The sequence below is a fragment of the Phyllobates terribilis genome, unplaced genomic scaffold, assembly GCF_046119375.1.
Source record: "Phyllobates terribilis strain yellow unplaced genomic scaffold, ASM4611937v1 Scaffold_13__5_contigs__length_258822181, whole genome shotgun sequence".
NCBI classification, from domain to species: Eukaryota; Metazoa; Chordata; class Amphibia; order Anura; family Dendrobatidae; genus Phyllobates; species Phyllobates terribilis.
In genome coordinates this window covers 66,493,172-66,637,350 of record NW_027362773.1, presented here as the reverse complement: position 1 = coordinate 66,637,350, position 144,179 = coordinate 66,493,172, and the positions used below count along the sequence as shown (strand labels likewise).

The 144,179-nt window shown below is 43.8% G+C and overlaps 1 protein-coding gene across 5 annotated transcripts; it reads left to right on the top strand.

Moving 5' to 3' along the window:
* The first annotated feature begins 36,284 nt into the window (after positions 1–36,284).
* Positions 36,285–125,300, top strand: WT1 (WT1 transcription factor). 5 transcript variants are annotated; one of them, XM_073659441.1, is made up of 10 exons: positions 36,285–36,860; positions 45,256–45,378; positions 47,455–47,557; positions 58,316–58,318; positions 79,405–79,482; positions 87,758–87,860; positions 117,880–118,030; positions 118,511–118,600; positions 121,737–121,829; positions 123,203–125,300. In XM_073659441.1, exons 1-10 carry the CDS (start codon positions 36,470–36,472, stop codon positions 123,322–123,324), a joined length of 1,257 nt encoding a protein of 418 aa, XP_073515542.1. In that variant the 5' UTR covers positions 36,285–36,469; the 3' UTR covers positions 123,325–125,300. The 5 variants fall into 5 exon arrangements, with proteins under 5 accessions (XP_073515542.1, XP_073515543.1, XP_073515540.1 ...); XM_073659442.1 differs by lacking the exon at positions 58,316–58,318 and having other exon boundaries at positions 121,737–121,820; XM_073659439.1 differs by lacking the exons at positions 58,316–58,318; positions 79,405–79,482 and having other exon boundaries at positions 121,737–121,820.
* The last annotated feature ends 18,879 nt before the right edge of the window (positions 125,301–144,179 follow it).

Genomic DNA, 144,179 nt, shown 5'->3' with positions numbered 1-144,179 from the left:
CAAAGGCCCGGGTACCGAGTCGTCCCCATCCCCCTGGGCGAGTCATCTTCCTGGCATCATGAACAGGATTCCGTGCCCGCTGCAACGAAAGAGTGTTATGCCCATTGCCACCGGGTACTGTGCGCCTTTAATTAAAAAAACTGTGTATGTTAAACTGTGGTGAAGATTGCCGTCATTGTTGGGCCGCCGAGCGAGGAGAAGGGCGTAACCGCGGGAAACTGAGGGGCTTACCTGCAAAAGCGCGTGAAGCCCCGGACACGCCCCATGCCTCAACGTCAAACCAGGACGCGCCAGGTCCTGGAAGGAGCGTCGCTGAACGCTCTGACGTAGGACGCAAGCGATGCAAGGTCCTGAAGACAACCGTCACCTGCGGAGCTGCGGCATACCGGAAGAAAAGAAGGTAGGCCACGGTTCGCTAGGGGGGCGTCAGAATGTCTGAGGAACAGCACGACACCGGAATACTGGTTAACGGCCCTGACGTTCAACCCGCGCCCGACGCCGGGCAGGCCGAGTAGGCCACTCCACCAGCAGCGCCTGTAACTCCTGTCATCCCCATAACTCTACCGTACATTCCTGGAGCAAAGTGGCTCCCCCAGTACAACGGCAAACCAGATACCCTGTCTGGATTCAAACGGAAGATATGCGGTATCTTGGACATGTACTCTATGACAGGTAAGCAGAGGGCCGCTGTTGTATTAGGACAACTGACTGGTGCTGCGGAACGGGAAGTGGAAACATGGTCGGCCGCAGACCCAGGAGTCAGTGTCCACAATCTTTATAAAGCTACAGACTGTTTTTGAGGATCATACTGAGGCGGACCTCCGGATAAGGTTCTACAACTGTTCCCAACAGCCGGAGGACAATGTTCGGGACTATGCCTGGCGTCTACAAGGGGCCCTGCAGGCTCTGAAACAGGTTAGTCCGACCAGCATCGAAAATGAAAACAAAATGCTGAAGGAACAGTTTGTCCGGGGACTGAGGTCTCCAGAGGAGAGCAGGACTGTGCGTTGGTGGTCCTTAGATCATCCAGATGCCACCTTTGACAATCTTAAGGACATGGCTATAAAAGGACTGCAGCCCCTGGAAACAAATGCCATCCAATGTTACCAGGGTGAGGCTACCCCAGTGCCTGCTACACCCACCTTTTCCCCAGTGGCTGCTGAAGCCAAGGTTCCAGCAACGTCCCCTAGAGAGCTGGACAGTCTGCGCTCTGAAGTGCGCCAGTTGAGCAAAACCCTGACCACTGTGCTGAGTGCCCTGCAGCTGCGGACGGAGCCCGAGGAAGGAGGGAAAATCCTGTTAGCCAATAGCCCTGAGGATGTTCCCTGGATGCGAAGGAGGAGGAGGACAACACCACCCTCTACGAGGATCAGTGACCAGCGCCGTCCACAGAAGGACCCTACCTGCTACCGCTGATGCAAGACCGGACACACCGCCCAGAATTGTAAGTAACAATTGTAGTAGAGACTAATCCTGATGATACCAATCCGTACATGGTACTGGGCACTAACATAGTTGGTAACTGTTTGGGAGAAGTTGTGTTCTTACTCCAACAGATAGCTGACACTGCCAGACCAGGACAGAGGAGGGCGCTGCAGAAGGAGATCCGAGTCCTGATGTACCAACAGCAAGTAAGGTTAACAGACGGTGAAATCGGTAATGTGCGGGTGATGGACCCCATACCCATTGTGATCCCCCCAATGAGTGAAATGCTTATCTGGTGTAGAGCCGCCATAGGTCTTAGAGGACAGAGCTACCAGGCGGTAGTAGAACCCCTTTGCTCCGAGCACAGACCCACGCTCTTAACCGTCAGAGGAGTGGTGGACGTACACAATGGGAGGGTGCCCGTCCGTCTTCTCAACTGTGGGGAAGATGAGGTCAGATTGCCACGTTATGCCACTGTTGCCAAATTACATGCTGTAAATAACAACTGCATTCACAAGGCGGAGTCATTAACCTCACCAGACGAAGTGGAGGATGATGACCCTGCAATACAGGTGGAGGATTGGTGTCAACAGCTCTATGTTGAGACAGACACCACTCCTGCCCATCAGAAACAGGGTGTACACCGGGTGGTTCAAGAATACGCGCAGGTGTTCAGTAAACATTCACTTGACTTCGGGAGGATTAAGGGGGTTCAACATCATATCCCCACAGGTGACCATCCACCCATCAAAGAACATTACAGGCCTATACCACCAGCTCACTACCAGAAGGCAAAGGAGATGCTGCACGACATGAGAAAGGCGGGGGTGATAAGGGATAGTTGTAGTCCCTGGGCAGCTCCCCTAGTGCTAGTTAGGAAAAAGGATGGGAGCATGAGAATGTGTGTAGATTACCTACAAGTAAATCGCATTACACATAAAGATGCATACCCTTTACCACGCATAGAGGAGTCCCTAGCTGCCTTAAAGTCTGCAAATTACTTTTCCACCCTTGACCTCACTAGTGGGTACTGGCAAGTAGCTGTGGCTGAGGAGGATCGGGAGAAGATGGCCTTCACTACCCCGATGGGACTCTGTGAGTTCAACAGCATGCCGTTTGGACTCTGCAATGCCCCTGGAACGTTCCAGAGATTGATGGAGTGCTTCCTGGGACACCGCAACTTCGAGACTGTGCTACTATACCTGGATGACGTGATAGTGTACTCCAAAACGTATGAGGACCACTTGAAGCACCTGGCGGAGGTATTTGAGTCACTGTCCCAGTACGGGATGAAGTTGAAGCCCTCAAAGTGCCACCTGCTCAAGAGAAAGGTACAGTACCTGGGGCACATTGTCAGTCCGGAAGGGGTAGCACCAGACCCGGAGAAGGTCACTGCCATCCAGAAGTGGCCGGAGCCGAAGAACCTCAAAGAGGCGCGTCAGTTCTTGGGACTAGTAGGATACTACTGGAGGTTTGTAAAAGACTACACCAAGAAAGCAGCTCCTGGTAGAGCAGTCCCCCAAAGGCAGAAATCCCCCATTCCACTGGGGTAAGGAGCAAGCCGAGTCGTTTCAGGAGATGAAGGAGATCCTGACAGGCGATGAGATCCTAGCCTACCCTGACTACAGCCAACCGTTCCTGCTGTATACTGATGCCAGCAACGAAGGACTGGGAGCTGTCTTAAGTCAGAAGCAGAATGGCCAAGAGAAAGTGATCGCATATGCAAGCAGGAAGCTCTGCCCGACCAAGAGGAACCCAGAGAACTATAGCAGCTTTAAGTTGGAGTTCCTGGCCTTGGTCTGGGCCATCACTGAAAGGTTCATGCACTATCTAGCCTCCAGTAAGTTCACTGCCTTCACTGATAACAACCCCTTGACCCATCTTGAAACAGCTAAGCTAGGAGCACTGGAACAACGATGGATGGCCCGGCTGTCAAACTATCAATTCACAATTAAATACCGGGCGGGCCGCAAGAACGCCAACGCCGATGCCCTGTCCAGGATGCCTCACCAGTCAGACACGGAAGAAGAAGTGGATGACCTGGAAGAGATCGAGCTACCTGCCTTTCACCAGATTGGAATGACCCACAAGCAACGAGCCTCCAGGAGGCAGCGTGGAAAGACGTTAAACCCCCTGCCTCACCCCAGCTGGAAAGAGACCCAGGATAGTGACCCGGTTGTCAGCCGCATCAAGGATCTGATTACCCAAGAAGGTTCCTCCCTGGAAAAAGAAGCGTCTCTGCAAGCAAAGCAGCTGTGGAACGAGAGAAGCCGGCTGTTTATCTACCGTGAGAAGCTGTGCCGGAGGTACGTCAATCCAAAAACCCATGAGAAGGTATGGCAGATAGTGCTCCCCAAGACAGACATCCAAATGGTGTTGGAGGCCTACCACGATCAGGCGGGGCACTTTGGCTGGAAAAAGCTAGAGACCCTGCTGAAGTGTCGATTCTACTGGGTAGGAATGTGCAGCTCCATTGAGCGGTGGCGCCGGTGACGCGCCCCCTGGGCCGCGCGTGTGTGGGGATACCCGAAACCGTGCCTTTTGTGGGAAGCTGGGGGTTGTAGTCTCCGCGTGGCGGTGACCCGATTCCGTGGCTCAGGGTGGTCAACTCAAATGACAGTCTATTGGTGATGTTAAAATGTCCGACTACGCCACCCGTGGATTGCGGTCAGGATGAACCGCCGCTGCAGAGCGGACCGCTGAGGCTGGTGTTTTGGGTGCAGCAGAGTGTAGTACAACTCCCCACGGGAGGAGTGTAGCCTCAGGGCAGTGTTTGAGGAGGATGGGGGTGATGGTGCAGGAGTAGCAGTGACGACACAGAGTCAGTGATGCAGTCCAGGGTCTTTACTCACAGTTCTTATTATCCAGACCACTTCTGCAGGTAACGGCTGCCCACGTCGTACTGTGCTCACCAGGTGAGGGGCTCGGCCTACTCCCAGATAACTTTGGAGCGCTTCACAGGACTCCCTTTGTGTGTCCTTTCTCTGGCCTGTCATACCCCGCCAGTGACCTCGCTTCTGTCCAGCAGCCTCGGGCCTTCTCTTGGTGAACTTGGCGCCAGTTTCCCTGACCTTATGTGGTGCCTTCCTAGCGGGTGTAGCGAGGGGCTGTGCCACGTGAAATGTCGCAGCCTCCGGTTTCTAGCTGAGGGTAGTTCCCCGCCTCCACTAGTTTCGGGGACCGGTCTCCCCCTTTGGCCTGACCCTTCTATGCAGGTAGATTCGGGCGTGAGGTGGTGACCCTGGAGTCCCTTCGTTTCTTGTTTCTGGAGCCTCCTCTACTCCTCTTCCTCCCTTCTCCTTCCTCCTGCTTCCTCCAGGCTCCGGCCTCTCTCTTAGGCCTGCCTGCGGAGCAGAGCCCATGCAGAGGCTCTGCTCCCTGTCACTCCTCCTCTCAGACTGAACTCGTCTGAACTCCACTGAACTAAGATGGTGCCCACCTTTTATACCTCCCTCTAGGTGCAACCAGGAACTGCTCTCTCCCTCCTATGCACTACAGGGTTCCCCCTTCCTCAGTGTTCCCTCCCCCCACTCCAGCCTGGGACAGGGACTGTCGTGCTCTACTTGGAGCATATCGGTCGCCCTGCCCCCCGGAAATGTGGTGTAATGCATGCAGGTGTCAGGGTCCTGATCCACACTCCATCCTTACCTGGAAGTGAGATATCGCACATCTGGCTGAGATGCAATACCTCTGTAGCGGCCGAACCCTCAGGGTGCTACATTCCCCCCCGGTAAATCACAGCACGTCCGCTGGCTGGAACAGAGTTAAAGACAATGCAAATTAGGACATGCAAAGAAATTTTTTTTTTTTTTTTAAACTGTCAACTGCATATCACTTCCCTTTATGGGAAACATTTTCTCTTTTCACCAATATATAGAACATTCTTTTTAGTAGCAAACATATAAAACATCATCAACAGCATATCAACAGCGAAGTCTCTTTTCAACAGGTCACAGTTCTTTCCGCGACCAGGTGTCCATTCTTAAAGTGCAAACTTTGGTAAAACTTTTGAACATGAGGGACCTGTTCATAAACCCTCAACGAAGGCCCTGGGGTGGCTGCAGGGCGTAGCAGATCCAGCTGCTGGACCTCGTCTTCGGCCACCTCTAACGGGTTTTTGTTCTGAGGTCAGTTGTTGTAGTTCCTTATAAAACCAGTAGGGGGCACTTTAAGAAGTGCAATTATTTACTGAGTTGACCGCTCCCAGTCCTCGGCCGGATAGTTCACAAAAGTGGGCTGCTCCCAGTCCTCAGCCGGATACAAACAAAGAGTTGGCTGCTCCCAGTCCTCAGCCGGCTATTACTAACCCGTCTCCGGGTAACTTTCAGCAAAAACAAACAGTCAGGCAACAGTCCCCGTCCGGGGTGAACTTTTCTTCCTGTACCCTAACCGTCAACTATTTACAGTGCACTCACGTTTTCCTTTAATTGCGGCGTCCTCCTTGTGCACGCTCTTCCTCCTCGCCATACTCTTCAGACCCGTCCGGGTCCTCTTGGTAGTAGTGCTCATGGTAATGTTCTTCTTCTACCCTCTGGACATTGAGGGCATACCACCCTTTTAGGCCTTGATGTCGGGTGTATGTTACCCGATCTCCCGGGAACAGCTCCCGTTTCGGGTGTCCCTTTGGCAGATGACCCTCCACGTCCCTCCTGTCAATATAGAGGTCTGTGGCTGTGGTAGAGTCCCGGATGAACCCCCACCCTTTCTCTTGGTGGAACTTTACCACGGTCCCAGCAACTTTAGGACCGCGTGCGGCTTGGGGGTTTCGACGAGTCGGCGTCTTCTCCTCCGCGCTTCGGTCCTGCAGCTGCTCCCTCTTCTGGCGCCGCGCCCTTTCCTCCTTTTCAAGCTGCTCACAGATCTCCCGCCTGTGAGCTGCGGCCGCCCGCGTCTCCTGCGCAAACCCCTTCAGATCTTCCCCGGTCTGGTCCCATTCGATCTGGACCTCTTCGTCCGGGAGCTGGGGGATGGCGACTGGCTGTGCAATGGGCAGGAGCGGAGCAAGCGGGTCCTCGGCCTTTGCGGACAGGCCCTCTCGCTGGCTAGGATGAACCCATCCCTCTGGCACAGGGACCGGCTCTCCATCGGGTCCGGTGAGCTGGCTGTACAGGTCGGTCCCAAGGGGTGGTGGCTTCGGGACCTGGGACACACGCGGTTTGGAGGCGCCTGGGGAGGTCAGGCCTTGCGACCGGGTCTGGAGCGGGCCGCTTCCGACCGCACCCGGGGTCAGGGGGCACAACCTGGGGCTTGATCCGGCGATGGGGCTCACAGCTTGGGGCCTGCGTGCCGGCGGTGGGAGCGGGGGAGGTGCAGCGATGCCCGGGACGTCTGGCTCCTGGAAGTGAGATATCGTACATCTGGTTGAGATGCAATACCTCTGTAGCAGCCGAACCCTCGGGGCGCTACACCGGAACTGTGGACCCTGTGGCCTTTGAAGAAAAGACTACAGCAGCCAGAAGGCACCCTTGCAACCCATCAAGACGACTCGACCCCTGGAGATCGTGGCCCGGGACCATGTCAAGCTGTCCCCCAGCAGGTCAGGGTACTCTTATGCTCTGACCATGGTGGATCACTACTCACGTTTCCTGGTGGTAGCCCCCGTCAAAGACCTGAAGGCAGAGACAGCAGCAAAGATGTTCCAAGCGTATTTCTGTTGTCCCCATGGTTATCCTGAGCAGGTGCTGACGGACCAAGGCCGGGCCTTTGAGGCTGAGTTGTTCAAGGAGTTCTGCCATCTATACGGGTGTAAGAAGATAAGAACTACACCGTACCACCCACAAACCAATGGTCTCTGTGAGAAGATGAATAACATCATCATTGACCTGCAAAAGACCATACCACTTGAGGAGAGAAATCAGTGGCCAGACCTATTACCTGACCTAGTAGATCTGTACAATCACATACCAGTAAGTTCCACCAACTGTACTACGGCATATCTCATGCGAGCAAGGCCAGGAAAGCTGCCCATGGACCTGGAGCTTGGTGTTGTAGAACCAGAAGTGGATGTGACCACTGAGGACTGGGACACGGCCAGACAGGAGCAGTACAGAAGATTATAATCCTATGTTGAAGACAGTCTCACTCGGGTGAGGAACAAACGGGAAGCTCAATACAACAGAGGAGCCCAAGCAGAACCCTTCACACCTGGTGAAGTAGTACTAAAAATGAAAAGAAGAAACAACAATCTTGATGACCAGTGGGAGAGGGAACCCTACACTGTGTTGAATTCAAGATTTGATAAAAAGAAGACCTGCATAATTAGTAGAGATGGAGGAAGGATGACTGCAACAGTATCCAGGGATCACGTAAAGTTGTGTCCAGACCTGCTAAAGCCCCAAGGAGAGGTGCCTCTCATTATCCCGGAGGAGCCTAAAGAAGCAGTAATACACAGTGACTTAGGAGATTTCCCGGCAGATTTGCCTCAACTAGGAGGAGCAGTAATCATCCCTGTAATTACCTTCTACCCACAGCAAGAAGAACCTGTAAATGCTGAAGAGGAGCCAGCTCAAGAAGAGTCCCCGGAAGAAGGATCCCCGGTTGGAGCAGAGCAAGAAGGCCCAGCCTATGGTATACTTGCCAGTCCTGTAGAGAGGTCAATGCAGACTTGTAGCCCCTCCACACCTAGTACTGACACATTGGGAGGTAGAGCACCTATTAGTGCCTCACGCATTCCAGTACCATGCAGTTCCACGCGTAGTACTAAAGGTCAAACCCCTGTCAGGTATAATCAGTAAGATAGCTAAACTCTGACAAGTGTAGATAGTTACCCCTGGGGTATTGAACTGTATTTCTGTGTGTTTTAGTGCATATGTATATTACTTTGTATTTTGCCTTATTGATGAACAGTTTAAGTGATACGGATACTTCCCTTGTGACATAAAGAACTTTGTGGCTGAGGACTATGTGCAGCCCAAAAACTATTTCTTGTAAATATTTGCACTCCCTGGAGTGCCCTTCTAGGTGACCTCAGTAGTAAAACCTGTCTGGAGTGGCTTTACTGGAGGTCCAACTCGGGATCTTCATGCCCTGCAGCCACCCCAGGGCCTACGTTGAGGGTTTGGGACAGGTCCCTCAAGCTACCAAGTACTCTGCCTTGTGAGATGGACATCCTTTCGGGGAACATCACCAAAGGAGACTTAAATTCTGAGGTTGCTTATGGTCTATACGTATAAATTGTTATTTAGAATGTTATGCAACATTTAAGAAATGTGCCTCCCACAAAGGGAAGATTGTTAATGTTTATTGTTTTATAAAATGTACTTCAGCCCGGGATTGCTGAGCTTTGCTAGGGGGGAATGTGGCGCCCAGCTGCGCTTGGTACCACAGATCCTAGAGGGGTGCATTAACAGATTCCTCCACAAGAGGCCCCCACAGCACACACACACCTCCACCTTCCCCCTCAGACCACTAGAGGGAGCCCGTTAGGGATATAAATAGGGAAGGTGGAGCCAGGCAGAGAGTGGATTCAGCAGTTCCTCTGGAGAGTTCAGCAACTACAGACCTGAATACAGAGTCGAGCTCAGTCTAGTCTGGAGTCTACAGAGAGGTCAGCCTGCAGTGGAGCCTAGTCCAGACGCAGTTGTAGCTCAGTTAGAGCTCAAAGTGTGCCGGCGCCATAAGATCGGTGAAGCGCGGCAAGCTGCCGCTAGTGTGAGTAGCCTAGTGAGGGCCCGAGCGTGGCCGAAGGCGAGTGGAAAGTGAGTAGCAGTGGGGGCAGAGGAGCTTACCCAGCTCACCCCGAAACATATACCGGACACCGGGTCCGAGCTTACCGGGATCTCTACGACCCAGTAAGGCATAACCGGAATCCCTGGAGAACTACAGGTCCCAGGTTCACCAGAGAGCTGATACGTAACAGAGCCAGGAGATACATAGGCCCCGTAAGCTGGGAGCGTGCATTCCAAGAGAAGGCCCTACCACAACGTCAGCCGGTGCAGGACAGAGATAAAGTTAGGCCTAGCTTCAGGCAGGTCAGAAACTTACTACACAGAGGCAAGAAGCAGGAGGCCCTACACCCGCTCATTGGGGAGGATCCTGATATGCACCCTTCACCCTACAGTGCTCCGGGATGTGCCTGAACTACCATTAGTAATAGGTACTGAAGTGTCTACCGCGTCAGTCCCCATTCTTGCTCTGACCCAGCTGGGTCTCGCCTGTCCTGCATCCCCCCTCTCCGTACGCTGCCCTGAGGCCTAGCTCCACCTGTGGGGAGCTATACCATCGAGCTGCCTTATCACCGGCCTCAGTGGACTGCCGCAGCGCTGGTGATTCTCACCAGAAACCACAGGTGGCGTCACGAACTTCCAAAAAATTAGCAAACCAAACCACCCTTTCACAAGCTGACCCCAGGGTACGGGCCCGGGAGCCGACCACCGCGACATCCCCAAGGCCAGGCAAAGGCCCGGGTACCGAGTCGTCCCCATCCCCCTGGGCGAGTCATTATACAGTTTGATAACTGGATGCACACAATCAGGTCAGTGTGCATTAAAGTTTTTTTTTTTTTTTTTACGCAATGAAGAAGCGTAACGTTTAGCATCTTGATTTATGTACTGATACAGCTGAATGGAAAGGTTAATGTTTGCATCAGCATGCAAACCCAGAGAAAAGAATAGCAATAATCTAGGGATGCTCTCCTTTCGGCCAGTTTCACACATCCCTGAAACATGGACTGGGCTTGGATTGCAGTTCATGGAACAACCGCTGGGATCCCTGACCTGAGCCAGCAGCCTCATAGGCATATGTGACACAATCAGCTAAGGTCATGAGCAGGGCCGGACTGGCCATCTGGCAATTATGGCAAATGCTAGAAGGGCCTGTCTGGTCGTGGGCCGCCTTGTTTGCTACATTTTTATCAAAATCTTCATCCTCAAGACGCCCATACTGTTAACAGTGGTGACAGAGCATAAAGTCGCTGGCTCTATCACTTACCCCAGCAGGCTGCGGGCGTCCCTGGCCAACACCAAGCAGGGGACATCGGTGGTGCAATGACGTCACTGCATCGCGTTACTAGCATCCACTGCGAGAATGGATAGAAGAGGAGACAGACACTGTGGAGGAAGAAGTGTCTGGATTAGGTGAGTATAGGGATTTGTTTTGAGCGGTGGACTGTGGGGGACTATCACACTATATTTGGTGCTGTGAGTTGGACCATCATAGTATAAGGAGCTGTGAGGTGGACCACCATACTATATAATGTACTATTCGGGGGACCATCATACTATATAGAGGCTGTGAGGGGTACCATCATAATATATAAGGAGCTGTGGGGTCTACCATCATACTATATGGAGGGGGGTTGGGTAGACCATTATACTATATAGGGGCTGTTGGAGGGACCATCATGCTATATGGGGGCCTGTGAGATGGACCATCATACTACAGAGGGGGCTGTGATGTGGACCATCATACTATATAGGGGCTATGAGGTGAAACATCATAATATATGGGAAGCTGTTGTGGGTTCTATCATACTATATAGAGGTTGTGAGGTATACCATCATACTATATAGGGGGTGTTGAGAGGACCATCATGCTATATAGGGGGCTGTTGGAAGGACTATCATATTATATGGGGGGCTGTGATGTGGACCATCATACTACATAGGGGCTGTGGGAGGACCGTCATACAGTATAGGGGCTATGGGGATCTTCATAGTATATGAGGGATCTATCATACTGTATATTGTGGTTGTGGTGGACATCATATTGTGTGGGGTGGCTGTGGTAGACATCATATTGTGTGGGGTGGCTGTGGTGGACATTATACTGTGTGGAGATCTATGGGGTACATTATATTATGTTGGCGGCTGTTGTGACCATCATAATGTATGGGATGGTTATGGGGGACATCATACTGTACGGGGGCTTTGGTGGACATCACACTTTAAATAAGGGCCTGTGGTAGACATCATACTGTGTTGGGGTATGTAGTGCCTCTCATACTGTATATTGGGGGCTGCGGTGGATGCCATGTTGTAGGGGAGGCTGTGGTAACAATCTTACTGTGCAGGGTGCTGTGGGACATCATACTTTGTGTAAGGTTTGTGAGGCAATCATGCTGTGGGGGCATAATACTCTACGGGGGTCATGAAAGGGGTATCATAGTGAGTGAGACCATTTAGGGGCTTCAGTAGGGGAAAAATAACTGTCTAAATGCTGCAATACATTTTCTTCTCTGTTTCTTAAAATGTTGGGAGGTATGCTCTTCTTTGACTGTGGCGTGATAGGACTTTTTCTATGGACGCTTGTTAATTCTATGTACGCCCCTGCTCAGGAGCAATATTACAATAAAGAGGCACTGAGGGTCATTATTATAAGAAGGCCCAATGGAGGGGTTGTTATCATTTTAGGGGAAAGTATTATTATTATAAGAAAGCACAGGGTAAATGTATATTATTATAAGGAGGTACAGGGTCATTATTATAAGAAGTCAAGGGAGAGCATTATTAAAGTGGGTACAGGGGAATTCACTCACAAGTTGTGGTTTTTATACAGGTGGTAGAATGTGAGGAGGATCCTGGAAAATCAGTAAAGTAAAGCTATTTGTGTTACATTTTGTAGGAACGAGTTATGGATGGAAGTTATGGAAGGTCTGGAGCGAATGCAAAGGAAAAGGGAAAATGAATGACACAATCAGTGAGAACTTGCACAATATACCACTGCAGAGCACTGGTGTAGACTTGATATTACCATTATATGGTCACTGTATGGTGGTGATATCAGTCTTAGTACACTGAGTGTATTTGGTTAAAGTAGTTGTTCAAGCTTGAAATTAAAGTCTGCAGTGACTCTATTTTCATATAGGCTCCAGGGCCCATGTGCGTTTGCAACCATTGCACCTACTGTAGTTATGCCCCTGATCATGTGACAACAAGTATGTGATTTGCATACATGCAGTCACGTGCTAACTAGACGTGCAAGGCCTCGCTCAATACAAGTGAAATCAGCAAAACTGAGTACAATTAGTCAGAATGTGGCCGGAGGTTTGAAAATCACATACTTGCGGTCACATGACAAGCACTCCCAATGCCGGCATCGGAGAATCCTCAAAGTGTGCGCTATGAGGATTCAGAAGTCTGAAGTTACATAGACTTTAACCTCAATCCCTTTAACGATCAGTATGGTGGTATTATCAATATTGTATACAGTTGTGCTCAAAAGTTTACATGCCCCGGCAGAATTTTTCCTTTCTTGGCCTTGTTTCAGAGAATATGAATGATAACAAAAAAACTTTTTCTCCACTCATGGTTACTGGTTGGGTGAAGCCATTTATTGTTAAATTTCTGTGTTTTCTCTTTTTAAATCTTAATGATAGCCAAAAACATCCAAATGACCCTGATCAAAAGTTCACATACCCTGGTGACTTTGGCCTGATAACATGCACAGAATTTGACACAAATGGGTTTGAATGGCTGGTAAAGGTAACATCCTCTCCTGTGACCTGTTTGCTTGCAATCAGTGTGTGTGCATAAAAGCTAGATAAAACTGATATATAAAACAACGCGTTTCGGCTATTAAAATGAAAGATGTATAGCCTTCCTCAGGTCCACCACTATTGACTCTCTTACATTAGACCTGAGGAAGGCTATACATCTTTCATTTTAATAGCCGAAACGTGTTGTTTTATATATCAGTTTTATCTATTTATGAACTTGAATAAATATTTTGAAGAAGAAAATCCTTTTTTGGACAATCATTCCTTGTGACCCTGGGAGCGCTCAATCAGCCGGATACACACTTTGAACATTGAGCCACTCTGGGGAGATCTCAAGTGCGCAGTTCATGCTAGACAGGCCAGGAATTTACAGGAACTGGAGGCTTTTTGCCAAGAAGAATGGGCAGCTTTACCATCTGAGAAATTAAAGCACCTCATCCCCAACTACCACAAAAGACTTCAAGCTGTCATTGATGTTAGAGGGGGTAATACATGGTATTAAGAACTGTGGTATGTGAACTTTTGATCAGGGTCATTTGGATGTTTTTGGTTGTGATTAAGATTTAAAAAGAGAAAACACAGTAGTTTGACAATAAATGGCTTCACCCAACCAATAACCATGAGTGGAGAAAAAGTTTTTTTGTTATCATTCATATTCTCTGAAACAAGGCCAAGAAAGGCAAAATTCTGCTGGGGTATGTAAACTTTTGAGCACAACTTTACATACCTCCCAACTTTTGAAGAACAGAAAGAGGGACAAAGTATGCAGTGCGCGCAGGGCGCCACGGCAACTTTTGGCCATTCCCCTGGCCACACCCCAATCCACACCATTTACCATTATCTTTCTCCCCTAACAGGAGGAGTTGTCAGAGGGGAGCTGGTAGTGAGGAAAATTCAGCAGATGCCTGAGACTGCAGGGTGCAGACCCAAATTCAGGACAGCTCGCTGTATCTGGGACAGTTGGGATTAGAGATGAGCAGATGGATTCCCGAGTCTCTGTTCCAGCGTCCAGATCAGTGTCAGCTGGCGGCTGGAGGGAGGCTGCAATTTTCTTATTTTCCGGGGCAGCGCGACATCATCTGTGTGTCTTGCAGATGTACGCACCAAACTACACAAGAACAATATTCTTCCCGTTTTTTGATGCGTTTTGGTGCAAATGTGAAACCATGTTTTTAAGGTACTTTTTATAGTACAGAAAAGCTTTGACTTTGCACTTAATGAAGCATCTGCATTTTTTTTAGGCTCCACATAGAAGCGTCTGAAGACGCTGCTGAACTCTGCGGCGTGCTCGGCATGTATGCTAGTGCCGTCGCGGCTCCATGTGTCACAGCTAACAGCCGCGACACATGCAGCCGCTGCGGCTCAAACGTAGATGCTGAGCACGCCAAAAATACTCTGCGGGCACTGAAGAATGCTCGCAGAAAGGGTTAACAATACACGCTCACTCATCACTACTCTGCGGTTTTGAAGCATTTCTATCTATAGGCTTGTTCTGAAAAATACGCATGAAGAAAAAAAACGCTGCTACATTTTTAAGCGCAGAATAAAAGCTTTTCTGTACTATTAAAAACCATTAAAAACTCTGCTTCATATCTGCCCCAAAATCGCATCAAATAGGCGGGAAAACGCATAAAAGAAATGCAGCAAACACGCAATAGTCATTGAAAATTGCTATTGCGTCGTGTGGTGCGGACACCTGCAGAAAAAAAGAAGCAGAAAGAACGCAGCATTTACGCTACGTATGAACACGGCCTCAGCATTACAGTTTTATTACATTTTTTCTGGGTTTAATAGAGGAAAAATATCAATTACGCCATTTTTTAACTTAATTAACTGATCCCCATAAATAATCTGATTGCTGTGTTCTGTGGGTCGTTACGATTACAGGGACACCAAATATGTCTGTGTTATTTGCCGATTTGTGATGTTAATTATTTTTTACAAAACACATTAAAAATTACTATTTTTTCATTATCAAATGTTTTTCTTTATTATTTTTTTGCAATTTTATAGGCTGAAAAAATCTCTTATTCTGCTGTGTACAATATATGTATAAAAATACATTCATTGTACACAGCAGTGTATTTCTATCAGCCTAGCTAAGAGGCTGCAGTACAGATGAAGCAGACAGAATTGTAGCAACAATATCACTACGGCTTGTGGCTCTGCAGATTTTAAGTGTCTGTGTCGGTCTTAAATTAAGGTTGTGAGTTCAAGACCAGGGACTACAGGACAAAAAGACACATTTTTGTAATTGCTCATAAATGTACTATTTTTATTTATAGGACCAAAAAAAATCATTTTCTTCTGCTCAGTATACAGGCACCATAAAAAATACATTGTTATACACAATGTATTTCTATGAACTTGTATGAGCTGCTTTTGGATTCATTGCCTGCACTGTAGAGTCAAGTTAGCTAAATCCTCCAATGGTCACCATTGAGAGCTGTAGCTCAGTGGTTAGAGCTGCAGCCTCTGGACACAAGTTCCTCATTTGAGTCCCCAGTGCAATCACAGGATAAAGAAGAGGTGAGTAATATAATTTAATTTATCCACTCACCAGTGAGAGGGCCCAACCCCTGAGGAGGAGATGCTACAGAGCGACATTGGAGACGTGAGTATAAATAGAACCTGGGAGAACGACTGAGTCCGCAGAATACGGGACGGTTGGGAGTTATGTTGTATATGCTGGCAATATTTGGTTATGGTTTGTTCGTATTTGTCTGTAATATTGCAATATTATTATTTTGATATTATAATTATTTTATCTTATATAGCAATATTATTTGTATTATTAGAAATATTGTTTTTGCAGTAAAGCTTCATTTCCTCCAGGCACAGTAACATTAGTAATATATCCCCATATGGTGCTCAGGGTGCGGGGACAGCATGGAGCTGTGTGATTTGAAGTGCCAGGACTGAATTTCAGTCTCAGTCTGTCCCTGGTCAGGAGACCTGGCGGCTGGCAAGAGGACTGCAATCAGAGCATGGCCGTTTCACTGACTTGTGAAATTGGCCTTGTTGGAATCTGATCTTCGCTCTCATTAACACAGACAGATTTGGATTTAATGCGCACAAATCCACAATATGGTGCCAATGTATTTCAGTGGAGACATACATCACATACTATAAAATTATATTGCACTACAGAAATGTACCTCTTTATTATCAAAACATCTCAGCATGTTCCTCTAGACACCATACTTACAGATGGAGTTATGGAGCAGGGGAGTTATCTACAGGCTCCAATATGGTGCAAAATATGTTTCCATATTGTGCAATGTACAGTGGCATGTAAAAGTTTGGGCACCCCTGGTCAAAATCACTGTTATTGTGAACAGTTAAGCAAGTTGAAGATGAAATGATCTCTAAAAGGCATATTGTTAAAGATGACATATTTCAGTTGTATTTTAGGCAAATAAATATATGTATTGTCTTTTTTTTTTCATTTTAAAAAATTACAATAAGGGAAATGGGCCTATGCAAAAGTTTGGGCACCCTTGGAGATTTGTGTGCTTTGATAATTTTGACCAAGGTTTCTGACCTTAATTAGCCTATTTGGGTTATGGCTTGTTCACTACCATCGTTAGGAAATGCCAGGTGATTAAAATTTCCCAGCTTTATAGAAACCAAGCCTCCTCTAACTTTATGCCCAAAAAAACAGCAGCCATGGGTTATTCTAAGCAGCTGCCTAGCACTCTGAAAATGAAAATGGTGGAGGCCCATAAAGCAGGAGAAGGCTAAAAGAAGATAGCAAAGTGTTTTCAAGTTGCCCTTTCCTCAGTTTGAAATGTAATTAAGAAATGGCAGTTAACAGGAACAGTGAAGGTCAAGATAAGGTCTGGAAGACCAAGCAAAATTTCAGTGAGAGCTTTTCGTACGATTGCTAGAGAGGCAAATCAGAACCCCCGCTTAACCTCAAAAGACCTACAGAAAGATTTAGCAGACTATAGCTTTGTGGTTCATTATCCTACTGTTCAGAGACACCTGCACAAATATGACCTTCATGGAAGAGTCATCAGAAGAAAACCTCTCCTGCAGCCTCACCATAAAATTCAGCATCAGAAGTATGCAAAAGAACATCTAAACAAGACTGATACATTTTGGAAACAAGTTCTGTCGACCGAAAAGGTTAAAATAGAAGTCTTTGACCACAATGATCAAAGGTATGTGTGGAGAAAAAAGGCCACCAAATTTCAGGAAAATAACATCTCGCCAACTATTAAGCATGGGGGTGGATCAATCATGCTTTGGGGTTGTGTTGCAGCCGATGGTACAGGGGACATTTCACGGGTAGAGGGAACAATGGATTCAATGAAATTTCAACATATTCTTGATGCAAACATAACACCATCTGTAAAAAAGCTGAAGTTGAAAAGAGGATGGCTTCTACAAATGGTTAATGATCCTAAACAAACATCAAAATCCACAATAGGCTACCTCAAAAGGTGCAAGCTGAAGGTTTTACAATGGTCCTCACAGTCCCCTCTTCTGAACATCAATGAAAATCTGTGGCTAGACCTCAAAATAGCAGTGCATGTGACTCGCCCCCTAGGCCGTGGGGCACTCGGATCCGGGCAGTAGGGGAACGATGGGAGTAGTAGTGGCAACCCGGTTCCGTGGCTCAGGGTGGTCAGGCCAGTGGTAGTCCGTTATGTGCTGTTGACTATGTCCGACTACGCCACCCGTGGATTGCGGTTATTAGGAACCGCCGCTGCATGCAGACCGCTGGGGCTGATGAGGTGTGCAGCTAGGGTAGTATGACTCCCCACGGGAAGAGTGCGACCCCAGGGCAGTATAATGGATTGTGGGAGTGATGGTGGTGAGAGTCCCAGTACCGGTAGTGCTGGAGGCACGAAGGAGCACACAGACAACAGGTTGCAGTCCAGGGTCTTTACTAAAACAGGTAAACTGACCCATAAACAGTCCCGGCTAGGAGGGGACCTGGATGTCTGAAAGCAATTGGGAGATTGGCCCTGGTCAGGGTGAGGGTGTAGGCCTACCGTGCTTTCTGCGCTCCTTCTGACTATCTCCTCCTTATAGGATAACAGCCCACGCTTCCGAGCTCTCCGTGTATTCTCGCCTGTATGACCTGCGACGTGGGTTCCTTTCTGCTCCCAGCCTTGTACGGCTTTGCTGGTCCCTTCTGTTGTGGCAGGGCCTTCAGGCTTCTTAGGCCAAGGAATATACAGTTCCCTGCGGACTGGTTATCTGCTGGAGAATGTGAAATCCTTCCAGCCTCAGACACCAAAGTCTGGTAAAGTAAATCCTTTATCTGCCAAGACAGGCTCACTTCGCCTCGTCTCTGGCTTGTGGCTCTCCTACTGCCACACTTCCTCTTAGGTGCAATACAACTTTCTGTCCCTGCTCTGCTCCGGGACACGTCTCAGTGCTGAGACAGGCCATCCAGTTCTCCCTAACCCTGCCCCCAGCACCAGCTTTTACAGGGGCAGCCTGCTCCCCCTACTGGCCTGAGACAGGAGGTACTGCATGCTAATGTTCCCCTGACTAGAGCACCTCCCCCTTGCTCTCAGACACAGCTTTATTACATTTTGTGGCATCCAGGCCAGGGTAACACATTCCCCCCTAGTAAAATTTAGTACTCCGGGACTAAACAATAAACAAAAACAATATGCATAACTATAAAACATTAATAGACAGACGACGCACAGATTGAGTTCTTAAGGTCACAGTGTGGTCTGTGACCGGGTGTCCATATCACCAATACAACAGGGAGCCTTAACCAGGTGGGGGTCTGTCCTACCCCAAGTCCTTCACAGTCTTAGTTCATTCCTGGGTTAGGCTCCGAACGCAGTCCATACAAGGTCCCGGTTATAAAAAGTCCATAACCTTTGAGTCCTTACGGTAACTGCAAGAAACTGAAATACAGAATTACCAAACATACGTGTAATTTGGCAAACATTTCAACATTTGGCAACAGGGTTATTTACAATTTTAGCGCGCTCTATATTTTCCAGCGAGCGGGTATCTGCCCCTTTGTGCTCCTGGTTGATCTACGTAGCCCACTGTCTGGTGGTGGACCAACCTGGCTTTCCCCACTAGCGTTAGGGGTACAGCTACCAGCTGGGTGTACAGGTAGGGCAGGCAGCTGTCTGCGGGTCCTTTGGCCTACCGCAGGCATAGCAGGCTCACTGTCAGCAGGGGGTTGACTCTCCTGGGCTGCTGGTACAGGCTCTTCTGCCTCTGGAACCGCTTGCTCCTCTTCACCTTCCGGTTCTGGTGTTGGTTGTTCCTGTGCCGGTTGCAGGAAATGCAGGACGGGTACCACTATGGTATCATTTATGCGAGTCCAGGACTGAGGGAACTCTCCGAGAACGGTGCTGATCATTTCTTCCTTGTCCTCTGTGGGTTCAAGGTCACTCTGATCCTCTTCTGCACTATGGAGTTGCTCGGGGCATCTTTTGAGGTGGTCTCTGGAGACGGTGCTAGCGGTTTCTCCTCCGTCCTTGGTGATAACGCACACCTTCGGGTTGTCGTGATCAGACTGCAGTACGGTGTAGGGCTCCCTTTCCCACTGGTCGTCCAACTTATGTAGCCTTCTCTTCCACTTCAGGACTTGCTCACCAGGTTCTAGGGTACCAGCAGGGGCGTGTTGGTTGAAGAGCTTTTCTTGCCTCTCTCTCACCTGGGCCAGGCTCTTCTCCACACTTTCCTGTACCTTCTTGTACTGCAGTTGCCTTTCCGTATCCCAGTCCGCATCCGGGGAGGTGTCCTCAGGTGTTAGGACTCCAATCTCCAGGTCTACGGGCAGCTTACCTGGTCTGGCTCGCATCAGGTAAGCCGGGGTGCAGTTTGTAGCACTCACTGGGATATGGTTGTATAAGTCTATCAGGTCCGGCAGTTTTTCTGGCCACAGGCTGCGTTCCTCCAGGGGCAACGTCTTCAGGAGATCAATGACTATATTGTTCATCTTCTCACACATCCCGTTGGTTTGGGGGTGGTAAGGCGTTGTAAAAATCTTCTTACAGCCATAGAGGTTGCAGAACTCCTGGAAGATTTCAGCCTCGAACGCTGGACCCTGGTCTGTCAGGACCTGTTCCGGATACCCGTGTGGACGGCAGAAATATTGCTGGAAGGCTCTGGCCGCTGTTTGGGCTGTCAAGTCCTTTACCAGGACCACCACTAGAAAACGGGAATAGTGGTCCACGATTGTCAGGGCATAGATGTATCCAGACCGGCTTGGAGCCAATTTAACGTGGTCCAGAGCTACCAGCTCAAGAGGCTGCGTGGTGACGATGGGCTTCAAGGGTGTCTTCTGGCTGGTGCGGTCCTTCCTCCTCAGGTGACAAGGGCCACAGTCTCTGCACCACTTTTCTACAGCTCCTCTCATGCCGACCCAAAAGAACCTTCCTCTTAGCTGGAACTCCAGTTTCTTCCAACCGAAGTGTCCCGCTCTGTCATGGTAAGCCCCCAGGACCATAGCTGCATCCCGCCTTGGGACCACGACTTGCCAGGTCAGCTCGTGCGTCCAGTGGTTGACAATCCTTCTGCACAACTTGCCTTCGTAGAGGAACAGCTTGCTCTTCTCCTTCCATAGCTGTCTAGCTTCCTCTGGAGCATCCGGATCCATGCGGGCATCTTCCTGGGTCAGCAGGTCTTTCACCAGGCGGATGGCCGGGTCACTATCTTGGGTCTTGGCCCAGCTGTGGTGAGGTAGGGGATTGATCATCACGGTTGTTAGATCCTCCTCCTTCACACGGTGGGAGTATTGAGTGGCTCCATACCAGTGAAACGCGGGGAGTTCTACCTCCTCCAGCTCTTCTGGGTCTTCGTCACCTTCAGGTAAGTGAGGCATCCTCGATAGGGCGTCAGCGTTGGCATTGGTTTTGCCGGCCCGGTGCTTGATCACGAAGTCATAGTTGGAGAGACGGGCCATCCACCGCTGTTCTAGGGCACCCAGTCTTGCATTGTCCAGGTGTGTCAACGGGTTGTTGTCCATGTACACGGTGAACTTTGCGGAGGCCAGGTAATGCTTGAAGTGTTCCGTCACGGCCCACACCACCGCCAAGAATTCTAGCTTGAAGGAGCTGTAATTCTCCGGGTTCCTCTCGGTGGGCCTCAGCTTCCGGCTGGCGTACGCGATCACCCTTTCTCTGCCCTTTTGGTTTTGGGACAGTACGGCTCCCAGTCCCACATTACTGGCGTCCGTGTGGAGAATAAAAGGCTGGCCATAATCAGGGTAGGCCAGGATCTAATCCCCCGTAAGGGCCATCTTCAACTGGCGGAAGGACTCCTCTTCCGGTTTATCCCACTTGAAGGGTGGCTTTTGGCTTTTGGACTTAGACTGTCCTATCAGGAGGTCCTGCATAGGAGCTGCCATCTTAGTGAACCCGGGGATGAACCTTCGGTAGTAGCCTACCAACCCGAGGAATTGCCTCACTTCCTTGATGTTCGAGGGGCTTGGCCAGCTCTTTATTGCCGTGACCTTGTCAGGGTCGGGGGCTACTCCTTCCGCACTTACCACGTGCCATAGGTACTGGACCTTTAGTTTCAGCAGGTGACACTTCGATGGTTTCACCTTCAGGCCGTAGCCTGCCAGGGCTTCGAACACCTCAGCCAGGTGCTTTAGATGGTCCTCGTAGGTCTTCGAATAGACGATCACGTCGTCCAGGTAAAGGAGGACCGTCTCGAAGTTTCGGTGCCCTAGACAGCATTCCATCAGCCTCTGGAAGGTCCCTGGTGCGTTGCAGAGCCCGAAAGGCATACAGTTGAACTCACTCAGTCCCATCGGGGTGGTGAAGGCGGTCTTCTCCTTGTCAGCCTCTGCCACAGGAACCTGCCAGTACCCGCTAGTAAGGTCCAAAGTAGAAAAGAAGTTAGCTGATTTTAGTGCGGCTAAAGACTCCTCTATTCTAGGCAGCGGGTATGCGTCTTTATGGGTGATACGGTTGATTTGTCTATAGTCTACGCACATTCTCATGGTGCGGTCTTTCTTTTTGACCAGAACTAAGGGGGCGTCTCAGGGGCTACAGCTGTCTCTAATGACCCCAGCTTCTTTCATCTCTCTTAGCATGCCCTTTGCATTCTGGTAATGTGCAGGGGGTACAGGTCTGTGTCTTTCTTTTATCGGCGGGTGGCTCCCTGTGGGGATGTGGTGTTCTATCCCCTTTACTCTGCCGAAGTCTAGCGGGTGCTTACTAAAGACTCTCTCGTACTCCTGTACCACCCGGTAGACTCCTTGTTTTTGGTGCAGGGGAGTGGAGTCAGCACCCACATGGAGTTTCTGTCACCAGTCCTCCTTTTGTTTCTGGGAGCCATTACCCTCCGCCTGTAGAGATGGAGGCAAGGGTTCCACAGCCCTGATAGCTTTGGGTTCAACAACAAACAGTTTGGCGAGTGTAGCGTACCTGGGTAAGTGTACTTCCCTCTCCCCAATGTTGAGGATGCGGACGGGCACCCTCCCATGACGGACATCAACCACCCCCCGAGCTGTCAAAATGGTGGGCCTGCTGTCTGAGTACACGGGTTCTACCATGGCTTGGTAGTCTCTACCTCTCAACCCGATTGCAGTCCGACACCAGATCATCATTTCACTTTTGGGAGGCATGGAAATGGGGAATGGGTCACTCAGTCTTACGCTACCGATCTCACCACCAGACAGTTCTACCTGCTGCTGTCTCATCAGGGCTTTTATCTCCTTGTTGAGGACTCTCTGTTCGCTGGAACTAGCATTCACCGCCACCTGTTGTAAGATTACAGTTACCTCTGAAAGACAATTTTCAATCACGTTAGTACCCACAGTTATTTTAGGGTGACTTTCACGACGGTCAATGTCCACAATAATTACTCCCTGTGCCGGTAGTTCAACTTTACCAATTTTAATGGTCATCTCCTTGAACCCCATCTGCGGCACGGGTAAGCCATTACTGGCGATGATGCTCAAGTTACTGTCTGGATACCATGTGATATCAGCATCAGTCCAATACTGCTTAAAAAGTACATAAGGGATAGTGGTTACTTGCGACCCAGTATCCAGCAAGGTGCTCATGGGGATACCGTCCAGCACCACGGGTAAAACCGGGCGCCCCCCAACGTACTTATCACGCCAATTATAAGGGCCTGGTGATCTTATGCCTGGGGGTTGGCCCTCTGCCCCAGGTTGGACCCGTTTAAATTACAGTACCTGGAAATGTGTCCGGGCTGCTTGCATCGACGGCAAATGGGCTGTCCATCCTCTGCGTAGCGGTCTGTGGGCCTCCCTCGGAATGACGGGATCCTCCTCTGTCGACGCCACGGGACATCCTCCGGACTTGAAGCCAGCTCGATGGGTCTTGATGGGTCCACTTGTAACGCCTGGACGGTCCTGGTCAACGACGTGACGCTCCTGGTCAGCTCCTGGACTTGGTGGTGCAGGTCTTTCGACGGGGCTTGGTTCAGGGCCTGTGCATCAGCCCCCATGGGGTCCATAGACGAGGGCGCCGCCTCCTGGTGGTAGGTGAGAGCAGGGCGCCGGGGGTTTATAGCGCCACTGGTTGCAGATTCACGGAGCACCCTTATGGCCCTGTCCTTAAATTGGGCAAAGGTCAGGTCGGGGTTCTGAAAGAACATGAGGCGCAGTTGGGCCCTGTGGGCGCTAGACAGCAGACCTTCTATGAATTGTTCTGTTAGCAGCTTATCCGTTTCCTGCACACTGCCAGGGTCAGTTTGTTGAATAGCCCTCAAGGCTTCCTGCAGATTTAGGGCATAGTCTCTGATGCTGTCCTGTGCCGCTGCTTACATCCATAGAACCTCATTTTAATCTCAGCGGAGGTACGTGTGTCAAAGGTACCCCGCAGCCGGGCCAGAATACCCTTCACAGTCCTTTTCTCCTCAGTGGGCCATGATTTTACCTCCCTTTGGGCTGCGCCAGTTAACTGCCCTGTTAGTATGCTGACCTTCTGTTCCTCTGTCAGGGGGTAGACTTGGAACAAACTGTACAGCCTTTCCTTAAAGTCAGTTAGGGCATGGGGCTCCCCTGAGTACTTGGGCAGCCAGGCCGCTCCAGGGATGTAGGGCAGGGAAAAGGGCATCACCGCTGCTGCAGCGGCGTTGGTGGTAGTGGGCGCCTCTGTGTCCGACATCTTCCTCCCCCCTAGTTAAGCGTGGCCTACCTTCCGACGATCCTCTTCTGTAGGCCGCGGCTCCGCTGCTGCTGCTCTGGACGAGGACCTTGCGTCGCGTCCTGGTGACGTCAGCGTCGCTCTCTCTCCCTTCCAGGACCTTGCGCAGCGTCGGTGCATGGGGCGGAGCTTCTGGTCTCGCGCGCTTTCGGCGTCCACGCCCCTCTTCTTCCCACACGGCGTCCTGAAGATGGCGTCCGACGGCGGGAAAACGACTTCGGATGGCGGGAAAACAGCTGAAGATGGCGGGAACCGACTGAAGATGGCGGGAAACGGCTCCGGATGGCGGGAACCTTCACCATGGCAGGTATGACAGTCTTTTGAAGGCACGCAGTACCCGGTGGTTGCGGGCACGAAATCCTGCCAACTACGCCAAAGCTGACTCGCCCCCTGGGCCGTGGGGCACTCGGATCCGGGCAGTAGGGGAACGATGGGAGTAGTAGTGGCAACCCGGTTCCGTGGCTCAGGGTGGTCAGGCCAGTGGTAGTCCGTTATGTGCTGTTGATTATGTCCGACTACGCCACCCGTGGATTGCGGTTATTAGGAACCGCCGCTGCATGCAGACCGCTGGGGCTGATGAGGTGTGCAGCTAGGGTAGTATGACTCCCCATGGGAAGAGTGCGGCCCCAGGGCAGTATAATAGATGGTGGGAGTGATGGTGGTGAGAGTCCCAGTACCGGTAGTGCTGGAGGCACGAAGGAGCACACAGACAACAGGTTGCAGTCCAGGGTCTTTACGAAAACAGGTAAACTGACCCATAAACAGTCCCGGCTAGGAGGGGACCTGGATGTCTGAAAGCAATTGGGAGATTGGCCCTGGTCAGGGTGAGGGTGTAGGCCTACCGTGCTTTCTGCGCTCCTTCTGACTATCTCCTCCTTATAGGATAACAGCCCACGCTTCCGAGCTCTCCGTGTATTCTCGCCTGTATGACCTGCGACGTGGGTTCCTTTCTGCTCCCAGCCTTGTACGGCTTTGCTGGTCCCTTCTGTTGTGGCAGGGCCTTCAGGCTTCTTAGGCCAAGGAATATACAGTTCCCTGCGGACTGGTTATCTGCTGGAGAATGTGAAATCCTTCCAGCCTCAGACACCAAAGTCTGGTAAAGTAAGTCCTTTATCTGCCAATACAGGCTCACTTCGCCTCTTGTCTCTGGCTTGTGGCTCTCCTACTGCCACACTTCCTCTTAGGTGCAATACAACTTTCTGTCCCTGCTCTGCTCCGGGACACGTCTCAGTGCTGAGACAGGCCATCCAGTTCTCCATAACCCTGCCCCCAGCACCAGCTTTTATAGGGGCAGCCTGCTCCCCCTACTGGCCTGAGACAGGAGGTACTGCATGCTAATGTTCCCCTGACTAGAGAACCTCCCCCTTGCTCTCAGACACAGCTTTATTACATTTTGTGGCATCCAGGCCAGGGTGACACACATGCAAGATGACCAAGGAATCTCACAGAACTGGAAGGATTTTCCGAGGAAGAATGGATGAAAATCCCTCAAGCAAGAATTGAAAGACTCTTGTCTTGCTACAAAAAGTTTTTACAAGCTGTGATACTTTCAAAAGGGAGTGCTACTAGGTACTAACCATGCAGGATGCCCAAACTTTTGCATTGGTCCATTTTCCTTTTACGTCATTTTTAAAATGTAAAAGATTAAAAAATATAGATTTTTTGCCTAAAATACAAAGCAAATCTGTTATCTTTAACTTCAGGCCTTTTAGAGATCATTTCATCTTCAACTTGCTTAACTTGTTCACAATAACACTAACTTTGACCAGGGGTGCCCAAACTTTTACATGCCACTGTATCTAGGCCAGAATTCACACAGGTATTAGGTCTGGATTCTGATGGAAATGGATCACACTGAGGAGATCCATGTTCAGATCTATAAAACTGCAGGGGACAGGACAATAAAATGTGGCCCTAGAGCCACAGAAATAATCACCACATTTATTAATACAAGTGCATATTGCTCCAGTGTATTGAAAGCGGTAAAGGGTAACAAATGTGCCTAATATTTATTATAAACCTGATGCACTTTGAATTGCCTGACTGAAGTTAAAGAGGCATTCCCACCAAACGTAATATTGCCGCAGCTCCGGTCCTCTTCTGGGTCACATGACAGCTATACTGCCAACCCGATAACACTGTGGTCTATGTGTGAGCTATAAATTGATTTTCAGGCTCATACACACAACTGATTTTTTCGTACTTCTGATATTCTATGGGGCTGTGCACATGTCCGATTTTTTCAATTGGAGACATATCCGATTTTGATTAGATCAATGCAAGTCTATGGGTCCGTGAAAAAATCATAGCACACCCAGATAACATCCAAGTGCAGTCTGATTTGCATAGACTGTCAGAATCGAGAAGGTGGAGAAAAAAAAATTATTTCCCCACGTACGAAAAAATGGACCACACTCAGATTACAATTTGATCAAAGTAATCTGTCTGTTTTTCTTGTATGTGGAAAAATCGGCCATTGAGGGTACCCCAATAAAAACACCTATTGTATATGTAACTAGAAAAATAGCTGACGTAATCTACATGATGATGTGAGTCAGCATAAACTAGTCAGTTAAACTCCATGGGTATAAGAAAGGAGCAATAAGGTGTTTACTCATAATTAAGTGTAAGTGCTAGGTTTACTACTCGGACCCCGACACACTTGTGACTTGTGATTTTTCCAGGGGAGCTATAACCACATAGCTTTTTTTAAAAGATTTCAAAAATTTTAAGTATGCAATTTTAGAGATTCTTTATTCTGCCTGGGTTAAAGCAGGGTGGGCATAGAATTTTTTCAAAGAGCCACATGAAAACCTGAGACTGTTCTACTTCTGCTTAATATTAATTTTAGCACTGCAGTTATTCACAGGGCTCAGCAGCTCACTGATCGGCTGCAGCCATCAAGCGACAGTAATATTTCCGATAATGCAATAGACGTGCATTTTTTAATTTGTGATAAAAAATATTTGGACCTCAACCACATGGGACATGTGGATTCATGCATGTGAAATGAATGCAAATCACAGGTGCATGGCTCCACATGTCACAGGTGCATGGCTCCACATGTCACAGGTGCATGGCTCCACATGTCACAGGTGCATGGCTCCACATGTCACAGGTGCACGGCTCCACATGTCACAGGTGCATGGCTCCACATGTCACAGGTGCACGGCTCCACATGTCACAGGTGCACGGCTCCACATGTCACAGGTGCATGGCTCCACATGTCACAGGTGCATGGCTCCACATGTCACAGGTGCATGGCTCCACATGTCACAGGTCCATAGCCAAAATATCTTCTCACCCAGCACAAAGTGTGCTGTAGGAACAGAATGAGCCTCCTTCAGTTCTAAAATCACACTTTGGACAAAACGATAAGGTATTTGGGTCATGCAACATGTTTAAATGGTTGCTCATCATGGACCCCAGCATGTGTTGCTCAGGCAGCGCTGTCATAAACAGTTGTGATGCTCAGGCGCACAGAGCAGCTATCACACAGTGACAACCATCAGCAGACAGGCATGCACACAGTGAGGAGGGCTGGCAGTTACCACATACAGCATACAATGTAGCACATGCACCTGACCTGCTGCTCCCTGTGTCTACACTATGCAAGGGAACCCTCACAGCAACACTGCAGCATTTGATTTCAGTCCCTGTGTGCAGGCTGGACCGAGATGGGCAAATAGCCACATGGGGCCAGCCAGCCCCAGTTTTCCCAAGTCTAGTTTACAGGCATAACTGGACCTGGCAGAGTATATGTTTTCAGTGCCATTAGGGGGTGCCAACATGCCACTCTGACTTGTCATGGATAGTTAGATAGGTTGTTATTACAGAAAATTAATTTCTATTCTACTTCAATAAAATGTATAAAGCACACTACAAAGTGCAGGTGAAGTCATGAGAGGCAGAATGATGATACACTGTATATACTAGTGTGAGCACAAGAGGATCGCTCTCATGGACTCACACACTTGAGAGGAGACAGATCCCCTGTGTTATGACTTATCAGTGTGAACAGATATCTATAGGTGCCTGTAAGATTTATAGAGCTGATTGCAGGCAGAAGTGCGGCACCAACTGTGAAAGGAAACACAAATCCCTCCAGTCTATTTCCTAAGTGATAGATAATAGACAGCTAGATCTAGACAGCTCAGAATTAAAAGCCTTAGTATATCTAGCAGAATAGATCTAACTTCCAAACACCCAGAAGTGGTGTGTATAGCCCTGCATAATATTCTAAACATTAGCTAAACTGCTGACCTGCATAATGGTGTATTATATAACTTCTGGCTCCTTTGCAGTCTTTTTTGCATTTTTAATATCTAACAATCTTTGTTATCGCATTTTAATAGGGTTGTTCCTGGTCACTTAGATACATAGAGGAAGACTGTAGGAAAATGCCATAAAAATTCCATACTTAGAGCATGCTAGGCTTTGGAAAAAAAAAAGTATTGTATACAGCGCATTTTAAACCATCGGCAGAAAAAACTGTTAAAATCCCATTTTCCTGAAAAAAATGCAGTGTATAGATCTGGAATAATGTACGCATTCTATAAAGTATAAGAATATTACATTAGTCAACAAAACGTTCCATGACCATATACAAGCTCAATGATGCCGGCTGTGCATATAGAAAAGCAGAGCGGTTATAGAGGGCAGCATATGATGCAATTTTTCTCCATCCTTGTTTCCAAGGATGCGCCTGAGACGAGACTGGAAATAAATGGCAGTGGTATATGAACAGTATATGGTAGGACTATTTGACACTATATGGGGACAGTAACTGTCTAACAATTGTGCCTTTGCTTGCTGCCCCAGTGCCACATTTTCTATAAACCCACAATAAATACAGGTCACAGAATTTCAATGGCATGTTATGTCTTATGCAGAGGCTATTTTTGAAGCAGATGCAATTTTTTTTAAGTATAAAAGAGAAAACTGTTGTTTACCATTAATTGATTAAAAAAGCTTTTTTAAAGAGAGGGTCTGAAGCAGCTGAGATCAATGTTTTCATATTCTGCAACTGCACTGCTCAAGAACCTCCTTCTTCATAATGTGCGTTAGCACTACATGCCAGTCAGTCAGTAATTGGACAGAAGAAGGAACATTCTCTTTGCTTCTGCAGGTAAGGCTAATGGCATTGTGTGCTGAAGGAGCCTCTTTCTACAAAGCTAATACAGGTGCATCTCACTAAAATGAAAATTGGAACTCTGGGACCTTGTGGAGTGTGTCAATGACTGCCTTCTGGACATCTGTCAAGTCAGCAGTCTTCGCCATGATTATGGAGCCTATTGAAACAGACTAAGGGTCCTTTTTAAACGCTTAGGAAGCCTCTGCAGGTGTTTTTTGTTAATTATTTTAATTTACTGAGATAACGACATTTGTGTTTTCATTGACTGTAAGCCATAATCATCAACATTAACAGAAATAAACACTTGAAATAGATCACTCTGTTTGTAATGACTCTATATAATATATTAGTTTCACTTTTTGGATTGAAGAACTGAAATAAATTAACTTTTTGATGATATTCTAATTTAGTGAGATGCACCTGTACCTCTTTCACATATATCCAACCATTCATTTAGTTTTTGTCTCTCCCATATGACAGTGAAATGCTGAAGGAAAATGTCACCAGAACTGATCCCACAGTTTTAGTATGGAGTAGGTGTAGTTCTCCTACACCTGACATTTATGTTTCTGTGTGTGGTTCTATCAGTGTTCCCCGAACCCCGTCCTCATGGCCCCCAACACATCTTATTATCAGAATTTCCTTAGTATTGCTCAGGTGACAGACCCTGTGGCAGTTTCTGATGCCTTAATAATAACTCCCTAACCTGTGCATTACCAAGGAAATCCTGAAAATATGACATGTTGGGGGCTGCGAGGACTTGAATTTGGGGAACACTGCTCTACCATAACTCCCAAGCAGCACGTTCCCAGTACTGGGCTCACATTTGACTCAGATCTTTCCGTCACTCCCTTTATTCGATCACTCACTCGCTCATGGCGCCTGCACCTCTAAAACATCTCCAGAATCCAAACTTGTCTTTGCTTTTAAATTTCAAAAACTCTGCTGTTCATCCAATTAATTCTCATCTTGATTTTCTGCAACTAAGGCCTCATACACACATCCGTATTTTTGATCAGTATTTCATCAGTATTTGAATGCCAAAACCAGGAGTGTCTCCAAAACACAGAACAGGTGTCAATCTTTCTATTATAGTTTTTCTCTGTAAGTTCCACTCCTGGCTTTGACATACGAATACTGATGCAAAATACTGGGGTGTGAATGAGGCCCAATACTTAGGCTATGTGCCCACGATGCAGAATTGAAGCTGAAAATTTCCGCAGCGTTTCTGCATGTCCTTGGCAGTAAAAACACTTGCGGATTTTACACGCATTTTTTAAGCGTTTTTACATGCGGATTTGACTTGCGTTTTACAAATGCATTGTGACCTCAAATCCGCATGCGGAAACGCACAAATAATGGACATGCTGCTGATTTTTCCTCAAGGAAAATTCCACAGCATGTGCACAGAACATGCGGATTTTCATTGGGGACCATGGGACACGTATTACCAAGCGTTTTTAAAGTGTTTCCACTGCGGAAATTCCGCATCAAAAACACTTGAAAAACGCATAGCAGGCACCCAGCCTTATTGTTTTTCTTCTTACTAAACCCTTACCTCTCCAATCTATCCTGTATGCAGTGGATTAATCTTTCTGGCCAGCTACTACACCAATGCCTCCACCTTGAGTCAGTGACAGCTCTAGTTACCCATCCGCTACAGAGTACAATATAAACTTATCACAGTCACCCACAAAGCTCCCACAGTGATGCACCCTACATCTCCTTTTTGTTTACCAACCTATCCATACTCCCCATTCCTCTAAAAACTAATATCCTCCATTATCTGAACCTTCCATTCCCATCTCCAAGATTTCTCTCGTGCTGCACTAGTTCTCTGGAATGCACTACCCTAGACAATTTGATTAATTACCAATGTCCACAGTTTTAAGAATGCCCAAAAAACACATCTTCTTAAGCAGTCCTATCATATCAACTCACTAAGCTAACCTCAGTTCTCCCTTCCTACCTACTCTTCCATTACAATTTGGTCCTTTCTATTATATGTTGTCACACACTCTGTGCACTCAATGACACTTTGTACCTGGACATATACAGATTCTGGCTGATGACCTATTCATGTAGCTTCAGTGTATACCTTTAGTTATTATAAAGATGGTTGGATCGTACACGACAAGCACTTTTTACCTTATGTGTCACCCTTAGGCCTTGTTCACACGTTCTGGATTTGGTCAGTATTTTACAGCAGTATTTTAAGCCAAAACCAGGAGTGGGTGATAAATACAGAAGCGATTACTTGTTTCTATTATACTTTTCTTCTGATTGTTCCTCTCCTGGTTTTGGCTTACAAATACTGAGGTAAAATACTGACCAAATACTGAACGTGTGAACTTGGCCTTACTATAAATTGTACGCTTGTGAGCAGGGTCCTCACTCCTCTTGCTTGAATTGGTGAATTATGTGTTACTCCACGATGCCTGATGTTGTTTGTAAAAGTCCCCTCTGCATTGTAAAGTGCAGCAGTATATGTTGGTGCTATAGAAATATTACTATTACTATCTCTCCCAGTATCTGGTGCATGAGTTGTTGCATCTGACAGGTCCTGGAGGATATGGAAAAAATGTTATATGCAAAGTTTTCTATTGGGTAATCGGCACTGAAGAACACACAACTTTGTCATCAGTTGCATTATGGCCCCCATACACATTATATCTCTGTCGCATAGCTCGTTCATATCACTGACATTTCATTGCAGCTTCTATTCCCCAAGATCCCTTGAGATGCATCAGTCTAAAAAAACGGAGTCTGATACAATAGATAAATGTGAACACAGCCTGAGGCCTCCTTCAGATGTCCGAGTTGCACGTACATGTTGTATCCGCTCTGTTCCTGGATACAACATGTGCCCGTTATACTTTGGTGCTATTCACATGTCCTTTTTTTCCAGTACCACAGATGAAAAGGGCCAATACAAGTCTATGGGTCTGTGTGCCATCCATGTGCTGTCCGTGTTTAGCATTACAAAGTATAGGAGAAGGTTTGTAATTTATTTATCCATCTGTGAAAGACACTGATGACACTGATGGTAAAAGTGGACACATGGACCACACACTGCTGATACCGGAACCATTGTTTCACATATGGGTTTTTGTAACACGGTCGTGTGATTAAGGCATTATAGAGTAGTTTATGGGGTAATCCCCAGAAAGAAATAGCACTACAGTCAGTACATGCGACATTTTGAGAAAGATAATCCACTGAACCTCAAAAATAGCAAAATATATTGAGTGTAGCTTGTTTTACTTTATGGTTTAAAGCAACATCTGGCTATAAAATGTCAAAGCACCAGCGAAAATGCTACAAAAAAGGCTACAGCCTTGGTCTGAGTTCACATATATCTGTTGCGTTATGCTCAGTTTTCTGAGCCTGATACAACTCAACCAGATCACAACTGATAGCAAAACTTTAAGGTGATGGTCCGGGAATACTGAACTGGTGCCTGTACTGTTCCGGTAGAAGAACATGTAGGGTGGACAGATGGGACCTATCCTAGTGCAAACAATTGGATCAGTTCCTTCATAAGTTTCCAATGATCATGCAGCACCTGATATATATGCAGGGGACCTTACACTTACACTTACACACACTTTTATTTACATATATTTTTCTCCACTTGTAAAAACACCTAGAATTACTGGCATCTTGGTGGTATTTTTTTATTTCTTTTAATCTGTAACATGCATTTTATTTTTAAATCCTAGATAAAAACTATAGGGGAAAAAAATACTGAAAACATCATAAGGTCACGTTTAATATGTGTAGTATGAAATGTGACAGTATGTTTTCTTTTGCGGTGCTTTGGTGGGTTTTAGGGCCAGTGGTGGTGTTTTGTTTTTTTTTGCATTAGGCCACTTTCACACATTCAGTATTTGGTCAGTATTTTATATCAGTATTTGTAAGCCAAAACCAATCAAAGAAAAAGTATAACAGAAACACGTCACCACTTCTGTATTTATCACCCACTTCTGGTTTTGACTTACAAATACTGACGTAAAATACAGACCAAAAATGTGTGAACATGGCCTAATGCAAAAAAAACACCACCACTGGTCCTAAAACCCCACCTAAGCACCACCAAACAAAACATACTGTCACATTTCATACTGTACTATAGACTTTAATGTAATGTGACTGAACAAAAACAGGAAAAGTAGCCATTAAAAAAGTCATGAAAAACATTATAGAATGCTGATGTTTTTCAGAAACATATTAAAATTTGAGAGTCCTCAGAGGACTACTGTCTACTGGTGACACAGTACAAAGATAGAGGTTTTTAAGAAAAGTGTCTAGAAAAATTATTATCAATTAAAACTAATTGGCTAATTGTGAGTAATATATATAATTATAATTAAATATATTTACAGTGTGTGTAAAAAAAAATAAAAAAATATATATATACATTTTTTACACACACTGTAAATATATTTAAGTGTGTGTGTGCGCCTATCTATCAATCTATATTAATTAACATCCTCATTCACAGACCTGGGAATCATTGGGGTATAGGCAAGAACAGGAGCCTGGAGACTGGCCCCATAATATTGAGGCCTGTGATAGCACCATGTCTGGCCTGGGGGGGCCATAGAGGCGCAAACACACATTTATATTTGCAAAGTGTGTGTATATGTACATATTATATACACACACATGTACTTTACATGATTATGTGGACATCCTGCTCTGAAATGTGATTAATAACTACAAATATTTACTTTACAACAGGCCTCTGTGTGTATATTTATATACAGTATATACTTATATGTGTATAAGTATATACTGTAAATATATAAGTGACCATAGAACGTACATATTTATAAATATCAGTATTTACAAAGTGTGAATGTATATATGTATATATATATATATATATATATTCACGCACACTTTGTAAATACTAATATTTATAAATGTGTACGTTCTATGGTCACATATATTTACAATATATACCTATGCACAGCACATATTTACAGCCTGTCATGTACTTAGGTAAGGCTACTTTATACCCATACGAGAGTACAGGACACATACCCAGCCCAGACACGGTGCTGTCACATACCCCAGTATTTTGGGGTCAGCCCCCAGGCTCCTGTTCTTGCCTCTTCCCCAGGGATCCCCATATCTGTGAATGAAGATGTTGTTTAGCCCCCACTGACCTTGACTTTGTGCCCGGGACACAATACAGCGCTGCTACAATAACTGCTCTATTTTTGCTCTGGTAACCTTGTAGAGCTTTTCAATACGAGGAAATGGAGGCAAAGGTGTCTGCCAATTAACACAGGGCGACTATAATTCCCCTGCTGGATATTAAATCAGTGCACGGGCTTCCCAATGGCATGAGCTGCTTAATTGACCGGCAAATTGACTCCACTACAATTCTTTATTGCACTATTCATTGATTACTGACCACAGTCTTCATAGGCTTATATGGGGGGAGACACCCACCCAATTACACAGGCATCCACAAGCATCTTTTTTTTCAATCTTGTGATTAGGTAAAAAATTGTAAGTAGGCATTTAAATAGAAAGATCATAGATACATAGCTGTGGAATATAACAATTCTCAAAAATAAATTGTCTTCAATACTGACATACCGGAGAGCTTCGGTGAAAAACAAATGTAACAATTCCCGCAAGCGATCTTGTTTGCGAAAACAATACTAATTAATAGTAACAAAAGTATGTAATCCAAATAGTGAATAAATTAGCATCAATGAAATGATTGTATCAAAGTGTGACATCTACAATAAAATAAGTACAATCGACATAAAGGTCGCATGTATATGTAGAATATATATATATATATATATATATATATATATATATAATATAAATATATATGGATATATATCCATATATCTATATATCTATCTAATATATCTATAGAATATAGCGAGATGTAGCATACTTGTTTAACAATTTTGAACACAAGCCGTTTAAATACTGAAGCAGTAAAATAATTAATAATATCGGGGATCATTTTCGACTTTTCCGCCAAATTTTATTGACAAGTTTTTATCATTTAAGCATTTCAGAAAATTGTGCTTGTAAAGTACAGTTCCAAGCAATAACCATAGACAGAAACGGTTTACAGAATAATACAATTTATGATGCAATTGAAAATAAAATTCTGTAAATCTATTGGAATTCTCTACTTAATTATTTAAAATAGTAATACTTTTTTACTATAATTAATTAATTCATTAGTTAATAAGATGCTTAAATCATTCATTGCTCCACATCCTCGTTATCACACTAGGATATTTGGCTTGAGGTCACTTGTTGAATGACTGGTCCTGTCCCGTCTGTAGGTTATGATGATATTACCCAGTGATGATGTTTTCTGCCGGATTATAGGGTGCACACATCCCCCCCAGGAGCGTGTGAAAGTGCAGCAACAAGTGACACTGGTAAGTGATAGAGGGAAGGTGAAAGTTCATTATCGTATAATGTGAAATTAAGGACATGCCACTCCGGCTAATAGATCGCTGACAGATCTCTATCTCCTGGGAGCATCTTGTCTGTTTATGCAGAAGCAAAGCCGATCACTAAATAGACAAATCATTACCTGGTATTTACATCAGTCATATACATCAATTCCAGAAATAATAATTATAATTAATAATAATAATAATAATAATAATAATGTTTTTCTCAATGAAGTTCTCTTATCTATCTCTATCTATCTATCTATCTATCTATCTATCTATCTATCTATCTATCTATCTATCTCTATGTGATCCCAGCTTTACTCTCGCCTTATACTATCTAGTGTATTGTTAGACTAGAACAAATGTTTCATCAGTGGATTTCTGTGCATTTTCCTATGTCTCATATCAGAAGTTATTTTTATTGCATTCTTACAGATACTTACATCTCTCAGTTAGTCCCCGGTGCTCCTTGCAGCACCTCACAGCCCAGTCTTGTTATTGCAGCCCATCTATGATGCACTTGCATCACCTGCATTATTTATAATTGGGGTACATGATCCCCCCTCCCTGATTCTTCTCCCTCTGTGGCTGGGGTATGACTCCGTGATAGAAGCTTGTGATGTGGATACCAAGGGATGTGAATGAAAGGAGATGGGTCTGGGACTCCACCCCCCAGTGAGGTGAAGCCCCTATTAGAGCATTAGGGACCTGACAAGTAGGAGACACAAGGAGAGGCAGCTCCCACACTCCACAGCTCCTGCAGGACTCTGGTCACAGTGAGAGCAGTGATATCCCAGGGAATTATCAGCTCAGGTTTGGCTGTGAAGCTGACTATTGAGTGGACAACACCATCCAGCAGTGATCTGCTATCAGCTTGGAGGCCAGCACCAGTCCCTGCAGTCTTCAGATGGGGTCTGATGTGAGGGACATGAGTGCCCTGCTGCCCCCTGTCTCTTCTCTTTCCGGGAACAGTAGCTGTAACATGCCAGTTAGCAGCAGTGGGCAATGGGCACCAGTTCTGGACTTCCCCCCAGGTGCCCCGTACACTTCCCTCACTTCACACTCTTTTATCAAGCAGGAGCCCAGCTGGAACCCAGATCTCCATGAGGATCAGTGTCTGAGCGCCTTCACTGTACACTTCTCTGGGCAGTTCTCTGGGACAGCAGCTGGAGCCTGCAGGTATGGGCCATTCAGTGCTCCCCCTCCAAGTCAGGCCTCAACTGGGCAGCCGAGGATGTTCACCAATGCCCCTTACTTGTCAAACTGCCTGGAGAACCAGCAAAGTATCAGGAACCAAGGTGGGTCTGTGGTCTTCAGTGCCTTGTGCTAAATGTAAGCATTATGTGTATGTATTGCACATAATATCATGGAAAATTAATTACTATTGTATATGAGTTTTGTAACATTTTTTTGTATAGAGAAATCTAGCACAATACAGATTATACTGTACTGAGGGGACAAGGAGCAGAAAATGAAGGAAGCGACTTCAGAGTTTTCAGTATCAGTAAAAAATTTTAAAGTCGGTAACCAACAATTATTTACTAACAAACAGAAAATTGTAATATTATATACTCTTTTGTATTACTGTCTTTTATCACATTTTACCATTCCATTATTTATCTACCTATGCATCTATCTAGCATTTTATCTAAAAAACCTGGAGGCAGCACACCAAAACAGTGTAAAAAAGTGGATTATTTATAAGACCATTGTGGCGACGTTTCGGTTGCAATAAGTGAACCTTTTTCACACAATGGACTTATAAATAAACAATCAACTTTTGTACACTCTTTTGGTGTGCTGCCTCCAGGTTTTCTTTTCACCTGGACAGTGTAGTAGGTACCAGGGAGGCTCTGCACCCACTTTACTTAAAGGAATCTATCTATGTATATATATATATATATATATAAAACCTAGACAATGCGGGTGTCAGGGTTACTGGAAGCCAATGCTGGTCCTCCATGTTCAAGTTCACACTGCTTGTCATCATAGGTGTTACATAATGAGAGGACAGGAGATTTATCAGTATTCAGGGGATTAGGGTGAAGACTCCTGTGTAATTTCTGCACACACGGGATCCCTGTAGTGCCGGATCACTGGATTTACAAATACCTCTCTGTATGGTTTATTGGGACATGATTGCCCAGAATATAAGCATCGTAATCTGCAGCCATCCCATGGCACTAAGCGTTATAGAATAGGAGCGATATACCGCTCTCGGATAAGTCCTGGCGCCATGTACCAGGGGGCATTGGACATCCATGAATTTATTGACTCAATTTAAGTATAAAATATTCAAAATTGAGAGTCCTCGGTGAGTGATACCTTTTAATAAATAAACGGTACAAAGATATATATTTTTCCTGTAACTCAGTTTAATATTTTTTTCGCACATAAACTATCTCCAGAGATTAAGACAGAATATGCATTTTATTACATAAGTATACACAGAATTTATTAGATAGAAAGACAGATGAGCGTAGTAAAGGATATTTCAATAAAAAATATAAAACGTTTCTTTCCTTTTATGTCTGCTCATTTATACATGTCTATTTTTTTCTATTTCTTTCCTTCTTTCTTTTTTTCTTTCTCATTCTTTTCTTTCTTTCCTTCTTTCTTTCATCCCCTGGAATCGTTGCTCTCCATCACTGATAGTTTTCCTAAATATTTGGTATAATAAGATCCATGGGATACTTCTAGTTCATCATATTGGTGTCAGAGTGGAACTGCTCAAGGCTAGAAGAGCCATGATACTTGGTCTTCTTCGTGGGAAAGTTGTTACCTTGATAGAACAATGTCCCATTCTGCCAAGTCCTGTAGAGCTGCACTGAGTATCTCCTCCATTCCTTGTCCCTTCTTTCATCCGGACCCCACTTCAGGCACCCAGCTGGGGAGCATTCTGGTTTTCAGCACCCTGTAATCAGCCCTGATGTGATAAAACTCTAATTATATAGAACTTGCTATCAGCAGAGGTTTTGCTCAGAGCTACAGTCCCTTATCACATTCCCGAGGTTTTGGGTCAGGAAGGACCAGGAAATGTGACCAAAACATCATTCTGTCTTTCAGATGGACTTGTCAAGGTCACAAATGAGACTCCTCATCCAGATACATTGTAAGCAGCAGCGGCTCTGTATTGTTCTGAGAATTTAAAAAAAAAAAATATTATTATTATTTTTGAAATAAGGGGCATAATAGTAATAGCCAAGTGTGTAAATGTTAAAACGGTTATTTAAATCAGTAGGGTAAAAAATTGGAAGATAATTATACAATTAATAGGAAAATGAACAAATCTAAACCAATATAATGACTTGTAATAAAAAAAATGAAATAGGTGAATAAAAAATACAACAAATCAAAATAAATACAAAATGTAAACCAGTATTCTAAAATAAGCATACAGTAAAATACATATATCTGTCTATATATCTCTATCCATCAATTCATTTGCATATAAATACATATATATATATATATATTTGAATACACAGATACATATGTGTGTATATATATGTATACATATGTATATATATATATATATACACACACATATACTATGTATTTCTGTATGTTTGAAGACACACATCTACTTGACTATGCATGTATATAGACACAAAGTTGTATAGTGCTTTCATCAGGAGTGATGTTTCAGAATATAATTTATTTGGTTATTATAAAAAAAATCCTTTGCAAGTAATTAGAAAATAAAGGAGAAAGTCAAAATATTGTATTGCTATGGCTATTTTTATTATTATTCTTTATTGTTATGTTGCTTAGGTGTTAAGAATGTAAAGGTCAACTATACTAGATGATCATTTTCCTATATTTGCAGTAATACCTTGAAGAAAAAGGAGATGGAGAGGTGGGGAGCTAAGAAAATATTTCATTGTAATTAGTCCGTTTACTTTCCACTGAAGTATTGCATTATTGCTCCTAACTAGCCCTGCGTAATTAATGAAAATTCCTGTCTCAGTGCTTGATAGATCGCCTCAGGGCTGAAGAAAGGTCTGATGCCATTGCTTTGGTACATACATAAATCTGCACAAAAAGGGGTTAAATTCAGCTTTTCAGTGCGAGTATAAAGCAGGACTCCCCATCCTCTTCATATTATCCAATATAGAGCAGATAAAGGCACACACAAGCAATCCTCATGCCAGATTCATGTATTAAATGTGCCAAAAGTTACATCAATAAGTGCAAGATGATGTTATATTTCCCATATCTTCATAAAGAGTCCGAATTACAGCAAATAGTCTATTTATATCAAGAGCAAACAAACAGCTAATATGGCCACACAATGACCCTTGCTACTTTTTGGAACCACCTTCTTTCCCAAGCATGGGTCTTATTTTGATCATATAATACATATAACTGATTATTTTGCACTTTTCTGATGTAACTTTTTGAACATCTGCTCATACATGAATTTTGTACAAGGATTGCTTGTGCTTGCCTCTTTCTGTTCTACATTTGTTTGGTATAAATATTAGCAGGTTATATCTTTGTCAAGTAATTTTCCATTCACTAAGGATAAAGCAATTTATAACTGAATATTTGGGGATAGAAATTAAAACAGTTAATATATGTGGAAAAAATGATATATGAAAATGTATATAATTTAAAATGTTATAACATAAATCAATAAATACAAACAGATACAATATATCATGATTAAATATGTACCATATATATATATATATATATATATATATATATATATACATATATATACATAAATAAATAAAATATTTAAGTCTGACACAATTTGTTTGGTTATTTATTTATTACAAGTAAGGCTGGGTTTATATTTATCTGTTTATCACCACAACTGATGTCAGAACTGCAATAGATGTCATTTAGTTTATTACTAATTTGTACTCCAAAATCAAGGAGCTGGATTGCAGAATGCAGTTTACAGCATTTTGTTTGTGGCTCCTTGAACGATCCAGAACAACAACTGATATGTTGGATAATTGGTAACGATCCCATAGAACAGTATGGAATCAGGTCCCATATCAGTTCCTATATAGCGGTTTTGGAGCACATAGTAGGGAAAAAAAGATATGGCCATTTAAAATTGATATTAGGTAATTTTCCATTCACTGGGGGTAATATAATAATAATAATAATAATAATAATAATAATAATAAATCATAATCATAATTAATAATAATCATGATCCATGTTTTTAATCTGGACAGTGACTACACATTCCATTTGTAAAGAATTCATTCTGCTTTATTTTTTGTCCTTTGCTTTGTATTTTTACAGTTTTTTTCTTTCCAAAGAAATACATAAATATATATATATATATAGATATATATATATATATATATATATACATATATATATATAGATATATATAGATATATATATAAATATTGGAATTTTGGAAAGAAAAAAAAACAGTACAAATAACAAAGCAAAGGACAAAAAATAAAGCAGAACGAATTCTTTACAAATGGAATGTGTAGTCACTGTCCAGATTAAAAACATGGATTATGATGATTATTAATTATGATGTTTATTTATTATTGTTATTTTAATATAGTTTATTTTTATTATTATTATTATGTTTTATATTTTCTCTTTCATGGCTGTAGCTCTTTTTAATGTTCTTCTGTCTCAGATAATATAGATTATGTCAATCGCATTTTGTATGTACAAGATAGCAACATTTTAGATGAACGTAATGTTAATATAGCTAGCCATATAATATAGTGTTTTACCTGCCTTCATTCATGCCTGTAAATGGAAACTTACAGCTACATGACCCATTTACTGTAGTAGAACTGCAATATTTGGGTATATTTACATACTGCAGACTAAAAAATCCAATATAAATATATACATGGCTGCAGAAACATCTGATTTATATATGAAGATAAAAAACCCATAATGATATTGCACAGGCTGCGGATTAATCTTTAAAGTCCCAGGATACTAGAAAACACTGATTAAGATATTGAATAGAACGGATATATAGCAAACTGTCCTGGTCAAAAGTTCACCCGCTAACATCTCTCTCAAGTTCACTCTTCCTTCTACTCAGTTTTTGGATACTTGAATTTTTTTTTTTTTGCTGAAGAAGTATTGTGTGTAAAAATATTCTGAAAATAATTAGAGCAGAATTTTCTGCTAAACGTGAAGAAGCCTTAATACATGTTACTGTATGGTTAGTAATTGTTCTCTGTGATCAGCTTTTTTACAGTAAATATTTAAAACTGTAATCATTGGGAAACAATATGGAATAGTCTGTAAGTTCAGGCACACATGGGAGATTTTGGTGACCCTCAAACTGGATAAAAATTAATGTCAAATGCAAATTGTGTTTTTGCAAGTTTTTCTATGCGCAGTTTCATTTATCTTTTGAGACATATCAAGAAGCCTATTGTGGGCTATAGAGTAAAATGTTATTGGCTTTAAGAATGTCATATTGGAGAATAATGCTATGGACTAACTTAGTTTCTACCAAACAAACAACACTAAATGGAAAGGGTTTATTTTGTAAACTTTGTTTTTACATTTCCATGGATGATAGTAATATTACTGTAGATGTGCTGTAAAATATTTAATTGATGATCCTGGTCTCTTAGACGTAGATATGATTGTTCACACAACGCAGATTTGTTGCAGAAATATCTGTGATTGTCCTAGTTATTTGAATGGGGCTTGCAGAAAGCCACATGTGTAATAAATAATGTAATTCAGATGTGTGTGTAAGAATTTTTAACATTTGTGCTTTATTTATTTTTATGCAAAATGAACTGATCTTGTTGGATTCTACTCATTTCTGCCTGGTGTAAACTGACATATCATAATCCTACTGCAAAAACCATCAGTGTGGACGCTTTGCATAGAGATAAATCAGTATGTGTCTTGCTAAATAGAGGCACACACTGGGTTAAACAATCCATTGCTTGTCCATCACTCTTTGGCTGCATCCACACCGGTGTTTCGTTACTGTATGTCTTTAGTTTTGTGCATTTTTGTATTCCAAGCTATTTGGACTAGTGATGTATGGCTGAGAAGGTTTTGTGTCCTAGAAACACAGCGTCCAGGTGCTTGCTGATAATCCATTATATAAAGGTGCATTTATTGTGGTGGTTCAGCACCTTTTTACCCAAAGTGCATCATGCTCTTAGGTGGTATTCTGGACATTTTCCACTTTCACTCATAGACATCAAAGCTGAATCATCCGTTTTCAGTGCAGATTTTATATGGTCAAAGAGTGAGTCCAAAATGCTGGAAAAGTCTAAGTAAAGGCTCCTCTGCCTTGGGATCCTCCTCTTCTATTTAAGGCCTCTTGCACATATCTCCAGCACTGCATTGTTCTTCCCAACCAGCATTTAACTAAAATGCCATATGGAAACTGATGGGGTAACAGATTTCATTGTTCTCACCCGTACATTGCATTCGTTGTGGTGTCAGACAGCTCCAGAGGTCCAGGTGTAAATCCGGTGGTCGGATCACAACATTTCATATCATGTTGGGATCAGTTTCTGGATCAGCACATGGAAATAAAATGCCTGAGGGCACCTGATATATTTTGCATTAATTTTTCCATCAATTGTAATCTGTTGAGCTACTTCAGGTTAAAACAAACCAGAGCCACTGTAATACTGTACCAAAGTTGTGTGTGACTCCAGCCCTATAGCATTCATTTGTATTTGTTTTTTTCAATCAGATGTTAGCTGAATAGTTGGAAATGGAATTGAACACTGTGGTACATGGTAACTACAACCACATAGAAATGACTAAAATGCTGTAACGTGATTTTGGTCTATTCAATTTAGCGATACAAAACATTAAACCATGTCCGTTTTAGGCCTCTTTCAGACGTCCATGTTGCACATGCGTGTTCTGTCCATTTTTTTCACAGATACCACACGTACCCATTATAATCTATGGTGCTATTCACATGTCTGTTTTTTTCTGGTATCATGGATGAAAAGGGCCAAAACAAGTCTATGGGTATATGAAAAACACATACAGCACATGGATGGCATCTGTGTGCTGACTGTGTTTAACATTGCAAAGTGTAGGAGAAGCTTAGTAATTGATTTATCCATCCATGAAAAACACTGATGACACACTGACCAAACACTGATGATACACTGATGGTAAGAATGGACCAAACACTGATGACGCTGACGGTAAGAACGGACCAAACACTGATGACACTGATGATAAGAACAGAACAAACACTGATGACAGTGATGGTAAGAACGGATCAAACACTGACGACACTGATGGTAAGAACGGACCAAACACTGATGACACTGATGGTAAGAACGGACCAAACACTGATGACACTGATGGTAAGAACGGACCAAACACTGACGACACTGATGGTAAGAACAGACCAAACACTGATGACACTGATGGTAAGAACGGACCAAACACTGATGACACTGATGGTAAGAACGGACCAAACACTGATGACACTGATAGGAAGAACGGACCAAACACTGATGACACTGATAGTCAGAACGGACCAAACACTGATGACACTGATGGTAAGATCGGACCAAACACTGATGACAGTGATGGTAAGATTGGACCAAACACTGATGACACTGATGGTAAGAACGGACCAAACACTGACGACACTGATGGTAAGAACAGACCAAACACTGATGACACTGATGGTAAGAACGGACCAAACACTGATGACACTGATGGTAAGAACGGACCAAACACTGATGACACTGATAGGAAGAACGGACCAAACACTGATGACACTGATAGTCAGAACGGACCAAACACTGATGACACTGATGGTAAGATCGGACCAAACACTGATGACAGTGATGGTAAGATTGGACCAAACACTGATGACAGTGATGGTAAGAACGGACCAAACACTGATGACACTGATAGTTAGAACGGACCAAACACTGATGACACTGATGGTAAGAACGGACCAAACACTGATGACACTGATAGTAAGAACGGATCAAACACTGACGACACTGATAGTAAGAACGGACCAAACACTGATGACACTGATAGTAAGAACGGACCCAACACTGATGACACTGATGGTAAGAACGGACCAAACATTCATAACACTGATGGTAAGAACGGACCAAACACTGATGATACTCTGATGATAAGAACGGACCAAACACTGATGACACTGATAGTAAGAACGCACCAAACACTGATGATACACTGATAGTAAGAAAGGACCAAACACTGATGATACACTGATGGTAAGAACGGACCAAACACCGATGACACTGATGATAAGAACGGACCAAACACTGATGATACACTGATGGTAAGAACGGACCAAACACTGATGACACTGATGATAAGAACGGACCAAACACTGATAATACACTGATAGTAAGAACGGACCAAACACTGATAATACACTGATAGTAAGAACGGACACACGGATCATACACATGACACACTGATGGTAAAAACGGACCCTTCACTGACGAGACACTGAACCAAAACACTGTTGACACCGGTACCATTTTTTCCACATTTGTATTTAAACACAGATGTGTGAATGAGGTCTTACTCAGATTTTAATTTAGTTTTTGGGACATAGTTACATTGACCAGACACAAATAAAGTTTTTTTTTGGATCATCCATGTATGTCTTTGCTGTATGTAACATTACCTAGTAGTTGTCGCTTAATTTCTACATATTATATAGAAATGTTTTCATTTTTGCAGGTTACAGTGCAATGGCTTTTGATGGAACCCCAAGTTATGGTCATACTCCATCTCACCATACAGCACAGTTTACTAACCATTCATTCAAACATGAAGACCCCATCAGCCAACAAACCTCCCTGGGTAAGTGCACTCTATATGTCTTATATGTGGGGCAAACTCTATGTACACGTCTGAGAATTATGTGGCTGTACTTCACCAATTTCTTATTAAGTAAAGCTCATATATTCCTTATATATAGTATACAATATTCTCGTTATTAGGGCTCACACTCATCAGCATTAATAAAATCGGTCCGATGTTGTTCCTGAAAAGTCGGACAAGTGTCATGCGAATGGAACGCAATTTTTATCAAAAAGCATCCGTATGACATGCGTATGCAATCTGTATGCAATGCAATCTTAACATTAGCTTTTACATAGAGTAATTCTCTGTCTTTTAAAGATAGTTTTCTAAGAAATATTCTTTAATACATACAGTATATTGATAGATTGATATATGTGAGTGAGATATATAATCGATACTTTGCATGTGTAGCTTACTATACATGTACTGTACATGTATTTAAGTAATAAATAAATTCATGAAAAAAATGTTGTGGTGTCCCCATAATTTTTATTAACTAGATGAGGGAAAGTAGACAGCTGGGGCTGATGTTTATAGCCTGGAAATTGGGTAATAAACATGGAGCTTCCCAGTCTATTAATATAAGCTCACAGCTTTGCACTTAGCCTTTGGTTATTAATAAGGGTGGACACCACAAAAAAATGATGTGTTTCCCCTATGGAAATTGGCCCTCTCCCAGACTAAGAATATCAGCCCTCAGCCTCCCAAGAAATGGCGTAATCCATCAGATAGGGGGTGTCTTATAGACGCCTCTCCATTACTAAGCCCTGGGGCCAATATCCATGGCCCCTTTCTAGCCTATTAATATCAGCCCGCAGCTGTCTGCCTAGCCTTTGCTAGTTATTAAAAATAGAGGGGACCCCACGTCATTTTTTTTATGGGGTCCACTCTTATTAATAACCAGTAAAGGCTGTGTACACAGCTATAAGCTGATATTAATAGCCTGAGAAGATCCATGTTTATTACCCCCTTCCCACACTATAAACATCAGCGCCCAGCTGTCTGCTTTCCCTCAGCTGGTTATGAATAATATAGGGGAATCCACGCCATTTTTTTCTTTTATTCTATCTATAGGTATTTTATTCTATTTTGACGGTTCATGATGTGAATTTACTGTACTCAGCTGATAAAATGTCGGGTTTCCTAAGAGATGTATGTGTGTGAAAATCACACGGCAAACGCATGGTCCATATGCCATGCGATTTTTTTCTCGCATCCATTGACTTGCATAGGCGAGTCTCATCCGATATACGCTGCCACTTACAGCATGCTACAATCTTTTTCTCAGTCCAATCTGAGCGGAGAAAAAAATTACAGATGAACACAGATTCATTGACTAACATTAGTCAGAGTGCAATCCAATTTTTTATTGGATTGCATTCGTCCATTTTAAACACAAATGAGTATGAGCCCTTACATTGTAATCTTGAAATGACTCAAATTCACCATTGCACATATACAGAAGTAATAGAAGTAATAGCATAGTTTGCCCTAAAATTATTTGGTAGATAGTATGTATACAGAGGTTTTACTTTTTGCAGCAGGTGTACCTGCATCTCTATATAAAATCATAAGTAGAAAAATTTATAATCACCCCTAGTCATTCTAAATGTCAAACTCATCCCTGCCAAATTCCCATGTGAGATAGAGAACACCGCACATTACATTGCTTGAGGATCCCTGCTAAGCCGAGCTTGTCTGAATACACAGTGTAATGCATACGGCTGCCTGCAATATTCAACCACCAAGACATTAGAGAAAAAATAATAATAATTTACTGATTATTTCTTCTATTTTGTTTTTTACTTTTCATATCTATCTGTCTATCTATCCATCTCATTTGCAGATAGTTGAGGCACAACTCTGAAATTTAGCCAGCTGATATTAGAGAACTACAGTATCTACGATTGTGCAGTGCCATTGTTTAGAACAGTCCAATCTATCAGTCTCTGGGACTTAATGCATTCCACATGTGATTTTCATGAGAAATGTGCATTGATAACATGAGGGTAATTGATGTAGCTGATGACATGTCAGGGTGATGTTTGTAAATTGGATATCGTTTCCCTGCAGGAGACCAGCAGTACTCTGTGCCTCCTCCAGTGTATGGCTGCCATACCCCTACTGACAGCTGCACCGGTAGCCAGGCCCTCCTGCTCAGATCCCCATACAACAGGTATGTTCCTCCGATGCCTAGATCTCCGCTATGTAACAGATTAGATAATTGTGGATCATCAATAACGTTTGTGACACACATGTATTAGTAGCGATGTCCATGAATCTTGGTTCTGGATATGTCATCATACAATTGTTTTTTACTTGTTACAACTTTGACAGCTGTAGCCTATCATACAACCCAATTATTAGTGTGTCTGAGAAAACAACCACTATGTTCACAAATCAGTCTGCACATGGACACTGCTGGCTGTGGTCCCTCATATAACTCTCAGGATGTGTGGAAAAATATGTAGTAATTGATAGACATGGCATACAAGATGATCTCCATACTTTCTGATATTTTATCTATGAGCTGGGCACTAGTGATGTGCAAGCGTGTATTGTTGACCCTTTCGACGAGCACGCTCGGCTGCTCGCCGAGTATTTGCGGCGTGCTCGGCATCTATGTTAGTGTCGCCGCAGCTGCATATGTCACGGCTGTTAGACACCTGTGACACATGCAGAGATTGCTTGTTTGTTAGGCAATCCTTGCAGGTGTCACAGGTGTCTAACAGCTGTGACACATGCAGCCACGGCGACACTAACATAGATGCCGAGCACGGCGCAAATACTCAGCGAACACCCAAGCATCCTTGAGTAAAGGGTTAAACGAGCACGCTCGCTCAACACTACTGGGCACCAACCTTGGCCATTAGCGATGCCTGGTATTGCAACTCAGCTCATTTTCCTTGAATGAGGCTTCCTCGCAATATCAGAATTAGCCAATGGACAAAAGGGGTGCTGTTTTGTAATCTGATACAAACCTTTACATTTGCTCTGATATATCTATGGGTCTCTATTGGGGTTTATGTCTGAAGCCCTGAAATAATGGGATTTGGGCACATCTGCTGACGGGGCCATTGACTTTAATGAAGCAGGCAGCGTCACTGTATGCTCTGTCAGACATAATGTTCAGCAGTATCCACCTATTTGACGCGGTGACCAAAATGTGGTCGACCACATATTGGTGCTAGGTTCAAATTGACAGATGCTACTGAAAGTGATATGTGACAGAGCACACAGTGACGCTGCCTGCTTCATTAAAGTTAATAGCCCCATCGGCAGATATGCCCAAATGTGAGCCTGATGGAGCCCCGGACGTGGCTAAAACGTCTTGTGAACATAGCCTTATTGTAAATAAATGTGTCACATTAGATTGATGCACATGGTAAACATATGGTAGAAATAATTGAGTTTAATAAGGCCGGGAAATAATATACATGGTGAAATACAGGAAAATATTGAATAGAAATACTAATGTATAATAGATAATCACTCACAAAACAATGTACATAAAAATGCAAGAAAACCATCATGGGGCGAAAAAAAAAAGCATGAATAATGATTTCTTCTTATGAATTGTGAAGGTCTTCCATTAAAACTAACATTTATTCACATCCAAAAATGAAATGACAGCGCTTGTGACAAATAAGTTCATGCATGTCTCACAGCTGAACTGGATAGGAAATTGCAGGATTCTGCAAATTCATAGTGATCATAGCTTGTGAAATTTGAGGGATTGTGACTGCAAACACACAGTCCCTGCAAACTCACAATCCCTGCAAACACACAATCCCTGCAAACACACAATCCCTTTAAACACACAATCCCTGCAAACACACAATCCCTGTAAACACACAATCCCTTTAAGCACACAACCCCTACAAACAAACAATCCCTGTAAACACACAATCCCTGTAAACACACAATCCCTGTAAACACACAATCCCTGCAAACACACAATCCCTTTAAACACACAATCCCTGCAAACAAACAATCCCTGTAAACACACAATCCCTGTAAACACACAATCCCTGCAAACAATCAATCCCTGTAAACACACAATCCCTTTAAACACACAATCCCTGTAAACACACAATCCCTGCAAACACACAATCCCTGCAAACACACAATCCCTTTAAACACACAGTCCCTGCAAACACACAATCCCTGTAAACACACAATCCCTGCAAACATACAATCCCTTTAAACACACAGTCCCTGCAAACACACAATCCATGTAAACACACAATCCCTGCAAACACACAATCCCTTTAAACACACAATCCCTACAAACAAACAATCCCTGTAAACACACAATCCTGTAAACACACAATCCCTTTAAACACACAGTCCCTGCAAACACACAATCCCTGTAAACACACAATCCCTGCAAACACACAATCCCTTTAAACACACAATCCCTACAAACAAACAATCCCTGTAAACACACAATCCCTGTAAACACACAATCCCTGCAAACACACAATCCCTGTAAACACACAATCCCTGCAAACACACAATCCCTCCAAACACACAATCCCTGCAAACACACAATCCCTGTAAACACACAATCCCTTTAAACACACAATCCCTGCAAACAAACAATCCATGTAAACACACAATCCCTGTAAACACACAATCCCTGCAAACACACAATCCCTGCAAACAATCAATCCCTGTAAACACACAATCCCTGTAAACACACAATCCCTGCAATCACACAATCCCTTTAAACACACAATCCCTACAAACACACAATCCCTGTAAACACACAATCCCTGCAAACACACAATCCCTGCAAACACACAATCCCTTCAACCTTCAATCCCTAGAAACACACAATCCCTGTAAACACACAATCCCTGCAAACACACAATCCCTTTAAACACACAATCCCTGTAAACACACAATCCCTGCAAACACACAATCCCTGCAACCTTCAATCACTAGAAACACACAATCTCTGCAACACACAAGTGTATAACTGTGTCGGGTGTCGAGGGAATTCCTACACTGCATTTAAACACAATCAAATGGAAAAATAATGAAAATATATTTCTAAATTCTGCAGCTAGTTCATACAGTATATATACAGTTGAAATCATATTAGCTTTTGCAGTTGTTAGTTTTGTTTCAATATATTATTTTTTTTTGACAGTAGAAGAAAACAGGAAAGATATTGGTGCTACTCAGTGACATTCATAGGCCCACACACCAAGGGCAATAAAATGACAGTGTTCCCAATTACAAATTTTAATTCACCATCTGCCAAGGTGCCCCAACTACATTTAGTACCTACTATGCCCTGTAGAGCAGATGCTGCTGTACGTGTAAGGTCTAAGCCGGGACAACTCTAGCATTATAGAATTGTTAAAAAGTTTTGTAAATTTTTTGGTGCTTTTAAAAGAAAATTTGAAAGAAAATTAATTTGAGAGAAATTTGATATTGTTCTTGAATGCCTGAATGTAAGTGTGAAAGGCGATGCTGTATGTTAATAGGTAAAGTTGCCTGCAGGTGATCTCCTTTCTGAGACACAGGCTTTAGACTGGGCTGAGATGTAATGCTGAAAGTAAATCTGTAAACTGAAAAATGTGGCTTTTCAGCTGTAGTTGGTACTTTTGTCTCCTCACCATTTCTCTTTATGGTTCCAGGTTACTTTTCGTGACAAATGTGACATGATAATATCCGACAGTCATGGCACAACTTTGTTACTAATTGATTATTATGTTCTCAGAGAAACATTTACTAGAACTATTGTTTGTAGTGTTACAGCTTCTATTTTCAATTCTTAAGGCAAAAAGTGGCCAGTTTTTGCTCTTTCCTGAGTATTGTTTTTTTTAACTGGTTTACAGTTGCAGAGAGATGGGCCTTTTAATACAGTGCATTTAATATGTTAATTTTTATGGTCTTTACCAAGGGGGGCATTACTCACAGGGCATCTATGCAAAGAAGCCTAAAAATAAGCCCCCCCCCCCAGATAATCCTGTGAGCAACACCCCTTGTACAGATCCTAAAATGAGCATATTGGGTGCACTGAATAAAAAGACCCTGATCTTTGGAACCCTATGGTGATTTTTAAAAAACTAAACTAAACTAAAAAAAAAAAAAATCAGAATGTTCAGAGGAAGAGCAGGAATAAACAGCAAAAACTGGACACTTTTCACCTGTGATAAGTTGTTTTTAAGTCATTGGGCTTAAAACAGCAAAATGACGATGGAAAAAACTAAAACTGAAGCAAAAGTATTCTGAGATACAAAAATGTTGAATTCTTAGGTAAATAAATATACTTAGAATTTTGAAATAAATAGAGCAATTTTAGACTGTTTTCAAACTTTTTCCCCAGAGATTGTCTTAATCAATTTAGAAATCTGACAAGTTTATGTAATTTTATTTAGACCTCTTCACAAAAGAGTTATGCTAGAATCAGATTTTGAGATGTAACTTACCTAAATCAAAATGCAGATTTTACTCTTAGAATTCTGAAGTTGTAATTCTGAATTCTGACTCTTTTTTTCAAAATTTTAACTTTTCATATCAGAAATGTGTAGTTAGTTTTGACATTGCCCCAAAGCCCTTTCATACTCTTCCATATTAAACAGAACCCAATAATAAAGGTTGCATGAACTTTTCTTAACTGCAATACCTGTCTGTGCAATAGTCTTAACTGCATGTCTGTGTTTTTCTATAGTGATTAACAATTTAGACATTTAAATCAATTGGACTTTAATGGACTTTGCTGTGTTTGCTGGTAAATTTCAGTTTCACCAAATATTATTGAACAGCTTTTAATCATAATTAACTCTGAAGAATTTCCACCTTTTTTGTAAGAGCAGAAAAGATATAGTGCAGGTTCAAGACACACTTAAAGTATCACATTCCCTTTCCTAACAATTTCAGCAGTGAATAGGAAATCATTTCTCAACTCTCGGTGAACTTGGATACAGTCCTGTATCACTCTGATAAGACTTGTCTGGTGACTGGTACAAACTGCACCATAAAACCAGTGGGGAAAATTAAGTCATATTTCCCTTAGGATGACTCCATATCCAATAAATATTGATGCATTCTGTCTTGGCATGAGATCTTTTCCTACATTTTCTTTCTTTAGTAATACGTGACGTGAAAGAATAGGTCTCATGTGTAGAAGAAAATGTGTTTTTTTACAGAACGTTACTCCCATAATGCTTTAGAATGGACAAAGCATTTAATTTTTTTTTAAATTTCTGGTGTTTAATGGATTATTTGGTGAGAGCAGTGGTAGTAGGGATGTGACAATGTCACTATCCATGTCCAGCTTTCATAAATTCTTGTTACCTAATAGTAAAGAGGTTGGGGCCATCCAAGACTGAGTCCTCCCTCTCCAGGCCCCCCTAGAAGGTGCCAGACTACTTCTATTCTATGTATGCCCTTGTACTGATCCATGTCATAGCAACATAAAATGATATCAGGTGGTAACCACATGCATTAGAAATGTTTGGCTGTAGGGAATGGTGTACTGGATTGGGCTGTATATTATCAGCCATAGTGTATTTCACGAAAGGAGTGACATTTACTATAGATGTTCGGTGGGTAAGGACATCAGAGAATAGCAGGGGATGTGAGATAAAATGAATGTAAATGAAATAAGGAAAGTACACAAGTAACCAATTAAATTACCAAACTGTTTAGTTCTAAAACTACTGGGGGAAATGAACCATTACTTGGTGCCAATTAAAACCCAAAACCATTTGTGTATTGCATAGGTTCCATTTGTCTAACAAGTAACAATCAAGATCCAGAGCAAAACTTACAGGACCCCATCTGCAGTGACCATCATCAGTGATGACTAAGGTCAAGAAATGGAAAGGTTATGATCAGCAGGACCAATGGTCATTGCTCTGTCCCATTGGTCTTTTCCTCCCTTCCTCTCCCACTTGGCATTCCGTTCTCTGCATTATAAAACATTCTTGCAACCCTCTCACTAAATAATGCTTTCTTACTTAGCACGGAGGCTATTTTAACGGTGGAAATAGGTCTTTCTCATAGACTGGGTCTCTTCCCAGTTGCTATGCCTTGCCTTTTACCTGGGCAGTTATGCCCATGTGGTACTCCACAATGGAAGCTGTTCTTATATTGACTCTTCACTCTGACTGATGGGGTTGGTCTTGTTCAGAGAAGATTCTATATTAATTTCTATCACTCACAGTTGATATGGATAGGAGTTATCTAAATCAGACAACTTTTAGAGACATAAAAATGTTTCACTAAACAGAATTGTTCTTTGCAAAGTAATTCCAGGCCTATTACTTAAAGTGGATGTACAGTTGAACCCTTTACTGCTCCTGTCATAAATGTTCTGTGCTATACATTGTGAGAAGAGCTACCAGGATGGTGAGCGGACTGCAAACTATGTCCTACAAGGAACAGTTAAAGTATCTAGGAATATTTAGCTTGCAAAAAAGAAGGCTAAGAGGAAACTTAATAGCAGTCTACAAATATATGAAGGCATGTCACAGTGTAGAAGGATCATCCTTATTCTCATTTGCACATGGAAACACAAGCAGCAATGGGATGAAACTGAAAGGGAGAAGATACAGATTAGATATTAGAAAAAACTTTGTGAAGGTGAAGGTGATCAATGAGTGGAACAGGCTCCAACGAGAGGTGGCGAGTTCTCCTTCAATGGAAGTCTTCAAACAGAGGCTGGACAGATGTCTGTGTGAGATGGTTTAGTGAATCCTGCATTGAGCAGGGAGTTGGACACGATGACCCTGGAGGTCCCTTCCATATCTAACATTCTATGATTCTATGATAAAAAGGGCACGGGCAGTCACCACCTGCTGCAATGACCCAGATTGAAGAATACTCCAATCTCCTGTGAGCTGCATCCTTAAAGAAAGAAAAAGTAAAATTCAGGGTTTCCATTTCTTAGGTTGGGTCAGTGTATATCCTGCTTTGTGTTTTAGTTTACATCTGGTATTTAACAAAAACATCGGATAGAAACTAATGGTGGAACTGATCCCATTGTTTGCAGTGGGATTGTTAACACCAGTCCAGTTCATCAGTTTTTAGCCAGTCTGGTTGCCTGATCATAACATTTCATGTAATAATGGGATCCTGCCCTGAACCAACGCCAGGGAGTTAATGGTAAAAAAAGCCTAAAGGCAACTGATGCAGTTTTACTTTAGATTTGCCTTAAGTTCTGATCCACTTTTTTTGCATCAGGTTAAAAATACTGAGTTGGAAGCAATGGACACATGTGAACCCAGCCTTACCATGGCTTCATCACTCACTGGAGAAAATGATAGACTAAAACTTTACCTATGATGATGCTTAATGCATGCACCCTCTGTGTAGGACTTTTATAGGTATCCTACTAAAGTAACATACATTTTCTGCCATTGTTATTACATTGTATATAAATTGGTTAATAATAATAATTATTTTTATTCATCATCACTATTATGATTTGTAGCCAAGTATTCTGCTATCTATACACTTAGCTTTCAGTTGTTGAACCTAGCCCATTGCTGGCCTCTCGGACAGTGAATAAGCTGTCCCAGCCACAGGAGTCTCACCTCCAGGGTCTGAAGATTGGAGGAGTTGCAGTGTAGATTAAAGCTTCATCCACTGCAGGGGTCAAGAACTCGTCATCCTTACTCTGCAGGCCAAAACAAACTCAGAATGATCTACTACTGAGTTCCTTTAAAGTTTCTTTTTTTCACTTGGACTTGGTTTCCTTTTATTCTTCTCCAAAGTACATTAATCCAATTCAATCTTTCTACGCATTTAGCAGTAGAGAAGAAATGTGCTTGCAGGGTTTTGATAACAGATTATTTTTAGACACAACTGAATGGAAACTATTTTTACACAATAACATAAAGCCATAAGCCCATGACTGTGCTTGAATTTTCAGATGGCTCCATCCAAAGTGAATTCACTCTTAGTTGGTACAAGTAAGGCTAGGGTCACATGAGCATAGAGTTTCTCATCTGAGAGAATCATGTCGATTATGCAAATCACACTCTAATCACACTCTGCTCCAAGTGTCAGCACAGTGTGATCCTCTCGGATGAGGAGAAGATGGAGAAAAAAATTTACTTGCATGGCCGAATGTGATCCGACCTCTGTCCGAGGAAAAAATCGGACATGTGCACGGCCCCCAAAATATGGTCACCTACACAAGCCCTTATCGCCCAATATCGAAACAAGCTCGAGTTTGATCCAATATTCGGATCGCACTCTGCCATGTAAGTCACTGAGTCCATGGAAAACATTGGATTGAACTCAGATGTCATCTGAGTACAGTCTGATTTCCATGAACTGACAGAATGGAGAAGATGGAGAAATTTTTTTCTCCATCTTCTCTGCATCTGAGAGAATCGGAGCACTCTATACTGATACTTGGATCAAACTCTGATCAGAGTGTGATTTGTATAATCGACCCGATTCTCTTGGATGAGAGAATCTACGCTCGTGTGACTCTAGCCTCATGGTGAATTCAGATTAGATGGTATTGCTGTGGATTTGCACTCAGTACAGTAGCAGACTAGTGGATAAGATATTAACAAATCTCCTCCATATTCTGCAGGAATTTTCTGCATGGAAATTGACACAAGGATTAGATTCAGTTGAGAATTAGATATTCACAACTAGTCCCTAGTGCCCAGGATTTAGGTTAAGATTGCTTGTGGTTCTACAGCGAAATTCATGTGCATGATCAGTTAATATATATATACACTGCTCAAAAAATAAAGGGAACACTCAAATAACACATTCTAGATCTGAATGAATGAAATATTCTCATTGAATACTTTGTTCTGTACAAAGTTGAATGTGCTGACAACAAAATCACACAAATATCATCAATGGAAATCAAATTTATTAACCAATGGAGGCCTGGATTTGGAGTCACCCCCAAAATTAAAGTGGAAAAACACACTACAGGCTGATCCAACTTTGATGTAATGTCCTTAAAACAAGTCAAAATGAGGCTCAGTATTGTGTGTGGCCTCCACGTGCCAGTATGACCTCTCTACAACGCCTGGGCATGCTCCTGATGAGGTTGCAGATAGTCTCCTGTGGGATCTCCTTCCCAGCCTGAACTAAAGCATCCGCCAACTCCTGGACAGTCTGTGGTGCAACGTGACGTTGGTGGATGGAGCGAGACATGATGTCCCAGATGTGCTCAATCGGATTCAGGTCTGGGGAACGGGTGGGCCAGTCCATAGCTTCAATGACTTAATCTAGCAGGAACTGTTGACACACTCCAGCCACATGAGGTCTGGCATTGTCCTGCATTAGGAGGAACCGAGGACCAACCACACCAGCATATGGTCTCACAAGGGGTCTGAGGATCTCATCTCGGTACCTAATGGCAGTCAGGCTACCTCTGGCGAGCACATGGAGGGCTGTGCGGCCCTCCAAAGAAATGCTACCCCACAGCATTACTGACCCACTGCCAAACCGGTCATGCTGAAGGATGTTGCAGGCAGCAGATCGCTCTCCACGGCGTCTCCAGACTCTGTCACGTCTGTCACATGTGCATCATTGTGAACCTGCTTTCAACTGTGAAGAGCACAGGGCGCCAGTGACGACTTTGCCAATCCTGGTGTTCTGTGGCAAATGCCAAGCATCCTGCACGGTGTTGGGCTGTGAGCACAACCCCCATCTGTGGACGTCGGGCCCTCATACCACCCTCATGGAGTCGGTTTCTAACCGTTTGTGCAGACACATGAACATTTGTGGCCTGCTGGAGGTCATTTTGCAGGGCTCTGGCTGTGCTCCTCCTGTTCCTCCTTGCACAAAGGCGGAGGTAGTGGTCCTGCTGCTGGGTTGTTGCCCTCCTACAGCCCCCTCCACATCTCCTGGTGTACTGGCCTGTCTCCTGGTAGCGACTCCAGTCTGGACACTACGCTGACAGACACAGCAAACCTTCTTGCCACTGCTCGCATTGATGTACAGTACAGACCACAAGTTTGGACACACCTTCCCATTTAAAGATTTTTCTGTATTTTCATGACTTTGAAAATTGTACATTCACACTGAAGGCATCAAAACTATGAATTAACACATGTGGAATTATATACTTAACAAAAAAGTGTGAAACAACTGAAAATATGTCTTATATTCTAGGTTCTTCAAAGTAGCCACCTTTTGCTTTGATGACTGCTTTGCACACTCTTGGCATTCTCTTGATGAGCTTCAAGAGGTAGTCACCGGAAATGGTTTTCACTTCACAGGTGTGCCCTGTCAGGTTTAATAAGTGGGATTTCTTGCCTTATAAATGGGGTTGGGACCATCAGTTGTGTTGTGCAGAAGTCTGGTGGATACACAGCTGATAGTCCTACTGAATAGACTGTTAGAATTTGTATTATGGCAAGAAAAAAGCAGCTAAGTAAAGAAAAATGAGTGGCCATCATTACTTTAAGAAATGAAGGTCAGTCAGTCCGAAAAATTGGGCAAACTTTGAAAGTGTCCCCAAGTGCAGTTGCAAAAACCATCAAGCGCTACAAAGAAACTGGCTCACATGAGGACCACCCCAGGAAAGGAAGACCAAGAGTCACCTCTGCTTCTGAGGATAAGTTTATCCGAGTCACCAGCCTCAGAAATCGCAGGTTAACAGCAGCTCAGATTAGAGACCAGGTCAGTGCCACACAGAGTTCTAGCAGCAGACACATCTCTACAACAACTGTTAAGAGGAGACTTTGTGCAGCAGGCCTTCATGGTAAAATAGCTGCTAGGAAACCACTGCTAAGGACAGGCAACAAGCAGAAGAGACAAATTTGGGCTAAAGAACACAAGGAATGGACATTAGACCAGTGGAAATCTGTGCTTTGGTCTGATGAGTCCAATTTTGAGATCTTTGGTTCCAACCACCGTGTCTTTGTGCGACGCAGAAAAGGTGAACGGATGGACTCTACATGCCTGGTTCCCACCGTGAAGCATGGAGGAGTAGGTGTGATGGTGTGGGGGTGCTTTGCTGGTGACACTGTTGGGGATTTATTCAAAATTGAAGGCATACTGAACCAGCATGGCTACCACAGCATCTTGCAGCGGCATGCTATTCCATCCGGTTTGCGTTTAGTTGGACCATCATTTATTTTTCAACAGGACAATCACCCCAAACACACCTCCAGGCTGTGTAAAGGCTATCTGACCAAGAAGGAGAGTGATGGGGTCCTACGTCAGATGACTTGGCCTCCACAGTCACCAGACCTGAACCCAATCGAGACGGTTTGGGGTGAGCTGGACCGAGAGTGAAGGCAAAAGGGCCAACAAGTGCTAAGCATCTCTGGGAACTCCTTCAAGATTGTTGGAAGACCATTTCCGGTGACTACCTCTTGAAGCTCATCAAGAGAATGCCAAGAGTGTGCAAAGCAGTCATCAAAGCAAATGGTGGCTACTTTGAAGAACCTAGAATATAAGACATATTTTCGCTTGTTTCACACTTTTTTGTTAAGTATATAATTCCACATGTGTTAATTCATAGTTTTGATGCCTTCAGTGTGAATGTACAATTTTCAAAGTCATGAAAATACAGAAAAATCTTTAAATGAGAAGGTGTGTCCAAACTTGTGGTCTGTACTGTACCTTCCAGGATGAGCTGCACTACCTGAGCAACTTCTGTGGGTTGTAGAGTCCATCTCATGCTACCATTAGTGTGAATGCACAAACAACATTCAAAATTGACCAAAACATCAGCTAGAAAGCATTGGTACTGAGATGTGGTCTGTGGTCCCCGCCTGCAGAACCACTCCTTTATTGCCAATAATTTCCATCTATTGTCTATTCCATTTGCACAACAGCATGTGAAATTGATTGTCAATCAGTGTTGCTTCGTAAGTGGACAGTTTGATTTCACAGAAGTTTGATTTACTTGGAGTTATATTCTGTTGTTTAAGTGTTCCCTTTATTTTTTTTGAGCAGTATATATATATATATATATATATATATACATATATTCTTGAAACTATGTTTTTCTCTGAAACGCCACGGTATCTTAGAAAAAGACAAACCTAGGTGCAATTATGCAGCTCGGCTCTGATTCATGCTGCCCGTGGTTTGCGCAGCATTAAATATCAATAATAATAACATGGAGAGAAATGGTGAACATTCACTATTATTACAATCCTCTATTTAGCTTTTATCCTAAAATATCTATCTATCTATCTATCTATCTATCTATCTATCTATCTATCTATCTATCTATCCATCCATCCATCCATCCATGAGGGTATTAACAACAGACCCATGGGGTTAGTGAAATATGGAAAGAAATGTGTTGCTAATGATCCTAATGATTTCTGCAGGTTTATGTAGCTGTCCTCGTTTCAGCTTTGACTTATATGCGTTCCATTCGGAGGCATCATTTAGTTCCAAATTTGCAGAACAATACAAAACACTTCATTTATTTCTGTCTATTCTTATCCAAGATGATCCCAGATAATTATTCTGTTTAACAATGGGTAGCCCAGATCTTACATTTAAAATCATGCAGTATAGTAAAACTGTCGTCACTTTTATACTGCTGGAGGGTTTCACTTGTCAGAAGCCCAAAACATTCCAAAGTTTAACTCTCCATATGCTTCTAATTTCCACAGTCTTACTGTCGAATATTAAAAAAAATGGTATCATTTCATTTTATCTCAATTTTTATGACAATATTCTACATTAGTATTCTATCTATCTATCTATCTATCTATCTATCTATCTATCTATCTATCCATCTATCTATCTATCTATTATATATATATCTATCTATTATCTATCTATCCATCTATCTATCTATCTATCTATCTATCTATCCATCTATCTATCTATCCATCTATCTATCATCTATCTATTATCTATCTATTATATATCTATCTATTATCTATCTATCTATCATCTATCTATCTATCTATCTATCATCTATCTATCTATCTATATCACTATTAAAGTAGTTATATGTTCTTAAAGTAAATTTTCAAATCCATAAAACTTGGACAAATAAGCCAAAAGGGCCCAATTTCTTACATAACTGACCATTGGTTGTTAATTCCTTTGATCCTTTTTTTTTAGAAAGGCCTATATGTGAAATTACAATGAGTTTATGATGATGACGTTTAAGGTAACATGCATACAGTATGTTGTTTTCTCTGGTGAATCTAATATATCTCAATCAGGGGCAGATTAAGAGTAGCCTTGGCCCCGGGCAGTTTAGAGGGCATTCCTCCCCAGCACTTGATGTATCACGTGATATGCCACATGATTCCCTCAAGAGATCATAGGTCAAGTGATTAACACACAAGTTCTCTGGTGCACATCTGCAGATGCAAAATGATAGAGACATTTCCCCTTATGTACAGCTCTATAGATAACATAGCGCTATACATAATACAGGATACTATAAACAAGAGGACGCTATATAATACGGGATGGCGCTATATATACCAAAAGGGGATACTAAATAATATGAGATGGCGCTATATATTACATTAGGGGATGCTATTTAATGTCATAATGTCATCTACTTACACTTTCTCTGCTCCTCTTCTCTGCCGGCGATATCTCTCCAAATCCTGGTCCTCCTCACCACATCCCCACAATCACTTCTATCTCTCATCCACAATCTATCACAAATTTCCACAACCTTTCTAACTTTATACCCATCCGCCCAGCCTCACTAACAGGAGCTCTATGGAACGCTCGCTCTGTCTGCAACAAACTTTGCTACATCCATGATCTTTTCATTACTAACAAACTTTCCTTTCTCTACTTCACCAAAACCTGGCTCACCTCGTCTGACACGGCCTCTCCTGCTGCACTTTCAGCGTTCCACTGAGTCCCCTGCTCGCCTTTAGGGTGCACACTGATGCACTGATGCACCTCCATCCTCCTACTGCTATCCCCTGATGAACCCCTAACCAAGGAGGGGGGGACGCATCGGGTTTTATTTTGGAGAATTAACAAGATATGTACAACCTTTCTTGTCATTATAAAATTGAGGGAGACTTTATGTTATGGTGCAACTGTGCAACGGGTGTCCTATTATGGATATGCAATATAGATATAAATTGAATAATTGATCTCTGATTGTAAGCTGCAATAACTACTTAGTATTCTATATTTGTTCGTGTTTTTTGTCCTGGATCAACTGTTTACCCTATAAATTCATAAGCGTCCTCCTGTTTGTTATATACCTCCACCCGTATATTTCGTATGGCTAATGTGAAGGGGGATGTGGTGTCACTTATAGTGGTACTATATTCACTATCTTTATCTATCTATTCTACCCTGATAATCCCTTGTGCACTGCAGGGAAGCTTAATATATAGGGCTAGTCAACGATGAGCGGGGGAACCAAGAAACAGTAGGGTTATACATCTGCTGTCAGGCAGGGACCTGATTAGGGCCAGAATTAGGCCCCAAGAGATAAATTGCTGCTTATCATATATACATTATCTCTTTCATATCTGATAAAGGTATAATATTTTGGTATATTAAGTGACACCACACTCTAGCTATTGTTCATATAAGTAGACGCTATATATAGGGCTAAGTAGGGACCAATAGGGTCAGCCTACGTGGTGCGGGGGCGCCAATCTTGTTTATCAAGTAGGGTGCCAAAGCGAGGGCCCTGTCAGGGACCTAATAGATCACCTATTGTCCCCACTGACTTATGATTGATTTTCTATTTATTTTCATTGTTTGTTCATCCATGTGGTGGTATATTAGTATTTTTAATATATTTAATAAAGAGTATTTTTAAAGGTTTTTTTTTTCTTCTGCTTCAGGTTTACTCACCTGCTCTGACACAGCCTCTCCAGCTGCACTTTTGTACAGTGGATTCCATCTTTTCACACACCCCAGCCCCAGCAGCAAACATGGTGTTGGAGTAGGTTTTCTCCTGTCAGATAACTGCTCTTTCACCCAAATCCCATTGCCACCCTTCATTATTCTCCCTTCTTTTGAGGTGCACTCTGTGTGCATCTACTCCCCCTCCAACCTCCAACTGGCTGTCATTTAATGCCCCCAGGGCCAACACCACCTTTTTTTGATAACTTCACCACCTGGATGCTTCATTACCTTTCCGCTTTCATCTCCACTATCCTCATGGGTGACTTCAACATTCCCATTGACATTTTTCACTCATCTGTCTCTAAGCTGCTATCTCTCACTGTCACTGTCAGCAACTCCCAAAGAGGGTCACACATCGTCACCCGCCTCTGTTCCTTATGTAACCTCTCTAACTCATCTCTCCCTCTGTCTGACCACAACCTACTTACATTCCCTTACCTCTCCTTTCCAGGTGCATAATCCCCACTCCACAAACTTGCATACCATCGTGGAGATCTCAAACACCTTGATTTACACTCACTCTCTGAATCCCTTCTCTCTCTTGCAGACATAAGTTCCTTACACACTGCAGATGCGGCTGCCGCTTCTTATAACACTACAGCAGCTGCAGCTCTTGAATCGGTTGCCCCCTCACACATACCAAAGCAATCACAGGCAACCCCGCCACTCGAGCCTGATTAAAAAACTGAGGCTGGCTTCCAGGGTTGCTGATCATAGATGGAAGCTATATGATTTTTATAATAATTAATAATAAAAGTTATATTTTATATACAATACAGACCAAAAGTTTAGACACACCTTCTCATTTAAAGATTTTTCTGTTTTTTCATGACTATGAAAATTGTACATTTACACTGATGGCATCAAAACTATGAATTAACACATGTGGAATTATATACACAAAAAAGTGTGAAACAACTGAAAATATGTCTTGTATTCTAGGTTCTTCAAGGTAGCCACCTTTTGCTTTGTTGACTGCTTTGCACACTCTTGGCATTCTCTTGATGAGCTTCAAGAGGTAGTCACCGGAAATGGTCTTCCAACAATCTTGAAGGAGTTCCCAGAGCACTTGTTGGCCCTTTTGCCTTCACTCTGTGGTCCAGCTCACCCCAAACCATCTCGATTGGGTTCAGGTCTGGTGACTGTGGAGGCCAAGTCATCTGGTGTAGCACCCCATCACTCTCCTTCTTGGTCAAATAGCCTTTACACAGCCTGGAGGTGTGTTTGGGGTCATTGTCCTGTTGAAAAATAAATGATGGTCCAACTAAACGCAAACCGGATGGAATAGCATGCCGCTGCAAGATGCTGTGGTAGCCATGCTTGTTCAGTATGGCTTCAATTTTGAATAAATCCCCAACAGTGTCACCAGCAAAGCACCCCCACACCATCACACCTCCTCATTCATGCTTCACGGTGGGAACCAGGCATGTAGAGTCCATCCGTTCACCTTTTCTGCGTCGCACAAAGACACGGTGGTTGGAACCAAAGATCTCAAATTTTGACTCATCAGACCAAAGCACAGATTTCCACTGGTCTAATGTCCATTCCTTGTGTTCTTTAGCCCAAACAAGTCTCTTCTGCTTATTGCCTGTCCTTAGCAGTGGTTTCCTAGCAGCTATTTTACCATGAAGGCCTGCTGCACAAAGTCTCCTCTTAACAGTTGTTGAAGAGATGTGTCTGCTGCTAGAACTCTGCGTGGCATTAACCTGGTCTCTAATCTGAGCTGCTGTTAACTTGCGATTTCTGAGGCTGGTGACTCAGATAAACTTATCCTCAGAAGCAGAGGTGACTCTTGGTCTTCCTTTCCTGGGGCGGTCCTCATGTGAGCCAGTTTCTTTGTAGCGCTTGATGGTTTTTTCAACTGCACTTGGGGACACTTTCAAAGTTTTCCCAATTTTTCGGACTCACTGACCTTCATTTCTTAAAGTAATGATGGCCACTCGTTTTTCTTTACTTAGCTGCTTTTTTCTTGCCATAATACAAATTCTAACATTCTATTCAGTAGGACTATCAGCTGTGTATCCACCAGACTTCTGCACAACACAACTGATGGTACCAACCCCATTTATAAGGCAAGAAATCCCACTTATTAAACCTGACAGGGCACACCTGTGAAGTGAAAAGCATTTCCGGTGGCTACCTCTTGAAGCTCATCAAGAGAATGCCAAGAGGGTGCAAAGCAGTCATCAAAGCAAAAGGTGGCTACTTTGAAGAACCTAGAATATAAGACATATTATCAGTTGTTTCACACTTTTTTGTTAAGTATATAATTCCACATGTGTTAATTCATAGTTTTGATGCCTTCAGTGTGAATGTAAAATTTTCATAGTCATGAAAATACAGAAAAATCTTTAAATGAGAAGGTGTGTCCAAACTTTTGGTCTGTACTGTACACTCTTTCCTTTCTCTTTACCCCCCCTTGAGGTTTCTATAATTTAGTGGTGGTGCACACCAGTGTGCAATCATGTCCAATGAGATGTAACAACATCTATATCACCTCCTCATAACTACTAAGCCCTCCTCCTCCAAAACCAGCTTCTCCGCCATTACGGAAGATCAACTTTTCTCTCTACTCTCCAGATCACATCTCACCACCAGTGCACTCCACTCGATCTCGCCCCAACTCATCTCAAACCTCACCCCAGTCTTCATCGCAACGCTAACCCATCTCTTCAATCTGTCACTAATAACTGGTATTTTCATCTCTTGATTCAAACATGCCTCGATCACACCCATCCTCAAAAAGCCCTCCCTTGACCCATCCTCTCTCCAATGCCTCAAAACTACTGGAACAACATAAACATCTTGAACTGTCCCCCCACCTCTCCTCCTGCTCCCACTTTAACCGCTTACAATCTTTCTTCTGACCTCATCATTCCTCTGAAACTGCCCTGACTAAAGTCCCCAACGACCTACTTACTGCCAAATCCAAGCAACGCTATTCTGTCCTCCTTCTGGATCTGTCCTCTGCCTTCGACATAGTGGACCATTCCCTCTTACTACAGATTCTCTCATCTCTTGGCATCACAGACTTGGCCCTATCTTGGATCTCTCCATATGTAACAGAATGGACATTCAGTGTCTACCATTCACAAACCACCTCCTCATCTCGCCCTCTATCTGTTCGTATCCCCCAAGGTTCAGTTCTAGGATCCCTGCTCTTCTCCATTTACACCTTCGGCCTGGGAAAGCTCATAGAGTCTCACGGCTTCCAGTACCACCTCTATGCTGATGACACACAGATCTACCTCTCTGGACCTGATATCACCTCTTAGCTACCCAGAATCCCACAATGTCTGTCCACTATTTCATCTTTCTTCTCAGCTAGATTTCTCAAGCTTAACATAGATAAAACAGAATTCATAATTTTTCCCACATCTCACTTAATATGCCCCCAACAGATCTATCCATAAAAGTCAATGGTTGTTCACTTTCCCCAGTGCCGCAAGCTCGCTGCCTGGGGTTAACCCTTGACTCTGATCTCTCCTTCAAACAACATATTGAAGCCCTTTCCACTTCCTGCCGACTCCAACTCAAAAATATTTCCCGCATCCGCACATTCCTTAATCAAGAATTTGCAAAAACACTAGTGCGTGCCTTCATCATCTCCCACCTTGACTACTGCAACCTCCTGCTTTGTGGCCTCCCTTCTAACACTCTTGCACCCCTCCAATCTATGTTAAACTCTGCAGCCTGACTAATCGACCTGTCTGCCCTCTATTCCCCAGCCTCTCTACTCTCTGTCAATCCCTTCACTGTCTTCTCATTGGCTATGGACTCCAGTTCAAAATCCTAACCATGACATACAAAGCCATCCACAACCTGTCTCCTCCATACATCTGTGACCTAGTCTCCTGGTACTTACCTGCATGCAACCTCCGATCCTCCCAAGTTCTCCTTCTCTGCTCCCCTCTTATCTCCTCTTCCCACAATCGCATACAAGACTTCTGACTCGCCCAGGGGGATATATGGGGGAGACTCGGTACCCGGGCGTTTATCTTCTTTGTAGGATATCACGGCAGTCGGCTCCCGGGCTCGTCCTCTGGGTCACTCTTTAAAAGGGGTTTTGTTAACAGTTTGTCTCGTGACACCACCTGTGGTTTCTGGTAATGGTTACTAGTGCTGCTGCAGACCTCTGGGGGGTGATGGGATGGCAGCTGGGATGTTTCTGCTCCCCACAGGTGGAGCGGGCCCCCGGGGCATGGTTGATGGAAGGGATTCAGGGCGTTGTAACGTAGGAGGGATGATGGCGCAGCGGCAATAACAGACAGAGACAGTGGAGTGCAGTCGTCCGATTTTACTCACAGTTCTTTTTAGATTCCTCAGGTACACTGTACAGGTTAGTGCTTCCCACGTCGCGCTGCGTTCACCAAGCAGGGGTTCAGAAGTCCCTCCGGCAATTCGAGAGTACTTATCGGGACCCCCTTTCTATATGTTCCTTTCCTCAGCCGACTTTCCGCGCTGGGTCTCTCCCTCCTGCCCTGCGCCTCACAAACTGAGTCCCAAGATGGCGTCCTCGTATCCTTCAGGGTCACCTGGAGTTCCCTGATCCTACCCGGCTACCTTTCTTGGCTACTTTGATGCGAGTATGGCAACTGCACCATAAAAGTCAGAAGCCTCCGGTTTCCTAGCCGAGACTTGAAGCGACACAACTAGCCCAGGGACCGGTTCCCTTCTTGCGGCCTGGTCCCTCTGACACTTGACAGATTAGAGCATACGGGTGGCTTCCTGCTCCTTCCGTACCCCTACTTTTCACTCCCTCTAACTAAGATGGATCCCCTATTTATACTCCTAACAAATGCTCCCCTAAACTCCTTCCTCCACCCACACCCACTACTTGGTTCCCCCTCACTCTGGTTCCCCCCACTCCAGCCAGGGACAGGGCTCAGCAGAACGTAGTGCATCTTGCCCTTCCAGCCAGCCTGGAGCAGTGTAGTGTTGGATGCAGGTGTTGGGGTCCCGGGCTGTACCCTTTCTTTACCAGAGAGTGATGCACCACGGATGCAGTACCTCTGTGGCGACTGAACCCGCAGGGGCGCCACACTTCTCCCGTGCATCCCCCTACTCTGAAACTCTCTACCACAACATATCAGACTCTTGCCTACTGTGGAAACCTTCAACAGGAACCTTAAACCTACCTCTTCCTACAAACCTACAACCTGCAGTAACCCTCGTTCCACCATACCTCTGCACGACCAGCTCTACCCTCATCTACTGTATCCTCACCCATTCCTTGTAGATTGTGAGGCCTTGCGGGCAGGGTCCTCTCTCCTTTTGTACCAGTCAGTGTATTGTTCAAGATTATTGTACTTTTTTTTTCTTACGTATGCCCCTTTCACATGTAAAGCGCCATGGAATAAATGGCATAATAATAAATTATAATAATAATCTAATCTTTTTTTCAAATATATTTTAATTAAAAATTCCCTACTGCTCCCTCACTACACTAACTGCTTCATGCATGCTGGGATACTCAACCCAATATAGGGAGCTTTCAGAAAAAAACAGTACACTCAATGTAATCATCAGGATATTGTAACCCATATTTAGTACTGTTTACCTAGGACTAAATATATGATTGGTTCATCATGTTATATAACAGGGGAAGGAAGGCAGATGGCCAAAAGAAGATGAGCCATACTAAAATTTGTAAATATAACAAAATACTTTATTGATGCAGGTGAGGTAGATAGGGTACATATAAAAAGATGCACTGGTGGACAACACTGAAGCACACGGCAGAACTAATCATAACATGTATATAGAAGGGCCACAATCATGATCACTATGCATTTAAGGTATTACATTCAGCTCCCTGTATACTCAGTACGTGTATAGCATAGCACCTAGAGATCACCTAAAGGTTTATCCTGAATTAATGACAATCCATAAGGTATAAGAAAATTTACCTAAGACAATCAGGGACCGTGGTGCTGCAGGAACCACCGGAGTCCACCCCAGGGATACTCAACCGAAGCGTCATCCGGGGGCAGAGGCTATGGTCACTGCCAGAACCTCTGCCTCCTCCCTAAAATAAAGCATCATCAGTGACCTGTGTTGCAAGGGTTTGGCTGGTCCCTGCTCTACTGAGCATGTGTCGTCTGTCAATGTCTATGTATGCTCACTAGAATCCTGTCATTGTGCACTGTGCTTCTCAGTACATAGTGACAATGCACTCTCCTGCCGGCTATTATCAGTTGTGATAAGCCGACAACAGAGCACACTGTCATTGTACAGTGTATGCAAAGAATAAGTGAGCAGAGACCGGGCCACCCCACAATTGGTGTCACTTCTTCTTGTGGCTGGCGCATACATGCTTGTGTGGCGCCTCTGCGGGTTCAGTCGCCACAGAGGTACTGCATCTCACGCAGACGTGTGGTACCTCACTCTCAGGTAAGGATGGAGTACAGCCCGGGACCCAAACACCTGCATCCAACACTACACTACTCTAGACCAGCAGTAGGGGCAAGATGAGCTGCTCCTCTGCTGAGCCCTGTCCCTGGCTGGAGTGGGGGGAACCAAGAGAGGGGGAACCATGTAGTGGGTGTGGGTGGAGGAAGGAGTTTAGGGGAGCACTTCAGCAGGTGTATAAGAAGTTATGGAACCATCTAGAAGGGTTCCAGTCAGAGGAGGACAGTGAGTGGGAGCAGGAGCTCTGCAGGAGCGCTGCTCAGGCGGAGCGGGCCTAGTGAGAGGCCCAGGAGGTGAGACTGACAGAAGAGAGGAGAGGAGCAGAAAGGAAGGCTCCAAGAAGGAAAGAGGGGATCCTAGGGGTACGGGAAGTGCTGGAGGCCACCCGTGCGCCCGAATCTACCAGGAGTGGAAGGATCAAGTCTCAGAGCGGACCGGCCCCTAACTAGTGAGAATTGCAACGTTCAGCTAGAAACCGGAGGCTTCTGTACTTTTAGGGTGCAGTTGCCACAACCACAATTACATCGCCGAAAAGATGGCCACAGAGGGTCCAGGGGACTGCAGGTCGCCCGACAAGATCCGAGGCTACCGGCTTGGGACACTGATTGTGAGGCGCAGGGCAGGAGGGCGAGAGCCAGCACAGGAAGACGACTGAGAAAGGCACACTGAAGGGGGTCCCGTTATGTGCTTCTGAATTATCTGAGGGATTGCTGAACTCCTTCCTTGGTGAACATAGGACGACGTGGGTGGTTATAATCCGGAAAGTGTAACCTGAGGAACTTAACAACTGTGAGTAAACCCTGAAGACTGCACCCCACTGTCTCTGTGAATTATTGCTGCGCCATCATCCCCTTGCACCATACTGCACAGCAACATCTACCTCATACTACATTTACACTGCCCTGGAGCTAAGGTCTACCTGTGGAGAGCTGAACCAACTCTGCTGCATTACCAACAGCTCCAGAGGACCTGCTCCGCAGCGGCGGCTCCCTTTAGCGGCATTCCACAGGTGGCGTCACGAACATTAAACTATAAAAACTATAAATCCCCTTTTATTGACCACCCTGGGTCACGGACCGGGTCACTGCCACTGTGACATCCCCCAGCATCGACCAGCCCGGCTACCGAGTACCCCACGGCCCAGGGGGCGCGTCACTTGTGTGATGATGTCACAGAAAAGGCGACTGGAGCTTCCCTGGAGCTGCGCTTCCATTCTGTATTGCTGGCAGCGGAGCTTCAGGAAAACTCCCTGTCCAGAAATGTGTGCCACCATTATAATGAGGCCAATCTGGACATGGCCACCTCCCCTCCCCGGAGCCTTGTGCCCCCGGGCAGTATTCTTGATTTCCTTCATTAAAATCTGCCTATGATCACAATATAGGGGAGTAAGTGTAGAAGTTTCAAAGATACAGTCACAACCAAACTCAGGCATCTGAGAGGTTGTGCAGCCTTTTGCCACAGAAGAAGACATTAGTATTCTAAATAGCACATAGTACATGGGGAGAATGACAGATTTAGCATTTGGGCATAGTGATGCCTCTGGAACCTCTTAGGTGTCCAAAGTCTGTACTGGTTCTTTTAGTATTTAAAACAGCACCAAGTAGTGAAACTGTTCAAGACTCACAGACTGATTTTTCTCATGCCACTCTAAGAGAAAATATAAAGTGTATGAAATTTATCAGAGTGTGCCTTAATAGATTCAGTACTATTGAAATGGTCTAAAAATTTGAAAATTAAAAAGGCTTCTTTAAACAGATATAAATTTGTATTAAAATTGTGCCATGTTTTTGGTTTTCTCAATTAATATATCTGTCAAAAATTAGGAGACTAACCCCACTACCTGTTACCCATGCCCTCTTTTGCTTTGCACTTTTCAAATCTGCTGAGAAAAACTTGTGCAAATATTGCACGTTCTGTGATTTGTGACTATTAGTATATGCCCAATGTATATGCCCATATACATAGTATATGCCCAAACTGGTGTAAACTTATTAATAAATGTGGGCTTGTGTGTGACATTTCTGGTGGTGCTCTTCCAAGGAAACATAATGATATTTAACAATTTAAATTAATGACAAACTGGAAAAGAATGGCATCACATGTTAAACAGTGCCCAGTAGAACATGAAGAAAGAAGAAACATTTCATGTTAATAATGACGTGTCAGCTCAGGTTTAAAAGAAACTGCTGCTGCAAAATCCTGAGCTGGTATTTCTAATAAAAAACTAGTCTCAAAGATATTAATTACACTGTGTTACAGGAAGAATTTGTGGAATTGCTAAATGTAATGGTACAGACCAGCACGGGACGATGGGGAAACTGCAGGAGCGTCTCTCATTTTAGAATTGATATGAAGGATATTGTGTGAGCTTAAAGGGAATATGTCAGCAGAATCAACCCTCCTAAGCCGTCTATACGGGCATGTAGATCATAGGAAGCTGAATAAAATGACCCCTTGACATCTGTGATCTGAAATCTTATTCCAGAGAAATCCAAGTTTTTCTCATATGTAAATGAGCTGTTAAGATCTATGGGCCGGACATAGATCTGCATGAGAATCTGCCTCCAGAGATTATTATAATTAAAAGTGTGTCCATATTGACGGCTTAGGAGGGTTGATCCTTCTGACAGATTCCCTTTATTGCCTGGCCAGATGCTGCACTGAATGATGTGGCTATACTTCTCTATATCACCCAGGTTATTTAATGCCAACTATATACAGTAATCAACTACAGACACATATTTGTCCTTCTTTTATATTCAAATATTTTTTTTATTAAATTTTCAAGTAGAATGAAAAAAAAAAAAATATAGATTTCATACAAACAGTACATATATAGTGAAATAGAGGTACACAATTAAACAAGGTGAATACCGTCTTAAACCTGAAATTTGTCTTTCTTTTATTACCACATGTCTATATATATGTATATATAGACAGACATACTGTATATAGTATATAAGGGGTATGTACTATATACAAAAGGGCATTATTGAACAGAGAAAACTATATACCGTATTTTTCGGACTATAAGACGCACCCCAAATTTTGGGGTGGAAAATAGAAAGAAATATTTTTTATAAGATGGGGGTCCATCTTATAGTCAGAATAGGTACGGTATCTTACCTGGGGGGCAGTGGAGCGAGGATCACAGGAGGCAGGGTCCCTCAGGAAGTTGGCGACTGCAGCAGAAGAGGTCAGATGCTGTGGAGCCTGTGCCGGGCCGGGGCCTGTGCCTGGCTGAGGCCCTTAGCCTGGCTGGTTCCTGTGCGGAGGACTCTGGCCGGGGCCTCTGGCCGGGGCTGGGGCCGAGGCCTCTGGCTGAGGCTGGGGCCGAATCCTTTGGCTGGGGCTGGGGCCAAGGCCAAGGCCGGGGCCTCTGGCTGGGGCCGAGGCCTCTGGCTGGGGCCAAGGCCGAGGCCGGGGCCTCTGGCTTGGGCTGGGGTTGAGGTCGAAGCCGGGGCCTCTGGCTGGGGCCGAGGCCCCTGGCTGGGGCTGGGGCCAAGGCCGAGGTGGGGCCTCTGGCTAGGGCTGAGGTCTCTGGCTGGGGCTGGTGCCTCTGGCTGAGGCCGGGGTCTCGGGCTGAGGCTGGGGTCGGGGCCTCGGGCTGGGGCCTGTACCGGGCTGCGGTCGGTGCTGGGCTGTGAGTGGCGAAGCAGTGCGGCCTGCACAGGTTTCCGGTGTGCGCGGCCATCTTCCTAGAGCTGTGATCTACAGGAAAATGGCCGTCGGAGCTACCGGTCCGCGCATGCGCCGGCTCGGGCGGCCATTTTCCTGTAGATCAGAGCTCTAGGAAGTTGGTCGCGCACACCGGAAACCTGCGCAGGCCGCACGCCGCTCACAGCCCGACACTGGCCCCAGCCCCAGTACCGGCCAGGCACAGTTGCCGGCCCCAACCGTTCACCTCTGCTGCCACTGATGACGCCGCCGCCGCTACAACCACCGCGTTCCTGGAGGGCCCTGCGATCCCACTTTACCACCATTACAGGTAATGTTTGGACCATAAGACGCACCCCCCATTTTCCTCCCAAATATTGGGGGAAAAAAGTGCGTCTTATGGTCCGAAAAATACGGTATATGTACATATACAGTGCCTACAAGTAGTATTCAACCCCCTGCAGATTTAGCTGGTTGACACATGCGGAATTAACTTGGCATTGTGACATTTGTACTGTAGATCAGCCTGGAAGTGGGAAATGCACTGCAGCAATTTTTTTTTTTTTTTTTTTAAAACGTTAAAAGTTAATTCAGAGTGTCATTTATTATTCAACCCCTCAAACCACAAGAATTCTGTTTGGTCCACCTAAAGTATTAAGAAGTAGTTGGCACCAAGAATAACGAGCTTCACATGTGTGGATTAAAGATCTCTTTTACCAGCCTTTTCTGACTATTTAAGACCCTCCCCAAACTTGTGAACAGCACTCAGACATGGTCAACATGGGAAAGACAAAGGAGCATTCCAAGGCCATCAGAGACAAGATCGTGGAGGGTCACAAGGCTGGCAAGGGGTACAAAACCCTTTCCAAGGAGTTGGGCCTACCTGTCTCCACTGTTGGGAGCATCATCCGTAAGTGGAAGGCTTATGGAACTACTGTTAGCCTTCCACGGCCAGGACAGCCTTTGAAAGTGTCCTCCCGTGCCGAGGCCAGGCTTGTCCGAAGAGTCAAGGCTAACCCAAGGACAACAAGGAAGGAGCTCCGGGAAGATCTCATGGCAGTGGGGACATTGGTTTCAGTCAATACCATAAGTAACGTACTCCACCGCAATGGTCTCCGTTCCAGACGAGCCCGTAAGGTACCTTTACTTTCAAAGCGTCATGTCAAGGCTCGTCTACAGTTTGCTCATGATCACTTGGAGGACTCTGAGACAGACTGGTTCAAGGTTCTATGGTCTGATGAGACCTTTGGTGCCAACCACACACGTGACGTTTGGAGACTGGATGGCACTGCATACGACCCCAAGAATACCATCCCTACAGTCAAGCATGGTGGTGGCAGCATCATGCTGTGGGGCTGTTTCTCTGCCAAGGGGCCTGGCCATCTGGTCCGCATCCATGGGAAGATGGATAGCACGGCCTACCTGGAGATTTTGGCCAAGAACCTCCGCTCCTCCATCAAGGATCTTAAGATGGGTCGTAATTTCATCTTCCAACAAGACAACGACCCAAAGCACACAGCCAAGAAAACCAAGGCCTGGTTCAAGAGGCAAAAAGTCAAGGTGTTGGAGTGGCCTAGTCAGTCTCCTGACCTTAACCCAATTGAAAACTTGTGGAAGGAGCTCAAGAATAAAGTCCACATGAGACACCCAAAGAACCTAGATAACTTGGAGAAGATCTGCATGGAGGAGTGGGCCAAGATAACTCCACAGACCTGTGCCGGCCTGATCAGGTCTTATAAAAGACGATTATTAGCTGTAATTGCAATCAAGGGTTATTCCACAAAATATTAAACATAGGGGTTGTATAATAATTGACCCACACTTTTATGTTTAAAATTTAATAAAATTCAACTGAGCAACATAACTTTTTGGTTTGTAAGATTTATGCTTCTGTTCATAAAACCTACTCTCGTTTGCAGTTTGCAGTTTGAAGGCTCTAACTTATTTGCATCTTATCAAACCAGCTAAATCTGCAGGGGGTTGAATACTACTTGTAGGCACTGTATAGCGAGTGAAATAAGTATTGAACACGCCATAAATTTTCTAACTAAATATATTTCTAAAGGTGTTAGTGACATGAAATTCTCTCCAGATGTCAGTAACAACACATCCAATCCACACAGGCAAAGAAACCAAACATAGTTGTCTATAAATTAAGTTATGTGTAAAATTGGGAAATGACACAGGGAAATGTATTGAACACATAAAGAAAGAGAGGTGAAAAACGCTGGCCCAGTTTTGGGGTTTTGTGTGTAATAATTATGTTCAAAATGCCCTTTTTTCTGTTATTCTAGCACCCACAAAGGAAATAAACATGTGTAATAACAAAACTGTAATTGCAATAATTTTCTGTGAGAAATACTTCATTATCTGAAACTATTTCAAGAGTGCCAACACTTTCGGCCATGACTATAAATATATTGGCCCACATTTCTGGGAGTATTTTGTAGTATGGTATCCCATAAAAAATGTTGATTCTGAAATGAAACTAAAGGTTTTCTGACAAATCTGTTGGGGTGTACTTATTTATGCTGAGCATTTGAATAAATCCTGTTCCATATCATTGGACTGGAACAGTTTGTTTTACTCCGTACCCTGGAGCCCAATTCATTGTGGAGGAAAGGTGAATCTGTATTAGGGGGGACTATTCCCCCTACTAAGTAAGCGCCACTGTTTTGTTGTATTCCACAACACACTCCCGATCCAGTCGGCTGGCACTCCTTTTTTTTATTTTTAGTTAGTTTATTCTTGACTGATGTAGGACTCCAGCTGCTCCACGGTCTTTTTCGCTTGATTTTTCTCTTCATAAGGCACCAAATGTTTTCTACTGGAAAAAATGTCTTGACTGCAGGCAGCCGGTTCATGACCCTAACTCTTCTTCTGTGAAGCCATGCTGTTGTGCTGGATGCACTATGTGGCTTAGCATTGTCTTGCTAAAATATGCAAGGCCTTCCCTGATATAGACGTTGTCTGGATGGGAGCAAGTGTTGTTCTGAAACCGCTATATAATGCTCAGCATTGATGGTGCCTTTCAAGATGTGTAAGCTGCCCATGCCACAAGCACTAATAACCTCATACCATCAGAGAACGGCTTATGAACTGTGTGCTAATAACAAGCTGGATCATCTCTCTACTCTTGAGTCCATAGGACATGGCGTTCGTGATTTCCATAAAGTATTTCAAATTTTGATTCATCTGTGGATTGCATGGTGAGCTCTGTTCACAGTCAATGATTTCTACAAGTATTCCTGAACCTATGGAGAGATTTGCACGACCGAATCCTGCTTGTTTTTACTGCTTTGCACATTGATTTTCCACAATCTCTGAATCTTGTGATGATATTATGCACTGTAGATGGAGGGATATGCAAAGGCTTTGCAATTGTACATTGCAGAACATTTTTCTGAAATTGTTCCAATTATTCACAGATTGGTGAACCTCTGACCATCTTTGCTTCTGAGAGTCTCTACCTCTCTAACATGCTCTTTTTATACACAGCCATGTGACTTCATTGAAAATTAACCCTCCAGCTTTTTTTAATTAGTACACATCAGAAATGTGTTCAAATCATGTTTAATAATTATAAAAGGCGACGGGAATGTCAGCAAAACATGTGCAGGCTATGGCTGTTTTGCACCTTATAGTGCTTCTACGGGCCTGAATACCACATGTGGAGAGTGCCGCTGAAAGCCTTCTTTTCCTGATATGAACTGTCTGACTATTTCTTCACTGACTGAACACCTCCTTGTGGAAAAAGGTAGCATCACCGTGCCACAGAGAACGCACAGAGATTGGGTAACAGAATCCTAAGGGATGCTAGGTTTTTCAACAGTACCAATTACTTTTTTAGCCTTTTACTAACCCTGTCCTGACTTTTTTCAGATGTGTTGCTGCAATTAATTTCCACATTAATTTTTTTATTTCAAATAAAATGAAAAACTTTTATGTCTTTCACTTTCTAATCAGTGTCCTATGTTGTGAATAAAATATGGCTTACGGATTTCCAAATCATTGCATTATTATTATTTATTCTTGTTCAATGCATTATTCTTCTTCTTATTATTCATTCTTGTTTTATTATTATTATTATTATTCATTCTTGTTTTCTTTATATTTTACACAGTGTCTCAAGATTTGTTGGAGTTGGAGTTGTATATGTTTGTAGTAAATTGTATACTGTTCATACATCCCATTTCATAGTTATTCACACTGTTTGCTTAGAAATGAACCACTAAAAAATGTTCAGTTATTACATATTATATCTGGATTTCTCTGACAGAGGTCTATGTTCCCTAATTTTATTTACTTGATGATAAAGTTAAAAGACAAATGTTTAGCTGCCTAAAGCAACCACTTGAGGGCACTCACTGTATAAATAGTTGTAATAGTCTAATTTTGGTAGGACAATTCCCCTAGCTGGTATACAAAAGAGTGTTTATGAAAACTTGCACCAAAGTGGCCATTTTAGAGGTGTTTCCACAGTGGATCTTAAACATTCACATTTTGAGGATTTACATGTTGTTATGTATGTGCATATGGATTTAAAAAGCCGGTGTTAAACTAAATGAGAACTGTGAATTATAAAACCTGTCTCTTGTACTACTCTCACGTGTGTGAACACTCACTTTCGATCTGATACATGTATGCCATTCTTGGATTCCCTCAAGAGTTGAAATATTTTAAGTCATATATTTACACAGTCTGTTTAATAATAACCAAATAACCAGTGAGTTCTCTTTGTCATTACTTATAATTGGAGAAAAGGGGGAGACAGATCCTACGAAGAATTCCAAGAATTTTCAAATAAACACTACTGTTATGTCCATAACTTCATTTAACTTTTTCCTGTTTTTTACAAAAACTATTTCGTGTTTTTAATATGCCAATGGTGTAACACGAAAAAAAAAATCTAAAAAACTCTAAACATTTATGTTCATGCCTTCTCTTATTTTTTATATTTACCAAACCAACCAATATATTTTAAAATAAAATTCTATTAATATTTGTTGGATATAAAGGAAGTCTGGCTCTTAAAGACAAGTATCAAGTACAGATATTTACCATGGATAAAATGTTCCTTTTTTTAATTTACAGACACATTTCTTTTAGGGTGAACGTGTTTATTTTATTAGAATTTTCAAGAATCCAAAATATATTTTTATATGTAGAACTACACATCTAATATAAATATAAAAATTATATGATTTATGTAGCAGAAAGGTTCCCACAACATATAGTCAAATATTTTTGTAAATGTATAAAACATAATTGGCATCATATTATCAAAAATCATGGATTACTGGATGGTAGTAAAAAAATTAAGAAAATGCACTAGGGCTTAGGCCACGTTCACACGTAGAGTACTTGGTCAGTATTTTACATCAGTATTTGTAAGTCGAAACCAGGAGTGGATCAATCAGAGGAACAGTATAATCGAAACACATGCACCACTTCTGTATTTATCACCCACTTCTGGTTTTGGCTTACAAATAGTGATGTAAAATACAGAACGTGTGAACTTGGCCTTAGAGCCTTCAATTTACAAAACCTGCCAGGACAACATAGAGGCAGTGTGATACCCCAAAATTAAGCCTAAACTAATGATACAGCCTTGTATGAGATGCAGCAACTACAGAAATAATTTTTTAGGTTTTCTAATCTGTTCTTCTGTTGCACCATAAAAAAGCTATATTGTAATATGTAAATGAGGATGCTCTGGACACCCTTGGCTTCCCTAAATGCCTTAGTTCCACCCTTCTTATTAAGATTACGGCCACTCCTTCTGTTTGTTGACTATGTGCTGTGTTGTCCAGAGCCAGGGTTGTCTGTGCGCACTGTATCTGTGCAGGAAAAGCAAACAAATCCCTCTCTCCTTGCTTCTGACATTTACTCATCCTCATTGCTATCACTTCACTGCCGGAGTAAGTGCACACAAATCCCTCTCTCCTTGCTTCTGACATTTACTCATCCTCTTTGCTATCACTTCACTGCCGGAGTAAGTGCACACAAATCCCCCTCTCCTCGATGCTCACATCACTCAAGCACAGCTTTGTGGCAATGGGAGCAGCGAGGAGAGAGCGATGTCTGTGCTTGCTGCTGCACAGGGACAGTGTGTACATAATAGATGTTTATCTTCAGGCAGCACTGGCTCTGGATAAGACAGCACTGACAGCATACAAGGAATGGACATAGTCTAAATAAGTAGATCCCACTTTGCACCAAGGCACTTAGCCACAACAAGGGTGCACTAAACACCTTCATTTGCATACTACAATAAAGTTATTTTTTGGGACAATGGAGGAACAGATAAGAAAACTAAAAGAACAATGCTCCTTAAAGGCTAGGTGGTTAGTATGAAGTATAAATTTGTGATGACAGACTCCATTTAAAAATGTGTCCTTAAAGAAGCACTCGTCCCATCAAAATTTTTATCCGCTTAATATATTACAGTTATTATATTATACAGCACCATGTACTTACAATTGCTTATTTTGCCTTTCTACTCAGCTAATTCTTCTGTTTTCCATTAGGTCAATGACATCAAATGACAAAAAATAGACTAGCTGAATTCTTCTATGCTCAATATAGAAACAGCGGGTCGTCTCTTTTCTCTGCATAAGTCAGCATTAGAACTACACAATCCTATGTCAATGACAAAAAGAAACAAAGAAGAGAGATAAAAGAGAGTGGGAGCAGCTGGGTTGGGAGTTGAACAGTAGGTGGAGCTGGGCTGTCAGGGACTTTGCAGTGATGTAGAATTATACTTCTAATGATGACTCATGCAAGGAAAATTGACTTCCTGTTTCTACTAAGAATTATTCAGCTAGTCAGTTTTTTATCGCGTGATGTCATAGACCTAATAGAAAAGAGAAGAATTAACTGAATAGAAGGAAGAAATGAGCAATTGTAAGTACACAGTGCTGTATAATATGATGACTGCAATATATTAAGAGGATAAAAACTTTGATGGGAGGAGTGAGTACTTCTTTAAGAACTGAAAAAAATCTGTCTCACAGGGATAAGTTTGCAGTGAATAGATACTTTTACAGAGGCACATGAAATAAGTTTTGAGATATTATTTGTATGTTTTATACACTACAACAACCAGTGTCTATTATGTTGGGGTTTTTACAGTGATAACCTCTACCAAATGACCTCACAGCTGGATTGTATGGCATGGAATCAGATGAACTTGGGTACATCACTGAAGAGGTAAGACTCTGCCTAATCTATTTTATAGTTTTATTCCTTTCACTTTTTACATAAGGCGACTTATAGTTGGCTATTATAAGTAGTGATTTGCAGAACTTGTAAAAGCCGTCCAGCAGACAGCTTGTGAATGACACAACACCCATAAATTATTTACTCTAAGGCTACATGCGTTTTTCCTGCCAGGGACATAGGGATGTGAAGCGTTCTTCATATGCATTTCTGCATGCGGGTTGACAAGCGCTTTCCAAGCGATTTTAACATCACTTGGAAAGTGCTTGTCAACTTGGTCACACTATATAAATCCATGCAAACGGCATGGATTTACATATTGTGACCGAAAGAATGTTTAAAAATAAAAAAATAAATCTATACTTACCTTCCGATCGCACCCGGAGTCTTGCTTCGCTCCGTCCTGGCTGCCGGCAGATCGCGGTACACTAAAGGACCTGCCGACGTCAGCGTCGCGTGACCCGTCACATGACTATGACGTCAGCGCAGGTCCTCCAGTCCATTGTGATCTGCCGGCAAGGGAGGACGAGCGCACCGCGGGCCATCAGAAGGTAAGTGTAATATTTATTTTTTATTTTATTCTTTTTTTTACAGTTTTCTATGGTACCCGGGTCCGGAGGAGAGTCTCCTCTCCTCCGGACCTGGGTACCATCCGCCCATTGAACGCATGTATTCCGCATGTGCTTATCTAGTGAAGCGGAATAAATGTGTTCTAATGCAAGTCAATGGCGGCGAAAACGCAGTGCTTCCGCAAAATAATTGGTAGTGCTGCGTTTTTTTCCGCAATGATAATCCGCAACGGAAATTTCCGCAGCATGTGCACAGCACATGCGGATTATCATTGAGGAACATGGCAGGCCTTCTACCTTGCATTTTTTAAGCGTTTCTGCAGCGTTTTTGCCGCTGCGGAAACGCTTAAAAAACGCATCGTGGGCACACAGCCTAAAAGTAAAAGTAACAATCGTGAGCAGAATCTCATTTTTACCACGGCAAGTGTTAAATAGGTATTTTATAACATGTTCAATCATTTTTACTGTTACTGTCTGGGCTAGATGAGATTTACCATAATAATCGCCCTCAGGTTGCACTTTATTTTGTTCTATATAGGCTAAAAATTTAAAATAATGTTCTCTGAACTAAATTCCTCCAAAAACAGTGCCACCCTTGTCCATGGGTTATGTGTGGTCTCCCAGCTCAACTTTATTCAAGTTAATAGGACTGAGCTACAAAATTAAGCGCAACCTTAGTACAAGAGTACTGCTGTTTCTGGAAGAAAAAAGATGTTATCATCTCATACAACTTTTAGGATAATTGTCTGAGGCCTCATTGTGTGTAAGATCTGATGTGGTGAAACATGGCAGGGAAAGTGAGTCTCAAAGTGGAATGAAAGGGATGTTGAATGGTGAAGCCCATGTGATGAATAGTTGTACAAATGTCTGATATACTTTGTGTTTTAATTTATTGCCGTGTTCAATATCTCTTATTGGTGTCAGTGGATGAAAACATTCTTGTTTATATCTTGAGGGTGAAAACTAAACCAGTTTAAACCATGAACTGACATCCTAACCCCAAAGGGGCATTTTGACAGGTTTCTCCCTTGTGTGTACATAGCAGAGATCTGTCATCAGTGCAGTGCTGGGGAAAGCCTTCCAGGAGCACAGCCGGACTAGTTTTGTCTCCGGCTATGGTTCACAGCCAGATCTTCAAAGTATATTTTCTTGTAATTGTGCAGCCAGACTGTGATTGGGCAGCATAAATCGCCTGCAGGTTCCCTTTAACTGTATGTAGTAGGTGCTTGAAGGGGTATTACCATCTCCAAGATCCTATCCCAATATATAGTAGGTGTAATAATAATAATAATAATAATAAAAGCAAAGACCTAAAATTAGAAATGTAGTATCATTTTTCTGATTCACTATGTCACTTATCCCATGCGCAGGGCATTGCAGGACCTTAGGTATCCATGGTTATGACCACTCATACAGTGACAGTTATTAGCTGTTAGTGGTTGTAACCATGGATACCTAAGCTACTGCAATGCCCTGCATATGGGGTGAGTGACATAGTGAATCTGAAGAACTATATTACATTTCTAATTTGAGGTATCTCCTAATATTATTATCATTACATCTACTACATATTGGGATAGGATCTTGGCGATGGGGACACCCCTTAGAGCTCCCTCAAGTGGTGGCTAGAAGTAAAAAAGAATGTTATGGTTATGTAGAGGGTTTGGGCTCCATTTTAGAAAAAAGGAGCTGCAACTGCTACAAAGATAATTTAAGAAACTTATCAGACCAGAAAGTTACACCAACTCAGATCGATAAAAAAAAATTCTGCTCAAGGTAAATATTCCCCTTCTGAAAATAATAGACAAGAATTCATAAAGACCTATATAGCAGAAAGTTTGATTTACCGTATATACTCGTGTATAAGCCGACTTTTTCAGCACATTTTTATACTGCAAAAGCCCCCCTCAGCTTTTACTCGAGTATATGCTTACTGTATATATATTGCATGCAGCGGCATGCTATTCCATCCGGTTTGCGTTTAGTTGGACCATCATTTATTTTTCAACAGGACAATGACCCCAAACACACCTCCAGGCTGTGTAAGGGTTATTTGACCAAGAAGGAGAGTGATGGGGTTGTACGCCAGATGACCTGGCCTCCACAGTCACCAGACCTGAACCCAATCGAGATGGTTTGGGGTGAGCTGGACCGCAGAGTGAAGGCAAAAGGGCCAACAAGTGCTAAGCATCTCTGGGAACTCCTTCAAGATTGTTGGAAGACCATTTAGCTGCAGCTACCACGTGTGCCCGCAGCTAAAGAAAATGAATATTCACTCTTCTCCACACCCATGGCAAGGGGCCAATAGCCCGAAACACCCTGTGTTCAAATTGAGATTCTAAGTTATATTGTAAGACTCGTTAAAGGGTTGATTGTGACTTGTAGGATGGCTGTTTCCAATAGGTGGCGCTATAGAGTTCAAGTCCTCTTTTTTTCTGAAGAGGCAATTTGCATACTATCTCAATAATCATACTGAACGGGAGAATGATATTCACCGTATGGTAATCTTTACCATATAGTGAACATGGCAAGTAAAAAAAACAATAAACTATTTTGAATTGCACTTTTTTTTGCAATTTTTATACACAATTTAATTTTTTTCCCACTTTCCAATAATATTACATGATAAATAGAATGGAGTCATTCAAAAGTGCAACTCGTCCCACAGAAAACATGCCCTCACATGGCTATGGAGATGGAAAAATAAAAAAGTTATGGCTCTTGTAAAAAGGGGAGGAATAAACAAAAACCGCAAAAACAGAAAATAGCCAAGTCGGGAAGGGGTTTTGTACCTGACGTTTCTAATGCGTTATATGTATAGGAGAAGTAACACTATTTCTGAACATTATATGGCATTATATAACTGGAATGAGCCCAGTTATTTGTACGCGTTCTAAATATACCATGATTTCCAGTTTCAACTACAACTCTGGCTATAAAGTGGAGCTCTACATTTGGAGTCATTGGAGCTCCATTGTAAAGTTATTTATAGTAGAATAACAGCCTTTAGTTAGAGACTAAATGACGGTAGAATCACATTTTCATGTATTTAGTATTTCATACAGGAATGAGGCTAAAGATGGTCACATACAGTGGGGAAAATAAGTATTTGATACACTGCCAATTTTGCAAGATTTCCTACCTACAAATAATGGAGAGGTCTGTAAATTTTATCGTAGGTATACTTTAACTGTGAGAGACAGAATCTAAAAATAATAACCAGAAAATCACATTGTATGATTTTTACATAATTAATTTCCATTTTATTGCATGAAATAAGTATTTGATACAATAGAAAAACTGAACTTAATATTTGGTAGAGAACCCTTTGTTTGCAATTACAGAGGTCAGACATTTCCTGTACTTGACCAAGTTTGCACACACTGCAGCAGGGATTTTGGCCCATTCCTCCATACAGATCTTCTCCAGATCTTTCAGGTTTCGGGGTTGTCACAGGGCAACATTGAGTTTCAGTTCCCTCTAAAGATTTTCTATTCGGTTTAGGTCTGAAGACTGACTGGGCAACTCCAGGACCTTGAAATGCTTCTTACGAAGCCACTCCTTAGTTCCTCTGGCTGTGTTTTTTCGGTCATTGTCATGCTGGAAGACCCAGTCACGACCTATCTTCAGTGCTCTTACTGAGGAAAGGAGGTTGTTGGCCAAAATCTTGTGATACATGACCTCATCCATCCTCCCTTCAGTACTGTGCAGTTATCCTGTCCCCTTTGCAGAAAAGCACCCCCAAAGTATGATGTTTCTCCCCCTCATACTCCATGGTTGGGAAGGTGTTCTTGGGGCCGTACTCATCCTTCTTCTTCCTCAAAACACAGAGAGTGGAGTTGATACCAAAAAGTTCTATTTTGGTCTCATCTGATCACTTCACTTGACCTTCTCCCATGCATCCTCTGGATCATCTGGTCATTGGGGAACTTCAAATGGGCTTGGACATGTGCTGGCGTGAGCAGGGGGACCTTGCGTGCCCTGCAGGATTTTAAGCCATGACGGCATAGTATGTTACTAACGGTAATGTTTAAGACTGTGGTCCCAGCTCTCTTCAGGTCATTGAGCAGGTCCTCCCATGTAGTTCTGGGCTGATCCCTGACCTTTCTCAAAATCATCCTTACCCCACGAGGTGATTTCTTGCATGGAGTCCCAGACCAAGGAAGACTGACAATCGTCTTGTGTTTCTTCCTTTTTCTAATAATTGCGCCAACAGTTGTTGCCTTCTCACCAAGCTGATAGTCTATTGTCCAGTAGCCCATCCCAGCCTTGTGCAGGTCTACAATTTTGTCCCTGGTGTCTTCAGACAGCTCTTTGGTCTTGGCCATAGTAGAGAGGTAGGAGGGTCATTGATTGAGTGCGTGGACCGGTGTCTTTTATACAGGTAACGAGTTCATACAGGTGCAATTAATACAGGTAATGATTGCAGAGTAGGAGGGCTTCTTTACGAAAAACTAACAGGTCTGTGAGAGACAGAATTCTTGCTGGTTGGTGGGTGATCAAATACTTATTTCACGCAATAAAATGCAATTTAATTATTTAAAAATCGTACAATGTGATTTTGTGTTTTTTATTTTTAGATTCTGTCTCTCACAGTTGAAGTGTACCTATGATAAAAATTACAGACCTCTCCATTCTTTGTAGGTGGAAAACTTGCAAAATCGGCAGTGTATCAAATACTTATTTTCCCCACTGTATATTTATTTCTTTTACTCACTTATATAGCGCCATTAATTCCACATTGCTTTACAGACATTATGGACACTGTCCCATCGGGGCTCACAATATGCATTCCCTATTAGTATGTTTTTGGAGTGTGGGAAGGAAACTGGAGAACCAGGAGGAAACCCACGCAAACACAGGGAGAACATGCAAACGTCTTTCAGATGTTGTCCTTGATGGGATTCGAACCCAGGATCCCAGCACTGCAAGACTGCAGTGCAGTGCTAGCCATTGAGCCACCGTGCTGCCCATATTAGATTAATGTCGGCCAAACTTGCTGAAAATGGGCTTGTGCATATGGGGCAGCATAACTGTCTTTTAATAGCCAATGTTGGGAAAAAGAAAAGAAAGAAATCCAATATCCAATATGTCTTCGTCCCTAAATTGCCGTTACCAAAAATGTCTTTTGCAAATTACCTCTTCAGAGAAGAAGAGGACTAGAACTCTAGTGCCACATATTGGAATTACCAATCCTAAGAGTCAATATCGAAACTTTAACAAGCCTTGCCATATGACTTAGGATAAATGCCAAACCAATTTGCAGACACGTGTTTCAGAGTGTTGCCCCTCCTCAATGCAAATCATGAGATCTGATTTGGCTGTATGAGAGGCCTCTGGCTGGGATCTAAAGAGTAACGTTTCTCCTTGTTGAGGGTGACATGCAAATATAAGTAGACTTATAGAGCATTCAATGCTCCTCTGGGAGATTAAGGGAACACCAAGCGCAATAGGGTCTTATCTGATGGACAAATTTGAATAGCAGAGAGGTAAACTGCTCATCTCTTGGGGTGGTTAAACCCACAACCAAGGAATTAAGGATTGACTCTGCTGCAGTACTCTTAGGTCGGGAGATCCTGCTGTATATGGCAAGTAGTGGGAGGATAGAAATAGTAGTATGCTCTGCTGATATAATTCAAGAATCCAGAAGACATTGTACAGGTTGACCATTGACCATGTGGTTTATCTCGACATGTTTCAAAGTTGAATCAACTTCTTCATCAGAAGTGGCACAATATTGTCCTATCTTCCCACTACTTGACTCAGGGAAATTAAATATGCAAATTGCATCTTCAGAGAGGAAGAGAACTACAATGCTACAATTCTAGTGACAACCGGAAACAAGTGTCTGCAAATTGAGATTCTGGCTTGGCTTTTGTGCTAAGTCATGTGGCAAGACTTGTTAAAGGGTCGATAATGAATTTTCGGATTGCTGCTTCCAGTAAGTGGCACTAGAGTTCAAGTCTTCTTCCTCTCTGAAGAGGTAATTTGCATATTTAATTTCCCAGAGGAGCATTGCATCGCCTATAAGTCTCCTTACAGTAGCATGTCAGACCTGGACATTACCCATTAGACTTCACAAATGTCTTGTAACAGCTCTTCATGCCATATTACAGATCATTAATGCGACTTTACTCATCATGTTAGAAAGCATAATATTGAAAACGTAAGTAATTGCCAAAACCATGACATTTTCCGGAGGTCACCACTTAGTACAGTACCGTAATGTATTTTTTAAGGTATTTCTAAAAGTGGAGATTTACTTTAAAATTTTCTCTATATTCAATTATTTTGGGGATTTCTAGAAAGGCAGCAGGGAGGAAATGCACCAACCTTGAGTAATATCTGAACTCTGAACATAAAGGATGAGGATGGGAGTTTATGGCTAATAAATAGAATACAATAGAAATAATGCAGACCCTCAGATTTACAATTAATGGAACTCAGCCCATCTAAAAGTTCACAGCCTGTTAGCAAAAAAAAATTATCTGACCTGAGCATGTTTTCGGGATAAAGGAAAAGAATCTGTATGGATGATGTACAGCCCTGCAGGAAAAGATGAAAGGTTTTGTTCTCTTCTTTATGTCCAAGGCTGCAGAATCTGTGGAAAATCAATCCTAGACATGGCCTCATCTTTGAGATAGAAAGCCAACATTTTTATCAGTCTTTGTTTGGCTGAGAGTTACAATGCACAGCTCAACTCTTGTAGTGTCGGTGACCATAAACATAAGCCTCATACATCCGTAATACAGAGTTTTTCAGAAGTCCCCTCTACCTTATCTTTTGCTCTATCTGTAATTACCATATAATTACATATAATTATGAGTATGAACATTTTTTGTCTCTCTGAAAGGGGTTGTTGCCTTTCAATAAAGTTTCTATCACGGCTGCAGCTTTTTATAAAACAATTAACCACGCTATACTCACCTACCCCAAGTCCAGCGCTGCCCCCTTGTGCCTGGCATTGTCTGCGGCACTGATGTCACCTTGACTGTGCGACAACCAGTCAGTGAGCTCAGCAGCTCTGAAGGGGGCGGAGACATGGAGCTCACTGATTGGCTGCTGCGCTGTAGAGATAACATCAGTGCCACAGGCAATGCCATCCTTTAGAATCAGCACCGGGGGACCAAGGAAGGTGAGTACAACACGGTTTGTTTTATATCAGGCTGCAGTTGGGATAAACATTTAGTATTGAAACTTTAATGACTTGTTTGTTTTTAGTAGTGCTGCCAAGTTGTTCCTATAGTTTCTTGTGGGCCAAGAGGGTTGAACTGATTAGAAATCAACAGATACTAAATTATGGCCCCATACACAGGTATTAACATAGTTTTATGAGGGTATCTGACGTACGTTGCTAATGTTGGGAGTCTTTGTTGTAGAGGTGAGTTTGCCAGTGATCAGAAAATTATGTATACCCCTCTATGGTGGTAAAAAACCCTTAAAAATAATCCTGACATGGCACAAAATACATCCATTATGTTATTTTATTGATCTGTGTAAAAGCATAAACAATAACATCTTCATAAATTGTTTTCTTGAAGTGTTACACCGCACAGTCCTTGAGATGAAGTCACTGTGTATCTGTGTTAGCACAGATCCCATCTTTACCAGTGTTATTTCACTTGTTACTAATACTTTTATGTACACTGAAGCAAAAAAGAAATCCACTTATTTTTCCAATGTTTTTCTACTTACAGTCATGGGACAACTTATGAAAATGACAGTCACAGCGCCCCAATGTTATACAGCTGTGGGGGTCAGTACCGGATACACACACATGGCGTTTTCAGAGGCATACAAGTAAGCATGGAAACTTGCATGAATGTTTTAGGATTTTTGTTTTTGGACTGACATATACAGAACATCGCTAGAAAATATACAATGTTGTTATTAGGAGGGATGGATTACAGATTATGTAAATTGGGCCATTGTTCAAATGTATCTAATACCTTCTTCTAATACCTTCTTTTGTTAGTGGTAATATGTAGTGATGAACAAGCATGCTCGTTACTCGAGATCTACGAGCATGCTCGGGTGTTTCCCAAGTATTTTCAGCTTCTGCGTGCTCGGGTGTTATGTTTGAATCACACCCGTGTGCATGATTTGCGACAGTTTGACAGCTTTAATACATGTGAGGAATGTCTATTTCTTAGGCATTCCTCACATGTATTAAATCTGTCAAACAGTCACAAATGATGCACACAGCGTGACTCAAACATAACACCCGAGCACGCTGAAGATACTCTCACTAGTAATATGTAATTTTCTATAGGGGCTCCTATAACCAACCTTAATCTGGCCCATATTAATAGACATTAGACGACCACACAACACTGCTGATTAAAAATGTTAAGACATTTTGTGGAACCAAAAAGATAGGTATGATTCGCGCTGGTCTGGTTGACCAAAAAAAGGGATAAAATGTGAATAAAATAAACAACTATTTATTGATAGGTTAAAGGGTCATAAATGCGAGTAAGATAAATAGATAAATAAGTAAGAAAATAAATAAATGAATGAACCCCTCTGGTAGTGGGGTGGGAATGGATAAGAGGTGGTTGCTTCACAATGCAGGGTGGCCAAAAAGGAATCAGTTATAGAAGTCCTAGTTGGTGGTATAAGTACCAATAGTATATGAGATGATATTCCTGATGGAGAAGAGAGAATTGTAAAATTAGTTTATTTAATTGTGAATAAATTTAAAGGAAGTGATTTTAATATGATCAGGAGGTATTTATGTGAAGGCTAAGTTGAGATTCAGAGCAGGTTCTATGGTTTTTTAGATAGACCTCTTTAGGCTGTTATAAGAAATATTAAAAAATGTGTTAAAAAGAGTATAAAATGATTGAGATCCTAATGATTAGTCGGACATAGGTTCGGGATGGTACCTGTGAGAGGATGACCAGGGTGTAGTAATGGATATGCCGTTCCTTTAGTTGGATCCCATTTGGGACGGTAAATGAGCCTGTGAGCAAATATATGATTAGAGATGTAGGTATATGAGTAATGATGTAAATGATAGATATAGGGAAGTACCTATTGTGGTGTGGCTGGCGTCTGGTATCCAATAGTGGGCTTTACAAGATGTTACCCAATGTCCAGGATTTACACAGTCATGTGGCTGGGCAGGTAATATGGCCCAGGGTCTCTTTGCGGGTAGACCCGGCGTGCTCGTTGCTGGAGGGTAAGAATCAGATGCAGATTGAGGTGTCAGCCTCTTTATATGGCTGAGATGGTCCCCTATGTGAATGGAGGCATTGTTGATTGTAAGGAGTAGCTGTGACATCAGGTCCTCTTTGCGTTGATAGATATGGTATCCGTGGTGGTATAGTGACTGGGGAGGGAGAAGCCCTCAGCTGCACTATTGCAGGACCTTCATCACTTACTCTGCAGTCGATGGATGATGCCGCTGGTGTGCTGAGGTATGCTCATTGCGTTCAGGGGTAGGCTGAAGCAGAGACTTACTTGGTTAGGAGGAGGGAGTGCGGAGTCCCGGCAGGCAACTTCCACTGCTCGCGGACTCCTGGAGGTGTGCACGTTGCGCTTGCTTGGATCCGACAAGGACTTGTGTGACGTGGCGGAACGTGATCAGACATGTGACTCGTACCGGTACAGAAGCTGAATAGGACCAAATCCAACCCGTTTCAGAAAAGCCGGTTTCCTTCCTCAGGGATCCCTGGGTTCATTAATTAATTTAATTATTTTCTTATTTATTTATCTATTTATCTTAGTTGCATTTATGACCTTTTAACCAATCAATAAATAGTTGTTTATTTTATCCACATGTTATCTCTTTTTTTTGGTCAACCAGACCAGCGCGAATCATACCTATCTTTTTGATTTACTCAACCCTTGACAACTCTGTGGTAATTGTCGTATTCCCAGCAAGTCTACTAGCACCACTATACCCTATTACATTTTGTGGAACCTAGTATCATTCTTAAGGTGTCCATACAAATAACAACAAAGTTGGTCAAACCTGATGTGTAAGGGACTCAGGGTGGTAGTTGTGGCGAGAGGCTGACGTGTTCCCACGCCCTGGCCCTCTGACAAAGACAAATGTCCCAATTCTCCTGTGTTGTGCGTGTGGTGCAGAACACTCATGTTTTGATTGCAGATCTCTGCTGTCTTTGGTTCTTTCACCTCAGGAACTGCCGTAACACACATTTAGGGACTTCCACTCCATTTTATAAAAAACTTTACTGGAACACTTGAAATCAACTTCATACAGCATACAGCATTGATCACATACTTTTCCAGGGTTACCGTCCGATACACAGCACGCATTCAGGTTCACTGTCCATTTGTCCTGAGCTGTCCCTTCCATAGCGGACCCTCTTGGCCTATGAGACCCTCACAGCTTTAAGAATCCCGTACTGTTTATTTCCCGTCCGACTTCCCCTTCAGTGAAGGCTTTTGGACACACACTTCTCTGTGGATCCTGTGGGCCGTAGGTCCCGAACGTTTAGGAAATATCTGATTCAGATTATCTGAATACAGGTTTTTTGCTGCTGGACAGACCGTGTCACCGGTGCCCCCTGAACCACCAACTCCTCTCTTATCCCATCTCTCTCACTTCCTCTCTAGAACTCTCTGCAATCAGGAAGTCTCTCAGTTCTTCACTGAACCTGCTCCTCCCACACTGAGCAGCTCCTAACCTCTTTAACTCTTTCTTAACTGACACATCAGACAGTTGGTCATAACACATGTTCACATTTAAAACAGGATATAACATTATGTGCACACACAAAGAAAAAGTGCATCACCATGTCCTGGTCACTCTCTTACAGATGATTTCAGAAAGACCAAAAGACTTATGAGTATGGTCAAAACTGAGTATGTGTATGTCTACGGGCTGGTCAAGAGAAAAAGCTGTTGGCTGAATAAGCCTTCAGTAAATAAATATTAAAGGGAACCTGCCAGGTGATCTCAGTATGGCTGCACAGTTGCACAATAACATACTTTAAAGAGCCGGCTCCACACCCTGCTGTCTCTGACCTGCGCTGCTGCTGGTGATGGACAGGTCTCTCCCTATGTACATGCCAATCACCTTTGATGATCTTCAGACAAATCTTCAAAGGACATTTTTTCTGAAATGCTTCATTTTTGCAGAGACTTTGATATACTTTGTTGGAATCATGCAGCCCATCTGTGATTCATGCTGCCTATGGATTGGGCAGCATGAGACTACTGACAGGTTCCATTTAAAGATGTGATGAAAAAATGTACTGTCCAGCACGAAGTGCCTTACATTACTACAAGATAAAGAGCACATGGCAACACCCCCAGCAAAAATAATGTGTGGACCCCTTGTTCTCTAATGGATAATTTGTCTAGCTATTACTAGACTGCTTCTTGTAAGGTCAATAGTAGGAAGTACCAACCCTGTGAATGGGAACGTAATCACAAAATGACGTCTTGTTTAAATCAGTTTCTTAAGTTAAATGTTTTTTTTATCATCTTCCTTTCAATTTCCATATTATTAAATAAAAACAAAACCCTCAGAAATCTTCCAATTTTAACACTGACCACTAAGACTAATACTATATTTATATTTACTATTTTGTAAATATATTTTTCATCAGTTTCATTATTATCACATACAGACATACTGGATTATATTGAAAGATGAGATCTTTGTATAAAATGTTTTCAGGTCAGAAACATAGCCAATTTATGTGTTCCCCTATTTGTAGTAAATAATTAATAAGGGGTGCAGTACTCCTATAACATTATTTACCCAACGAGACAACTACCACTGGAGTAAATAAAAAAAAATGACTATTGAAACATGATTAAAATTATATACATAATGTAATGGTCTTTCAGAAGGTAACAAGTCAAGGAGGAAACTCAATGGCCCATAATACAAATAGGTACACTTAGACACATCCAGAATATACTGTATTATTGTTATACATTGTACATATACAGGAAAATTGTATTTCATATAGTAAATACCATTAATGTATTTAGATTCCAATATAGTTCAAAAGTGCAAAAGTCAATATAAAGTGCGCTTCTTACCCATTATGTATCAGTGATATTGAATCAACCACACAGCCACAATGTGTGTTTCGCATATTGCTTTCACAAGGGGAAGTAAAGTCTTGTATGCATGTACAAGTATGTTTTATTTTGTAAGTATGTACAGTACAGACCAAAAGTTTGGACACACCTTCTCATTTAAAGATTTTTCTGTATTTTCATGACTGTGAAAATTGTATATTCACATTGAAGGCATCAAAACTATGAATTAACACATGTGGAATTATATACTTAACAAAAAAGTGTGAAACAACTGAACATATGTCTTATATTCTAGGTTCTTTAAAGTAGCCACCTTTTGCTTTGATGACTGCTTTGCACACTATTGGCATTCTCTTGATGAGCTTCAAGAGGTAGTCACCGGAAATGGTCTTCCAACAATCTTGAAGGAGTTCCCAGAGATGCTTAGCACTTGTTGGCCCTTTTGCCTTCACTCTGCGGTTCAGCTCACCCCAAACCATCTCGATTGGGTTCAGGTCTGGTGACTGTGGAGGCCCGGTCATCTGGCGTAGCACCCCATCACTCTCCTTCTTGGTCAAATAGCCCTTACACAGCCTGGAGGTGTGTTTGGGGTCATTGTCCTGTTGAAAAATAAATGATGGTCTAACTAAACGCAAACTGGATGGAATAGCATGCCGCTGCAAGATGCTGTGGTAGCCATGCTGGTTCAGTATGCCTTCAATTTTGAATAAATCCCCAACAGTGTCACCAGCAAAGCACCTCCACACCATCACACCTCCTCCTCCATGCTTCACGGTGGGAACCAGACATGTAGAGTCCATCCGTTCACCTTTTCTGCGTCGCACAAAGACTCGGTGGTTGGAACCAAAGATCTCAAATTTGGACTCATCAGACCAAAGCACAGATTTCCACTGGTCTAATGTCCATTCCTTGTGTTCTTTAGCCCAAACAAGTCTCTTCTGCTTGTTGCCTGTCCATAGCAATGGTTTCCTAGCAGCTATTTTACCATGAAGGCCTGCTGCACAAAGTCTCCTCTTAACAGTTGTTGTAGAGATGTGTCTGCTGCTAGAACTCTGTGTGGCATTGACCTGGTCTCTAATCTGAGCTGCTGTTAACCTGCGATTTCTGAGGCTGGTGACTCGGATAAACTTATCCTCAGAAGCAGAGGTGACTCTTGGTCTTCCTTTCCTGGGGCGGTCCTCATGTGAACCAGCTTCTTTGTAGCGCTTGATGGTTTTTGCAACTGCACTTGGGGACACTTTCAAAGTTTTCCCAATTTTTCGGACTGACTGACCTTCATTTCTTAAAGTAATGATGGCCACTCGTTTTTCTTTACTTAGCTGCTTTTTTCTTGCCATAATACAAATTCTAATAGACTATTCAGTAGGACTATCAGCTGTGTATCCACCAGACTTCTGCACAACACAACTGATGGTCCCAACCCCATTTATAAAGCAAGAAATCCCACTTATTAAACCTGACAGGGCACACCTGTGAAGTGAAGACCATTTCCGGTGACTACCTCTTGAATCTCATCAAGAGAATGCCAAGAGTGTGCAAAGCAGTCATCAAAGCAAAAGGTGGCTACTTTGAAGAACCTAGAATATAAGACATATTTTCAGTTGTTTCACACTTTTTTGTTAAGTATATAATTCCACGTGTTAATTCATATTTTTGACGCCTTCAATGTGAATGTACAATTTTCATAGTCATGAAAATACAGAAAAATCTTTACATCAGAAGGTGTGTCCAAACTTTTGGTCTGTACTGTATGCTGTATTTTTTATGTATTAATGTTGTATTTTGTATGTATGTATGTTGTGTGACAAAATCACTGGCAAAGTACTAGAGGGGAGATATGTAGCACTGAGGTTGTTAGCTTCAGTAATATAAACCTAGGAAAAATCATCCAGCACAGTAAGTGCTGGAACGGGTTAATCAGCCATGTTTAGTACTAGGATGATTGAACACCTGTAGAGTGCGAGGAGTCCAGAGGATAAATACCCAGCTTTCTAGAGCAGTGTGTGTGGGTGGATCTGGAGGTACAAGCTCTGGAGCTGTGCTTTTGTGTTAAGGAAAGCTAAACTTTGGGCTATTTGTTCCTGAAGTGGGCGGATTCCCGTAGCAACAAGGACTGTGCCATATGTTATGTTTTGTTTTCCTTTTAGGCTGGGAAGGCTGTGTTTGTTTTGCTAACCCTGCACTGCTTTTATGACGTACTTTTAATAAAACCAGTGGAAGATTTAAAGAGACAGTGTTCCTGTGTCTACCTCTATGTGCAGCCAAGTGAGCCGCTCTACCACAGTTGTAAAAGTATGTTGACTCTTGCACTTTATTGTGAACTGTATGGGAATTTATACACATTAATGGTACTTACTATATGAAATAAAATTTCCCTGTACATGTATATTATATAACAATAATATATTTTGGATGTATCTATTTGTACATATTTGTATTATGGGCCATTGAGTTTCCTCCATGACTTTTTTCTTCCTGATAGACCATTACATCATATATATAATTTTAATCATGGTTCAATAAAGTAATTTTTTAAAAATACGTTGGTGGTTTATGGTTACTCCAGTATTTGTCTCTTTGGGTAAATGATGTCTACTGTATATTCAGTAGTTAATAATGGACCCCCTATTCAGAATAAGGATTGTCACAGCTCACCTCCTCCTCCTCCTCCCTGCACAATGACTTTTGCCCATATCAAATAAGCAGAAATATTTCTGTACAGTTATGGCCAAAACTTTTGAAACTGACACAAATCCTTACTGATGACAACCCATTCTTGCCTAATCAATGCTTGGAGTTTATCACAATTTTTATGTTTTTATTTGTCCACCCAATTTTTGAGGATTGACCACAGTTTCTCAATGGGACTGAGCTCTGGGGAATTTCTTGGCCATGAATCCAACATTCCAATATTTTGCACTGAGCCACTTAGTTATCACTTTTGCCTTGTGACGTGGATGCCATCATGCTAGAACAGCATTGTTCATTAACAAATAGCTCCTGGATCGTTGGGAGAAGTTGCTCTTGGAGGATGTTGGAGGATGCATACTACTCTTTATTAATGGCAGTGCTCTTAGGCAAAATTGTGAGTGAACCCACTCACTTGGATGAAAAGCAACTTTACAGAAGAATGTCATCAGGAAGCTTTACTGTTGGTATGACACAGCACTCATGGTAATGCTCATCTTTTCTTCTCCAGATAGTCATTCTTCCAGATGTCCCAAGCTGTCTGAAGGTGGCTTCATCTGAGAAATAACTACCCCAGTCCTCTGCAGTCAATTCCTTTACTTCCTGGAGACTGTCAGTCTGTCCTTGATAGTCTTCTTGGAGATAAGTGGCTTCTTTGCTGCCAGCCTCCAAAAGCCCTCGTCTCACTGTAAATGCTAATTGTACTGACACCTGCATACTGAAATTCCCGTAGCTGCATCCTCTTTATGAGATGGTCCTGGCACTAGCTGGACTTTCTTGAGAGCCCTGAAGCTTTCTTCACATATTTAAATCTACCCCTTTGAAGTTCTTGATGATTCGATATATGGTATTCTCCTGGGTAGTCTAACAAGCAGCAATGTCCATGATTTCAGTGAAAATAATTTAAAGCACCAGCCTCCTTTATAAAGCAACCAGTGTGGTCTTATAATTCAGTAAGCATAACAGAGTGATATCAGCTGCCATGTCCTTGTTAACACTTTCTCCCAAGTCAATGAAAAGATCACTGAAATTATGGAAGCAAGTATTTTGTGGCAGGGCTAAAACTCGGTGAAAATGTTTTATTTATGCATAAGTTAAGTTTCAAGGCAAGAAAATCCTTTTTTAAGTTCATATGATCTCTTATCATAACAATCCAGAGTTCTTGCAAATGGCCACTAAAAAAATTACAGCAGCAAACTTTGCGAAAGCAAAAATTTGTATTAGTCTCAAAACGTTTGACCAGTATACAAGTCAGTAGGATTAGATCCAGTCAATTACTGATTATGTCCATGTGACATGAGTTTAGTATTAGCCCTAGTGGCCAGTGTGAAAATTGCAAGATTTAATATTGTTTTTATAGCCAGTGATGTGGAATATGTAAAAAAAAAAATGTTACCAAATATGCGCAAAAAATATTGAGCATAATTTAAATAGGTAATTTTTTTGATAATAAAAGACCTCTAACTTGCCAACCAAGTTGAAATGCTGCCAATGCTGGGTACCGTGCCACCTGTACCACGCAGATAGACCGTGATATTACACACTGTGCTCCCTGTTAGCAGGACAAATTAATTTGGAATGGACCAAATGTGTCATATAGACTCTTGCTGGATAGTAAATATTGTGTATCTCTGTCAAGCTTTATATTACCTATTAGATAAACTTTCCTCCTAACTTAAACCCTTTTTATCTTATGCCACAGTCTGTTATCATGTGAAATGTAAAAAATGTCTAAAACTCAGGATTGATCAGGCAATTATTTTAGTAAAGCAATGCCAAATACTTTTTGGGTTAAGTAATCAGTGATCAGTTCTTCTGGGACAGAATTATTATGTCCTAGGATAAATTTACATTTTTGATAAATATGGTGTGCTTAGGAGATATTTTGCATCTTGTTAGGAACTTTAGGGCATCTCACCATTGTGTAGTGTTCCATAGCTTGAGAAGCTCTGGTCTGCAGGACCAATGTGCATCGGCAGAGACTGCACATATGTTATGCCTTTCCCTCCCCTGTCACATGCGTGACATACTCCACTTTTATCTTGGATGTTGTTCTATAACATTTTGCTTGATTGTATTTGGCTGTATTTGTTTATTGCTGACTGTATTTTAGTGCCTCCCTTCACATGTTAACTTCTTAGGAATGCACCTTAAGTTTGGGTAAGGATTTATTTACACCCACTGGTGGCACTAGACGATCGCTGATTGTGACACTATTATGGGGTTAACCTGCAGGTTAATAGCGTTACGAAGGTGCCTGGCTGCAGTACTAAAAGTGAAGACTGGAATAAAATGAATTTTATTTCTCTCAAGAGCTGCCACCTTTCAGTCATGCAGGCGTGCCGAGGTGTCTTCAGTTGCCACTCATTATAGTGTGAGAGATGTCTCTAGGCACGCCCGGCACTTTGACTGATAGCCGGTTTTGCACTGATGCACTGCTGAGCCGGCTGTCAGTCAGTGTGATGGGTCATGCATACAGCTGCTGCTCACACTATAGTGAGTGATGACTGTACCGTGCTGTCACAACTGCATGACTGAAAGACGGTGGCTCCCAGGACAAATTAATACTATTTTCTCCCATGTGCCACACGTTGAGTACAGCAACTGGGCACCTTCATAACGCTATCAACCTGCAGATTAACAATATATCTGCATATAACTTTATCCAACCTGATAAATTCCCTTTAAGAATGCTCTTTCACAATAGTGTTTCAGTGGAAATTTAGCTGGAGTGATATTTATTGGGGGAGATAAAATAAAAGAAACTGCAGGTAAGAAACATGTACAAATTTTAGTATGTCTATGGATTGAAAGGCTATTCTATTTTTTTATGAAGGCCAGAGGCACTTGATACTCGTGTGCCCCAAGGCAAAATCTCCAACAGGGCCCCCCACTATCATTGGTCTTTAACAGTATATTTCTTCTCATATGGACCAGAGTAACTTTTTAGCTCGAGGTGCGACTACAACCCCTGCACCTACTATAGTTACATCTTTGACCAGAAGACTAAACTATAGGGTATTCACTACTATCATGTCAACTTTATAAAAGTAAAAAGGCCTTTGCTTTTCTTTTAATGAGTACATCAAGCATAACTGATATATTGTGCTATGGCTTGAGTTAATGAGGCAAGACACAGGAATTCCAAGAGTGAGAGTCACTGCATCTTTGTCAAGGTTCCACCCCTCACTGTGTCTGGGACGCAGTTACTGACAGCTCAGCCGTCCAATCTTGTACAGGGGCGTGCTGGAGCTGTCAGTACTGTGATTGACAGCTTGACCATCCAATCTGAGACTGGGAGGCACTGGCTATCTTCAGGTGTTCATTATCCCAGGTTAATGCCTGGCTACTTAACTGAGCTGTTTGTCCCAGATCTCTGCCAGAGTACATTCAGCTAGTCTGTGTGGTTTGTTCTCTGTGCCTTGTTCTGTTTATTGATCTTCTGCTGCCTGACCTTGGACCTTGTTCTGACCATCCGTCTGCTTAACCCCTTCTGCTCTGATCTGCTGTCCTCCTGGAATTCTGACCAACGGTACGTTCAGGGCCGGCTCCAGGTTTTTGTGGGCCCTGGGCGAAAGAGTTTCAGTGGGCCCCTTTAGCACATACCACGATTCATGATGCACAGATACCGAAGAGAAATATATATATAGTACAATGCAAAGATTTCACTTCTTACATTACATGAGTGATATCTATTGTAAATTCCATAATAGCTCAGAAACCGGTGAATCGCTCCATACAGAAAACTGACCCCCATAAAATGCTCCATACAGGAGACTGACCCCCCTAAAATGCTCCATACAGAATACTGGCCCTCATAAAATGCTCCATACAGGATACTGGTCCTCATATAATGCTCCATACAGGATACTGGCCCCCATATAACGCTCCATACAGAATACTGTCTCCCATATAACGCTCCATACAGGATACTGGCCCCCATATAATGCTCCATACAGAATACTGGCCCCCATATAACGCTCCATACAGGATACTGGCCCCAATATAATGCTCCATACAGAATACTGGCCCCCATAAAATGCTCCATACAGAATACTGGCCCCCATATAACGCTCCATACGGAATACTGGCCCCCATATAACACTCCATACAGGATACTGGCCCCCATATAACGCTCCATACAGGATACTGGCCCCCATATAACACTCCATACAGAATACTGGCCCCCATATAACGCTCCATGCAGGATACTGGCCCCCATATAATGCTCCATGCAGGATACTGGCCCCCATATAACGCTCCATACAGAATACTGGCCCCCATGTAGCGCTCCATGCAGGCTGTTCCCCACACATAATGCCCCACGCAGGCTGTTCCTCCCACATAATGCCCCATGCAGGCTGTCCCCCCCTATATAGGATGTCATCCCCCCTTATAATGCCCCATGCAGGATGACACCCCCCCTTCCTTATAATGCCCCATGCAGGATGTCACCCCCCCTCCCTTATAATGTCCCATGCAGGATGTCACCCCCCCTCCATTATAATGCCCCATGCAGGATGTCACACCCCCTCCCTTATAATGCCCCATGCAGGATGTTACACACACCCCCTCCCTTATAATGCTCCATGCAGGATGTCACACATCACCCCTCCATTATAATGCCCCATGCAGGATGTCACACCCCCCCTCCCTTATAATGCCCCATGCAGGATGTCACACATTTCCCCTCCCTTATAATGCCCCATACAGGATGTCACACCCCCCTCCCTTATAATGCCCCATGCAGGATGTCACACACACCCCCCTCCCTTATAATGCCCCATGCAGGATGTTACCCCGACTCCCTTATAATGCCCCATGCAGGATGTCACACCCCCTCCCTTATAATGACCCATGCAGGATGTCACACATTTCCCCTCCTTTATAATGCCCCATGCAGGATGTCACACCCCCCTCCCTTATATTGCCCCAGGGAGGATGTCACACACACCCCCCTCCCTTATAATGCCCCATGCAGGATGTTACCCCCCCTCCCTTATAATGCCCCATGCAGGATGTCACACCCCCCTCCTTTATAATGCCCCATGCAGGATGTCACACCCCCCTCCCTTATAATGCCCCATGCAGGATGTCACACCCCCCTCCCTTATAATGGCCCATGCAGGATGACAAAAGTGTTGTTGAAAAGCTTTGGCTGCCGTCTGAGCCGTCTGATCTTTCACTGGCACTACTACCAAGTACCTGGAGTAGTGGTCTACTATGGTGAGAACGTAGACATAGCCTGACTGGCTTGGGGCTAGCTTCACGTGGTCCAAGGCTACCAATTCAAGTGGCTATAGAAACAAGAGACAAGAGGAGCTTTTTGATGAAAGTAGAAAAAATATTTTATTAAATATTATAATACACCATAAAAGTTCATAAAGAGTCCATAAAAGGATTAACAAACGATGTGTTAGGAAAAGAGCAGACACCCCAAACGAGAGTAGTCAGCCCTGGGTAAGTGGTGCAGAGTAGAACAATTGTTTTAATAATAAGGCACGACCAACAGTATGCACCTTTAACACCTGGCCAAATAGGGGCTTTTAGAACAAAAGGGGGAAGCAGACAATGCTGCTATAGTACCTCCACACTAAGTAAGAGCCAAAGAGATGGAAGGTCACAGGTGAAAAAACGTGGGAATGCAGTGTGCTGAGAAGTGCAATATAAGAATCCATAAATAATACATCACTTACCCAAGGGCTGAGAACCCCCCCAGTGGGGATGAAAGGGTGCAAGGACACCTACCCAACGCGCTTTTCGCGTGGACAATGCGTTGCTTTCTCAAGGGATGGTGTAGTGAAGCCCTTCCAGGACCTTTAAGTAACCCTGACAACCGGACACGTGTGGAATCACGTGACCGGAAACCAGCCAATGGCGCTGCGTGTAATGGCCCATGCGCGTCCGGCAGGTCATGCCCCCCCGCAGCGCTCCCAGCAGTCAAGCCCTGGGAGTGCGCGCACCACCGTCAGTCAGCTGAGCCGGCTGATGGAGTGCACGCATGGGCATAAAGACGCCGGGAGGCGGCAGGGTGGCGCGACCCCAGGAGGCGCATGCGCTCCACAGCGCCACCAATGATAGGTACAAATATATAAAAAACTTCTATGTTGTAAGGGAAGACCGGTTTCGAACCCCTTAAAGGGGTGAAATGACACATATACAAAGGGAGGGCATGAGATGTAACAAATATAGCAACATCACAAGTAAAATTTTGGTCCCATTCAGATGCGATCCCCTTGAGAGAAAGGATTCATGATTGCCTCAAAACCGATCGTCCATAAGTAGAGAAGATTATATGATGACTGCTGAGTTGTTTACACGAGCCACAGGGTAAACACAAAAAGGATCCTAGATAGAATGCAATTAAATTAGTAACGATATAAAAGCAATATGCAAAACTGGGCGACCATAACAGAACCAGGCACCAGTCATGCGATAGTGGAAACGGAAATAAAAAAGTGAAAATAAAAACTCCAATAAGGGGACATAAAAGGGACACTAAAAAGGAAGGGAGTGGGGGGGGGAACCAAAACAAAAATGAAAGAATGAAAAATTGAAAAAAATAATAATAAAAAATATACAAAAAAAGGGGGGGGCAGCACTGAGAACAAGAGCAAAGAAAAACGCAGGAGAGCAATAATAACAAGGCCTGCCGGACGTGCATGCGCCATTACACGCAGCGCCATTGGCTGGTTTCCGGTCATGTGATTCCACACGTGACCGGTTTTCAGGGTTACTTAAAGGTCCTGGAAGGGCTTCACTACACCATCCCTTGAGAAAGCAACGCATTGTCCACGCGAAAAGCGTATTGGGTAGGTGTCCTTGCAACCTTTCATCCCCACTAGGGGGGTTCTCAGCCCTTGGGTAAGTGCTGTATTATTTATGGTTTCTTATATTGCACTTCTCAGCACACTGCATTCCCACGTTTTTTCACCTGTGACCTTCCATCTCTTTGGCTCTTACTTAGTGTGGAGGTACTATAGCAGCATTGTCTGCTTCCACCTTTTGTTCTAAAAGCCCCTATTAGGCCAGGTGTTAAAGGTGCATACTGTTGGTCGTGCCTTATTATTAAAACAATTGTTCTACTCTGCACCACTTACCCAGGGCTGACTACTCTCGTTTGGGGTGTCTGCTCTTTTCCTAACACATCGTTTGTTAATCCTTTTATGGACTCTTTATGAACTTTTATGGTGTATTATAATAGTTAATAAAATATTTTTTCTACTTTGATCAAAAAGCTCCTCTTGTCTCTTGTTTCTATATGTATTTTGGAGTTATGTTGCTGGCATGGCACGTGCATACTTGTATTGACGTGTCCCCAGCAATTATGTTTTTGGGTTTATTGATCCTAACAGTTCAAGTGGTTGTTTGGTGATTATGGGCTGCAGGGGAGCCCTCTGGCTGTCACGGTCTTTCCGTCTCAGGTTGCATGGACCGCATTCTCGACACCATCTTTCGATTGCTTTCCTCATGCCAACCCAGTAGAATGGCTCACGTAGCAGGACTTCCAACTTCTTCCACCCGAAGTGTCCTGCTCCATCGTGGTACGCTTCTAAGACCATTGGTGCATCCCGCCTCGGGACTACCACCTGCCAGACTAGTTCTTGTGTCCGGGAGTTCATACTTCTTCGACACAGCTTTCCCTCGTAGATGAACAGTTTGCCCTACTCCTTCCACAACTGTTGGGTCTCCTGTGGAGCATCTGGATCAGGGTGCGAGTCAGCTTGTGTCAGCAACTCCTTTACAAGGCGGACAGCCGGGTCGCTATCCTGCGTCTCTGCCCATCCATGGTGGGGCAATGGGTTAAACGTGGCCTCTCTGTTGGCGGAGCGCTTGTTCCTCACACAGTGGGAGCACTGGGTCACCCCGTGATGATGGAAAGCGGGTAGCTCTTTCTCCTCCAGCTCTTCTCCCCCATCTGGCAAGTTGGGCATCCTGGACAGCGCATCAGCATTTGTGTTTTTATGCCCCGCCCGATACTTGATGGTATACTTGAAGTTAGACAGTCGGGCCATCCATCGTTGCTCTAGGGCACCAAGCTTCGCAGTCTCTAGGTGTGTCAGCGTGTTGTTGTCCGTGAAGACTGTAAATCTGGAGGAGGCGAGGTAGTGTTTGAAGAGCTCTGTTACAGCCCAGACTATGGCTAAAAACTCCAACTTGAAGGAACTATAGTTGTCGGGGTTCCTTTCCGTGGGCTGGAGCTTCCTGCTGACGTAGGCAATCACTGTCTCTCTGCCTTGCTGTACCTGGGACAGCACCGCTCCCAATCCCACGTTCCTGGCATCCGCATGAAGTATAAAGGGTTGGCCATAGTCGGGGTAGGCCAGGACTTCATCTCCGGTAAGAGCCATTTTTAGTCGAGTGAAAGATTCGTCTTCTGGTTTACCCCATTTGAACGGAGGTTTCGGATTCTTGGTCTTCTTGGACTGGCCCACTAAGAGGTCCTGCATGGGTGCCGCTATCTTGGTGAAACCCTTGATGAATCTCCTGTAGTAGCCTACCAACCCGAGGAACTGCCGCACTTCCTTGATAGTGGAGGGTGTTGGCCAGTCCTTGATCACAGTGACTTTTTCAGGGTCTGGTACTAAACCTTTGGCGCTTACCACATGACCTAGGTACTGCACCTTGGGCTTCAACAGGTGGCACTTGGACGGCTTTACCTTCAGGCCAAAACCAGATAGGGCTTCGAACACCTCGGCCAGGTGCTCCAGGTGGTCTTCATATGTCTTTGAGTAGACAATTATTATTATTATTATTATCTAGGTATAGCAGAACGGTTTCGATGTTTTTGTGTCCCAGGCCGCACTCCATTAACCACTGAAAAGTTCCTGGGGTGTTGCAGAGCCCGAATGGCGTGCAGTTGAACTCGCTGAGGCCCATTGTTGTTGTAAACGCGGTCTTTTCTCTGTCCGCCTCTGCCACAGGAACCTGCCAGTACCCACTGGTGAGATCCAAAGTGGAGAAATAGTTAGCTGATCTCAATACTGCTAATGATTCCTCAATTCTGGGTAATGGGTAGGCGTCCTTATGTGTAATGCGGTTAATCTGCCTGTAATCAACACACATCCTCATTGTACCATCTTTCTTTCTAACGAGAATTAATGGAGCTGCCCAGGGGCTACAATTATCTCTGATCACCCCAGCCTCCTTCATCTCCCGTAACATTCCTTTGGCACATTGATAGTGAGCTAGGGGTACAGGCCGGTAGATCTCTTTAATAGGCGGATGATCTCTCGTGGGGATATGATGTTGGACCCCTTTTACCTGCCCAAAATCTAGTGGGTGTTTGCTAAAGACTCGCTCATATTCTTGGACCACCCAGTATACTCCATGCTTTTGGTGCAAAGGGGTGGAGTCAGTGCCCACTTGTAGCTTCTGACTCCAACCCTCCATCTGCCCCTTGGAGCCATTATCCTCCGCCGGTTTGGATTGAGGCAAGGGTTCCACTGTCTTTATTGCGTTGTTACTGACAGTGAATAGCTTAGCAAGGGTAGCATACCGGGGTAAATGGACCTCTTTCTCCCCACAATTCAGGATGCGTATCGGTACTCTCCCCTTGCAGACATCAACTACCCCTATTGCTGCCCGACACCATATTATCATTTCACTCCTAGGGGGCATTGCAATGGGGAATGCATCACTCACTCTGACACTGCCAACTTCTCCACCAGACAGCTCTACCTGTTGTCTCTGCATCAGGGCTTTGATCTCCTTCTGCAGAACTCACTGCTGACTAGAACTGGCATTCTCTGCGACCTGTTGCAACAAAAGAATAATTTCCTCAAGACAATTCTCTATCACATTGGTGCCTATAGTTATCTTAGGATGACTTTCTCGTCGATCAATATCAACAATAATCATTCCTTGTGATGGCAATTCTACTCGGCCAACTTTTATGGTCACCTCTTTATACCCCACCTGAGGCAAGGGCTGACCATTGCTGGCATAGATGCTAAGATGTTCATCTGGACGGCGGGTATTGTCCGAATCAGTCCAGTATTGTTTATAAAGGATATATGGCATCGTTGTCACCTGGGACCCAGTGTCCAGCAGTGCATTCATCGGGATGCCATCAAGCATGACAGGTAGGACCGGTCGTCCTCTCACGTACTTGTCTCGCCAGCTTTGTGGGCCTGGTCGTCTTACTCCTGGGGGTTGGCCCTCTGCCCCAGGGGTTGCTCGTTTAAATTACAGAATCTTGCGAAGTGCCCCGCCTTTTGACAGCGGCGGCAGATGGGTTGTCCGTCCTGGCTGTAGCGATCGTTGTTCCTCCCTCTGGTCGGTGGAATTCTTCTCTGTCATCGCCATGAGACGTCATCCAGACTAGAAGCCAGAGGGATCCTTTCCTCTGGAGACACTTGCATGGCCTGCACGGTTTTGGTTAACGCAGCCACACTTTTGGTCAGCTCCTGGACCTGAAGGCATAGGTCTGCAGATGGGTCATTATCTAGGGTCTGCCCGTCAGCCTCCACAGGTGCCGGGGAAAAGGACGCCACCTCCTGGTGGTATGTGACAGCTGGGCGCCGGAGGGATACAGTGCCACCTGGGGTTGGTTCTCGTAGTACCCTGATGGCTTGGTCTTTAAATTGCGTAGAACTTAATTTTAATTTCTGCTGCTGTGCGGGTGTCAAAGGTATCCTTCAACCGGGCCAGTATCTTCTTGACAGTGCCTTTATCCCTGCCCGGCCAGGACTTCACCTCTCTCTGGGCTGCACCGATTATCTGGCCTATGAGGATGCTGAATTTTTGCTCCTCAGACAGGGGGTACACTTTAAACAAACTGCGCAGTCTCTCCTCAAAGTCGCTCAGGGTGTGCGACTCCCCTGAGTACTGGGGCAACCACGCCGCAGCTGGTATATATGGCATTGATAACAGCATCACAGTGGTGGCGGCCGTGCCCGCAGCTAGATCCTCTCCCAGGTTGGGCATCTTCCTCCCCCCTAGTGAACCTCAGCCAGGTCCTGGGTTTCTGCTGACGTACCAGTCTGCTGCTCTGCAGGTCACTGTACAGCTGCACTCTTGCTGCACAGCGTCTCACACTTGTATTCACAGAGCTGCAACTGGGTGGATGGGATCACACAGCACAGAGCTTCAGCAGCTGGGATGGATGGATGGGATCACACTGCCCTCTGCAGGGGGAAGCGACAATCTCCCCCCTCAGTCTGATGCAAAGGGGAAGGCTTGCACCTTTCAGCCTGAGTGACAGACGACTCTGGTACAGTCTATGCAAGTGGGAGGGGCCTATCATTAACTCTGCATGTGCTACAGTAATGGCTGCAGTTTATACAGTTATACACAGTCTTTGTGGCACACAGGACCCGGTTTTACCGGGCTTCCTGAATCCTGTTCGTGACACCAAGTTGATGCACCCCCTGGGCCGTGGGGTACTCGGTGCCGGGCCGGTTGGTGCAGTGGATGTCACAGTGGCAGTGACCCGGTCCGTGACCCAGGGCCGTCAATAAAAGGGGATTATAGTTTTTATAGTTTAATGTTCGTGACGCCACCTGTGGTATGCGGCTATATGGAGCCGCCGCTGTGGTGCTGATCCTCTGGAGCTGATGATGACGCAGCAGAGTTGGTTCAGCTCTCCACAGGCAGAGCTTAGCTCCTGGGCAGGAAGTGGTGATGTTATAGATGTTGCTGTGCAGTGTAGTGCAGGATATGGCGCAGATAATGACCAGTCCACAACTTAATGGCGGTTTCCTCTTATCTTTGCTTGCGCTTATTAGGCAGGCCGGGGCACGGGTACTAGCTGGTAGCAGAGGTCCGAGCGGCCTGGAAGCAAGTTGGGAATCCACCTTGCCAGGTGAAGTTGTAGGCCTTCCCTTTGCGCTAATCTCTTTGGCGCTGCTGCTTATAGCTGTGCTGTGGCCCTCGTCCCTGAGTAAAACGTCTTTGTGCTCACCCGTATGGCAGGCAGCTCGGGCCTTCCTGGAGTGTCGCTCCCACGTGGCGGTGCTGGGCCCTATATGCTGCTGAGCCTCCGGGCGTCTGATGGGGCCAGGAGACCTGCAGTCTCCTGCTCTCCAGTTTCTGCTGCTGGGCCTTCAGTGCCCCACAACCTCGGACTCCGGTGTCCGGTTCTTCTGCGCTCCTCTCTGGGGTGAACTGCCGTGAAGCTCCACTCCCCAGGTCTTTCCTCGTCAACGTCCTGTATTCAACTCCTCTCACTAACTCTAACTAACCCCGCCTCCAGATCCCAGTTGCTAAGGGGAGGAGCTCCCCTTGCTGGTCTGGAGCCAGGAAAGTGTTGCATGCTAGTGTACCTGACTAGGGGACCCCTGCTTGCTTCCAGGCATGGCATTACCTCTTGTGAAGGAGGCAATGCCACTGTGGCAACCAGACTCCTGGGGTGCCACATTTCTTCACTACAAAACTACTGCAAATGTAGCAAAAATTGTCGGATGCATTACGACAACTCCTTGTAGCCATTTTGATCATGTTGTTCGAAACAGAAACTTAATCCACCGCAACCACTAAATACTGAAAGGAATCATGGTAAGCACATCACCATAGTCTTATGAAATCTGTCTAAAAGAAAATCTGCCTTTGCTCTCCATAACAACCAATCGCAGTGCAGCTTTCAGTTCTTATACTGCTGAGGTAAAATGGAAGCTGTGCTTTGATTGGTTGCTATGGAGACCACCACACTCTTTGGAAGCTGAGTTAAAAAAAATCTTCTCTGCCCACAGCAGCCAATCGCAGCATATCATCCTGTTAGGGGGACGGTTGCAAACACTTTATTAAATAGGAACGCAACCGACCCCGGGGTCCGCGATGTAGCCTGGTGGACTGCTGCCGAACTCTTCCCGGGTGAGAAGGGAAGACAACCAACTAAAGATAACCCTTCTGTGTTAACTTCACACTGGACAGGGTATAGCGGTACGCTCTATCTCCGTTGACTGCACGGAGGGAGAGCGACCGGCGACGCACCTAACAAAAACCTTAGCCCTTCGTGTTAAAGCACACGGAAGGGTAAGACGGTTCGCACAATCTCCAAGAACCGCAGGGAGACGTGCGACCGTGGGAACAGCAGTAGCCCTGTCTTTGATACAGGCGCTACGCTATGGGGATTGGCGCTAAAGCGGTTCACACTATTCTCCAAGAACCGCAGGGAGACGTGTGACCGGACTAGGAGCAGTAGCCCTGTCTGCGATACAGGCGCTACGCTAAGGAGAAGACGCTAGTGTGCTGGAGTGATTTCCGCCAGGTACTCGTGCACTCAGCCGGCGTGCCACCGAACTGAGCCGACCCGCTCAATATGGCTCTTAGAGGAGCTCAGGAGAGATGCGTGCACAACCAAACAGCTAGCTCAAATGATCTAAGCGCGCCACCATGTTTGTGGGCGGACCTTTTAAAAACTAAGCCCTGCCCCACTGTCGCACCATTGGTGACGTCGCCTGTGACCAATCAGGCAGTGCCAGGTCACCGGGTCAGCTGGTTCCTGAACCACCAATCACGGTGCACCATTTTAGACTTAGGCTGCGGTGGACTAGTCTCTCTCCGCAACCTGTGCTTCATGTTGCTAGGCACAAATAGACGAGCTACCACTTGTACCTCTTGTGCATTGGCTAGGTGTTGGGACTGATGGTGATGCTGAGCAGCATCAGCCCTGGCTGAACCAAAATGGGAGACCACAGAATCCACTGATGATTCAGAACCCATTTCTGATCCAGCAAGCGCCCGGTGCCTAACATTATCCCCCCTTCTAACCTCCCCCTCCACTTGATGCTCATATTCCTCAATGAGCAGGGGGGCATGAATGTGGTCCACAGGCTCCCAGGAGCGATCCTCAGATCCATGACCTCTCCAGTGTATGAGGTAAAATTTTTTCCCCTGAACTATCTTAACTAACAATCGCCTGTACCTCAAAATCATCACCCCTGGTGTCTGGAGCAGAATGGGGTTCCGAAAATTTGGTCAGACGAACCGGCTTGAGAAGCGACACATGAAAGGTGTCGTGAATCCTCATGTGTCGAGGTAATTGTAACCGGTACACTACGGGGTGTATTTGGGCCAGGATTCTGAAAGGACCAATAAAACGGGGAGCAAACTTAGTGGATTCCCCGCGTACCCTAATGTTACGAGCCACGAGCCACACTCTGTCGCCCGGGGAGAATACGGGGGCTGGACGACGATGAGCGTCAGCCGACTCATCCGATTCTTGGAAGCCAAAATAGCCTCCTGGGTATGATCCCAAACCTCCCGTGCCTCCTGAGCCCAATCTCTGACCCCAGGTTCCACAGAGGAAACCGGCATAGGAACCGGGACTCGCGGATGTAGGCCATTATTTAGGAGAAACGGAGTCTGACCCATGGAATCCGCCACTGCGTTGTTTAAGGCAAACTCTGCCCAGGGAAGCAATATCGACCAGTCATTCTGGTAGGCCGAAACGAAATGGCGCAAGTAAGTCACCAGCGTCTGGTTAGTGCGTTCCACCAAACCATTGGTCTCTGGGTGATAAGCAGTGGAAAGATTTAGTTCAATGTCGAGCAAATTACACAATTCTCTCCAAAACCGGGAGGAAAACTGTGGTCCCCGATCACAGACAATCCTATCAGGCATCCCGTGGAGACGGAAAACGTGACGAATGAACAATGATGCCTGAACCCGGGAGGAAGAAACCCTAGGCAGAGGGACCAGGTGAACCATCTTAGAGAAATGGTCAGACACCACCCATATAGTCGTGTTTCCCTGGGACTTAGGCAACTCCACAATAAAATCCATCCCGACCAGCTCCCAATGTCTATCCGCCACGGGTAACGGATGAAGAAGACCAGCCGGCTTCTGACGGGATGGTTTATTTCTCGCACAGGAGACACATGCTTGGACATACTCCTTAACGTCCTGGGCTAACTGAGGCCACCAATACGAGCGTTGGAGAAGCTCTGTGGTACGCTTGACCCCAAAATGACCTCCGATCTTAGAGGCATGTGCCCAGGACAGTACCTCGTTCTGTAAATTTGGTGGAACAAACGTCCTCCCGGGAGGAACCTGGTTCAGGGACACTGGAGCCAGCGTCCGCATACACTCTGGCGGAACAATGAGCCTTGGCTCGTCCTCATCCTCAGCCATATCCATGGACCGGGACAAAGCGTCTGCCCGAGGGTTCTTCTCTCCTTTTAAGAAATGAATGGAGAAATTGAACCGAGAAAAGAAAAGAGACCACCTGGCCTGCCTCGGGTTAAGACGCTGCGCCGTCTGTAGGTATAACAGATTTTTGTGATCAGAATATACCACGAACGGATGCTTAGCTCCCTCCAAGAGGTACCTCCATTCAGAAAAAGCCATTTTAATGGCCAGCAATTCCTTGTCACCAATAGTATAATTCCTCTCTGCTGGAGAGAAGGTCTTGGAGAAGAAAAAACATGGTCTTGTCCGACCCTGTTCATTCTTTTGGGAGAGAACCGCTCCTGCTCCGACAGAAGAGGCATCAACCTCCAGGAAGAATGGCTTGTCCACATCCGGGCGATGGAGAATGGGAGCTCTAGCAAAGTAGGATTCAATCTCCTGAAACGCCTCGGATGTCTCCTGAGACCAGTCCTTGGGATTGGCACCTTTTCGGGTTAAAGCGGCTAAGGGAGCCACCAGGGTGGAAAAATGTGGTATGAACTGCCGGTAGTAGTTAATAAAGCCCATGAAGCGTTGTACCACTTTAAGAGAATGGGGCTCCAGCCAGTTCTGTACCGCCACCAACTTTTGTGGATCCATAGCCAATCCCTTACTGGAAATGATGTAGCCCAGGAACGGTAACGACTCTCGTTCAAATTGACACTTCTCCAGCTTACAGTACAAGGAATTTGCTCGCAAACACTCGAAAACCCTGCGAACATCCTCTCGGTGTGTGGAGAGGTCCGGGGAAAAAATAAGAATATCATCTAGATAGACTACCACGGAAGATAGCAGCAAATCCCGAAAGATATCGTTGACAAAATCTTGAAAAACTGCGGGGGCATTGCATAATCCGAAAGGCATGACGAGATACTCGTAATGGCCATCACGAGTGTTAAAGGCTGTTTTCCACTCGTCGCCCTCACGGATTCGCACCAGATTATATGCCCCTCGCAGGTCCAATTTAGTGAAAATATGAGCCCCTCGCAACCTGTCAAACAGCTCAGAAATAAGGGGCAGAGGATATTTATTCTTGATGGTGATGGCATTTAATCCTCTGTAATCAATGCAGGGACGCAAATCTCCCCCTTTTTTTCTGAACGAAGAAAAACCCCACTCCCGCAGGAGAGACTGATTTTCTGATAAACCCCCGAGCCAGATTCTCTTGGATATAATCAGACATGGCCTGGGTCTCGGGTACAGAGAGAGGGTAGACCCTACCGCGAGGAGGCTCAGTTCCGGGGACCAGGTCAATAGGGCAGTCATACGGTCGGTGGGGAGGTAAAGTCTCAGCAGCCTTTTTAGAAAAGATATCCGCAAAGCTCCGGTATTGCACAGGCAGAGCGGACAAGTCGGAAGGAGGCTCAGAGACGGCTCCTCGGGCAGCTGTAACCATACACTGGGGCACACAGTCTTTACCCCAGGACAAAATTCTCCCTGTACACCAGTCAATGTGTGGAGAATGATGGCGTAGCCAAGGAAGGCCCAATAACACCTCATCTAATTCCCCGGGGATAATAAGGAAGGAGATAACCTCCCGGTGACCCTGAGGAAACTACATGGTGAGAGGAACAGACTGGTGGGTAATTTGTGTATCCAGCAAGGACCCATTGACCACCCTGATGTTCATTGGCCTAGGCAGAAATTCCATAGGAATGGCATGTCTCTGGGCAAATGCTGCAGACAAAAAGTTGCCATCAGCTCCAGAATCCACCCACGCCTTGGCTGTGACCACGGTTGTTCCGAAGGACAACGTCACCTCATAAAGTAATTTGGAGGACGAGACCCCTGAATCTAACACACCCCCTCCAACGGCGGTTAGACACTCTCGTTTCCTGATTGCTTGGAGACCTTATTAACGGGGTACTCCAGGGGATGTGTGAGTCGGGAACGAGGGGACTTAGACTTAGTCTGGGATATGTCCATAGCCTCAGGCTCCGGATTGGAAACCGCGGGTTTGGAGATAGGCCTAGAGAAATCGGTGCCAACCGAAACCGAGGTCTGGAAAGCTCCAGCTTTAACTTGCGTTCTGCATGACGCAGATCAATTCGGTTAGCAAGTGTAATTAACTCTTCCAGAGAGGTTGGAATCTCTTTGGTAGCTAGAGCATCTTTAATGTGCCCAGCCAGCCCCCTCCAAAACACCGGGATCAGCGACCGCTCCGGCCAATCTAGTTCAGCCGCGAAGGTTCTGAACTGAATGGCATAGTGGCTGGCGGTGACCGAACCCTGGGTCAACGCAAGCAGCTTAAGAGCCGTATCATGCATGACCTGAGGCCCCAGAAAGACGCTTTTTAAGGTCCTAAGAAAAAGACCTGCATTAGCCACAACCGGGTCATTCCGCTCCCACAGTGGAGTAGCCCACTCCAGAGCCCTGTGGGAGAGCAACGAGATAACATAACCCACTTTGGCTCTCTCGGAAGGAAATCGTACCTCCATCATCTCCAAGTGAATGGAGCATAAATTTATAAAACCCCTTCAAAATTTACTGTCCCCAGAAAATTTCTCCGGGAGAGCAAAGCGGGGTAATGGAGCACTTGCAGCGGTGGCAGCCGAGTTAATCATGTTGGCTGCTAGAGAAGCCGCCTGGGTAGCTACTGCAGTGGTGTCAGCAACCGGGACCGTTTGTTCCAAAGACCTGAGTCTGGTCTCCAGTTGCTGTATATAACGCTGCAGCTGCTAGTTGTCGGCCATGTTCGGCAAGACCCTGGCGCTCAGATACTGTTAGGGGGACGGTTGCAAACACTTTATTAAATAGGAATGCAACCGACCCCGGGGTCCACGATGCAGCCTGGTGGACTGCTGCCGAACTCTTCCCGGGTGAGAAGGGAAGACAACCAACTAAAGATAACCCTTCTGTGTTAACTTCACACCGGACAGGGTATAGCGGTATGCTCTATCTCCGTTGACTGCATGGAGGGAGAGCGACCGGCGACGCACCTAACAAAAACCTTAGCCCTTCGTGTTAAAGCACACGGAAGGGTAAGACGGTTCGCACAATCTCCAAGAACCGCAGGGAGATGTGCGACCGTGGGAACAGCAGTAGCCCTGTCTTTGATACAGGCGCTACGCTATGGGGATTGGCGCTAAAGCGGTTCACACTATTCTCCAAGAACCGCAGGGAGACGTGTGACCGAACTAGGAGCAGTAGCCCTGTCTGCGATACAGGCGCTACGCTAAGGAGAAGACGCTAGTGTGCTGGAGTGATTTCCGCCAGGTACTCGTGCACTCAGCTGGCGTGCCACCGAACTGAGCTGACCCGCTCAATATGGCTCTTAGAGGAGCTCAGGAGAGATGCGTGCACAACCAAACAGCTAGCTCAAATGATCTGAGCGCGCCACCATGTTTGTGGGCGGACCTTTTAAAAACTAAGCCCTGCCCCACTGTCGCACCATTGGTGACGTCGCCTGTGACCAATTAGGCGGTGCCAGGTCACCGGGTCAGCTGGTTCCTGAACCACCAATCACGGTGCGCCATGTCACGGGCATGCTCAGTGCGATGCATTTTAGACTTGGGCTGCGGTGGCCTAGTCTCTCTCCGCAACCTGTGCTTCATGTTGCTAGGCACAAATACACGAGATACCACTTGTACCTCTTGTGCATTGGCTAGGTGTTGGGACTGATGGTGATGCTGAGCAGCATCAGCCCTGGCTGAACCAGAATGGGAGACCAAAGAATCCACTGATGATTCAGAACCCATTTCTGATCCAGCAAGCGCCCGGCGCCTAACACGTCCATTATTTTCTAACCAATCTAATGACACCAAAATCATCCACCAAAGGTCACACAAATGGGTCAAAGTATGGTGCAAGAAAAAGCCGAAGGAGTCAGTGCTTGTGAAAAAACAGTACGTGATGGAATTTTTTTGATATTTTTACTGAGTTCAGCGATCAAAAGTTTATAAAAATCACCTCTTAATTTTCAAACAATTTTACCCTTGCAGAACAAATACTATTATTGACCAAACTCCGTTTCCTGTAATGCGTGATTCCAGATTACTAAATGCTATTAGTAAGAACATTTTCCTCTGTATTGTTGGCGAAGAATAGGTTTCAGGTTCTGGATTCAGTTCTGCTGCATAAATCAGTTTAAGCATCTAAATTATTTATCTCAAATTATAAAGAGACAGAAGCATCAGAGGAACAAAGAGATGGGTTGTTTACTGGAAATCACTTGTCATCAATCTGATCTGTGCAGAACATAATAACCCGCAATATTGTATCACTAAAGGGTCAACCGAGAACAAACATCCCAAAGGCACAAGGAATATTACATTGTAGCACTACACAATGGTGTAAGGGTCATATAAATATCAATCTAAAAACAAGGTCCAAATATGCTTGTGATAATAACATTTATATTGTATGGGATGGCTTTACAGAATTTACAGGTTAATTTTCATTTTAGATTCCAAGAAACTTTAAAAAATGAAATGAAAAAAATGAAAAAAGAAAAATCAATAAAAGTGTCCATACTGTACATATCGGACTGTGCATTAGAATGATCAATATATCAGTTTAGACCCCGCTAATCACTCATTGATTAATAATAATGTACAGTATAGTCCAGGATAACCCCTTTAATTTTGAATTTGGTTACTATGAAATTATACTTGATGCACTGACCATGACCATGGAAAGATCTAACCATGGTCATCTCCTAGTTTACTATTCTGTTTTTTTGTGTAATTTACTTTCTGTATTAAAGGAAATCTGTGTTTTTACTACCTCATCTGAGAGCAGCAGGATGTAGGCAAAGAGAAGCTGAATCCAATGATGTATCACTTAGATTACTGGGTGCAGCTGTTCTGATACAATCAGAGTTTTAGATGTAGAATGAAGCAGAGCTGAGAAAGCTAACCCCGCCCACACCACAGCTGACCCCGCCCACACCAAGCTCTGTATATACAAAGTCCATAGACAGTGAGGTACGTAGTTGCCGGACTAGTCCAGCAATGTTAATCTCTTAATGATAAATCATTCACAGTTAGTAAAAAACAGCTGCACTTTGACAAGTGACACATCCCTGAATTCTGTGTTTCAGCCTCTATCTCCTGCTGTTTTCAGATTACATAGCGAAAACCTGCTGTCAGATTCCCTTTAATTGTTCATCAAATATCAAGATCTCTGCTTATTGTGATTCAAAAGGAATCTTCATTGTTGACCTCTAGTAGATAAAACTCCACCCTTGGTCATGTGATGGACACCTGGATGAATAACTTATTACAGTTACACTTCAGTTACCAAATCTGTGACTTGTAAGGAGCACCTGTGTGATTGCATGAGCAAGACATCTTATACGCCCTGAGGTTGATCAATGAAACTTCATATTGTAAGGCAGCAAGGAAAGGTCATGAAAAATGTCTAGAAAGGATAAAAAGAGACAGGAAAAATTGTATAACTTTTCATTACACAATTGATTTTTGAAGAATGAAAAACTCTTTAAAGTGAACCTGACAACTGACTACAGGCCATGTGAATAAAAGACTGGCTCCATTATTCAAGCCAGGTATGTCTTACTCTGAAGAGCTGCAGACTGTCAGAGAACACATAGATTTGAAAGCTGGCTGGAGACCATGCGGCTCATGTGACTAGTCCAAATCCCCAGTGGCTTCTTCCTACTCCGCTCCTTGTGAGTGATAGGTGTCTTCCTATACACACATTTATCGAGAGACATGTCACTTAAGGGGAGAAGGGAGTGGATAAATCACCAGGGTCCAGGATCTTGGACCAGTTCCTCAAGCTGCTTGGTCTCCTGATGGTTTTTAAATGTAAAAAGGAGCAGCATTTCAGACTAAGACATAATTGGCTGACATGACAGAGCCGGACTCTATTTGTTGCCTGTGGTTCGGGCAGCATGAATCAGCTGTCACTTTCCCTTTAGGGCTAACTCACACAAGCTTATTTCACAACTGAGTGCCATGTGATGTTTTATCGGATAGCACTCGGCCAAATGTTATACTATGGGGCTGTGCCGACAAGAGCTTTTTTGTCATGCCAATTCAGCATGAGAAAAAAATTGCAGCATGCCACAAGTGCATCAGATAATTGGATTGAACGCATCCATACAAGTCTATGGGTCCGAGTAAAACATCAGACTGCACTTTGATGTCATCTGATTGCAGTCCGATTTGCACTCACAGAGACAATGGGGAAGATGGAGAAATTAAGTTCTCCATCTTTTCCACACCTGTGATACGATTCTCTCATAGGAGAGAATCAGATCACAGTAAGATGACCCTCAGCTCAAACTCTGACAGAGATTGAACGGAGTGTCATTGGTATAATCGACCTGATTCTTTAGCATGAGGAGAACATAAAGCCGCAGCCTTAAAGTGTGCCATTGGAATTGGAACCTAAAAGTCTGTTTACATCTGCTTACCCGGGGCACCAAACGACCACCGATCGGCCACTTTTTTTTCTGATTGGTGGTTGTGTAATTCCCTGTTTACACAGGCAGACCGTGCTTCACATGTGCACTAAATGATCAGTAATAGACCGCTCAGTGCACATAATCTGCCATTGTTCTCAGCAGCACACGTCCGGTTTATACTGGACAATGCACCGCCGAGAACGACGATCTTTTGTGCAAACCCTCAATAATCGTGAAGCAAGCATTCCTTCAAATACTTATTCACGATAGTCTTCATTGTAAATACATGTTTACGGCATATGCACACGTTAAGTATTTTCTGCAGACATTTCTGCACAAAAACGTGTCTCTTGGCAGAAAAAAATCATCGTAAAATATGCAAATTTTTAGTGTATTTTTGCTGCATTTTTTACTTGCATTTTTCCCATGCATTGAAATGGGTAAAAAATGCTGCAAAAAAGCTGAAAGAATTGACATACTGTAGATATGAAAATGCTTCAAACCTGCAAGGAAAAAATAAGCAACGTGTGCATGGGACTTCATGTGTTTGTGACAAAATTAAAGTAAAGGTAAAATCGCTACAAAAATGCAGCAAATACTTAATGTGTGCACATACCCTTACAGTGCGGTCCAACATGCATTAGTTGACAGCGCAGATGTAATATCTTTCTATCAAAATACGTCCTGAATATAATACCATTTAGCACTTCAACAATATAACATCAATAGACAACACTCATTAGGTACTACATATTACCTGCTGAGTTAAGAAGTGACACACATGTTGATTAAAAAATATACATTTTATTATTAATTTCTTTAAAAAAACATATAAAAAGGAAAGGATGCTAAAAAAATGCACTGGTGCTGAACCATATATATTGTCTATACAATTCACAGCAGACACCATAAATTTATAACCTGAAATATCAAGATCCTTTTGAAATTATTGAAATCAACTTCTAAAGTAATAAAGTGCTAAAGTGTCAAATATACTTCCATGATTATTATTAATATAAATAAATATATGCATATATAGTGCCAAAGGATCGGAATATTAAATAAAACACCACAGTATATTGTTAAAGTGCATAGTGCAAAAAAATATATATCTCCAATATGTACATAAAGTGGGGGTTTTCCCTATACATATAAGGCTATTGCACTCATTAGCGTCCGATTGAGAAATAATTAGTCACCGCTACAGCTATCTCTCTAAGGTGCACAGTGCAAGGAAATGTCCAATACCTACATAAGAGGAAGATTTTCAATATATATATAAAGCTATTTTATTCAGTGGCATCAAACTGCAAGTGACCGAGCGCCGCAACAGCTTAGGTAAAGGTTATTCTAGGCAATAATAAAGAAAAGTCTGGAGTGTTATTTACCTGTGGACGCCCACGCCCCGGTAGAAGCAAGCAGGGCGAAACGTGCGCATAGGGGCTGCATTGTGGAGCCAACATATATTTATACTTTGGTCTACAGGTAAATAACACTCCAGACTTTTCTTTATTATTGCCTAGAATAACCTTTACCTAAGCTGTTGCGGCGCTCGGAGTATTAACAGTATGATTAAACCAAAGACTTAATGTTCATGTAAATGTATATTTCTTATTATAGGATGTCAGACGTGTTCCAGGAGTGACCCCAACTATTGTACGGTCAACATCAGAAACCAATGAAAAGCGACCCTTCATGTGCGCCTATCCAGGATGCAACAAGAGATACTTTAAGTTGTCCCATCTGCAGATGCACAGTAGAAAGCACACAGGTAATACAGTGCTCAGAGTACTGCGCCAAGTCTATAGCTGTAGGTCATGTGAGAAGAGGTCTTGGGTTGAACATTTTACAGTACAGGCGTCATTCATGTCTGGGATTTGGTGAGGATTTTGGAGTAAAATTGAGCAGATTTTTGTCAGCACCACAAATATGTTTCATCCATGATAACAATGAGCAGGTTTACTCTTCTGAGGGTATTGATTCCTGTTTACTCTTGTGGATCCCATATGGAAAAATTTAGGATTAGCCCCACTGTGGATTAACCCATTTAAAGGAGCCAGTCCTCATGTAGATTTGTGGCACATCAACTGCACATGTGAGGCAGAAATCCAGATGTCAGCCTTGCATTTCTGCTGCTGATCCTCTTGTAAATACTTGTCTGACATATAGGCAAATGTGCAGATACAATGAGTGTTTTGGGGGGTACCAAATTAACAGATTCTGTGGCTTATTACACATATTTTCTATTAAGGTGAGAAACCTTATCAATGTGATTTCAAAGACTGTGAGAGGAGGTTCTCACGTTCAGATCAACTGAAGAGGCACCAAAGACGACACACAGGTTAGTACCTTGGTGAAATATACAGTATGTATGGGGTCTGAAAATATTTGGGACATGGCTCTAGAGCTCAAACTTCATACCAGAAGTGGTGATCAATATGTTTAACAATAGGTTCTCTACCCATTGGAAATGTGGTTGGCAAACTGCGCCTCATCAGAATTTTTCTCCTAGAAAAGAAGCAACTGAGATAACTGAAATGTCCATATATGCTGTAGAGGATTAACCCCCACTCAGTTTTATTCAACTACCATAAAGTTCATCAATAATTTAGATTTTTAGAAACAAATCTTACTATAATGTGGTGAAAACAACCAACAATAGCCAACACCCCAACTCAGTTCTGTTACGATAGGACAAGTGCGTGATACCTGCGTGCTGACAGGTAATTGCAGACATGACGCCACCAGTCCCACTCAGCTCCCGAAGCAGCAGTGAGTGGGGCTGAATTACACTCTTAAAGTGACAGATGACTTGTGGCCATATGTGAGCTGGCACTGTCTCACCTGAGGGAGCCATTTATCCTGGACAGAGCAGCAGTGCTTTTATGTATTTTGAGGATTTAGGACCCATACAGCATTTGGACATGGTGTTTTTTAAATTAAGCTTAAAATTCAAGAAGCAAATAGCGTGTGACTCAAATCAACAGCTGAAAGAGTTGTTTGATGACAAAAAATGGGGGAAAGGCTGATAACACTTGAAAATAACAAAATAAGCAGTGCTTACCAGGTGAGCCGCTGTAACCCCAATGCAGCTTCTCCACTCCTTTTCTTTGACTTTCTGGTTGACAGGGTTGCAGAGGTGACCCCTTTACAACACGTGACCACTGCAGGTAGCATCAGCAGTCATGTAGGGATAGACAGCACAGCACAAGACCACTGAGGCACTAAAGCTGCTGGGGCCTCATCTTCAAACATTTCTCGCCTTGCCCCCATGATTTTTTAATAGGTCAGTCCTTTTCAACCCAGTGTTTATCTGCATGTAACAGTGCTGTCCCTTTCATACCAATACTTTAACCTGTAAAAGTAACCTGTAAGTACAGGGCTGTACAATAGAAATCATGGGACCCATTAGCTAAAGTCCAAATTGGGCCCCCGCCACTCCAAATAAAATTATTCAGTGCAGTAGGTGGGGTCATGACACATAAGCATAGTCACAAAAGAGCATGCCTTCCTACTTTTAAATACAGGGAGAGGGACATTTATTGCTGTATGCACGCAGAAATTAAGCACCTACTAATGCCCCTTAGTGTTAGATGTAAAATTTGACTAGTAAAACAGATGGGCAAAAACAATAGTTTACAACACTTTCTGAGGTACAAAGTCACAATTAAATGTCTGAATTTTGTATTCTCTCACTATTCTAAAATCAACCTAAACCATTACCTGCCCTAGCTTTTATACAGGCTTTGATAGTCCCTCCCAAGTGGTTGTGCTATACCATGTGATGTGATAGCTGCAAACCATTATGGAGAAACCTTCAGGGTGGCTGATGCAATCATTGATCAAGTGTAAAATTAAAGTGGGCATTATTTGGGAGATTCATAGAAATCAAACAGCACATCTTTAAAATATACTGGGACCTGCAAATTTCATAAAATTATCCACAAATTTGATTTGCATCAAATTGATTATTGCCTATAGGCTTGCACCTCTGTGTAAAAGAAAAAATAAACCATACCAAGGCTAAGAAGGTGGGAGCAGCAGCACCACCACTGCTACTTGCATCAGCCACCTGGGCATTGATACCACCAAACGCAGGAAACAATTGGCCTCTTATGGCTCTGGCCAGCATATTTAGTGGGTAGGAGGCAGGGGCGTTAGGGAATTTATGGCATCACTGGTATCAAACACCGTAAGATGATGTTGCCTCTGACAGCAACAACATTATTCTGTATCAACATTATGCACAGAACAGCCTGCCTCAGCACAAATGATCAGGAGGCATAATTTTTAGTAATTTTTTAATAGAAAAAAAAAACATGAAAAGTCCATCATTGTGCTGTGTTATTAAATGAACTGTTACTATTGGGTTACCATCAGTTTCCATGGTGAGATCACTTTGACATTCCTAAGGCTGCATTTGTGTTAAAAAGCTTGAAAGGGGTTGGATACAGTCCTAGATGTTGCACACATCCATCTTTTCAAGTCAGTTCGTGGCTTTGCAGTATTGCAATTTGCACAAAATTACATTTTTTTAAAAATTAGTTAATCAAACAAATTTGAATTTCAAAAGATTCCATCATTTTCTATCCAACCCTGAAACACAACATGACACTTTACTTGTTGGTTTTTATGACTTGGATTTCACTAGTAGAAAAAAATCACAGTAATTTTCACATAGATTTTGGTACACAATGCGAGCCAAAATCTGTGTAAAAATGATGTCATAAATATATGCTCATCAAGAAAATGGGAGACACGACTGCACCTACTAATCATAAGGTTTCGCTCACACTTGCATATAAGTAAATGGCCGCATTCTCATCCAGTAGTCCTGATAGTCTGTATAGCATGCAATTATTTTCACGTACTGCCCGATTTTGGTGTGATATTGTAGCAAGCTGCGATTTTTTTTCCCCATGCCGAATATAGATGAGAAAAATTATGCAGATCTGCACTGCCTCATTGATTAACATTGGTCTGAGTGGAATGCAATTTTTTTAATCAGTAAGTTATCCCCTATCCTAAATTACTTTCTTAGGAAACCTCCTATAACGTACCACTATATAAAATATTGGCATAACAGGTAACCTGACCCAAAATTTAGAACCTTTTACTTCCAGAACTTCCCTCCAAAACCACCTTAGCCGTAATCAGCTAGAGTCCCATCTGTGGCTACGACTAATTTGATAGAAACAGAAATCTGGTAAACGTTATATAATAAATGACAATTTTTTTAAATTCATTCATTTAACAGAACAAATAAATTAGTTAAGTGGTTACTTTTTGTAACGAAGATAAAATGTGAATTTGTATGAGTATAGACCATATGGTTAAACATTATTAGTGCTCTTGAAAGCACTCTCAGCTATACAAGGCAAATCCTTAGTATTTCCATTTAGATATGTACTGAACTAAGCTACAAAGCACAATGAAAGGTGAATATTTCTTAGTAACTATCATGTTCTTGCCCTAAGGTGTCAAACCCTTCCAATGTAAAACATGTGAGAGAAAATTTTCCCGTTCTGACCACTTGAAGACGCACACCAGGACTCATACAGGTAAAACAAGTGCGTAAACCTTTATTCACATTTATTTATTCATTTACTGTCATAATATTAATCCATAACAGTATGTCTAGCTACTACTTTACGTGATCTGATAAACTCCCTGAACCGAGTGCCAATCGATGATATATAGCAAGTGGATCAGCATATTTTCATGTAATAATGTTGGGGTTTATTCAGTCGTTTGTTACTCCTACTTTCCATATTGTTGGCAGCATATCCCCCATTTACATGATGGGATGTACCCGAGCAGTGATAAATGAGAAAATGCGTATCTATAAAAAATTATCCTTGGTTGGCACATCCCCTAATGTAAATGGAGGACGTGCAATAAGGAAAGTTGGAGTAACAAATGATCGGATGAGCCCCGGATGAAAGTATTTTGATAGCCGGGCGATACCTTGTGTTGATTCCTGGTATCATCCTGTATTAACGTCCATTCTCATTCACAGCTGCAGTCCCAATTCTTTCTGCTGCCGTGCTATAATCTGCCAGCATTCCCTGTTTGTTCAGTGCCTGTCAATAGCGTTTTCGGGGGATTTACATTCTGGAAAGTGTAATACAGTGTAGAAAGAAAATAACTCTTTGGTAATGCAGTTAACTGGTTTTAACAGCATGAAAGACATTTTTTCACCCACATTACGCCTGAATTACGGTGCATTTATCTTGAAATGTGTGCCCTATTACCTATAAGAAACCTGTAAGATGTGGTCCATAGATGACCATATATTTAATATACGTCTAACACTTTCCTCTTTCTTACACTATATGTTGGTTGACTTACATTACACCAATATTCTCAAAACTGCAATATTTTTAAAGTGCAAAAAGTGTCAGGAAACATAATAATAGTAATTTGGTGCATGGCATGTATGCAGGTGCAATTTTATTTAGAGTACTTGCACATTTGAGTGGTAAATCACCCTCAATGGACCCACAAGCAACTCTAAACTGCAGAATTTATTTCCCATATCTGAAATTATTGCTGTACTACTGACCAGCGACAGGTACACTATAGGAAACACTGACAGATACAATTTAGGGAGCTGTGGCACTGTTAGTAGCTTCTATGTGATGAGGACACATGCAGATGAGTTCATTCTGTGCTTGGCTTCTCTGCACATAGAAAATTGTACAAAAGTTCACTATTTATAGGGATGGGAGAATTAACAACATTTATCATATATCCACAGAGCACGACCACTTTATTCATAGTTTATGGGATTGATAGTGATCAGTCTGTGGATGGGTGATAAATTTAGTTTATGGTTAAATCCTTTTAACTTTTTTTATGAGTTCTTTGCATGCTTACCTATTGCATTTCTCAGCGGTTTAAGCTGTTCCTCTATGATAACTGGACATTTCTATGTTAACAGGTGAGAAGCCTTTCAGTTGCAGATGGCCTAGCTGTCAGAAGAAGTTTGCCAGGTCTGATGAATTGGTCCGACATCACAACATGCATCAAAGAAATATGACCAAACTTCAGCTAGCTCTATAGGCTCTGAAGGATGAGGTCAATTAGACTTTTACGTCTACTGTATTATATATATATTAAGCTTCCAGCACATCCACCCAGCGGATTTCTAGATATTACTGAAGAAGTGGGATTCTGGACAGTCTGACCTGACCACAGGAATTTGTGTGTTCATCTTTGTTAACGGCCATTGTGAAAGAGACGTATAGGTTCTTTCGACATCCCTTTAAGGCTCTGTCACATTCTTGGAATGATCTATAGACTCCTTTCAATAAAATTAGTGTTTGGCCCATGATCTTTATGTGGACAACTTTTGATAACACTGGTCAATTGAATGGCTGTATATAAGCCGTATTTCACTTATTTATCTAGCAGAGATGCCATATAATCTACAGTATGAACTACAAATCTATAGTGGTGACATTGATGTAGTGTTGTGTGATGAGGTGTCAGAGCTACTGATTTTCCTCTCAGGAGACAAAGCCTTGATACCAGTTCATAGTTTATTCTGCGAGATGTTCTGTTTCATGCAATAATATTACCAGCAGATGTGTATCATTTCCTGCGCTTTGGCAGTTGCATCAACCATCTCACTTCATTGATGGCAATTGTCATTGCCTATGCAGTTTGATTGGAACTGGAGTGGTGGGAGAAAAGGTACAGCTGCATGGCTCACAAAAAAAACCATTCACCTTAGTAAGGTTTGGTCTATATCATGATCTAGACTAAGTCCAGAAAAATTCTTCTATAAATCAAGATGTTTGAATAAAAAATAACATTTCTAGCAATTAAAAATTTACACCATAGTACAAGGATCTGATTTTGACTCTAATATTGGTTGTCCAGGGACCATATCTCATTCCATCTCATAGTTAATACTGCACATTTTCAACATTTGTGGGTGGAACTCCTATCATCTTACTTTTTGTCATGGAAATGGAAATAAGTTGTCCTCCTGTATAGACATGTCTCTCACTATGTATATTACAATTCACAAACTCCATGACGTGAAGGAGGTTTGGATCCACCATTGTTCCCTAAAGGGGTTGGCCTTTTTGTGTGTAATGTTAACAAATGTATTGAAAAGGTGAATACTTGGAAAGCAACTTTCTGAAATATACTTTTTACAAGTTTTGTTCTATTTTTCTCTATCTGTAAAAATACCCCACCTCAAGTGAACTGCCTTAATTATAAGCCCTTCCTATTGGGAAAATGTCCGCAGGTGGTCGAAATGTGGCGAGATATGTTCATCAGCCTCGTCTACTGAAACACAGTGTATCCGAGGTTAGGTAATATTATGGAGATCAAGTAAACTAGTGCAAGCACAGTGTGGTTCAGCAAAGAGAACTGGGGTGATCCTCCACATGTCCCTATATCTGAAAGCTATTTTTTGCTTGGGAGTTAGGATGAAAGGCAATGCTATAATGTAGGCTTGACTGCACATACAGAGGAAGAGGTGCAGAACCTCTACAAGTATATACAGCACTCATCTTTTCATCACATTTATAAAGTTTGGACATAAAATGGTCAATTCCTTTACTTGCTAATTCCTTTACTTAAATTTTAAGGGGCAATACATGAGTCCAATATATTAATATTGTAAAGGCGTGTAAGTGGATGAGTGGGATGTTTTTATATTTTTATTATTGAATGTTGTGTTGAAGAATTATTTTTTGTAGACTTTAATTTATTTTACAGCTTTGAATAGAAGTGAACAATTTGTGAATAAACATGCCTAGGGACCAAGTACGCTTCTACTTTACCCGTGGCCCTAGAGTTAACTCTGGAGTTAGTTTAATACTTGTTGATGGGGAAATGGTAAATGCCGCAACTACAACAACTGACTCCTCTCTACGAACCAATTATCTGATTGCATACCCATTTCCAGTATTGTCATGTATTTCAGAGGAAACATTGTGATATTCAATTCTTGGAAGCGGTTTGACATTTGTGAACAGTGTAAAGGCTGCACTGGTTTTGTGGCCAATGATTGTAAATATGCTGCTTAAATGATATTAAAATGTAATACAAAGAGATGAAATAGTTGTTTTGTCTTTTGTTATCAGTTTATGCTTTTTGTACCCCATATAGTACATCAACAGGTGGATATGGCAGAAGAAAGGTGTATAGATATCCGCGCTCCTCAGTGACTCTCACTGAGGAAGAGGACAGGACGTCTGTGAAACGCGTATGAATGTAGTTTGTTAATAAAAAATATTTCCATTTACCCTTTGATCACCAGATCATCTTTTCATACGGAGGAGCGTGGATATCTATACACCTTTCTTCTGCCATATCCACCTATTGATGTACTATGGAACCCTGATTTGGGCTGGTGCTGTCTGCAGCTCTCTACATTAGCGCCTACATGTGTTGTGCATTAACACAACTCTACGAGGTGAGCAACTTATCTGCATACTGTATATTATTATTTGTCATTTGGTAACGGCACCATCTGCGCCCCTTTCTCTAGTTCTTTTTCCATACCCCATATAGTGTTAATCATGCATAAATAACCATAAAGGGGTACATTTGTTACTGAAAGTTTGAAAGGCTGTGTTGGACTAGAGTTTCTTGTGCACACAAAAGGAATTTCTTCTAATAAATATGGGGACATTCACTTTTAGGGTTCGCTCACACTATTGTATAAAAAATCGGCCCCATTCCCATCTAGAGAAGTGGGACAATTTTTATGTTTACTTTATGTCAGAATCATTTTTTAAACACGTTTGTTAGGAAGTTAGAGTTAAAACTTTATCAGCAATTTTTCATTTTTCCAGCAAAATTTTCAAAACCAATTTTTTTTTTGGGACCACATCACATTTGAAGTTACTTTGAGGGGCCTATGTCAGAGAAAATACCCAAAAGTGGCAACATTGTAAAAAGTGCACCCATAAAAGTGCTCAAAACTACATTCAAGAAGTTTATTAACCCTTCAGGTGCTTCACAGGAATTAAATCAATGTGTAAGGAAAAAATAAAAATTTTAATTTTTCTCACAAAAATATTGCTTTAGCCCCAAATTTTGCATTTTCACAAGGGTAACAGGAGAAAATGGACTATACAATTCGTGCAATTTCTCTTCAGCACGCTGATACCTCATATATGGTGGAAAACTGCTGTATGGGTGCACAGCAGGGCTCGGAAGGGAAGGAGCATCATTCAACTTTTGAAGCGCAAAATCGGCAGGATAGTGGATGGCATGTCATGTTTAGAGATCTACAGAGTGGGCCATTTATATGGATACACCTAAATTAAATGGGAATGGTTGGTGATTAGTGATGATATAGCATGCTCGCTACTGCTCGGTGCTCGCCTGAGCATCTCAGTGCTCGAGATGCTCGGTGCTCGCCGAGTATTTCTGGGGTTGCTCGGCGGGAGCTCGGGTCTCCTCCCTGCATGTTTGGAGTGCCAATGAACATGAAGGGACTACCTGCCACTCACTGTAGTGCCGTAGCCATGTTGGTTGTGGCATTACAGTAATTAGCTGGCCGCACAGCGTTATTAGATCGATATAAGACCTGGCGCCGCCATGCTCGTCACAATCACTCCGGAATCAGACAGTGTAGTGAGAGGTGCTGCTGAGCTATCGAGAGATTTGCTTTTTCTAGTTAGTGTAGGTGTACCAAACTATATTAGAGACACATATCAATCTCAACAAACAGTCCTTCTGAGGACTAATCCATCTGCAGAGATATCAGGCAGGCAGTGCATATAGCAGACAGCAGTGCATATAGCACAAGAGGCTCCATTCCAGTTCTGTCTTTGCTGCTGTTGGATATTTCTAGAAATAGGCCCAGGTCTCAGGGGCCAGGAATAATTTTTTTTTGGCTCTTAATCCTTATTATTTGCTTAAAAAGCAATCCAGAGAACACAGTTTTTCTGCGCCATTTGCTTGTTGGCACTGCAGAATACTGCCAGGTCCTTTCCATATTACAGCGCTAAAAATCCAGCTATTTAAAACTGTGGTTTGTCCGTCACACAGATCACATATAATTGCGCTGAAAATACTGCCATTTCAGACCTCCATTAAAGATTTCTTTCAGTGTGTCAGTGAAGCAATTGACACCAGTTTGCTGTTCAAAATAGTTACCTACAGGCCAGATATTTAAAACTGTGTTTTCTTCTTCACACAGATCACATATAAGTTTGCTCCAAATTCAGTCATCTGTAGTGAGCGTCGAAGATGTCCTCCATTTAAAATGGGCAAGGCACGTGGCAAGGGACAGGGAACTGGACGTGATGGTGATGATGGTGCATGCAGAGGCCGAGGCCTTGGGCAAGCTGAAATTGTGCCACAGCAAACACCCACATCTTCTTGCTCAACCTTCCTGTCACCATTAATAGGGGATGGCAGAACATCACTATTGAACACAGAGCAGTGTGAAAAGGTTATTGGTTGGATAGCAGATAATGCTTCCGGTTACTTAGCCACCACCACCATGTCTTCCACATGGTCAAGTCTCAGTAGCTGTGAATCTGGACCGCATATTCCTCACCCTGAACCTCCTTCCTCCAACCATGCCGTGTGCCCAGAGACAACTGATCCCACACTTGGACACTCCAAAGAGCTGTTCACTTTTCCATTTATAGATTTGGGCCTCTCGCTGCTCCACTTGAAGCAGGGCAAGAGGAGTTCGCATGTAGCAATGCCCAAATATTTGAGGAGCCACGGTCACAAAAATGCGACGGTGGGAAAGTGTCACAAGAGGTGGATGATGAGACACAATTGCCAGGAAGTCACCAGAGTGCGGAAGTGGAAGACGAGGTGGTGGATGATATAGTAACTGATCCAACCTGGCAGGAGGACATGCAGAGCGAGGACAGCAGCAATCAGAGGGAGGGAGGCAGAGCACCCCAACAGGCAGGAAGAAGCAGTGTGGTGGCTGCAGAAAAAAGGGAGGCAACCGTTGCCCGTAACAACAACACGAAGGAAGTTTCCAGTACAACTGTTAGGTCTTCCCGAGTCTGGTTGTTTTTTAAAGACTCTGCCGATAACCCCAGAAAGGCCATTTGCACCACCTGCCAGGCCAGCATCAGCAGGGGTGGCAAAACGAACAGCCTGACCACCACCAGCATGATCAGGCACATGGCAGCAAAGCACCCGACTTTGTGGGCCGAACCACAGGGTCCAGGAACAGTATCTGTGGGTGGCCCCACTGCTTCTTCCGCTGTTGTGCATGCCAGCCAATCCCCTGTCCATGGTGCATGTGAAGATGCCTCCTGCTTTGCACCTGTTGTTGCACACTCTCAAGTAGCAGCATCAGGAAGCACGTCCACGTTCTTGTCCCAGTGCAGCGTTCAGTTGTCCATACCCCAGTCCTTGGAACACAAGCGCAAATGCGCAGCCAATGCCCCACAGGTCACACTACTAAATTCCCACATTGCTGCTTGAGCTAGAAATGTTGACTTTTAGGCTTGTGGAGAAGGAAGCATTCCTCAACCTGATGGCGGCAGACATTCCTCGGTACTCGGTCCCCACCTGCCACTATTTCTGCTGTCCCCGCATTACACAAGCACGTGTCCAAAAACATTAGCCATGCCCTCAACAACGCAGTTACCGGGAAAGTCCAGCTAACCACGGACACGTGGACTAGTGCTTGTGGGCAGGGACGGTACATCTCACTGACGGCACACTGGGTTAACATAGTGGAAGCCGCGACCCAGTTGGACCTTGGGACGGAAAACACGTCCCCCCGACACCAAGGATTGCAGGCTCTAGGTCAATCAGGGTTGCCCCCACAGTCTACAGCTCCTGCACCTCATCCTCCTCAGCTTCCTCCTCCTCTTCAGCCTCCATCTCTGAAATTACCACATCAGTCACAAGCTGGAAGCACTGCAGCACTGCCTCGGCCAAGCGGCAACAGGCTGTGCTGAAGCAAATATGCTTAGGTGACAAACCGCACAATGCTGAAGAGTTGTGGACAGCTCTGAAAGAGCAGGCAGATCTGTGGCTAACACCGCTGAACCTACAGCCACGCATGGTATGTGTGTGACAATGGCCGGAAATTGGTGGCGGCTCTGAGGCGAGGCGAGCTCACACACGTACCATGCCTGATCCATGTGCTTAACCTCGTGGTTCAGCTTTTTCTCAAATCCTACTGGGAGCTACTGGATCAGCTTGTTAAAGTATGCCGCCTGTGTGCCCATTTTAGAAAGTCACCTGCAGCTTCCGTCGCCCTTGCCGTGTTTCATCAGCGCTTGCAGCTTCTGGCTCACAGACTGGTATGTGATGTCCCCACAGGTTGGAACTCTACACTGCAGATGTTGGGAAGGATTTGTGAGCAGAAGCAGGCAGTTGTTGAGTACCAGCATCAACAAGGCCATCAGTATTCAGTTCAGACTCCACACATAAGACCTCAGGAGTGAACATGTATGTCAGACATATGTGTGGTGTTGTTATGCAGACGAAAGGAACTCCAGAAGGCCACACAGAGATGCTGGATGGTAGGTTTAAACAGCCATACTTTTATTCTCCTCCTTCCGTTCCCCTCCCCTGCCTTGTCCCCTCCTCCCCATTACATCATCGTTACTAGGCAGAAACTGAAACAAGGATAACAGCCAACCAATCACAGATGTAGTAACAACATCACATCTCTCCTCTTCTCACAAAACAAAACAACAATAGAACTGGATAACGGTTCAAAAATTCACATTAGTACAAAGGGTTTTTTTTTTCTTTTTTTTTTCTTTTTACTGCAGAACATAGTCCAAGAGGTGGGCTGGCAGTCTTCGATTTGCCCTCGCTGGATAGCGGTGAGACATCTCAGTCCCAGATGAACTTTCCGAGTCCTCTGAGGTATCCTCCCTTGGAACTGCTGAGCTCTGGGGACCCGGCAGAACGTCATCGCCATCTGCCTCGTCTGTTTCTGGGATATAGTCACAAAGTTTTTTAAAATGTGACACGTTCCTTGTGACCTGGCGACCGTGATCTTGAGCAGTGACCATGGTGCCTTTGACTTGTGTGACCTGAAAGGGTTCAGGATAGTATCGTGATGCAAACTTGTCACTAGGTCTTAGTCTTTTTACAAGGACCCAATCTCCCACCAAAACTTCCGGCGGCTTGCAACGATGACTGCTCTTATCTGCATACCTCTTCATCTTCTGTTTGGATATGGCATCCTTAGTAGCAATTGGTGTTTGAACAGGACTCAGCGGAACGCTCGGGAGTTTGACACGCATAGGCCTGTTGAACAGCGCAGTGGCGGGTGGTACCCCGGTAGTAGAATGGGGTGTTGCTCTGTACTGTCTAAGAAATCTGTGTAGCTCTTGCTGTAAATCCTTGTGCTCCATGGTAGCGATCCTCAAAGTTTTGTTGATTGATTGCATGAACCGTTCCACTTCACCATTGGCCTGAGGCCGGTAAGGAGTTATTTTCCTGTGAGTGAAACCCAGATAGGTTGCGAATGATCGAAAGTCTGTGCTATTAAAAGGTGGTCCATTGTCGGATTTCACTGTTTCTGGTATGCCATATGCCGAGAAGATCTTGTCTAATTTTGGCATAACAGCCCTGGCAGAGGTTGTCGAAACATGTTCAATGACTGGGAACCTCGAATAGTCATCCATGACAACCAGCAGGTAGGAGTGATCCGGTAAAACACAGAAGTCAACACTAACAGCAGTCCACGGGCCCTCTGGCAGGGGTGTCATTTGTAAGGGTGCGCGTCTATGGTCAATTGTAGTTGCTTGGCAAGGTATGCAAGTTTCAATAAGTGCCTCTACTTTTTTGTCTAGTCCTGGAAACCAGACTTTCTCTCTCAGTAATTGCTTTGTTTTCACCACCCCTTGATGAGCCTCGTGGGCCAGATCCAGTACTCTGCTTTGAAGCTTCTGGGGTATCACCAGCCGATTGTTACGCAACAGTAGATTTGACTCAGACACGGAGAGAGCATGTCGTGCATTAAAGAAAGCTGTCAAGTAGGTTGTTTGATCTGGTGTTTGGAGGCGGGCTTCAGCAAGAAAATTGCTCCAATTTTTAGATCGAACAGTCTCTATAACTAACTGAAGTTGGTGATCGGAATCCACCGTTTGTTGTATTTCCTCCATAGTCATGGCTTTTGGCACAGAATGTGCAACAATAAAATCGATATGTTCCTCTGCAAGGATTGTTGCTGGGATGTCGTCCTTGGTAGTTTGTGGTGTTGGGTGTCTCGAGAAGTAGTCTGCCGGATTACCAGCTCCTACCTCGTATCTCAACCGAAACTGGTAGTTCTGTAGGCGGAGCAACCAGCGTTCAAGTCGTGGGGGAGGCTTTGAAGAATGTTTGTTGAAAAGCGGAATGAGCGGTTTTTGGTCACTTATCACTGTGAATTTATGTCCCATAAGGTACAGATGAAAATGAAGGCATCCCCATACAACCGCAAGAGCTTCCCTTTCAGTTTGTGAATAGCGTTGTTCTGTCTCTGTTAAGGCTTTGCTTGCATAGGAAATGGTAGAGACGTTGCCTGCTTTGGACACTTGTGTGAGAATTGCACCCAGGCCCACCGGACTTGCGTCCACGATCAGCTCGGTGGACTTTAGAGGGTCAAAATAGGCCATGACGGTGTCGCCCGTTAGACTGGACTTCATGGAGTCGAATGCTGCTTGGTGTTCAGTAGTCCATGTCCAAGGAGTGTCTTTTTTCGTGAGTAGTCGCAGGGGTTCGGAGACCGTGGCCAGATCAGGTATAAATCGTCCACAGTACGTGACTAGTCCTAGAAAACTGCGAACCTCTGACACATTTTGAGGTTGGCTAGCTGACTTTATGGCAGAAATTTTCTGAGGATCTACTGAAACTCCTTGCTCAGAAAAGATATATCCAAAGAAGCTTAATGACTTTTGGTTAAACTCACATTTTGACAGATTGACAGTTAGATTGCAGGCTTGCAGTCTCTAAAACACTTGCTCTAAGTGACTGTCATGCTCCTCTTGGGTTGTACCATATATAAGAATGTCATCACTGACGTTTAGGACTCCTGCTATTCCAGATAGAACCTGACTGATAACGTTCTGAAATATTTCTGCCACAGATGAGATACCAAAGTTCAACCTCTTGAATCGTCGTAAACCCACGTGGGTACTAAAAGTTGTAATGTATCTGGAATCTGGATGCAACTCAAGTTGATGATAACCTGATTTTAAATCAATTTTAGAGAATACTTTTGCACCATTCAGGTCTGCGAGAATGTCATCAATAGTGGGCGTGATGTGCCTTTCTCTTTGAATAGCCAGATTGGCATGCCGCATATCCACACATAGCCGGATTTTACCAGGCTGCTTTGGTTTTGGTGCAACAACAATGGGTGATACCCAAGGGGTCGGGCCTTCAACTCGTTCAACAACATCAGACGCTTCCAGATCTTGCAGTTCTTGCTCCACAAGTTTGCGGACATGAAATGGGATGCGCCTGTGAGGTTGAACAGACGGCTGTATTGACTGGTCAATATGCAATTTTATCTGAACGTCTTTTAGTTTACCGAGACCTTTAAAGAGATTGGGGTACCTCTGCATGATGTGTTGGGCCGAAGGACCCGTGACGCTATTGACCAGGTTGACCAGACCCAGAGATATAGCAGTACTGCAGCTGAGAAGCGTGTCTGCGGAGCACTCTACTACATATACAGTGTCGGTGATGGACTTCCCGTCAGCTGCAAGTTCTGACTGAAATTTGCCGCACAGGGGTAGTGCCGATGCTGAACCATAAGGAAAAATCTTTAGACTAGTGCTTTGTAGAGCAGGTCTGTTCAGGAGTTGGCTATAGACTGCACGGCTGATGACGTTTACTGACGCCCCCGTGTCTACTAGGGCTTCCACCGGACTGCCATTTATCAGGATAAGTCGCCTTGGACTGGTAAGTGCGTGCAGTGTTTGAGATCCCTCTGCAGTTACTGAGAATAGATAAGTACTGTGAGGCTCGTCAGTAAGCTGCAGCGTTTGGACTTTTTGTGACCTGGGTTGTACTGTGGGATGAGGGGATTGTGGTTTGGATCTACACACTTTTGCAAAATGGTTTTGTTTTCCACAATTATGGCAGGTCCCCCCTTTTGCTGGGCAGATATTCTGGTGAGGATACGATCCTCCGCAGTTGTAGCAAGTTGCCCCCTGCGTACGAGGCACAGGCGGTCTCTGTGTTAGCTTTGCTATACAAGATGGTGCTTCCGCCTCGCACTCAATGTTCTCTATGAGTTTAGCTTGTTTTTCGGCGGTATCATTTACACGTGCTGTTTCAAGCAATTTTGCTAAAGTCATGGTGTGATCTCTGAGTGCTTGTCTCCGTAATTTAGAGGAGATGCAGCCTTGTAAAATCTGCATTTGGATCTCTTTGTCGACATCTGCAAATTCACAGTAAGCTGCAAGGTGCCGGAGTCGGACATGATATTCATCAATATTTTCTGTTGCTGACTGCTTTAATTGTCTAAACTTGAAGATTTCAAATGCCGCATTTCTGTGTGGGGAGAAGTATTTGCTTAATGCTGCCTTGCTGAGCTCATAGTCTTTGTCGTCTCCAGTATTAGACAGAGTAGTGAAGATATCATAGACTTGTTCCCCTGCATAATGTAATAGCATGGCTTTCTTCCTGGTATCATCTGATATGTTCATGGCTTGTAGGAATATATCAAAACGCTTCAGCCATTTCTCCCAACATGCTGCTAGGTTAGCTGGGGACTGATGTACATCAAAAGCAGGGAAGGCAGGTAAACAGGCCATTGTTGTAGAGCTGAAATACCTTTAGTTGATGATGAATCCCATCCTCGTCGCCAGTTGTGGTGTTGTTATGCAGACGAAAGGAACTCCAGAAGGCCACACAGAGATGCTGGATGGTAGGTTTAAACAGCCATACTTTTATTCTCCTCCTTCCGTTCCCCTCCCCTGCCTTGTCCCCTCCTCCCCATTACATCATCGTTACTAGGCAGAAACTGAAACAAGGATAACAGCCAACCATTCACAGATATAGTAACAACATCACATCATGTACCATCCTCCAAAACTTTGAGGACTCCAACAAGATGGTGAGCAGCGATGACGCCATAATTAGCGTCACCATCCCACTTCTCTGTCTTCTGAAATGCTCTCTGCTCACAATCAAAGAGGATGCATTGATGGCGGAGCACGATGAGATGGCGCAAGGAACCATACAGGGTGATTCTACACAGCCCAGCCTCATCTCATCCCAATGTGGATTGAGTGACAATGAGAAAGAGGAGGAGGAGGAAGAACAGGAGCTAGTTTCATGCACTATAGACGGTACTACTTGCACAACTGTCATACCATCTGTTCAGCGTGGATGACCAGAGGACAGAGAGGAGGAGAGCATGGTCAGTCATCTTCTTGGTGAGGACACTGCCTGTTAGCAGTCTGGCACGCATGGCTGACTTTATGTTACGCTGCCTTTCCCATGATCCTCGCGTTCTCAAAATTTTGGGTGCCAGTTATTAATGGTTGGTGACACTTCTAGACCAACGCTACAAGGAGAACTTTATACACTGCTCAAAAAAATAAAGGGAACACTCAAATAACACATCCTAGATCTGAATGAATAAACTATTCTCATTGAATACTTTGTTCTGTTCAAAGTTGAATGTGCTGACAACAAAATCACACGAAAATCCTCAATGAAAATCAAATTTATTAACCAATGGAGGCCTGGATTAGGAGTCACCCCCAAAATTAAAGTAGAAAAACACACTACAGGCTGATCCAACTTTGATGTAATGTCCTTAAAACAAGTCAAAATGAGGCTCAGTATTGTGTGTGGCCTCCACGTGCCTGTATGACCTCCCTACAATGCCTGGGCATGCTCCTGATGAGGTTGCGGATGGTCTCCTGTGGGATCTCCTCCCAGACCTTGACTAAAGCATCCGCCAACTCCTGGACAGTTTGTGGTGCAACGTGACGTTGGTGGATGGAGCGAGACATGATGTCCCAGATGTGCTCAATCAGATTCAGGTCTGGGGAATGGGCGGGCCAGTCCATAGCTTCAATGCCTTTATCTTGCAGGAACTGCTGACACACTCCAGCCACATGAGGTCTGGCATTGTCCTGCATTAGGAGGAACCCAGGGCCAACCGCACCAGCATATGGTCTCACAAGGGGTCTGAGGATCTCATCTCAGTACCTAATGGCAGGCAGGCTACCTCTGGCGAGCACATGGAGGGCTGTGCGGCCCTCCAAAGAAATGCCACCCCACACCATTACTGACCCACTGCCAAACCGGTCATGCTGAAGGATGTTGCAGGCAGCAGATCGCTCTCCATGGCGTCTCCAGACTCTGTCACGTCTATCACATGTGCTCAGTGTGAACCTGCTTTCATCTGTGAAGAGCATAGGGCGCCAGTGGCGACTTTGCCAATCCTGGTGTTCTGTGGCAAATGCCAAGCGTCCTGCACGGTGTTGGGCTGTGAGCACAACCCCCATCTGTGGACGTCGGGCCCTCATACCACCCTCCTGGAGTCGGTTTCTAACCGTTTGTGCAGACACATGCACATTTGTGGCCTACAGGAGGTCATTTTGCAGGGCTCTGGCTGTGCTCCTCCTGTTCCTCCTTGCACAAAGGCGGAGGTAGCGGTCCTGCTGCTGGGTTGTTGCCCTCCTATGGCCCCCTCCACGTCTTCTGGTGTACTGGCCTGTCTCCTGGAAGCACCTCCAGCCTCTGGACAATACGCTGACAGACACAGCAAATCTTCTTGCCACAGCTCGCATTGATGTGCCATCCTGGATGAGCTGCACTACCTGAGCAACTTCTGTGGGTTGTAGAGTCCGTCTCCTGCTACCATGAGTGTGAAAGCACAACCAACATTCAAAAGTGACCAAAACATCAGCCAGAAAGCATTGGTACTGAGATGTGGTCTGTGGTCCCCACCTGCAGAACCACTCCTTTATTGAGGGTGTCTTGATAATTGCCAATAATTTCCATCTATTGTCTATTCCATTTGTACAACATCATGTGAAATTGATTGTCAATCAGTGTTGCTTCCTAAGTGGACAGTTTGATTTCACAGAAGTTTGATTTACTTGGAGTTATATTCTGTTGTTTAAGTGTTCCCTTTATTTTTTTGAGCAGTGTATCTCTTATTCCTGAGGCGGACAGGTCTACAAAAATGGGGCAGTACCAGAAGGCCTTTGTTGTGGAACTATTAAAAAATTTCCCATCTGAAAACGCTGATGGCAGAGGTCACAGTTCGTTGGACAACCAAGGAGTACAGGCGAAAGAGATACAACTTCAATCCAGCAGAGGCAGGGGGACACTGTCAAAGTTCTGGGAGAATTTTCTCAGCCCCTTCTATCGCACAGTCCCTCAGGCGCGGGGTACTCTCACAAGGAGTGAAAGGTTTGGGAAGATGCTGAGGGAGTACCTTGCCATCCGTACCAACGTCCTCTGTGATTCCTCTGTGACTTATAATTATTGGGTATCCAAGCTGGATACGTGAAATGAACTGGCTCTTTACGCCTTGGAGGTCCTGGCCTGCCCTGCCGCTAGTGTTCTATCAGAGCGGGTTTTTAGTGCCACTGATGGAATTATAACTGATAAGCGCATCCGCCTGTCAACTGAAAATGCTGACAGGCTGACTCTTATAAAAATGAACAAGGGCTGGATTTGGCCAGACTTCTCAACACTACCAAATGATAGCAGGGTAACATAAACTCAAATCCAGTGTCTTTTTTTGGGAGGTGTATTCCCATACACCTCCTCACATCCACACATGGGTATTCGCTTCCTGATTTTGACTCTTTGCTCTTGTCCTCCTCCTTCTCCTCATCCTCCACCACCATATCACCAGGGTGACCGTGGTCCGTGATGCAACACCCATATAATTTTTTTAAAGGGTGTTTATGATGCCCATAAAAAATTTTTTTTTATACAGTATGTTCATGTATACCCCCCAGGGGTAAATGTTTGTTAGCCCATACACTTTGTGAATGGGTATTACAAGTATAGGAGACCTGCTTCTTTCTAATGGGAACATTTTTTTATGAGGTCCTCTAAGTCTCTTCCAAGGGGCATTGGAGTGCCTCCAAATTTTTGGCAGCCCTTGCATTCACTGCATAGGCCAACACTATGGGAGACCTTCTCCTTTCTAATGGGAATTTGTCGTTACTGTGGCCCTGCTCTATGTGTCTTTAAATTCTTAGTGACATTTTTCCTATACTTGGTCAGCCGTTGAACTCACTGCATACCCTATAACTGTATAGCAGACTCTCTCCTTTCTAATGGGAATTTGCTATTACTGTGGCCCTGCTCTATGTTTCTTTAAATTCTTAGTGGGGTTTTTCCTAAATTTTGTCAGCTGTTGGACTCACTGCATACCCTATAACTGTATAGCAGACCCTCTCCTTTCTAATGGGAATTTGTCGTTACTGTGGCCCTGCTCTATGTGTCTTTAAATTCTTAGTGGGGTTTTTCCTAAATTTTGTCAGTCGTTGGATTCACTGTGTACCCTATAACTGTATAGCAGACCCTCTCTTTTCTAATGGGAACATGTCGTACTTGTTACTGTGGCCCTGCTCTATGTGTCTTTAAATTGTTAGTGGGGTTTTTCCTAAATTTGGTCAGCCATTGGACTCACTGCATACCCTATAACTGTATAGCAGACCCTCTCCTTTCTAATGGGAACATGTCGTACTTGTTACTGTGGCCCTGCTCTTTGTGTCTTTAAATTCTTAGTGTGTTTTTTCCTAAATTTGGTCAGCTGTTGGACTCACTGCATACCCTATAACTGGATAGCATTCCTTCCTAATGGGAACATGTCGTTACTGTGGCCCCGGTGAATGCATTTGTCTTAAAAAATAACGTTGAAAAAAAAAACAGTAGGATCATTCTTTAGTATAAAAACCAGACTCGCCAATGTAACTTCATTGTAATCACATTGTTCAGCTCCTGCACCTCCTCCTCCATCTCCGAAATGACCACATCAGTCACAAGCTGAAAGCACTGCAGCACTGCCTTGGCCAAGCGGCAACAGGCTGTGCTGAAGATAACATGCTTAATGCTTAGGTGACAAACCGACCAGCGCTGCAGAGTTGTTGAAAGCTGTAACACAGCATCCTGCTGGCTCTCACTGCTGAACATACAGCCCGGCATGGTCGTGTGTGACAATGGGCCGAACCTGATGACGGAGAAATAACAGCTGATAGGAGGCAAGCAAATTCCCACAGAAAAGTACCAGCAGTAATTTTCAGGGACCCGTGCTTGTAGAAGGCAGAGACAACACTGGGAGAAATAGTGATGGCTGGGGACCGAGTATGGACACGAGGCATTAGGTTGTGAAAAGCTTCCGCCTCCACAAGCCTAAAAGGCCACATTTCAAGTGAAAGCAGCTTTAGGGGACTTCCTGAGAGAAATGACAGCTGGGTAGATATGGAGCACCTAACCACAAACACCAGCATCTGAAATAATGGATACTGGAAGCCTATGCTAGCATTTCATCTGCGGCGTTGCTATCAGTGTGTCAAGAGTGGAAGAAGAGGGTTGCATTGACAATCCAACACAATGGGCAGCACTTTGAACAAATTTTATAAGTTGTCATAAACTTGTAAAAAGCTCATGAAAGAATAAAGTTACATTAAAACCAAGCACACCACTGATTTTCTTATGAAATTCTCAATAAGTTTGATGTGTCACATGACTCTCTTCCCTTTGAAAAAAATAAAGTTGGATCCAAAATGGCCGACTTCAAAATGGTCGCCATGGTCAAAACCCATCTGGAAAAGTTTTCCCCCTCCCATATACTAATGTGCCACAAACAGGAAGTTGATATCACCAACCATTCCCATTTAATTTAGGTGTATCCATATAAATGGCCCACCCTGTATAATTAGATCGTACAATGTAAGGCTCTCCTAAATAACTATAAATCCTACACAAAACTAGGAGTGAAGGCCAAAATTGATAAAAATAAAATTTTATTGAAAACACATAATGCAGAATATGAAAAAATGGTTAAAAGGAAATGTTAAAACAGAAGTGAACTCAACTCTTTGCACCTGTACAAATAAGTTGATTGCTGCCAATCCAAGTATATATGTATAACACCATGCCATATTCCATAGTAGAATATGTACACAAATGTAATAATAATACACAAATATAAAACATATATGGTGAAATCCTGTATATTTCAAGACAATACCATCAGATAACAGATTAATAGATTCAGCCAAAAATGGCTTAAAAACAATACCCTATTAATTAGGACATACAGGGCACAAACAAAGCACAAACATAAAGCCCACAGGAGACACACAGGACTTAAATGCAGGTAAGTACTTAGAGATATATTGGCAACAACTGTCACGCCAGGTGTGAGTGCAACACACAGAGTCATGCCATGTGTGAGTGCAACACAGAGTGGAAAGGGAGCCCAGACACTAGGTAAAGGGGGAAGTGGCGACATCCTAATCTGGACTAGCATCACCCTGTCTCCCCCTAACGTCCCTATACAGCCTCCGCAGCTGTCGCCGATCACGTGCCTCGCCCTACTATCCCTGGCATAAGGCTATAGCTGGGGGAGGAAGGATATATCTATATGACGCCCCCATTACTAATTTTATAGTAAAATTGGAGAAATAAAGACATGACCAGAAAAAAGTCCTTTATTTGAAATAAAAAGCACACACAATTTTATGTGATTCTTAATTAACAAAAATAAAATAAAAAAAACATATCGCTCACCTGACACTCCTGATTGTCCCACGGTGATCTGGGTCACCTCTAGAACAGTCACCGAAGTGACTGTTCTAGAGGACAGCAGGCTATACATTGACACAGGAGTGTAATCACTCCAGTGTCAGTGTACAGGCTGAGCTGCCGGCTCATAAACTCTTGTGACCTTACTTACAGCACTACTGATGCAAGAGAATTTTCGACGCAGCTGTGGCGCCCCTGTGGGTTCAGTCGCCACAGAGGTACTGCATCTCAACCAGAGGTGTGGTGCCCCACTCCCAGGTAAGGAGGGAGTACTACCCGGGATCCACCCACCTGCATCCAGCACTACACCATTCCAGACCAGCAGGCAGAGGCAAGATGCAAGTGTACAATGCTGAGCCCTGTCCCTGGTTGGAAGTGGGGGGAACTGAGAGAGGGGGAACCATGTAGTGGGTGTGGGTAGAGGAAGTAGATCAGGGGAGCAGCTTCAGAAGGAGTAAAAGAAGGGAACCATCTTGTAGGAGACAGGTCAGTCTGAGGAGAGAGTCAGAGGAGAGAGTGTTGAGAGCAGGAGCTCTGCTCAAGAGGAGAGGAGGAAGGAGCGGGCCTAGTCTGAGAGGCCCAGGAGGACAGAATGAGAGAACACGGGAGCAGAAGGAAGGCTCCAAGACGAACAGAGGGGATCCCAGGGGCACGGGAAGTGCAGGAAGCCACCCATGCGCCCGAATCTACAAGGGCATGGAGCGATCAGGCCGCAGAGGGGACCAGCCCCTAACTAGTGGAGAAATACAAGGCTCAGCTAGATAACCGGAGTCGACTGTACTTTCAAGGTGCAGCTGCCCAAAACCATAATTATATCACCGAAAAGATGACCTCATAGGATTCAGGGGACTGCACGTCGCCCGACAAGATCCGAGGCTACTGGCTTGGGACACTGATTGTGAGGAGCAGGGCAGGAGGGTGAGAGCCAGCGCAGGAAGACAAACGAGGAAGGCACATAGAATGGGGTCCCGTTTAAGTACTCCTGAGATACTTGAGAGATTGCTGAACCCCTTCCTTGGTGAACGCAGGACGACGTGGGAGGTTACACACTGGCTCTGGTAACCTGGATTCTTGAACAACTGTGAGTAAAACCTTGAAGACTGCACCCCACTGTGTCCTAGAATTATTGCTGTGCCATCACCAGCCCTGCACAACACCGCACCAGCAACATCTACCTCATAACATCACTATTTCCTGCCCTGGGGCTTAGCTCTGCCTGTGGAGAGCTGTACCAACTCTGCTGCGTCACCATCAGCTCCAGAGGATCTGCACTGCAGCGGCGGCCCCATATAGCCATATACCACAGGTGGCGTCACGAACATTATCTCTAAAAACTTTATTCCTTTACTTTATTCCCCTTTAATTGACCACCCTGGGTCACGGATCGGGTCACTGCCACTGTGACATCCCCCAGCTACCGAGTTCCCCACGGCCGAGGGGGCGCGTCACAGCAGTACAGCTGTGAGGTCACACGATTTCATGATGAACTCATCTGACCTCTCTGCTGGCAGGTCAGCCTGTACACTGACTGCAGCAATCGCGCTCCTGTCAGTGTATCGTGGCTGCTGAATAGAGTGGTCACATTTTCTGATGTGGCCATTCTCTTCATGAGATCGATGTGGTACCATCGCTATATGGACTACGGCGGACAGGTGAGGATGAGGTTGGTTTATTATTTTTCCTTTATTACAGGGGACAATGGCTTTGGGGACTAGGTGTAATGTGAGCATATGGTGTTTTTTTATTTATTTATTTATTTTTTTTTGGAGAAGAACATCAGGGACAAGGTGTAGGCAAGTGTAATGTGTTTTTTTTTTATTTGAATTTTTTTTAATTAATTTTAACTTTTTTTTTTAACTTTCAGCCCAGGCGCCAGCGGATGAGAAGCTACTGCTCCCATCCAGTGGCGCCTGGGCTCGCTATTTCCTATGGCAGCAGGTGCCAGCTGATGGTGGAAGTAGTATCATCAGCCGGAGCCTATGACCCGCGATAAGCTTCTTACCTCAGGTCACTGTCACAGCTGTGGGATCACGCTGACATCTTTCAGCATGATCCCACAGTGCTCTGACCGCGGTAACCATGTACCGCTGATCAGAGCCTGTGTTTCCTGTGTTGTCACGCGCAGGAAACTCCCAAACCTGAACAGTAACACGGACTTACTGGGGTGTTCAGTACGGATCCCGGACTTTAGTGTTCGGGTTCGCCTATCACTATTAGAGATGTTGTTGCAACAAATTTGCATCATGATGAGAATTAACAACTCTTCTCCTGAGATTCTCATAAATCTCCAATGTTTATGCCATAGTACACTTCCACTCATATCTGATTATCATTAGTGTTGAGCGAGTATGTTCTGTTAACCCTTTTGCCGAGTATGCTAGGCGAGCACCGAGTAGTTACAGCTGCTCGGTGTTATGTTTAAATCACACCCGTGTGCATGATTTGCGACTGTTTGACAGCTTTAATACATGTGAGGAATGCAAAAGAAACAATCATTCCTCACATGTAATAAAGCTGTCAAACAGTTGAAAATCATGCACACGGGAGTGATTTAAACATAACACCGAGCAGCTGTAACTACTCGTTGCTTGCCCGAGCATACTCAGCAAAAGGGTTAACAGAACATATTCACTCAACACTAATTATCATGTATCTCATATCTTTGACTCATTTGTTCTAGTTGGTTTTGACGTGCCCCCTGGGCCGTGGGGTACCCGGAGCCGGGCCGGTAGATGCTGGGGGTTGTAGTCACTGTGGCGGTGACCCGGTCCGTGACCCAGGGCGGTCAATCCAAGGGTAATTTATGTATAGGTTTCTAATGTCCGACTACGCCACCTGTGGAGTGCGGCTAATGAGGCCACCGCTGCCGAACAGTCCTCTGAAACTGGTGGTTTGGCAAGGGTGGTATAACTTCCCACAGGAAGAGTGTAGCTTCAGGGCAGAGTGTGTGGATGATGGTGGTTGTGCAGGGTGTCGCAGTGCAGAAATAACCACAGAGTCCATGCAGTGCAGTCCCAGGGTCTTTACTGATGACACTTTAAACAGGCCTGGACTGGAGTACTGGCTAGTGATAAGAGTCAGGTCAGTCTGGGAGCAAGCATAGAGTCCTCCTGGACAGGTGGAGTTGTAAGCCTGCCGTTCTTACTATACTCTTTGGCTATTCTGCTTGTAGCTGTCTTGTAGCCCACGTCCCTGAGTGTAACGTGCGGTGCTCATCCGTATGGCTGGCAACTCGGGCCTTGTGGATGCCTCGCTCCTCCTTGGCAGTACTGGTCCCTCGGTGCTGCTGAGCCTCCGGGCATCTGATGGGGACCAGGAGACCTGCAATCTCCTGCCCTACGGTATTTGCTGCTGGGTCTGGAATCCCCCACAGCCTCGGACTCCGGTGCCCGGTTCTCTGTGTAGCTCCAGCTAGGACGAGCTATCTCCAGCTCCAGTCCCTAGCTCCTCTCTCTTCAATGTCCTAAACCCGACCCCTTGCACTAAGCTAAACTAACCCCGGCTCCAGATCCAGTTGCCAAGGGGAGGGTTCTCCCCTTGCTGGTCTAGAGCCAGGAAGTGTTGCATGTGTTATGTTCCTGACCAGGAAACCCCTGCTTGCCTCCAGACATGGCATTACTTCTTTTGAGGGAAGAAATACCACTGTGGCAACCAGACCCTCTGGGGTGCCACAGTTTTCTTTATCTACTTTTGTAATATGTGTGAAAATCTGATGTTTTAGATAAAATATATGCAGAGATATGGAAAATTCTGAAGGGTTCACAAACTTTCAAGCACGAATGTATGGTGAATGGAAACATCAGACTTCCTATATTATTTTACAGCTACAGTGGTGGCCAAAAGTATTGGCACCCCTGCAATTCTGTCAGATAATACTCAGTTTCTTCCTGAAATTGATTGCAATCACAAATTCTTTGGTATTATAATCTTCATTTAATTTGCTTGCAAGGAAAAAACACAAAAAAGAATGAAGCAAAAATCAAATCATTGATCATTTCACACAAAACTCCAAAAATGGGCCAGACAAAAGTATTGGCACCCTCAGCCTAATACTTGGTTGCACAACCTTTAGCCAAAATAACTGCGAACAACCGCTTCCGGTAACCATCAATGAGTTTCTTACAATGCTCTGCTGGAATTGTAGACCATTCTTCTTTGGCAAACTGCTCCAGGTCCCTGATAATTGAAGGATGCCTTCTCCAAACTGCCATTTTGAG

Excerpts from the sequence above, each read along its gene's own strand:
- WT1 (XM_073659441.1), top strand. The coding sequence starts at position 36,470 with ATGGGGTCTGATGTGAGGGACATGAGTGCCCTGCTGCCCCCTGTCTCT. Across the intron at positions 36,861-45,255 it reads GCAAAGTATCAGGAACCAAG|GTTACAGTGCAATGGCTTTT; the intron begins GTGGGTCTGTGG and ends TCATTTTTGCAG. Across the intron at positions 87,861-117,879 it reads GCGTTTTCAGAGGCATACAA|GATGTCAGACGTGTTCCAGG; the intron begins GTAAGCATGGAA and ends TTCTTATTATAG.